General features: G+C 41.3%; 13 protein-coding genes across 16 annotated transcripts; 7 read left to right on the top strand and 6 right to left on the bottom strand.

Moving 5' to 3' along the window:
- Positions 1-27,111: 27,111 nt before the first annotated feature.
- On the bottom strand, positions 27,112-29,720 carry LOC106742708 (cysteine-rich with EGF-like domain protein 2). The gene is made up of 4 exons (XM_014615903.1): positions 29,306-29,720; positions 28,518-29,175; positions 28,311-28,406; positions 27,112-28,233 (listed from the first exon to the last, which is right to left on the bottom strand). Exons 1-4 carry the CDS (start codon positions 29,468-29,470, stop codon positions 28,001-28,003), a joined length of 1,152 nt encoding a protein of 383 aa, XP_014471389.1. The 5' UTR covers positions 29,471-29,720; the 3' UTR covers positions 27,112-28,000.
- Positions 29,721-30,685: 965 nt separating this feature from the next.
- LOC106742773 (coatomer subunit alpha) lies at positions 30,686-41,600 on the top strand. Its single transcript, XM_014616030.1, has 6 exons — positions 30,686-30,888; positions 35,499-35,914; positions 36,536-37,347; positions 37,536-38,486; positions 39,109-40,272; positions 40,803-41,600. Exons 1-6 carry the CDS (start codon positions 30,809-30,811, stop codon positions 41,028-41,030), a joined length of 3,651 nt encoding a protein of 1,216 aa, XP_014471516.1. The 5' UTR covers positions 30,686-30,808; the 3' UTR covers positions 41,031-41,600.
- Positions 31,192-33,019, bottom strand: LOC106742774. Its single transcript, XM_014616031.1, has 2 exons — positions 32,622-33,019; positions 31,192-32,417 (listed from the first exon to the last, which is right to left on the bottom strand). Exons 1-2 carry the CDS (start codon positions 32,652-32,654, stop codon positions 31,326-31,328), a joined length of 1,125 nt encoding a protein of 374 aa, XP_014471517.1. The 5' UTR covers positions 32,655-33,019; the 3' UTR covers positions 31,192-31,325.
- Positions 41,601-42,431: 831 nt separating the features above from the next.
- Positions 42,432-57,489, top strand: LOC106742762 (host cell factor). Its single transcript, XM_014616006.1, has 9 exons — positions 42,432-43,915; positions 46,532-47,239; positions 47,340-47,485; positions 47,576-49,051; positions 49,529-49,709; positions 49,798-51,287; positions 51,395-51,622; positions 52,224-52,602; positions 52,820-57,489. The coding sequence occupies exons 1-9, from the start codon at positions 43,756-43,758 to the stop codon at positions 52,939-52,941; spliced, it is 4,890 nt and encodes a 1,629-aa protein (XP_014471492.1). The 5' UTR covers positions 42,432-43,755; the 3' UTR covers positions 52,942-57,489.
- Positions 57,490-64,467: 6,978 nt separating this feature from the next.
- Positions 64,468-69,193, top strand: LOC106742791. 2 transcript variants are annotated; one of them, XM_014616068.1, is made up of 6 exons: positions 64,468-65,091; positions 65,429-65,729; positions 65,805-65,883; positions 66,362-66,532; positions 67,895-67,996; positions 68,383-69,193. In XM_014616068.1, the coding sequence occupies exons 1-6, from the start codon at positions 64,925-64,927 to the stop codon at positions 68,496-68,498; spliced, it is 936 nt and encodes a 311-aa protein (XP_014471554.1). In that variant the 5' UTR covers positions 64,468-64,924; the 3' UTR covers positions 68,499-69,193. The 2 variants fall into 2 exon arrangements, with proteins under 2 accessions (XP_014471554.1, XP_014471555.1); XM_014616069.1 differs by lacking the exon at positions 66,362-66,532 and having other exon boundaries at positions 64,473-65,091.
- Positions 69,194-71,026: 1,833 nt separating this feature from the next.
- On the bottom strand, positions 71,027-75,379 carry LOC106742768 (GTP-binding protein Rit2-like). The gene is made up of 5 exons (XM_014616018.1): positions 74,638-75,379; positions 74,463-74,519; positions 74,293-74,366; positions 73,622-73,813; positions 71,027-72,696 (listed from the first exon to the last, which is right to left on the bottom strand). Exons 1-5 carry the CDS (start codon positions 74,813-74,815, stop codon positions 72,466-72,468), a joined length of 732 nt encoding a protein of 243 aa, XP_014471504.1. The 5' UTR covers positions 74,816-75,379; the 3' UTR covers positions 71,027-72,465.
- Positions 75,380-75,485: 106 nt separating this feature from the next.
- Positions 75,486-78,686, bottom strand: LOC106742767 (BRO1 domain-containing protein BROX-like). The gene is made up of 7 exons (XM_014616017.1): positions 78,506-78,686; positions 78,000-78,221; positions 77,823-77,918; positions 77,552-77,730; positions 77,292-77,467; positions 76,918-77,150; positions 75,486-76,796 (listed from the first exon to the last, which is right to left on the bottom strand). The coding sequence occupies exons 1-7, from the start codon at positions 78,604-78,606 to the stop codon at positions 76,550-76,552; spliced, it is 1,254 nt and encodes a 417-aa protein (XP_014471503.1). The 5' UTR covers positions 78,607-78,686; the 3' UTR covers positions 75,486-76,549.
- Positions 78,687-78,886: 200 nt separating this feature from the next.
- On the top strand, positions 78,887-81,434 carry LOC106742769 (lactoylglutathione lyase). Its single transcript, XM_014616019.1, has 4 exons — positions 78,887-78,994; positions 80,377-80,672; positions 80,753-80,820; positions 80,956-81,434. The coding sequence occupies exons 2-4, from the start codon at positions 80,377-80,379 to the stop codon at positions 81,141-81,143; spliced, it is 552 nt and encodes a 183-aa protein (XP_014471505.1). The 5' UTR covers positions 78,887-78,994; the 3' UTR covers positions 81,144-81,434.
- A 324-nt stretch (positions 81,435-81,758) lies between these two features.
- On the top strand, positions 81,759-84,579 carry LOC106742787 (tubulin-specific chaperone E). Of its 2 annotated transcripts, none has more exons than XM_014616057.1 (8): positions 81,759-82,010; positions 82,154-82,366; positions 82,460-82,849; positions 83,022-83,303; positions 83,430-83,559; positions 83,679-83,967; positions 84,078-84,295; positions 84,397-84,579. In XM_014616057.1, the coding sequence occupies exons 2-8, from the start codon at positions 82,185-82,187 to the stop codon at positions 84,487-84,489; spliced, it is 1,584 nt and encodes a 527-aa protein (XP_014471543.1). In that variant the 5' UTR covers positions 81,759-82,010; positions 82,154-82,184; the 3' UTR covers positions 84,490-84,579. The 2 variants fall into 2 exon arrangements, with proteins under 2 accessions (XP_014471543.1, XP_014471544.1); XM_014616058.1 differs by having other exon boundaries at positions 82,183-82,366.
- A 100-nt stretch (positions 84,580-84,679) lies between these two features.
- LOC106742786 (TFIIH basal transcription factor complex helicase XPD subunit) lies at positions 84,680-89,710 on the bottom strand. Its single transcript, XM_014616056.1, has 13 exons — positions 89,386-89,710; positions 89,209-89,308; positions 88,872-89,126; positions 88,537-88,770; positions 88,248-88,371; positions 88,059-88,155; positions 87,846-87,979; positions 87,229-87,758; positions 86,095-86,270; positions 85,753-86,032; positions 85,320-85,430; positions 85,114-85,212; positions 84,680-85,015 (listed from the first exon to the last, which is right to left on the bottom strand). Exons 1-13 carry the CDS (start codon positions 89,388-89,390, stop codon positions 84,881-84,883), a joined length of 2,280 nt encoding a protein of 759 aa, XP_014471542.1. The 5' UTR covers positions 89,391-89,710; the 3' UTR covers positions 84,680-84,880.
- A 742-nt stretch (positions 89,711-90,452) lies between these two features.
- On the top strand, positions 90,453-94,099 carry LOC106742796 (rRNA 2'-O-methyltransferase fibrillarin). 2 transcript variants are annotated; one of them, XM_014616077.1, is made up of 5 exons: positions 90,453-90,579; positions 91,738-92,069; positions 92,166-92,339; positions 92,962-93,207; positions 93,306-94,099. In XM_014616077.1, exons 1-5 carry the CDS (start codon positions 90,576-90,578, stop codon positions 93,480-93,482), a joined length of 933 nt encoding a protein of 310 aa, XP_014471563.1. In that variant the 5' UTR covers positions 90,453-90,575; the 3' UTR covers positions 93,483-94,099. The 2 variants fall into 2 exon arrangements, with proteins under 2 accessions (XP_014471563.1, XP_014471562.1); XM_014616076.1 differs by having other exon boundaries at positions 90,454-90,588.
- Positions 94,100-94,260: 161 nt separating this feature from the next.
- LOC106742698 (BAG family molecular chaperone regulator 3-like) lies at positions 94,261-96,932 on the top strand. Its single transcript, XM_014615894.1, has 3 exons — positions 94,261-94,272; positions 94,808-95,283; positions 96,138-96,932. The coding sequence occupies exons 1-3, from the start codon at positions 94,261-94,263 to the stop codon at positions 96,316-96,318; spliced, it is 669 nt and encodes a 222-aa protein (XP_014471380.1). The 3' UTR covers positions 96,319-96,932.
- Positions 96,933-101,689: 4,757 nt separating this feature from the next.
- Positions 101,690-121,639, bottom strand: LOC106742795 (GTP cyclohydrolase 1). The gene is made up of 6 exons (XM_014616075.1): positions 120,784-121,639; positions 119,425-119,708; positions 116,174-116,383; positions 107,708-107,873; positions 106,478-106,594; positions 101,690-103,299 (listed from the first exon to the last, which is right to left on the bottom strand). Exons 2-6 carry the CDS (start codon positions 119,600-119,602, stop codon positions 103,170-103,172), a joined length of 801 nt encoding a protein of 266 aa, XP_014471561.1. The 5' UTR covers positions 119,603-119,708; positions 120,784-121,639; the 3' UTR covers positions 101,690-103,169.
- Positions 121,640-132,926: the final 11,287 nt, after the last annotated feature.

Here is a 132,926-nt window from a genome sequence, read left to right on the forward strand (position 1 = left end):
TGGAGATCGTGGAAACCTGGAATGCGTTCTATCGACCGCCGTAATCTCGGGTGGGCCGCAAAGAACCCGAGTATCGGCTGACCGAAGATTCTCCGCTCTCTCCTCTCTCTCTCCTCGTTCTCCTCAGGTGGTCGATAAGAAAGTTACTCGCTTTTTACCCTTCCGCCGCGAAGCCGGGAGAACGTCTTGGGAAACTCGACGTTGTTTTTGAATTGGAAAGCAGAACGCGAAGAGGAACGGACGGCGGAGCGCGTTTCGGACGAAGGAAAGTTGCGCTTCTGGTCAGACAGGATCCCAAGTTTGAGGGGCGGGAAGAGAAAAAATGTGGAATGTTAAAATAAGCGCCGCGTTATGAGAGCGAAGTTAAATAAAGTTTCGCTCTGTGCGCAGACGGGACTATTTTGCGAAATGGAAATGGGAGAAATATATGCGAGATGGCGTTTCGTATACGTGTGCATTGTTCTCGGGTGTGCTAAAATCCCCGTGAAAAGCTGTCAGCGCGACGATGCGCGGAAATTCCGCGTTTCCATCGAAATGCTCATTCATTACGCTATATTCGTTATGCTGTTCGAGACTTTTATCTCTCCGTGCGCAACAACAAATTCGTCGAAATACGAGTGGGTGCTCTCTAAAGTTGAATCAGTTGAAAATGGCATTAATTGAGTCAGCGAAACAATATTTTACCGATAATCAATGAGTATTCGCTAATTTTTTTGTGGAAATTCTTCCACTTAGCTCTTTTGTCTAATACTTCACGGATTTTGGCCAGTGAAAGATTCATTGTTCGCATTCAGAATCGCTATTATGTGACTCGTAGCAGAAATATACGTACATATCGTACATGCATTCAATCAAATGTCGTATTTGGCGTAGTTTGCATGGTAGACTCAAGAGTTAGAGGTTTCGAATATGTTGTGAATTAACCCTTAAATGCATAATGTTGCAAATTTGCAACATATTTACTTTTCCTCTTTGTCGAGATCAAAGGCACACCTAAACGTGGAAGACAAAATTCTTCCTTAGAACGAAATATACAATCCAAAAGGCACAAAGGCAATGCTCAACATATGCCTCAGATTTTTTAAATATTTTTCTCATTTTTTGGGACTATCTATGAACCTAAAAAAAAAATAATTCAGTAATAAAAAAAAAATTAGTGCATTTAAGAGTTAAATAAATTCAATATAATGAAGAATATTTCAGGCAAAATTATTGACAATATCTTGGAAGTGGGATTATAGTGGGAAGTGGAAAGATAATCAAAAAATAAATAAATAATATTTTTTTCCACTGTTTATTCCGTTAGATTTTTCCAATGGAAAGAGTTGCTGCTATTAATAGACTTTTGCAGCGAAATTTTACTGATTTGCGGTGCTACATACAGAAAAAATAGTCTTAAATCAAGATAGATATTCTCATATAAATAAGCAAGAATATTATAATATTCTTAGGCAATTTTTAATCTTGGATTGAGTTCAATATTTGCATAAATACAAATTCGATCAGATCAAGACTAAAAATTCTTCTAAAAAGATTTATAATATCCTTGCTTATATATAAGAATGCCTATTTTGTATTTAACCCGAGTCAAAATTTTAGTCCTATTTTAGTTCTACATTAAGTCTAATATAATCTAATTTAGTTCTACATCAAATGTTCAAAGATCTTCTGTTCTGCTTTCTTTGATGTTACAAATGGGAAAGTTATTGCCGTTTTCTCCACTTGAAGACTTAATGTAGAACTTAAAATTTCGACTCGGGAAGATTAATTTTTTTCCGTGTACTTATAGCTATGATCATTAGTAACTATCGTTTGCTTCTCAGTGATAATACACTGATTGCACTTTAGAGAGTGCGTTATTAGGCGTCGGAACGTCGACGAGCGAACTCGTTTCGCGAAACGTGCGTTCGTTCCGGCCGCGTCGGGCCTGCCGGTTTACGCAGAGAGAAAACCGCGGATTTGCGTCGCGACACAATGAACGGTGGTGAAGCGTAACGAAGTATGTCGAGATGGAAATCACGTAACGAGCATAAAAAGTCGCTCAAGAATTATGCCGCGCCGGGTAACCTTGTCGGCTTTTGCTTTTTGCGAGCTTGTTGCGCGTCAAGCGAGTTCACCTCACCCTTCGACTCGGCCGACTTCGATCGCGCTTTTGAAAATCGGATCACTGCTCTACGATCGAATCGCGCAAGGAGTTCGACGCGAGAGCGGATTACGTGGCCGAATTTGCGTACCGTGAGAGTTTATCTTCGGCTATCTCTCCTCTCGCGCTCCATAGAAGCACGTTGAATGAAGAAACGTGCGCCGCGTGAATCGCCAGGAGTGGATCCACATGACCGATAAGAAGTAAAAAAAAGAATACAGGGCGCCCTCGACACCGCAGGGTTCCCGCAATATAATTTTCTCGAAAAAAATACGCGCTCTCGCTTCTTTCAGAGTTCTCGTTCTCCCCGAGACAGACGAAAGTTACGAGTTATCTCCAACATTACTTCGGCCGCTTAGATCTGTTCCAAGAGTCCTCCCGAGACCCATCGTTGTTAGACTCTAGGCACCGAGAAGCATCATCCGCACCTGCGGATTACGCACAACGCGGACGAGATTCGCGGCCGTTATCGGCCGCTTAAATCAACACTCGCGATTCTTCTATTACAAAACTAATTACATCTCGCAGATTAGAGAGCGATGTACTCGCGCGCATGCAGTTATCAGATGGGATGTACATGCGCTCCTTCTCTTTCTTCTTCCTCTTCCTCCGCTTCTTCCTCCTTTCCGCCCTCGTCCACCCCCGCGAGAAAGAAAGAGAGAGAGGGAGAGAGAGAAAGATAGGGAGAAAGAGAGAGAGGGAGAGAGAGAGAGAGAGCGAGAGAGAAAGAGATTCCGTCTCGGTGAAGGCAGCGCCCGAATCGGAGCGCCCAGCCCGTCCCTAATTAATCGCGCTCTCAATTAGTGGTCCGAAAGCACGGCTCGATTATAATAACATGATAATACATGGGCCGTGACGGGGTCATTCAACTTCGCCGAGCCGATTTAAAAAGGCAAGATTGTTCGATCGCGGAGCGATCTCCGAGAGTGCGACGCGACAGTGACGGACGGGAAATCAGCGCGTTAACGTTAATTAGCGACGATCCGTAACTCGCGCAACGGGAGAGCGCGCGCGCGACTTTTCGCGGCTGCCCCTTGCGAATTTTCGCAGCAAACTCGACCTCTCGCCCGCAGTTACATCCCGGACGTACCGTCCCAGTCGCCGTTACAGTTTCGTCAACGGGCCCCGAAAATCGCATCGTGGTGCGAAAAAGTTGAACCAACAGGCCACGGTTGGCGCGGAGTTGTCGATATTGCTTAGAGGAAATCGAAGCTCTCGGAATGTAAGCGATATATTAGCGCAAAGAGCGGTTCAGATGGACGGATGAGCCAGGAAATAAATCGATTCGCGGGAAATTTAATTGCGAGCCTCGCTAATTTGGAGGTTCCTTTTCTGAGCGAACGAGATCGACACATTGTGTCTTAAATGAATTTCAGCGCGTTTAAGCAAATTTGAATTCCACGCTAGAGGAGGCGCCGAGAGATAGAGAGACGACCGAGTTTCGTTTATATGATATTGATATTTTCTGAATTGTAACGAGATTAAAGGTAGAATTTCATCCAGACAGAGGGATCCGGTTATTATTAATATTCTTCGCCGACGAAGCGAATATTTAATACTCGGCGATTTTAATTATCGATTCTGCATTTCCCGGTTTTACTCGATAAATCGTTCCATCGCTAAAACTACATAAATATGCATCGATACCCGTTAATTTGCGCGCACCGTGCACTTTATTACACTCGACATTGGAAATATTTATAATTCGCGGAAGCGGAAAACAATGGAAACGGGAGAAACGCCACTCGTTAACGACGAACGTTGAAAGGGAGAAAGAGAGACATAGATAGATAGAAACAGAGAGAGAGATGGGGAGAGAGGGGCGAGAGAGAGAGAGAGAGAGAGAGAGAAAGAAAGAGAGATTTCCAGGTTTCAATAAATTCGTATTTCAAAACAGAACCGCGCAAAGTAAATTATTAATCAATAATTACGCATTGCATACTTAACCGTCTCATTAATTATTAGCGATTACTCAACTCTCGCGCACGCGCGCACGAAATCGCCGATAAAATTGTGTGTTCGACGGATTTTGTTCAGTTCAAAAGGAATGAGACGATTTACGTCTAACTTTAATTATCGCGTTAAGACAAAGACGTCTTCCTCACTCTCGCGATTAAGCGCGTGTAAGCAAACCTCGTCACGCTTTATCATCCAGTTATCGCCGGGAATCTCTCATAGCAATCTGAAATCTGTTGTATCTACCAATTTCACGACGTTAGCGTCTCCGGCCGAAGGAACGACCGATTCGACCGACACACACTCCGTGTGATCAGTCGTGAACGTAACAATATAGATAACGTGGCGTTACCTGGCGTTATCCGGTCGATCTTTCCGATAGCGCAGCACTTTCGGGATCAGGAGCAGCCGGGGAATTAGCCGGTAAAAGATCGGAGTTCGCAAATCACCCGAGTTCACGGATTTTCTCTCTCTCTCTCTCTCTCTCTCTCCCCCCTCGAGTTTTCCACGTCACTGGCGTCTTCGCGAAAAAACGCTGCGCGATTTTCTCGTCGAAATATATGGCCGGCAACGGCGCGCAACACATCCGCCGGTCACGAGCGCCCGTGACGGAATGCTGGAGGAGGTACACTCGTGCTCGATCTCTCTCTCTGCTGTCGTTCGTTACCCCCACTTCTATAACGCGCAGCTTACCCTGATGCTTTTTCCAAAAAACTCTCGCGATGTTGTTGCTCTCTCTTTCTCTCTCTCTCTCTATCTCTCGCACGCGTCGTCGTCGATTTCCCCTGCTCGTTAACCTGCAAATCGAGAGATCGCGGGCGATCTCAGTACGAGAAGTTGTCACGCACGTCTGCGGCGAGATCGAAACTGAATGACGGATCGCGGCATCCGAGATCGCGAACGCAACTCCGAACGCTCCGTTCGGTGTCGTCGGTGAAATTATAAATATTTCAAAGATACAACTAAATATGGCCTTACTTAAGACGTACATATGTTTAAAACGTACACGCGCGCGCATCGCTTGTTTAATCACTGTGTTCAGCCACGAGGATGCGACAGTACATCTCGAAATCCGCGCCGCTATCTGGTCGCCGGAAAAAGAAGTGAAATAGTAGGTCTGTTCTTTGAATTGCTGAATTAGTGCGTATTTTCGGAACATAAATAAATAAATAAATATATAGCTGTGACTTCGTGTAAAAATGTGGGAAATAGAATTAGTGCAGCTACAAAAGATACACCTAGTGACCGCTTCTTGACAGAAACATTAACAAAAAGCGACCTCTCAGATATCAAAATAGTGACCAAAAGTGACATAAATATCTTATGTCAAATTCTATAATACCAAAAGTGATCTAAACATCTTTTGTCAAATTCTCGGAGTAACTAAGGCCACTTAAGCAAAAATATAACACTCTTATGTCTGTTTCTACTATCATAATTTAAGTCTAATCGACGATTCACTCAACGGAATTGACCAATCGCATTGATCAGTTCATAGTTCTGCTAATTGATCAATTCCGTTGAGTTAATCGTTGATTAAATTTACACTACTATGGTGGAAACAGGCGTTACTCTTATCTTCCCAAGTTTATTTTGAGATAACTTAATGTGTAGAGTTCTTTTAATAGTACGGTTTGAAAGTTCATGTGGCAATTGGCAATCGGCAGCAGACAAAATGACGCAAATATATATAAAACGCTTATATTTTATAAATTTAACGGCAACTCAGGAAAAAAGTAACTACAGTGGTTTATTTTGAACGAAAGTAAATTCTTTAGTGACTTGTTAAAAAGAAGTGACAAAAGCTGACTTAAGTAATTGGATGGTAATGTTGCGAAATTAAAAGACGAACTTACGGCACAGCGTTTTTCGCGAAACTTCTCGTGATTCATGTGACTGAATTTATGGTGGACATACATATTCCCGAAAAAAAATGTATCGAAATTCAAAAAGTAGAACAACATCCTGAAGAGTCACAATCCCGAAAACTGAACACCAGGACAATCTTCCGAAATGCAATTTTCCCGAAATATCGAAAACATGAAATTATCCCGAAAACCGGAACCAGGCAATCTCCCGAAATATTGGAAAAAGAATGAAGTTGTCTCCCAATTGTAACTTCTTCCAATATATTTGACAAAAGATGTTTAGATCACTTTTGGTATTATAGAATTTGACAAAAGATGTTTATGTCACTTCGGAGAACCGTCCTGTGGTATTTAGTTTTCGGGATGACTTTTCGCGATACCGTCTTTCTTCTCAAATTTCGGACTTTTGGTTTTCTCTGATTGTGCATATCGGAAATCGCCGATCAGTAAGAAATAACAAGGTAAAATGCATAGTACCGTCGCGCGACTTCGACCTCGTTTCATTATCTTACGATCTAGCGTAAATTGCGAAGTCATTTTAAATCAATTTCAGCGAAGGACAAATTCGCAAATTCCACGCTCGTATCACAAGCAGGCAACAATTATCGCGATGATTTCTGATTTTAAGTTGGTTGTTTCGCGGGGAAAGTCAGCGGCATTAAATTTCAATTCGCATCGCGCTAGATTGCCCCCTCAAAATGGCGACATTTGTCGAACGTCTCGCGGGATCTGCGGGCGCTTGTTGTAAAATTTGAGCGCACACGGCGGAGGAAAGAAAAAAAAGAAACAGTCGCTAGAAAGCGGATAATGGTAGAGTCACAGCGTCGAGAAGGAGCGACGTGTAGACATTTCACGTCTGAGAAAGCGATGATTCATTGATAATTGACCCGCGTGATTATTCCCGACAGCTTTTCTCGGGAACGCATTGGGAAATCATTAATTGCATAAACGGACTCGCGTAACGTAATCTCTCGTAACGTAACGGGAGGTTGAGAAATGTGCGTCGTACGCCGCGCGTAGGTAAAGGCGATTTTTACAACTCGCGACTCATTCCTACTTTATTATCCCGGGTAATCGCGCTCATACGTGTCTGCACCTGTATACTCATGCGTGTGCATCTTAGGTTAGGTTAGGCAGTGTCTTTCGCCGATACAATCGTCCGTCGATTTGCCACGCGGCGAGTATCCCGAGCGAATAATCATACGCTCTCGAGGACGAGTGTCTCCTCTCCGAATCGTCGTGATTGCGAAGGGCCATCTTAGTAACCTCGAAGTAACCTCGCGCGACGGGACAACCCCGAAGCAACCCCCGAGCGATCATCGCCTGCTCCGGGCGAAGAGCGAGAGAAGGCCGTGCGAGCCTCGGGCGAACGACAACGCGCGAAGAATCGTGGCGAAATCATACCTGTCGGGTCATCCGCAGGATGAAAGGAGGATCGTCTCCGGCCGGTGACACCGCGCGGAAAAGCTCGCAGGTTCGGTTCCGCCGAATTCGAGAATTCACGGCTGCGTTCACACTCGCGTTCGTCGACTGCTCTCTTTCCCGCGCGCGCGCGCACGCACGGTGCACACCGCGGCACGCAAGAGGGCGCGCGCGCGCGTCACAGGCCGCGCGCGCGCACACACGCGCATGCAATGTGTACGTGCACGCATAGGTGGGTGGACAAACGTTCCACACGACTGTCGTCGATCGCTAACCCAAGCAGTCCGCGCGTCGTCGCTCCATTACGTCAGCCGGGGACGAGCCAATCCGGGAGGGCGGTCGCGCGGGTCACGTGGCGCTCCCTTCGCTACGCACACAGCGACACCTCGCGTGCACCCACGCACGCGTACGTGTATGCGTATACAGAGGTCGGCCGCGAGGTCGCGCCGGCTAACGTCACGGGGCGCGCGCGGGCCCAAGCGGACTCGCAAAATGGCGAACGCGGAGAGCAATGACCAGTGTATGTGTATGTATCGTCGCTCTCTCGCGTCTTGCGTCCTGCGACTTCTCCGCGCCGCAACGAAAATATGGATGCCTCCTTCGCGGTAAGTTGCTCTGTGACGCGCGTCTCTCTCTCTCTCTCTCTCTCTCTGTACTCACGTTTCGATTATTTCGAGCGGGCTACGAGAGAGCGCGAGACGCGCCTCAACCTGTCTGGGAATTAATGTCACTCGCGTGCCGAATTACGCGTCTCCATTACCGCGCGCGCGAGAGATATTCGGTGGACTGCGATTGATTTTTAACGCGTCGACATAGGGAGAGAGAGAGAACTCGTTGCCGTCGCGCCGTTCTCGTGCGGCCGCGTCTGTCCATTTTCCGCCGTCCAGACCTCATCGAGGTTTGTCGTGTGATTGCAATCGCGACGCGTTCGCCGATTCTTCGCGGTCCTGTGAATTATTTTGCGATCGCTCGCAAGACGTATAAATGGACCGCTCTGCGAAAGTTAGTTATATCGAGAGCATGAAGCACTAGTGTTTTACCATACAGGCTTCCGCGTCGTTGGATTTTAATAAGTATCTATCGTTATGTATCGAGGAAAAAGTTTCGGTGGATTTAGTATAAGTGTTTGTTTGACTTGTCCATGGAAACATCCGTGGAATTGATGTGGAATTGACGTGGATTCGACGTCGATTGTACGTGGATGTTTTCATTGAGTTGGGTTTAATTGGGTTGCTTAATATGAACAACATAGTTTAATATCAAATGTCGTTTTGTTTGAATGAAAATGTTGTTATTTCACTACACTACACAGGGAAGAAATAAGCTTAAATCAATGATAGATATTCTTGCATATAAGCAAGAATATTGTAACATTTTTAGAGGATTTTTAGCTTTGAATTGAGTGCAAGTCACACACACACACACACACACATACACACATATTTGCATTAATCAAATTTAATCAAATCAAGAATAAAAATCTCTTAAGTAGATTATAATATTTTTGCTTACATGAGAATATTTATTCTTGATTTAAAACTAATTTTTTTCTATATAGAATAACCCTGTTGTTTGATAGAAAAAACGGTATTATTTTAGAGGAAATAATATTTTATTTTCCATTAAAAAATTTATTTTATAAGATATTAAATATCATTTCACTGAAACAAACACGAAGAGAAATAATTTGCTGTTGTAGCGAAACCTCGTTACTACAGTATATATCCGTTACAATACAATTTAATTTAGTTGGCATAATCAAGTTAGTGGATTATTCGTAATTAATAGATAAATAGAATAGAAACAGTTTTGTTGACAGGATAGAAAATATTCTCCTGAGTGAATTCGTTTCTATGATAAATTAATTTACTGTTAGAATAAAGTACTATTTTCTTACATTTACTAATTTGTTCTTGCAGCAAAATAATTCAGCGAATGGCAATTAGCATTCTTAACAAATCGTTTTGCTGTCCTTACAGTAACTGACATACATGACATAAACTGACATTTTGTGACAGCATAAAATTTACTATTCCAGTAGATTATTTTTCCCCCCCAAAAAACGTTTTTTTAATATTTTTCTAATATAGTGTTACTTTTTGAAATAATTTATTGCTTGTGACAAGCATTGTAATGTTTGGATGAAAATACAACAAAAAATGTTATTTGACGTAAAGATATTGATTGTTTGAAATCAAACAATCTTATCTATTGAATCGAACATTCGTTTGTTTACTCTGTAGACAAATTTGTTTTAGTTACAGAAATTTCAATAAATTCAAAGAAATCTTCTCTGCCTATATTTTCGGATTGATTTAGTAAATCCTACTGCAAACGGGTTCAACGAACTTCCCGATATTTATGTGACGTCATTCGATGTTTAAACAGATCACTATTTTAAGATATGAGATACAAGTTGGACGAGAAAATAAATGATTCGTTTTATGGATGACATCATTTATTCCCAGCGTTATTAACGACAGATCTCAACTTCTAAATTAATATATCCCCCATCCCGTCCAAAAATACGAAATATTTCAATGCGGTAATTTAAAAGAGAAATAGAACTGTCTCTGATATTTTGAGGATTAACTTGATTTGCGAATATATGAAAAGCTACCGCACTTGCAAGTCCATTTCAGAAACCACTTTAATTCTAGATAGTGCCATTTCGAACGTCACGTGAAATGTCTAAATTCGCGCACGGATAGCGCATCTAAATGCGCAAATTGAAGGAGTAAAGTACCCGTGGCATATTCATGCGTGGAGAAACGAACACAGACAAAAGTAGAAAGCTCGAAAATGTTATGTCGTTTTCCACGTTAAAATCGATATTTCAGTTGGTACTTTGCGACAACAAATATAGGAATGAAATCTAATTATGAGATTGAAAGCGCATTTCTCTTTTCCTCTTCCTTTCGTTACTATTTTCACGGAAAGCTGCGATGTTACTTCTCTCTCTCTCTCTCTCTCTCTCTCTCTCCCACTTTTATTTTACTACGCTTCCATGTATATTCGCCGAAACTTTATATCAGCGGGAGATAATCCCTTCGCCCCACTGCGATATCGGATGGACGTTTTGATTTTCTCCGTTGCGGATCGGGCGGACAGCACACGGAAGGGAAATAAAAAAGATATCCGCGCTGTGTGCGGGACCAAAGGCGCTCAGGCAGGACAAAGGGAACTATCGTCCTACCAACTGACAGTGGTACGATCGTTCTCCGGGCCCGTCGCTTTTCCCCGGACCACGCAATTTTTTAATTGCGGCGCACGTCAGCACCACGTACGCACTTCGCTCACTCCGCGTTCGCTTTTGTAGCGCGGATAAAGGGAAAAGCGGAGGAGGCAAAGCCGATGTAGGTGGAAAAGGTGAGGAGCCGAAGGTGAGCGCCGAACGGAATGGAAATCGTGACAAGTTTTTTAAATCCCGTATCTTTCCCAGTTGGATAACGGACAGTCATTTTTGTAACGCGTGATATTAATATTAAATAGCGGTCTCTCCATCGAGAGTTTCTTATCCTGACGGTGAGGAGGAAACACTGTGGAGGAAAAGAAGCAGGAAAAGTTAATTTTTTAAAATAATTGTTATTGTTACGCAAGAACCCGTATGGAAATTTCCCAATCATTGCCAAGTATAATGTAGATTCTGATTAAATTATCCGAACTTATCCCAAATAAGTGTAATGTGTTACAATACCAAATAGGAATTCTATCGTTATCCCAATTATAAGATAACTTCCGGAAAATGTTGAGCAGAACAAATGGAATCTTTCTAGATTTTCCATTAAGAATCGCAACTTTATTTAGTTAGTTAATCAGAATAAATTCCAGTTAAATCCAATAAAATTTTCTGTATAAGAAACCAGATAGATCCCATTTTCCCTACTTAAAGCTTTTCAGATACTTTGTTCAACATAAATATAAAATAGAAGTATAAAAAAAAAAGGGAAACTTTAGATAAACGTTAGACAGAAAATTGAATCTGTCTTTCTTTCTCACTTAGAATCGAATTACTTTTGAAACATTATCTCTCTAATCCAAATCTCTACAGATTTTCCAATCAGAATCTATCATTTTTTTTAGAAAATCAGATGGAAAATCAGATCATGGATTCCAATCAGGTCCCAAAAAATTTTCTGTGCAGGAAATAACGAGTCATTACAATTTCCGTTACTTTTTTGTTAAGTTTTGGGAATTTTTTTTAGGATTCGCTTCTGCTTGTTTCATACATAGAAATAGTCTTAAATCAAGAATAAATATTCTCATACATAAGCAAGAATATTATAATATTCTTAGAAGATTTTTAATCTTGAGTTGAGTTCAAATAATACTTGCACTAATTCAAATTCAATTAAATAAAGACTAAAAATCTTCTAAGAAGATTACAATATTCTTGCTTATATATGAGAATATCTATTCTTGATTTAAGACTAATTTTTTTCTGTATATATATAAATATTGTATATATATAAATATATATATAATATAAATATAACTGTATATATATAAATATATATATAAACTATATATATATAAATATACGTGTGCGAAGTAACAATAAAAGCGACGATTATATTCGTCACCGTCATCCAAAAATGGAACTGCGTACTGTTACCGTTACTAATGAAAAAATGTAACGACGTTACCAAATTGTTACTAAAAAACGTAATTATAACGATGACAACGCCACGAGTAACGCGTTACTTCCCAATCTTGGAAAGAAAGACCGAAGGCGTTTCTCGAGATCATTGGACGCTCTTTTCGCCGGCGAGAAGGAGCGTCAAAGAGATGCGTCTATGTGCCGCTGGATGTAACTACGAATTAACAACCGCACGAAATTAATCAATTACATCGTCGATCGCATCATAATCGCGGCGCGACCGCGCGTCCGCGGTTTTGCGTAATGCGCCCCTTCCTCCTCCCTGAGTACCGTGATTCAACTCCCACGGCAGGACGAAAGTAATTCCCGTAATTCCCTCGCATTAGCGTTCCCTCGATATGCTAATTGCGATCGCGATAAGGCCGCGCGCTACGCTGATTTAATGAAACGGACACGCGCGTCCCACGCGTACCCGCCTGAAACGCAAACGAGGACAAAATAAATAAAAGGGACGACTCGGCCGATCAGCTGGCTGATCCGCAGGATCATCTGCCGGCTAGCGGTGGATCGGCCGATTTGCATAGCGGGTTTTAAAAGGAACCACAACGTGGTTCTTTCTCTCTCTCTTTCTCTCTTTCGCGCGCGCCAAGGCGACGGCGAAGGGCGGACCGCGCGCACCTCCGCCCGCAGACGGGACTGTGTCCTGCAGGTAGCCCCTCGAAATCGGTAACAAATAATCGATAGTCCCGTCCAGGGACAGAATTCTGATCTGACCAATGGGCTCGCCCATCGGGAGGGTAAAGGACGATCCCTCGCGCGGCACCCCCGTCGAATCCCCCGCCGGGGATCAGTATGCTGTCTGCGAGTTTCCCCTGGCTACTTTCGGCCTATTGTCAGGACGATCCTGATGACTGTCGGTTTGGCAAAATGGCGCGAGGAAATCGCCCACGTCGCCACGCCGAGTGGGCATATACGCGGTCGTTTTATTAATAACAATAATATACTATCACCGAGCTTCTTTTCAGTCACGGATGTGTGAAATGAAGTTTACTTTTTTAGATTCTCTCAGGGAGTCTGACAATAATATTTAAAGTACGCTCGCCCCTGCGGCGATTGATAATTTATCAGATTATCGGATATTTACCATTCTAATTGAGTCATACTAACTCTGACGGCAACATATGGGCCTACAAGGTCTGTGTCTTGTTTTGCTTACCCCTTCTTCATCGTCTCGTGCAAGACGATATACTCCACTCTATTCTTCTACACGGAAAATAATTAGCTCTCTTAGCTAAAAACCAGCTATTCATATAATATAATTGAAATTTAATTACCAGCCTTAATCACTAGACTTAGTTTTCAGCCGTTGGAGCTAATTCTTTTTGCGTTTTTTTTTCCGTACATGACTATAGTCATAGCTATATATGACTATAGTCATAAGAATTAGCTCCCACGGTTAAAACTAGGTGTGGTAACTAAATTTCAGTTGTTGTATTATATGGATAGCTAGTTTTTAGCTGTGGGGACCAATTCTTTTTTCCGTAATTTCCGTATATTATTCAGAAAAAAAGTTGGGTCCATGTAACCATTGCTATTATTCATTTGATTCAGTGAGGTAACTGTTTCCCGCATAAAAAAAGTGCTGGATTCAAATAAATAATTACTCTCTAACTAATTCTCTAAAACTCTTGAAATTAATTATCATTAACAAATTTTTACTTGAATTAAATAAATATTGTTAAATCAATATTATTTGATCCAAGTAAAATTTATTTAGTCCAAATAAACAAAATTTGCTCAGGAGTATTGAAGTAATTGTTTACTTGAATGTAGCACTTTTTTTCTGTGTGGCGGCAACTCCCCAGACTCCCTCAAAATAACAAATAAAAAATGGCGATAAACTTAATAATTCATAAAAAACCAAAAACACACCATTTTTACAATTATTTCCGTCATGTAGGCTCGAAAGATCTACGACGTTACTTCGGTATTAAGATCGCGGGTGTTACTCTCAGAATAAACATCGCGGCTATTGCGTCTTGTAGCAATTAATATCGCGGCAACCGTCGTACTAGGAATCGATATTAATACTGCCTACTTCTGCGCGCAGCAATCAGGAGACTTCTTTCCGCCAAATTGCGGGGCATCCGCTTCAGCTCATCTAGCGCGAACCGGCGCACAAAACTGAAATATATCTACGCCGTAAATCTCTATTCTCCTGATTGAAATTTATTGCTCACTTCGCTCACTTCGTTCGGCCGTTTCTGCGCTTCTTCAGCGACTCTCTTGTGAATTTTCCGGTGTGCGACCGAGAAGCGGTCTCTTACCTCTTCTCGGTCTCACGTGCGAACGGCATTACCGGAAGACATCCTCTCGCCCTACCCCGATCGCATCGACGGCCGCGGTCGGTTTTCGAGAAACCGTTTCGCACGACCGCGGGAAAAAGTTTTACGCGCCCGGCAAACCGGCAAGAAGAAAGCGAAGAGCGACGTTCGCGCTCTCGTAGCTCTTTCTCTCTCTCTCTCTCTTTCTGTCTCTCTCCCGTAATTATTTTCTATACGCTCGGCCAGCTTAGAGGCGTTATTATAGACGCCCGCATGGACCAGCAACGCTTTTTCCGTCTCGTTCCCATCTCCCGCCTCTTCTCGCCTCTCTACTGCTTGCACCTCCGACGACCGCAATTTTACGATCGACCCAATTTTTTTCACCGCCGCTCCCGCCCCCCAGTCACGAGCCGTGGCTCCATTCTTGCGATGCGCACGAAGAGCAAACATTACGCCGCGCCGCGAGCCGCGCAATTATAAGGAACATCATTGACGGAAGGACGATCGCGTTTTACGACTTTTCGCGGCCGATTTCTATCCTAGAGCAACGCGGCGCAAAAGAGGAGACGACCGACAGAATACTTATAGCAACGCATTCTGCCACTGATTTTGTCTCGTATGCAAATAACGCGGAGCGATTATTGCCGAAGCAACGGAGTCGAGGGAAACAGCGAATATTCTCTTCCTTCCTTGTTTCTTTCTTCCTTGTTTTCTTTCTTTCTTTTTCTCTTGTCCCTACGACGTGTACGCAAATTAACAATATGTCGGGACTCAAATTGATTTTCGATACGAACAAGCTTCGGATTAGCGTTCCGAAGGCTCGTGAAAAACTCGGAGAATTCCGAAAAAAACAGATATTTTACCGTTTTTTTCCGAGGCTGGAAAAATAGGAAAAATACGGAAATTTTTGCGTTGTCGTCGTGCCAATGTTGAGAACAAGGAAAAATAAGCAGAGGCTCGTGTTTCTTTCTTTTCCGACTTATTGTAATTGTAACGAAATATTTCTTACATTCATAAGGAAATAACACTTGTTATCAGTCATTAATAAATCTTTTCTCTTCTTATTCTTTCTTTCGAACTATATTTGTGCAAAATAATAGCTTGTCGCTCTATCATTCAAGATGTCGTGTGCGTTCATTAGGTACCGTTTATTTAAGTATCACTAACAAAATACTTTTGAAAAAGACGTAAGAAAGAATTAAAAATACATATGGTAAAAAATAAAATTAGTTTTTAAAAAACAGCTTTTTTTTCAATGTTTCGTCCAAAAGAAACTGAAAAAATCAATGTAAAAATTGAAAAATTCAGTTATTCTAAATTTTTTCACTCATCCGCAGAAAGGAACTGAAACAACTCGCGGAAAAATTGGAAAAATCGAATTTTTTCCAAGTTTTTAAAACTACAAATAAAATGTCTTAAAAATTCTATATGGAGAAATCTGATCTGATAACATTTGCGTGTTCGGTGAACAATAATAGTATTTTTCCCAAAAAGACGTTTTCTAATTTTTTTCCTACTGGCAATTTTTCCGGAAATTTAAGAACACCACCAAGCTCTCGAACTCTTTCACAAGGATAGGACTGTTCTCTTATACCGCACAGCTTTCCTGCGGCCACTTTTGACACGAAGGTTTGCGCAGTCAGAGCATTTTCTCCCCTATTGAATGACCGACTAACGTGGCTCTAATTAAAGAAAAGGGGAATATCGCGCTTTTTAGGAGCGCGCGCCGCGAAGCGGATCAAAGCAGGAAATTACGTTTATTACGCGGAGGCGTAATAAAAATCCCCGCCGCGTATTGCTCGCGCTCAGGGAAGCGGATCTTTCATCGTTTCTTCGAACCGCGCGCTCTCCAGCCAAGGCGCGCACTTGTGCCTCGGCTCTGTGCAACGGACCTATTGATCCATATCCTGCGCAATTTGTGTGTTACAAAGTGAAGAAAGTGCGGCGGGATGGCCGACAAGGCGGATTAGTCAGCCGTCCGCGTTTATTGAGAAAAGCGCCACGCCGAGGCTACATTCCGTAGCGGCATATAATCGCCGGTAATAAGTTTAGATCGACTGCGGGGCACGGTTTAACGCGTTTTATACGGCTTCACGGAAGAGAATAGAGCGGAGGAAGAGACGCAAGATCGGCCGGCGGGAAAAAGCGGGCGTGCTCGCGAGCTAGTTACACGAGTATTTCCGTTCGAGCGTCGAAAGTCACGAATCTTGGTGATTCCTTGTAAACCGTCCGTGAGACTAATTATTACATCTCTGCGAAATAATAATTACATATTGCTCGCCATTCGTAATAACCGAATACGAGTAAAACATGTGTGTGCTTGTGTGTGTGTGTGTTTTGTAACAGATTTCGATCATTATTGAAGTCAAAAATAATTAAAACAGGATTATATCAAATTCTTCGTCCGGACCGAAGTAGAACTAAATTGTATATTCGCTAAAGCGAACTTCCTCAGCCGGAGATTAGACGTTACAAACGCGCGTCACACCGTGCGCGTCGATCTATCTGAACTTATTGATTCCTAAATCTTTTTCAACAAGTTGATCGCCATGGCTTGAGATGAAAATGACAATCTGAATTTAACTTACTCGGTAAATTACGATATATCACTCAATAATTTTGGAAAGCTGGCAAAGCAGAAATTTTAAACAAAATTAGAGAAGTGAAATATTGATATAAAGATCGAAAGGAGCATTTAGCTCTTAAGATGAATAAAAATCACTTTATTTAATTCATATTTCTCATAAAATATCTTGATATTATATATTAATATATTATGTACAGCATATATAGTAATTAGGAGAAAAACTAGATATATATTAATTAGAGAAACTTAAAGAAATTTTTTTTATTAGGATTTTTAAAACAAAAGCTGTGACATGTGTAATATAATCTTAATCTAGATTTTTCAAAGCATCATATCTTGCAAACTTATTCATTTATTACCTTACTGTTTTATTGACTAGACTGTGATATATAATTGAAAATTTGTAATATAGAAAACAAAAAACAAAAAACGAAAACACTTGAAACTTTAATATCCTCGAAGAATTGTAAATAATTTTCTTTTTCTCATCTGAAAGACATTTTAGAGATTATCTAGATGTACATTTGATGGGAATATAAGAATGATGTTGTCTTATCTTATGCATTTAGTGCGGAAAACATGAATACAGCCTGTTTTGTTCATGAAACTATCAAAAATAACGAATTTTACTAAAATTATCAGTAAATTACCAGGTTATTATAATTTTATCGTAAATAATCGTCACTTTGAATTTGACGATAATTTTATATCTCTAGCTATGGTCAATTACAGTTAATTTAAACATACATTATAGATTTAAACATATATTACAGATAAAACGTAGTTAATGGCATCTGGGGAATTAAATATATGGCCGATAGGGGACTGATAAAATTAGCTGACTGATATATGCGTCAGGAAATGCGCAAGTTTACGGTAACTATGGTTATTCAAATTTTGGTTAAGCTTTGGAACTATTCGTGGCAATCAATGTGAAAGTTAAAGTGTCAACTGTTTAATTGTGGGCCTCTCCAAAAAACCGCAATACTTCCGCACGTTGCAATGTTAATAATGAGAAATCCCTAAAACGTTACTCACGCACAATAAGCATTGAGCATCGAAAGTCTTTAAACGCGTTCGCAAGAAACTTTCGTCACGCCCCTGTAGGCATGATTCTCATTCCAAGGGTTAATTCCTCCTTGACATTAAAACTGCCAATGATGTCAATCGTCATTTCTCATTAAGCTGACAATGAAAATGGACAATCTCCGTGATGGCAGTTCGCGATATCGAGAAATAAACAACAGCACACATCAAGATAGTCCATAAGCGTCACGGAAAAGAGACAACGATAAGTTCGTGTGCATTTTTCTTATAATTTTTAAGTTTCGGAAAAAAACTTTTTCTCAGTTTTTCTGCGAACTTCTTTGATTTTTATCCCAAGGGTACAACAATTAAGAAAAAGTCACGTGTGTTTGGTTAAAACTTGCCACATTTATGTTTTTCCGTAAAAAAGGTAAGAAACTAAAAAAAAATCCGCGGAAAATTGGAAGAAACGATTTCTTGCGAAACTTTAAAACTAAGATTGTTCTCCTTTTTTATTTTTCAATACACAGAATGATTTTTGGTTTTTTATTCAAGGTACGAGTTGCGTCCGTTTGTCGGACGCGATAATTTCGCGTCACGATGCGCAGGCTTTTACGACGTGCGCGGCCATTGTGCCCCATTGTGTAACTAGGCGGATTTGATCCACATTTTTTTCTCGTTCCCCGCGCAACGGCGTCGGTAGACGGTGACGGAGATCCTGCTGAAAAATGTACGCTTTAACGCGGCACAGGCGCGCGACGCGACAGCAGGAGGAAAAAGGCACGCCGATGCACTCGTGGAAAATGAAACACAATGCCTGCAAGCTGATACCGACACGCGCGGGGATTGACCTAATAGCCGATGGAGCTTTCTATAGACCGCCGACACCCTCTATTCCTCCGTGAGCGATTGGCTCAATTAAAAATGCCCGTGAAAAATCTGACACTTCTGTCGCGCTCGCGTCCGCGCGCTTAGAAGACACGCTCGAATAATATTTGGCATTACTTTATTCCGCTTACAATTGCAGCGCGAAAAGACCGAAAGAGAAAGAGAGAACTTCGCGTCGCTTCACAGCGAGCCGAATTTGCTATATTTTTTCAATATCTCTGTAAATAGTTTGAGAATAAACATTCATGTATGCCAAAATAACATATTTTTTACTTTCGATATATAAATGGATTTCGATATATATATATATATATATATATATATATATATTTTTTTTTTTTATAACGTAACATATAATAATATAACTTTTGGTTTCCCCTTTTCTTTGACGAATTTCAATATTTAAAATCATATCATATAATATATCCTAGTAATTGAACATAGAACATGTATAAATTAGCGTATTATGAACATGAATCTCACTTTTAGTCATTAATAAGAGATTTAATGTACTTGATTATCCTGGGAATGGCATTTTACAGTAAAATTAATAACTAATTTACAATGTGTACTCTTCCGAAATTGTACTCGATTTCAAATGATTCTAGTTGTTTTCAAAGATTATACGTTGATTTAAGTTTAAACACAATTTGAAAGAAATATTGTTTAAATTACTGTTTATTAAGATAAACAAATTTTAGTCGTGTATTCAGGTATATGCCGGAACTTCAAGTACGTTCGGTAACAATCAGATCATGCTCTTGTTTATGTACGTATAATTGAAACTACGTATAATTGAAACGAACTTGAAATGTTTAACACAAAAAAATATATATAATATGACAGAATGAAAAGTGATATATTCATATTCACATTTCTATACAAGTGCGAAATGAACGTGCTCATGTTATTTCAAAGCATAGTATAAAAAAATTTGGTCATCCACAATTCAGATAAATTATGTTCAGTTATCTTTATTGTATTAATCGCAATTAGAATTTTGGAAACCTTCGTGTGACTCTGTGCTCGGAGAGAACGTCACATCGAGATTCTAATTAGATTTTATGGCTACGTATCCACTCTTGCGCCAGAAATAAGACTTCCGGGATTTGCATTGAATTCGAACGTTACTGTTATGCGTACAGCGTAGAAATCGATCGTTGCGCATAAAAAGCAGTTTGATGAGACTGATTGACGCGGAAATTCACTCTTGCGCTTCCGGGAGAGGCAGACCGGGCGGGAGAATAATCAACGCTCGTCTAGCTAATTAGCCACCGAACGAGCCAATCGCTCAGGACGACATAAGGGTACCGGGCGAGGTGACGTTCACGCGGATTCGCCTTTCCACCTTTTCGTAAACTCACGCTCGCGTAATTTCGAGGGACCGCTGGCCGGAGCCTGAATGGGGGGACAATACGGTTAGGGGTAGCGGGCTACCCCTAAAAATCCAGCTAACCCTCTGCCGTCGTAGCCGCGTTCTCATGCGCGCGCGGGATACCCGCTGTTTTATATTTCGCTCCTCTTTTTTTTCTTCTCGCAGTCGAACCTAACGCGCCGCTTTTCTCTTTCTCTCTCTCTCTCTCTCTCTTTTTTTTGTACCATCGTCGACACATGTGCGCGACCGCGTTGTCGACGTCGCCGATCGGGGTAATGAGTCGAGCAAAAATTGCCACTACAAAACGCGCGCCGGCGTGACTCGTGAATTGCGGCCGGCTCGTGAATTCGGCTTCTCACACGTGGGCAAGGGGGAACGGAAAAAAGGAGAGAATCTGTTTTCTCTCTTCTTTTTCCCCCTCCGCCATCGAGAACACCGGGCTTGCCGAATGTTCAAACGCGCACACGCCGATAATCGATCTCGTCTCCGAACGAAAAGGGAAAGATCGTGCATCACGACGCTTCCGTCGCGCTTCTTCATCGAAAGTAACTCAATGTGTCTGAAGCTTCTTCGAGACATCCTTCCGAAGGTACCTGGAAAGACGAGTACTCGGAATCGATGAGATGTAAGAAATATTCAGTAGCTCGTTATTGCACGAGAGAGAGCTTGGCGAACGTTTCACAAGAATGACAGCGCGCCGATATAATTGGTTTACATTCCGCGCTTCGTTATTTAATTTAACCCTCGCAAGGATAGATGGAGTAGAGCGGGACACGAACAGAAAGTCAGGATCATGAGTGAGCCAAATATATCAATAAATGCATTATGTTTGATTAACACGAGGAAAGGGCACAAAAATTATATGGAATAAGGAAGAAAATATTTGTCAAAAATATATAATAATTTAATAAATAAACATCTCTCTTGCCGGGGTTATGAATGACCCCTACTTTTCCTTGCAAGAGTTAAAGTAGTTAGTTGCAATGGTGATATTAAGGGACGTGTAGACAGTATTTCCATCAATATGCAATTAAAATTTCAAAGGATTTCCAAGAAAATAATTTGACGACCAACTACTTTAACACTAAGGCTGCGACTTGAATCCGGATCATACAGTATTCGGATATCTGCGTGGAAAAAAAACCAATTAGTTTCCGCAGCTCCCATAGGTAAAAATTAACTGACCATATAATATAATTGGAGTTTAGTTAATTTAGCTGATTTTTTACCTCTATACTTAGTTTTTAGCTCCCACGGTTAAAAGTTAGTCCGGGTAACTAAATTTCAGTTAGTAAGTTTCAGAAAAATCTATTTGGTTGACCCAAACAATATTTGATTAGGATATGCTCAAACAAACAGTTCGGTTCGTGCAAGAACTAAAATTTGGTCCTTTGAACCGAAGTTTCTCTGAAATCAAACCTTTTTCATTTTCGTCACAGAGATACTAAACTTTTAGTTTTCAGAAAACCAAATTCTGATTCCCACAACCGAAACTTGCCTGTACATATTCTAAACCAAATTTTATCTGAGTTAACTAAACGGGGTTTCCATGCATCCGGATAATATCCAGAACACGAAATAGACGAGAACGTCACCATTCGAATATCCGAATAACGATTTACTCGAACAATAGCAGCCCTATTTAACACTCGTCAGTCGCCGATAGACGAGCTACTACAATGTTACTCGCAATTCCGCGACTACACGTTTCATACTGGAAACAATTCCGCTCCGTACACGACAGCCCCGAGAGACATATGCCGGCTCGGCGTGTCCGCGGACTACGTTCGGGTTACGTCATTCACGCGATACACGTGCGCGCACACACACACACACACACACAAAACCGCTTACCAACCGTGAATCAGCAGCAAAAGGAAGTGAGGAGCGTCGGAGCCGATCTTACTCGGCCGCGCGGTAAGATCGCGCGGTGACGATCGGCGGAAGATCGCGGTCCTTCTTGCCTCTCTTCCTCCTCCTCCTCTCGCGGGGATCTCGAATTCACGGCGCGGCGTGCACGATCGATTCTCCGCGTCGCGCAACGCTCGAACGAACTCAAGCCCGGCTCACCGATGGAACAAATTACTATAGATATTGCACGCCGCGGATCGCCGCCGAAGTCACGTCGAAGTTACTCTCTTCTTGCGTCTTCCCTCGTTTCTTCTTCTCCCCGACGACGGCGACGAAGACGAGGAGGAGACCGGGCAGATAGCGACGTCCGTCATCTACCGTTAGGAACCGCAGAAAAAGCGGAGCAACGCGCGAAACGAAACGCGGTTTCATCGGCTTCACGCCTCGTCCGCGCCGACTCTCCTCCGCGGCTCTCCCCGCCGATCATTGTCCAGAAAGTCAGTGATGCCCTTCCTCGTTTCTTTGTCTCTTCCCGAAGACGCCCGATCGAGGTGCGCCGCGAAAGAAGACCCGGAGGACGCCTTATGACGAAGTCCCGGTCGTCGTGCGCGCGAGACATCTCCGCACGTGAATTCCGATTCGACGTCGTTAACTTTCAGATAACAAGGTTCACGTGGGTCGGATCCGACCCGTGGAAACATTTTGCAGTTTTCTCAACTAATTTCCTCGACTAGGCACTTTTTATCGCAAATATGCAAAATACCTGACGCTTTACAAGCGCGTTCATGAAAACATTAGAATATCTGGCCCGGCTGATCTTGTTATTCGAGGGTTAATTAGACGAGGCGTGATGTGTCGATCTTCGATTTCACGCTCATGAGAAGTCGTTTGATACTTCGTTCGTGAAGACTAAGGAGAGAGAGAGAGAGAGAGAGAGAGAGAGAGAGAAAACGAGTCGCGGAATATTCCAGCGGGGAAACGGTGTCGACTTTCAAGTGCGATGCGCCACGTAACCGATTCACGTTCGCGTGCACACTTCGCGCGGCAATTGTTTAAATAATACGGCGTTGGCGATATGTTAGCTGTGTAAGGCACACCACGCCACGGGATCGGATATAAAATCACGCGCGCGCGACACGTGGCCTCACCGGTAACATACTGAGGACCCGACGAGCATCGAGTTCGTCGCCCTGTACATGTGTATGTACGTGTGTGTGTGTGTGTGTGCGTGCGTGCTTGTTGAACGCGTGTACGTGTGCCTGTACGATCGGGGTTGGGTTATTATTATTTAAAACAACCCTTCGAGCGATCGTGCAGGGGGTAAAAGCCTCGAATCCAGGGGCTGTAGACCGGAGAAAGGGGGAACTCTAAAAAGTTGGAAGGGTGAACGGGTCCAGGTGCCGGTCGGTCTACAGCCTCCGGGGGTTAAAAAGGGGGTACGCGCGAAAGGGGGCTCGTCTCTCTCCTTCTCTCTTTCGCTCCTTTCGATTTTTTCATTCATCCACCCCGCGGTAAAGGGGAATCCGAGAACGAGCGCATCAGCCGGGAGACTTCGAGGGACTCGTTTGTTCCAAAAACGCGAGCGAAGCTCGAAGCCCGGGACGATACGAATTCTCGTGTCGCGTACAGATCGCGCGATCGAGAGAACGAGACGGGCGCAATAAGTTGCAATTAATTTTCGCCTCTGACTGCAATTTTCTCTCTCCTCTCGTCATCGTCGACGAGCGCTTCGCTCGCACTCGCAGCGTCGATTCCGCCGTCGGCGAAACCGTCTCCACGCGCGGAAGACAGAGGCGGTCTTGAATAATCCAAAATATCACTGTCAATCTCTCGATGTCGCGTGAGTGCAGCGACATGGTCGCTTGTAGTACTTCCACCCCCGCGAATCTTTCCCCCTTAGCCGCGTTGTCAAACGGATGTATGTTCCGCATATGCAAACGTCGGTCCGAGCGCACAGCATCAATAGTGTATCCGCGCACTCTCGTGATATTCGATGTCCTCTCTCTCTCTCTTTCTCTCTCTCTTACTCTTGCACTTTTTTTACGTTCTTAAAGCAGTTGTATCGTAGAGATTTTCAGTGACGACTTTAAAAAAGGCCTCTTCATAAATTTATTATTTACTGAAAAAAACTTTTTTATAACTTCATTCAACTTCATTTAAGTAACAAATTTTAGCGCAATTAGAAGAAATATACACAATATTGCAAGCACGGACATATTATTTACTTTTTATTTTTTTATTAATGTTTTATTTATACGTCAATTGAGCTAATAGAAGTGCACACATAATAAGAAGTGATATATAAATATTTAAATATATGTATATGTATATATATTGTGGGTATTATTATAAATTGTATATTTCCTATGCCTATATTTTCCAAACAAAATGATCAATGATTCCGAAATTTTTGTATAACGTCTCTACATTACTTTTTAATATCACAGTAATTTTTTATTAAAATCCTTATGATTTAGGATAGAAGTTAAAAATAGGACATAAACCTCAAGGAACATGTAGGAACCGGCAAGCAACTATACTTGTATTAAACTTCTGCAAACTCAAGGGGTCTTTAACCCCAGGGTAAAAATAAATAGGTTCAACTCCTGGCTGAGACAGTATTTCCCGCAACTTATTAAAGAATCAATTATGCGTAAATAGTTAATTAGTAATGGGGGTCTGAAGATTTATTTAATAATTGAGATGCAGGGTCGGTTTGTCGTAAAAGGGAGACTCCCCGCGTGCATTAAAAAATCTGGCAAACCCGTCACCGTGTGCGATAACACTATCAAACATATTATTTCCCATATAAATTTATTCGCGTCACACTGAGAAAAAGAAATTGAAATCTTGCGAAGTAAATGTTTCCTGTGACATTTTCCTCGATATTTATTGGTTAGAAAAAATTGTACTGTGATGACGGAATATATATTTTTGTGAAATATATTTACGTTCTTTCATTAATCGGTTTATTTATTAGGAATAAAATTGTATTTTGTCGTATTTAAATAAACGCTCATTTCTGTGAAACAAACCTTGTTTCACAAATAAATTTTTAAATTTTTTCTCCTCAGTGCAACAATCTGCGCTCGGCTCTTACAGACCTTTTCATGTTTTCCTTTGATTGTATTGGGTCCTTGATTCCTTGGATTTTCTGGTGACGCGCGTTTCTACCGGTGAATTAGCTCCGAGCACTTTTTACAAACGCAAATAGAACGCGAAAACCGCAAGCGGGGAAGGCGGAGAAGCGGCGTAATCCCCGTCACATCCGTCCTGTATCGTATCGTACCGAGGAAATTTTTTTCAGACGGGAAACAACGCATCGATCGGAGAACGGCGCAAAAGTTCGGGCGTCAGCATACGGGACGTGCAGACAAATTGTTGCGATGTGAACAAAGTATTGCAGCGGGTTCCATTATCGTTCCTTCATTATTAATTGCCAGACAGCTGCAGCATCACAGTATACGGATAGAGACGTCATAGACGCATCGCACCTCGACGCGGCAATTAAATTATCCGCGGGTAGTCGGCGATGGAAAATTTCCGTCGCGAGTTCGCGGGCGGAGGGTCGTTGCACCTTTATGATTTACGGATTAATACCGCGAAAACACGAAACGAAGCCGGGAAATGCCGGCGATCCGCCGCCGGTCGACGCTCGCGCGGCGTCTGATAATTTCATGACGGCGCTGAGCAGAACGCCGAGCAGGGCATTCGCCCGTTAATGTAATCTCGATTATTGTCCGTTAATGCGATGTAAATTATTGAGAAGCCGATTATTTAATGTAATATCCATTTTGGGAGCGCGCACACCTCTCGATCGCGAGGAAATCCGCGCTTCCTGCGCGCGGCTCATCGCGCATTACCCCGTGCATACGATCGGAACAGCACTCTCGGTCTCGGAAGACGTCGATTTTGAATAATGTAGCGCGTCACCGTCAGTCTCGGTGTCACCTGCGCGTGCTGCATCAAGGCATCACTTATTCCCGCACACGTAAATCTCTCTCTCTCTCTCTCTCTCTCTCTCTCTTCCGCTTCGAGCGTTATTAACCCTTGGAGCACCACGCCTGCAGGTGTTTGACGAAAATCCTCGTCGTGTGCGAACAGCGTCCAAAGGCACCGACGTCGCGAATCCGGCGAGTTACACAACTCTCGTCGGTTCTGAGATAGAAATATTTTGTTTCCGCTCTCTTGAAATATTCTATCGGATTCGACATCGTCTTAATTAACAGGCGTTTCTCCGCGTTTGACTCGCGCCCACACGAGTGTCAGCGCTACGAGCTAGTGTGCTGTAACGGAGCAACCACATGGAAAAAATTTCAGTTCTTGCGACTGAACGGGGATCTGAGGTGAAAAATCGAGGACAAGAAATGAAAACTCAAGGCCACATGGCCTGTTCTTTACAACTGAACTAGCTTCACTGGTTTCAAGAAATTTACATGCATATTGAAACGTACGTACAAGATTCTCACGTTTCAGTGTGCGTAAATTTATTCAATTAGTGCAACCAGTTCTAAAGAACAGACCAAATAGGTGAGATCTCTGTTACTGCGACTGAGAACATCCGTGTGAACATTCAGCTTAAAACTAGTTAAAATTCGGTTGAGACAAAGAGAATAACTGACTGAACATCATTCCTATATGAAAAAAAAATTAGTCTTAAGTCAATGTTAAATATTCTCATATACAATATAAGCAAAAATATTATAGTCTTCTTAGATGTCTTGACTTAATTGAATTTTTGTATTAATGCAAGTATTATTTAATTGCACTCAATTCAAGACTAAAAATCTTTTAAGAATATTATAATATTCTTGCTTATATATGAAAACATTTATCATTAATTTAAGATTTTTTTTTTCTGTGTAAGAATATTTTTTCTGTGTTAAAGGAATGTTTTTTCTGTTCCTTCAACCGAATTTTTGTCTGATCCCTAAGCAACAAGTTTCATCCACGATTAATTACTCGATCATCAATTTTATTCGAGTATAAATCTCTGGAATGATGTATCACGGGTTTCACGAGTACGACAATGAAGGGCAGAATTTCGTATTACGAAAAAAAATAACAAAAATCTTTTATTTGCATAATATATTTGCCATATCGCGTAAGGGTACTTGTTCCACATACGATGCGCTTACATAACTCGCAAGTAGCGTGTATGAATGTCAAATGCAGAATGTATATATAAGTAATGCCACACTCTTTGGTGAACGTTAATATAAACTTCTACTCGCAAGAGTGTCGTTTTATTCTTCCGTTTAATTAAATTCCACGGTGTTTTGCGTATAGAAACGCTGTAAGATGGAATAAGAAAGAATTTATACAGCGAGTTTGTGATACATGCGAATTAGAAGTTCGTGTTTGAAGTTTATCGCCAACGATGTTCTCGCATTCTCCGCTTTGCGTTAAAATCGACACTGTTCTTTTTTATTTTATAATGTTTCTATCAGAAACTATGAGTATATATATCAGAGAGTCGTCTATCTTTTTCTATAGAGTATAAAAATGTCTAATTAACATACACAGAGATGTTACACCTTATAACGCATTTATGACAAATCTGCTATATATCCCCATTTTCTTGTTAACTTGCGCTGAGAGATTATTTACAATAATGTAACACAACATGACGAGATTATACATTGGGAAAAAAGCCGACCGTAGTGACTTTGGCAGATAAGAAAGATGTATCTAAATAAAAATCACATGATTTCATAATAATAGTACAACAAAAGCAAATAACAGAAACATACATCGGAAAATCTCTAATTTCAATAATGGTGCAATAGAAGATAGTTTCTTTTATATTAATAAATTAATTCTCATATTTTCTCTGCAACTCGTGCAGAACGACACATTAATTACAGATTAATTCTATGATCTATTTTACATATGAATAGGAGGTGATTCCTTGTGTCAGTACGAAATCGTAACTGACTTCACGGAGAGAATCGTTAAAATTACGCGCCTATTAAAGCTGGTCCTAGAATGTCCATGTTCGCCGTGGTATCTTGCACATTGCTGTTTGCGATCATGTATTCCGAAACGGATATATACACCGCAACCAACAGACCGATAACGCCTGCCGCGTAAACGTTGCGCTGCAGAATGATGCATGTCGCCACGCAGAGACCGAAGTACGTCAGATATCGCGCCAGATTTTCCTGTTTCTTACGGCCGAGCAGATCCGAGTCTGCAAATAATACAAATCATGAGTACGAATCAGAGAACGCTGTTGTCACCTTTTTTATCATCTTATTCATTACTTACTTATACACAGATTTTCTTTCTTATGGTATCCTTCAGCACACCCGACGCACATGTCTGGACCATCGCCGGTGCAGCCGTTGCAAGCTCTATCGCAAGCTGGAAAAGTATATTTTCAAATTACAGATATTCTTGTATTCAAGTTTCTAGAAATATCGATTTGTAGAAAATTTATAAAGTATATACACATATATATATATATATATATACCCAAGCAAGAATGTCCTCCCTCTTTATTAACACAAAACTGATTCCCAGGACAGATCTCGTCGCTTTTTAGACACTCGTCAATGTCAAAGCAGCCTTTGTCCTCTATCATTTGCCAGCCACTTGCACACTTCTCACAATCCTTCGGTCCAGCGCCTCTGCAGGGCCCATCGCATGCTGCATGGCATGCTGAGCACAGCAAGGTCCTTTCATCCTTGTAAGACTCATAGTATCCTGAAGCACATTCTGAACAAGTATCTCCTAAGTAACCCCTGTCGCAAAGGCATTCGCCACTTCCTTTCCTAGTACCGGCTCCTTTGCATTTGCCATTATTGTTGCATATTCTATCTGGATATCCTGGACATGGTTTGCAACTTGGACCGTAATGATCCTTAGGACAGCAACGTTGTGTCTTTTCTATACAAATATAGTCGTATATATCCGAATAAGTATCTTGGTGCTTGAACCACCATTCCTCTATCAGATTCTCCAATTCTTCCGCTAAGGTATGGCACTGTATCTCTCCATTCTCAATGTCTTTGCATAGATTCTCCTGTATCTCGACCAATCGTATCTCGCTTTTCGCGTAGGAACGAAGCTTATCTTCTTCCCAGGCACTATCTCCGCCTTCAAACTTTCCACGACTTGTCTTTTCTAAACCCTGTAAAATAATTGTAACTCTTGAAATTTTCACACCGACTAGAATGATGTACAATTTTACCATATTTAGATATAATACAATTCTGTCACTTTAAATTTAATAATCGTCAAACGTCAAATGCAATATTTACCTTTTTGAAACTATTGGTGAATAATTTGCAAGCTGCACAGGGCGGAAGCTTCTGATTCTTCAATTCGTCTTTGCTCGGCTTTTCTTTCTCACATTGCACACTGTTTACGCAAATCAATACAATCACAAAGAGATTCAGAACAACAATACTGGTCGGCACTTGCATTATATTGTTATATCGAAACAGACCGGTCACCGACACAACTGTATAGTATACAATAGTGTATAAAAAATTATAGGAAGCACCTGAGCGTATTCTCCTTACGATTGGAGAATAATGGGGTACAAATATTTCCTGAGGGTTTATTGTGTTATATGTTTCGTATTAGATCGTGATTAATTTAAATAATTCCATTTGAACGATACCTAACAGGTTATATTGACATCCAAGATTGAGCGGACCAGACGACAAAACGTGCCTTTCATATCGGCCAATCAAAACGTACCGCGTGCAATTAGAGTTGGCAATGTAGAATCGATGAATCGATGATCGATTTTCCCTTCGTCAGGCCGCAAAATCCTTTACTTCTCCTTTATTGTTGATAAATAAACACAAAAATTTAACCGGAGTTGTTTGGTAGCTCTACTAAAGAATAAAGAGGTTATAGATCTGTCCTTTTTCGTTGAATTGGCTGCAGACGGTATTCATAGTCAGATCTTATATTTAAAACTGGCTTAAGTTCATCTTCAGATGCTTAGCAACCAATGAAATGAGGCATACAGTATCTGAAGATGAATTTAAGATGATCTTAAATATAAGATGCGACTATGAATATCGACTTGTACTAGTTTTGATTAGTTCTCTTCGTCTTTTTCCACCAAGTCTTAACTGTATCTATCTCTTTTTAAATTCTATAAAGCGAGGTTTACAATGAGAATTTAAGCTCTTAAGCCTGTTTTACAATATGTCGTATGTCGTTGTCAGATGTCGGAACGCAGCCGATAATCCAATGAGAAGAATTAACTTTCGAAAAATAAATTCTCTCATTGGACCATCGGCTGCATTCCGGCATCCAATAGCGACATAAGGCATATTGTAGAACAGCCTTAAAACATTGACCAATCACAGTCAAATGTGAGGAGAATAATCGACTGTAATTGGTCAATTTCTTAAGGCTTAGAGCTTAAAGCACCTACCGTAGACTGGGACTAAGTGTACGTTAATTAATCGAAAAAGAACGGACCTTTTATTTCATCAGTAGTTGAGCCATACTACTTGTAAATAAAGTTCGTCCGCTATATCGTTGAGTCGCACTACTGCCTCGATTCTTCGATAGTGGCGACTCGTAGCAGAAGTTTTGGAACTAAAAGCTTCAATGAAAAATTTGTGTAACAGCCGATATCTGACGACGTATACGAGACGTATCTACAAACTTATCGAATTGCAGTTTGTGACGATTAGTGACGTGTCTCCCGTCGTGTCAAGAGTTTAGAGAATTTGAAGAGAGTGATGTTTGATTAATTGCATAAATATTCGTCCAATATTAAGGTTAAAAGTAAAAATATGTTAACGAAATTCGAGACGAAATCCGCTCGAGTGAAAGGACTGTCCTTTCACCCGAAACGTCCCTGGGTGCTTGCAAGGTAAGTGACACATGTGTTTTAATTTAACTCAGTGACATTTTTAGAGATTATTGCCAGTAGAACATTTCAACAGATTGCAAAAAAAGTGTCCCACTTTAAACAGCGGCAGTATTGAAATGTCATTCGCTTGAACACTCTCTGATTGTATATTGACTTAACCTATATTTGATGTGAATTTAGAATTAATAATATTACATATGAGGAATTGCATTGAATAGGAAATAAGGGTTTGTTTTTATTATCATTTTCGTAATCTTCTTCTTTACTATTATATCTACATACTAATTTGTAACGTGCATGGGAAAAATATCAAAAAATTTATTTTTACATGATTCAAATATTATTTACATTATTGTAGCAAGCAGTTTTTTGCATCATGTTACAAATTCTCATCATCATTTATGATAACGCAGCAGGATAAAACACAATATCTGAGTTTACATTTCATTTGTGGACATTGCAGATGTTTCGGTGCTTGATTCCTTTGTTGAAGTACTTACTTTTGTGTTCGCAGACTCAGTACTGCTTACTTTATCATTTACAATTTGATCATCACATTTCCTAGATTTTACTGTAGACTTTGCAGACTCGGTTGTCATTTCTTCGTCGATTACCTTAGACGCAGTCATGGTTTCAACTGTGTTGGAAGTAGATTCACTGGAAGATGTTTCTTCAACTTGATTTACCGTTGACTCAAAATTGGATTTTAATTCTATCATATTGGATTCTACAGAGTTAGCAGATTGGGTTGTTGTCCTTGAACTTTCAACAGTACTTGCTTTCGCAGGCACTGTTGTGTCTTTAACAGCTGCTGATGCATGGTTCAAAACATTAATAGGAACTGGATTGGCTGTGATGGGAGTCTGATAAAATAATGGCGCAGAGGGATTGTAAAAGTCAAAATCATGCAAAGGAAATTGTAAATCAGTATAGGGACTGTGAGGATAATATTGGTCCTGTATGACATCCGATGGTATATGATATCTGGGAAGCACCACTGGAAGTTGCAAATTTAAGAAATTTGCACGGAACGCCGGATAAGGCATAAAAGGAACTTCTTGAGGAGCTTGATGTTCAAATGAGCTATCGTTTGCTTCCGGATTTTTCAATATTTTCTCCCCTTCATCGGAAACATCGGTGTCCAAGACAAAATCTTCTTGTTTGTTCATGTTCGCCTCAATTTCGGATTTAGATTGTTGCCCCGGAGACATTGGATTTTTTTGAGTGTTGTTTTGGGTATTATCCAACTTGTCTCTTTGCATGTAGCTTTCCGGTGTCTTCATCATAGCATCGGTTTTATACATCGAGTTCATTGTCTTCTTCAGCTTGCCCAAAGAATCCGCACCGGTTGCAAAGACAACGTTACTGCCGCCGCCATTGAGATCCTCAGTCGAATAGGAATATCCATCGAAATCAGAATCGAATTCGGACGCCGTATAGATGAATCTCGCAGCGGTAGGATACTCCAGGTGGATGTCCTCATACGGGACGGAAATCGCTCTCACTGTCGATAGTGTCCCCAGGAAGAGCTGAGAAAATCAAAGAAAGAAATGCGTTTTTACCTTCGATTATTTTTTACACGCGAATCGACGTGATTTTTGTGGCGAGTTGTGCACAAAGACCGAGCTCGGAGAGCCAATTCGCCAAAGAGTATCGTGAAAAATTCGGATCAGTGATTCTCGGACACATTGTAGGGAGGACAAATTAATTATTCGATATATAAATACACTTACGACACCGATGGTGAAACAATGGTGAGCTGCCATTGTCGAAAGTGATGCGAGCTTAATGACATTAAGGAGCGGACTACCAGGATGTGTAATGATGTGATCTCTATATACACGGCGTCCGACGTGCACTTGACCCCCCACTCCCGCGCATTATACACCTCTGTTTCTGATGACCTGATTCCGTCGAGATGTCTCGGGGGGACCCCACGATTGTCGTTCATCGAAATTATGTAGTGCGGAGATCGACTTTCGGATAGTTTTCATCGCGATGGACGCGCAGCATGTATGCATTTCGTGTGAGCGAAGATAAATTATCCAATTTATAAGGAGTAGATTAATCGTTTCCCTCATGCATATTAATGCGAAATTTTCGAAAGATTTAGCTTACGATACTTACAACGTCACGGGACTACATGCATGTTTTGCTTCTCAATATATATATATCTTTCTCTAAGTATATAACATCCCTTTCTCTTTCTTTCTCACATACAATCTAAAGCAGCAAATTTAACTCCTCGGGAAAAAATGATTATGTATGGAGTTTTTCTTTATATGGCCATATGGCAATCAAATATGATTATATATGTTTCATAAAAAAATGTTGTTATACAAATATAATTGAAATAAATGCTTATATTTATGGCTATCCACGACGTAAATACTTAATCGAATCAAACTAATTTTTCCGTTTTTCATTCAACAGTATTTTTATATCGTATGGACATATATAATTATATATGTAGCCATATAGGGACAAAATTCATGTCAAAATCACATGTAATTATATATGTAATTTTATATGATGATATATAAGCTGTTTTCCCGGGTCTCGATTAACAAAGTTATTATGTAGTTAACGTATAACAAAGTAGATCAGATCCGATCGATAGAAGCATTTTATAGATTTTCCAACTAATTTTTTCGACTAGACACTTTTTATTCTCACAATAAGTTAGGAAATAAAATAAAATAAAATATATCGCAAAATATGTAAAATACCTGAAATATAAAGTTTTACAAGCACATGCACGGAAGTATTAGAACATGAATCCGGTCGGATCCGACCCAATCTTGTTATTTGAAAGTTAACTGTCCTGTATGAGACGACGTTATTTGTTTCGCGACTTATTTGTTATATTTATAGTTATTTATAATTTATTCGTTATAGTATTTATCAGTTAGATAACATATATCGCGCAGATAATACCGATATTATTATAAATATCTATCATCTACACAAATTCTATCCCGAATCTATACAAATGCCTCCGAATAATGGACGTAACTAGGACGTGATGGATCATTTTGAAAAAAAAAAAAAATTAGCTTAATTAAATTAGGCTAACGACAAATTTAGTAATCGCGTCTGGTGATATTCTTTCTAGATACGTAGGAGAGCGCCTGATTTGTCAGCCGAGATATTCATACATAAATTCAAGTGATTATCGCTTCGGAAGGTCGGGCCCGGGCGACCGAGAAAGAGCGATTATGTATTTCTCAGATATTCAGATTAAGTAATGCGTGTACCACGCCTATTTTCTAAGATAATAGAGGTCAAATATTTTTACGGATATACCGGGCGATCGAGCGTGATACGTCGAGATCCGACGGAGACAATAACGCGAGTTATGCATTGGAAACAATCTAAATTCGCTTATGCTGGGTTTCTACCATCACGGTTTAAATCTAATTGACGATTAACCCAATGGAATTGGCCAGTCGCATTGATCAGTTCAACCAATTAATGCCAAGTTAATCGTCGATTACATTTAAATCATGATAGTAGAAACGAGCAAGAGAGACAATGAGAAATTCGTTCGTGTCGTCGCTTTCGCGCTCCATGTACACCACATTCTTGAACTCGCGTTCCTTTTCCCGTTCCATAGTGATATCGGGACACCCTGTATCAAGGCGTAGGCCCGAAATCCAGTTTGCGAATGACCTCTATATTTACGCCTCATTTTGTAATCGTGCAACCGCACGAAAAAATCGTACAAACCACCGGTTTTCGCAATCCGGGACGCCCATAAAATTCCTGATATAGCTCATGGCGATTGAAGTGGATAATACTCTCATGCGAACCAATAAGTGATTTCACCGTTGCCGTACCTCCGCGAAAATAAAGTACAATTACATCTGCAAATACGGAGAAAATTAACGGGAATTAAGTAACAATAACGAAACGAGTAATTGATTCTGCGAAACAAGATATTTTTGGATCATAATAAGTTGGAGATAAAATTTCATATAACAATCAAAAATTTCCTCAGCGGATTTATATATAGATATTGGGCTGATGCAAAAGTTCGCTTCGTTTTTAATCATAATTTATATATTTAAGTTTTTGAGTTATTAATCAATTGAATTAATTTTGAATTACTTTTTAATTATTATTAATAAATTGAATTATTAATTAGAGAGACTTCTATATATGGCCATGTTCAATAATTAGTAATTCAAAATTTTGCACAGTTGTTTGCGAAATGATAAAGGATTTTTTTATTCACATTAATTTAAATTACAAGTATGACGGATGGAACGGTTTGCGTCAGACACCTTGTATAATATTTATTTATTTTAAAGTACAATCAGTCAGTTAAGTATGAGCTGTTTTGTTTTGTTCGATTATCTGATAGCTCTCCGATCGCTGCATGATCCCGTTTCTGGGATTTCTGAACAAAAAAGTTGATAAAAAACGGAACGAATTTTTGCATCAACCCAACATATCTTATAAAATTAAAGAATGGCTTTTAGATGTTTTTCTTCAATCTCACAAAATGTATTTTCTATATTTCACGTTACACAAACACGATGAATTCGCGTTGTTTAAACGAACGAAATAATCACATTACGAATGTCTCACGCTCATGTAAATTGCAGCTTGCACAATGGCGTCATTCAGTTGTGGGACTACCGTATGTGCACTCTGCTCGACAAGTATGACGAGCACGATGGGCCCGTCCGCGGCATATGTTTCCACAATCAGCAGCCGCTGTTCGTCTCCGGCGGCGACGACTACAAGATCAAAGTTTGGAATTACAAGCAACGGAGGTGCATCTTCACGCTGCTGGGCCACTTGGACTACATCAGGACGACGATGTTCCACCAGGAGTATCCGTGGATCCTCAGCGCGTCGGACGATCAGACCATACGGATCTGGAACTGGCAGAGCCGCACTTGTATCTGCGTGCTGACCGGGCACAATCATTACGTAATGTGCGCCCAATTCCATCCTACGGAGGACATCATTGTGTCTGCTTCGTTGGATCAAACTGTCCGCGTATGGGACATCTCCGGTTCGTGGATGTTGCTTGTTATTATTTCTATCCAATAACAGGGTTGTCACGGACCTGGAAAGCTGGGAAAAGATATGAAGAATCTGGAATGTTGAACTTTGCTCACAACTTTGCTCTTAAATGCTCTCGACAGTATTCTTTTTTTCAAATACTCATTTATTTATTTTGTTGGCCTGAATTTGCATTCAGGATTACATTATGTCAGCAAAACTTTTAAGTTTGTATTACTTCTAATAATATAAGTTACCTTTTCTACAATCCTTGCTCCTAAACGTTAAAGTTTGCAATTAAATATTGCTCGTGGAAAATTCTCCACTGTCTGGAAAGCATGGAAATGTCGGGGAATTTCGAAATTCACTTTCTATGGCAATCCTGCGGTAAATACCAACTAATAAAACATAACATCCATGTTATAATTTCCTATTCAACAATGTAAATGCAATATAACTCGTGTAACGTACATTGATTATTTCTGGTCGTGTCATTGCAATTGCCTTGCAATTGCACCGCGACGACGTATCATTACAAAATGCACAGTGAGGTGCCACGACCGTTTCGGGCGTGCGATTATCGAGAGAGACGACGATTGCCCCTTAATAATCGGGACGAATGCAATTGCAGGATTGCGCAAGAAGAACGTAGCACCCGGGCCGGGGGGTCTCGAGGACCACTTGAAGAATCCTGGAGCGACCGACTTGTTCGGCCAGGCGGACGCGGTGGTAAAGTACGTGCTGGAAGGTCACGACAGAGGCGTCAACTGGGCATGCTTCCACTCCTCGCTGCCGTTGATAGTCTCCGGGGCGGACGATCGGCAGATCAAGATGTGGCGTATGAACGACGCCAAAGCGTGGGAGGTGGACACGTGTCGCGGCCATTACAACAACGTGTCCTGCGTGCTGTTCCACCCTAGACAGGACCTTATACTGTCCAATTCGGAGGACAAGAGCATCCGCGTGTGGGACATGACGAAGCGCACGTGTCTGCACACGTTCAGACGGGAACACGAGAGATTCTGGGTGCTGGCCGCCCACCCGACTCTGAACCTCTTCGCCGCCGGCCACGACTCCGGCATGATCATCTTCAAGCTCGAAAGAGAGCGTCCCGCCTATGCGGTCCCCTACGAGAATCTTATGTACTACGTGAAGGACCGCTTCCTGCGCAAGCTGGATTTCGGCACGTCGAAGGATACGTCGGTGATGCAGATTCGAGGCGGCGGGAAGACGCCGCCTTACAGTATGTCGTTCAATCAGGCGGAGAATAGCGTCCTGGTGTGTACGAGATCGCCCTCGAACATTGAGAACAGCACCTACGACTTGTACATGATACCACGTGAGGGTGACTCCAGCACAGACGCCGACACCAAACGAGCGTCCGGCGTCACCGCCATCTGGGTCGCCAGGAATCGATTCGCTGTATTGGACAGAGCGTATTCGGTAAGCTAAAACATCTTTAACTAATAATTGACTTACTGAAGATACTGTAAATGAATGTAATTCGAGACACGTGCATCTTTCATCTCAACAGCTCAGATACGAGATAGTTGATATAAACACTGCTCGTACGTTTCTTTCACTCGTTGAAAATTGTATGTCTATTCTCGGTTATCCGCGTCTCTTTCCAGTTAGTCATCAAGAACCTGAAAAACGAGGTGACGAAGAAGGTGCAGATTCCCAATTGCGACGAGATATTCTACGCCGGCACCGGCATGCTGCTCCTACGCGACCCGGATCAGGTGACCCTGTTCGACGTTCAGCAGAAGAGAACCCTGGCGGAAGTGAAGATCTCCAAGTGTCGATACGTCGTGTGGTCCAGCGACATGTCCCACGTCGCGTTGCTGGCCAAGCACACCGTCAACATCTGCAATCGCCGGCTGGAGTCTCTCTGCTCCGTGTACGAGAACACCAGGGTGAAGTCTGGCGCCTGGGAGGCCTATTCCGGCGTGTTCATTTACACGACCAGCAACCACATCAAGTACGCGATCAACAATGGCGATCATGGCATCATTCGCACGCTAGACTTGCCGATCTACGTGACGAAAGTCAAGAACAATCAGGTTTACTGCCTGGACCGGGAGTGCCGGCCGAGGATTCTGCGGATAGACTCGACGGAATACAAGTTCAAGCTCGCGTTGATCAATAGGAAGTACGAGGAGGTCCTGTACATGGTACGCTACGCGAATCTCGTCGGGCAGTCTATTATAGCCTACCTACAGCAGAAAGGATATCCGGAAGTGGCGCTTCACTTCGTGAAGGATGAAAAGACCAGATTCGGGCTGGCGCTCGAGTGCGGAAACATCGAGGTGGCCCTGGAAGCGGCGAGATCGCTGGATCAGAAATCGTGCTGGGAGAGCTTGGCTCAAGCCGCTCTGCTGCAGGGCAACCATCAGGTCGTGGAGATGTGCTACCAGAGGACCAAGAACTTCGAGAAGCTCTCTTTCCTTTATCTCATCACCGGCAATCTGGAAAAGCTGCGCAAGATGATCAAAATCGCGGAGATCCGCAAAGACGTGTCCGGACAGTATCAAGGCAGTTTGTTGCTCGGCGACATTTACGAACGGGCTAAGATTTTGCGGGTACGTATCTTCACATTAGTTGTGATAATTTTATTTATATTCGTAATTCGTAACTATGTAACATACAAGTAAGGTGAGGTTATCGAAAAGTCGAGTACTTTTTCAGGTATTTCATATTTTATCTTGGTACTTTTCAGTATAAAATATGAATCGATGGGATAAAATGTAAAATGTCGAAGTATTCACTTTTTGATCATTTTAATTTAATATTTTTGTACATATGATTAGAGGAATCAATTTTTGTTTAAAAAATCATGCGATTCCATTAAAAAAAATTCAAACTGATCCTGATTTAATTTTGGCAACGCCATCTAGGTCAAACTGCTCAAACCATTAAATGGATTCTTTTAAATGCTACAACTTTTGTCTGAAACATTTTTTTCTATAGAATACTTTCTAAAATATTACACCGTCACGGGACTTTTTGAACATCCTGTTTATATCCATATATATATTTAAATATACCTGAGTGAATAAAGTGTTATAACGAGAAAATTGTCATGTACTTGCATATGTACCAATCGTTTCCGTGCAACGTTGGAAAAAAAACTCAACGTTAAAATGAATTCCAAGTAACTGAGGATTGGAATGCAGGTTGACATTTTGACTTTTTATTATGTAGAACTCTGGACAAGCATCGTTGGCATACGTTACCGAGAAGATCCACGGGATATCCAACGAAGACGACGACGCCCAATACGAGTCGATGAGCGAGGAGCTCTCGTTGCTGGAGACCGGCGCTATCTATCTGCGTCCACCGGTGCCTATTCAACAGGCCGAGAACAATTGGCCGCTGCTGACAGTCTCCAAAGGCTTCTTCGAGAGCGTGATGATGTCTTCTCGCGGCAAGAGTCAAGTGGCCGCCGCTTTGGCTCCGGAAGACGATGGCGGGACGACTATGGACGGATGGGGCAACGACGAGGAGCTCGGAATAGACGAGGAGGGCGAGGAAGGTGTTGACGCGGAGATCGCTGCTGAAGGCGAGGAGAGCGCCGGGTGGGACGTCGAAGACGTCGACCTTCCGCCGGAACTGGAGGTCACCACGACCTCCAACGAGGATGGCTATTACTCTCCTCCTACTAAGGGCTTGCCACCGACGCAGCATTGGATTAACAACTCCCAACTGGTGGTCGATCACGTATTAGCCGGCTCGTTCGAGTCCGCCTTCCGATTGCTGAACAATCAGGTCGGCGTGGTAGAGTTCGGGCCGTATCAGTCCCTGTTCTTGAGCACGTACGCCCGTTCCCGAACGTCCTTCGCCAGTCTGCCGAACATACCGTCGTTGCACGGGTATCCACAGAGGAATTGGAAAGACGCCACGCCGAAGACAGGCGTGCCCGCGGTGGGACTGCATCTCGCCGAGCTGGTTCAGCGTCTCCAGATGTGTTATCAGTTGACGACCGCCGGTAAATTCACGGAGGCGATAGAGAAGCTGCAGGGCACCTTGCTGAGCGTACCGTTGCTCGTTGTCGACACCAAGCAGGACATAGCGGAGGCTCAACAGCTGATTCAGATATGCCGCGAGTACATCTTGGGTCTGAAAATGGAGACCGAACGTAAGAATCTGTCGAAGAACACGCTGGCCGAGCAGAAGAGGATCTGCGAGATGGCGGCGTATTTCACACACTGCAACCTGCAACCGGTGCATCAGATACTCACTCTGAGAATAGCCGCGAACATATTCTTCAAGCTGAAGAACTACAAAACCGCCGCTTCGTTCGCGAGAAGATTGCTCGAGCTCGGACCGAAGCCCGAACTCGCGCAACAGGTTCGGAAGATCCTGCAGGTATTTTCATTTTTTCTTTTTATTAATACCTATAGCGGCGTTTACAATAAGAATTTAAAGTGTAAAATTTAAGCGGGTTCTAAAATGAGAATTTAAACGTTAAGCGGGGTCTAAAACGAGAGTTTAAACTTTAAGCCTTAAGAAATTGGCCAATCACAGTCGAATGTGAAGAGAATAATCAATTGTGATTGGTCAATTTTTTGCCGTTTAATCTTACTGTTTAATCTTAAGTTACGTTTTAAATTCTTATTGTAAATGCTTAAAATATATATCATTAATACATGTTCATATATATATCAATGGCTGCGTTCAGCAGAGAAGCAGTTTTGCAACTGTTGTAAAAATCGTGAATGGTGTATGCTCTTAGGTTTTACCAAGATTGAAAGCATATACCAATCAAATTCACGAATTTTATAACAGTTGCAAAGCCGCTTTCTCTGCTGAACGCAGCTGATGTAACTTCAACGTATTTAATGATTCTAAACACAATGTTTGCGACGAATCTGAGAGGTCTGATCTGCTCGTTTCAGGTTTGCGACAAAAACCCCGTCGATGAGCATCAGTTAGTGTACGACGAGCACAATCCGTTTTCGTTGTGCGCGAGCACGTTCACACCTATTTACAGAGGCAAGCCGGAAGTGAAGTGCCCCTTATGCGGTGCCAGCTACAATCCTCTGTTTAAGGACACAGTGTGCAAGATATGTGAGGTTGCTATGATAGGCAAGGAATGTATCGGACTTAGGCAAGGCCGGTCTTAGAATAGCTTGGAGCCTTTGGTTACTTGGAGTTGATTGTAATATTCATATTTTTTCCAACGTTATACAGAGATGATTAGTACATACAAGTACATTCAAATTTCTTTATTTTGTTATATTTTATTTCAAGTATACATAAGAGGCAGTGACAAATATATATAATATATACAGACCAAGCATTCACGCATCTTCATTATGTCAGCATGGTGAATTCGACAATGTACCATTAAGAGAGATAAATTCTAACAATACCTTTACTGTTTTATTGAATAAAGCAAAAAATAGGATAAGAAAAGTATCAGGAAAGAACATTTGCCTCTTTCAATGTTAAACTGTTGATGTCCGTTGTCATGCCTTGGTCTGTTATATATTTTGGATTCAGTCATAATCAAGTAACGCATTTAGCCAATTAGTTTTTATATATGTGTCAACGGTGCGATTGACAAGAGCACCACATGCTAGCAAGAAAAGTCGCGATTTTTAATGATTTTACGATTATCGAGTATGTCCGAGAATAATTGATAACTACTAACATTTCCATTTTTTATCATCTAATATATATATCTAAATGTATCTACAACGCAGTATTGATTGAATCTATAATTTATAGTTATCCCGATGTACATGAAAATATGTATACATATCTACGGCGCGATATTACATATTTCAATGCATCTTCCTGGTGGTTGTTACTCGTGGATAATATTGGTTGTTCTTTACTCCGACACGTTTGACGAGCAGACGTCAGCTCCCAATGAATTTTTCAAATCTTCTAATGGCTCTCACCTGCAAAAGAGGCGCCCACCTTTCGGTATCCGATTTGTGCAGAGCGCATCGCGAGCTGATACTTACGAGTCACGATTTATTCGGTAGTCAGCGGCAAATTACGTCAAAAACGAGATACGAAATCAAAAAATGCAAATAGCGAGTCTCATGACGTTACGTCCAGTCGACAACATCGTCAGGTGGTTTTAAACTTTTCCGACCAACGGTCACAATACGTTGCGCCCGAAGTCACCATAACTGGAGCTTACAAGATCCAATTAGTCGTGTGCTAGGGTATTTCCACCGCGATCTAGGGAACTCCCCAATTCGCCCGCGAGTTCCGATTGGCGGACGACGGTTCGAGTCGGAAGTGCATACGAGACGATATTCTCCCATTGGACTCTGATCAAGGTTAAGAGTGATTTTCACCAACCTTGGATTGCTCACCAACAGTTAACCCAACGGAATCGACCAATCGCATTGATCAGTTCAGCGAGCTGGCCAATGCGATTGGTTGATTTTGTCGAAGTTACCCATGAGTTGACCGAACCTCAGTTGGTGAAAGCGATCGTAAATTGACCCGGGTGGCCTTCCTGCTGGCGCCGTCGGTTGGCAACGCGCTTGTTACCGACGCGGAGTTGTGTGAGCAATGGTGGATGAGGATCGCGGAGACCGCTTGTTCGCGTCGTCGGGCTACCGTCTGCACCGTCTGTTTAGCCGCTGAGTTCCTTCGGAATCGTCTCGATCCGCCGGTCGTTTCGCGTGCCGTCACGCATCCCAGCGTGTTCATCGCGTCGCGTACGCCGCGAGTTCGCGCGCTCCGCCCGGCGTCGTCGGGCAGTGTGCCATAGTGATATATCTCGGTCTCGCCGCGCCGTTTTCGCCCCGTGTTGACGCAAGCTTCGCCGCGCGTGTTGCCACGGCCGGGGGTGGTCGGGGGACGGAAGAGTCCCCCCGAGAGATCACCGCCGACTCGAGACTCGCTTTCTCTCTCTCTCTCCACCTTGAAAGAAAGAGAGAGAGAGATCCGTGCGTGCTGACGCGTTCGGGGTGACCGTCGAGAGGAACGGTCGCGCGATCCCCGATAGAGATATGAGCGGATCGCGGCGCAACGACGCGGTCAGAGCGAGCGCGTATCCGCCCGGGTCGCGGCGTGCAGTCGAGCGACCGCTCTAGGCTTCGCATTATCCGTGCCGTAAACATCGCGCACGTAAATACACGCGCACGCACGTACACACACACGCGCACGTGCCAATACACACAGTGCGCGTCGCTTCTCTATCTCTCTCTGTCTCTCTCGTTCTTTCGCTCGCCCGTCGCCTGCCAGTCCGTCTGTCCGTGTGTACGTGTTGCGCGCCGCGGGGACACACACCGCTCTCACGGCGGCGAATCTCGGCGTCCGGAATTCGGTCCCGGCCGCGCGACTCTGTTATCGTTAGCGCCGAGCGACCAAGGCTCGTGCACCGGAGAGAGAAAGTAAGCGTCGAAGGAGCGGGTGCACTCGACGGATCCTCGAATACGCGGTCCGCACGGGAAGAGTCCCGCGTCGTTCGGCCCCGAGCGACCGTCGAGGTTAGAATTCGTGACGTACGGTCTCTCGGTCTCCGTCACGTCTAGTGGACAGTGCCGAGGGTAGAGCGGGTTTCGTCGCACGAGTGACTGACGGATTTTCTCGAGGAGTGTCGACGGCGCCGCTGTCTCGTCGTCGTCGTCGTGAGTTCAAAGTTTCCCAACGACCGAGAGAAAGAGAGAGAGAGAGAAAGAGAGAGAGAGAAGGAACGCGCGTGAGCAAGCGAGCGAACGATCGAGCACCTCGTTCGCGATCTCTCAGTGATAAGAGGACAAGGAGCTTACTGCCGCGCGAACCCGCCGAGCGGTCCCGCGCTCCAAGGGTGACCGTCTCGCGGCAGTGGTGGTGTACGGTCGCGCGTGGCATGAAAAAATGATGTGATCGACGGTCATCATGGCGGCACCCATGCTAAAGTGGAAGCGGATCACAAATCCGACCGGGCCCCAGCCGAGACCCAGACACGGCCACCGGGCGGTCGCGATCAAGGATCTCATGGTAGTTTTTGGCGGCGGCAACGAGGGTATCGTCGATGAGCTGCATGTTTACAACACTGGTGAGTCGCGCCGCCTTTTCCCTACGGCGCCTGTGTCTCTCGCGCCTGTCCGCCGCCGTGCGTCTCTTTCGTTGCGCGCCGTTCCTGGCGATTCCCGCGATCCAACATGGCGGCATGCGTTGACAAGACGGCGGCCGGCCGGATCGGCGGCGAATCCACGCGATTGCACGGCCTGAACGGAACGTTCGGTGCCGGGGGCGCGCGTTCCCGTCAGCGCGGGCTCGCACCGGCCGGCGGACGTCCGCAAGTCGGCCGTGCGGCCGCGATGCGTCCGGAAAATCGCCGCGGTCTGTCATCCTACATGTTTATACGCGCGGGAGCGGCCATTGCTGTCTCCAACGCGCCCCCACCACCGGGCCAGCACGACGGCGCGTTGCAACGCGCCGCCGTTTCCCGTCATTCCACGTTCTCTCGCGCTTCTCTCTTTCTTTCCGTCCTCCTCTTTTTTCCTCCCTCGTGCCTGCCTATTCCCTCTCTTCCTCGCCTTTCCTTACCGTGCGCCAGGCGTATTCGGGACCGTCGCGGCGCAGTTGATGCACACGGATGTATTATCGCCCTGGCTGGCGCTACGTCGCCAGGACGCGGTGCGCCTGCGTGCGCCACTTGCGCGCATTTCGGCTGCGATTTCGAAATGCTCGTCGCGTCGCGCACCGAACGCGCGCGCGAATTCGCCATGGTAACAGGCCGACGCATATGGATCTCGGCATGATCTACGGCTTCTTCCCGATTTCTCTCGTCTCTCTTTCTCTCTCTCTCTCTCTCTCTTTTTGTTCTCTCTTCGGTGACGCTTCGCTGTACAAGTTACACGGCACAACCTGGTTCGTTTCGAGCTAGAAGATCGCAATATGGGACGGCTTGAAAGAGCGTCCGCATCACTAAAAACTCGCTGCGAATTGAACTACGTACAGAGTGTTTTAAAAGCGGAAGTCAATCACTCGGGAAGTGATTGGGAATCTAAAAATAAGAGAGAAAGTTGATACGAATATGGGTCCGGAAATGCGTTGTCTTCGAGTTATCGCTATTTTTATGTTGAAATTTCTAATTGCTCGGCTTTCGAATTTTTTTGTCAAAATTACAAAAGAAGAGATGGTCTTGGTGAGTCTTGTAATTAAAGTCAAATAATAATTGCGGGCTGCTTTAACACTATCCAGGATGCAGCATGTGGGAGATACAGTCCGCTTAGCATCCCTTGACAGTTATCAGGATTTCATAGCTTGTCACTCTTGAGGTATTCCTCCACGTAGTGCATCCTGGATAGTACTAAAACAGCCCGAAACTCTGACTTTAATTGTGTTATAAAACTCTATGAAGGCCATCTCTTATTTCAATTTTTTTCACAAAAAAAATTTGAGAGCAATTTGGAATTTCAACATAAAAGCGATAACTGGCGATAACTTGAAAACAATGCATTTCCGGACCTATGTTTATGTTAACTTTTTTCTTGTTTTTGGATCCTCAATCACCTCCCAAGCGATTGACCTCTATTTTTGAAATATCCTGTATATATCCAAATGTCACATATATTAATTATATTATTAATCGAATCGTATAAAGTCACTTTTAATGTCATCTGAAGCAGTGATAAACATTACAGTCAATACATATACAATAAAATTATTCTCTATAGCTGAATAGGTTGCATTAGCTTGCACTAATTCCGTTTTTTTTTTTTTTTTACACAAAGTCACAGCTATATATCTGTTTCTTTGTGAGTTCCAGAAGTGTGCACTAGTTCAGTGACAGAGAACAGACTTACAAGAGATCTGAGGTCTGTTTTTTTTTTCTGAACTAGTGGATATAGGGACTTATAGGGACTTGAAAAGAGACATATACAGTCAAGATTTGGTGGAAGAAAGAATAGAAAAAAACTAGTATAAGCTAGTTCAGCCAAAAAAGCTCTCTGTTTTCTGTTCCTGAACTATAAAACTGCACTGGAACTTCGTTCTTTTCTGCTTCAACGTTGTGTACTCGTCTCATTCTAACGGTAAAAAGTGCAACCTAATTCAGGAACAGAAAACCGAGGTTTGTTCCTTTCAACTAATGCTACACCAGAGCTTTGTTCCATTTTGCTTTCAGCGCTAGGTTATACCGTTGGTCCGTCACAAGAAGGTTGCAACGCTTTTTTCGACGAATTTCACAACGCATCTCGTATCCAATAGAAAAGCGTATTCTCCTAAGAATGATTAAAAATAAATTCTTCTATTGGCCACGGGATGCGTTCTGAAACTTAAAAAAAATGATTGCAATAATTGTTTTTATAATTTAAAACCCCGATTTTTTCTCAATATTCGCTCGAAAGGAAACAAAAAAGAATCCATGTAAAAATGAAAAAATTCATATTTTCCACATTTTTTCACTCATCCGCGAAAAGAAGCCGAAAAGAATCGCGGTAAAAATGAAAAAAAACCCCGGATTTCTTCCGCGCTTTTAAAACTTATAATTGTTTAGTGACTGACCGTACTTTAAAACTAAAAAATACAGCCTTGTTCAGTCAATAAGAACAGACTTACGATGTGATTTACACTATTACGATAAATATCGCACGTTGTAGAATTTCTGATCGGTAGTCTATCGCGTAGTTTACATGGGCTATATCGTTGGGCTGTGTTGTTGCAGCTACAAACCAATGGTTCGTCCCGTCTACGAGAGGGGATATCCCACCGGGATGCGCGGCGTACGGTTTCGTCGTCGACGGCACGCGCATCTTGGTCTTCGGCGGGATGGTGGAATACGGCAAGTACTCAAACGAGTTGTACGAACTCCAGGCGAGCAAGTGGGAATGGAAGCGCCTGAAGCCGAAGCCACCCAAGGACAATATCCCGCCGTGTCCGCGTCTAGGTCACAGTTTCACCCTAATTGGTAACAGGGTCTTCCTATTCGGAGGTCTGGCGAACGACAGTGACGATCCGAAGAACAACATACCGAGATATCTGAACGACTTGTACACGCTCGAGCTGCTTCCTAACGGCGTGACCGCCTGGGACGTGCCCACGACGCAGGGTTCCTCGCCACCTCCCAGGGAGTCGCACACCGGTGTGGCGTACACCGACCGCACTACCGGCAAATCCTGCCTGGTGATCTACGGTGGTATGAGTGGTTGCCGTCTAGGCGACTTGTGGTTCTTGGACGTTGACTCGATGACCTGGAACAGACCAGTAGTTCACGGACCTACTCCGTTACCTCGATCACTCCACACTGCCACATTAATCGGTCACCGTATGTATGTCTTCGGCGGATGGGTGCCACTGGTCGTCGACGACGTTAAAGTCGCGACGCACGAGAAAGAGTGGAAGTGCACCAGTACCTTGGCGTGCTTGAATTTAGGTGAGTTGAAACCCGACGACGTCGTGTTTCATCCGTTTGGGAACCCCAAATACGCGTTGCGTTATTCTCCTTGTGTATAAATCGCACGTCACTGTTCCAGAAACTCTCACTTGGGAGCAACTGACCGTCGATTCCTTAGAGGAAAATACTCCGCGTGCTCGCGCTGGCCACTGCGCGGTCGGCGTCCACAGCAGGCTCTACGTGTGGTCCGGTAGGGATGGGTATCGCAAAGCTTGGAACAATCAGGTGAGAGAGGGTTCATTCGTTCCTTCAAATTGCATCAATTGTTCCCGACCACGAACGCTCACGGAGATGTGCTCTCGATACTCTGTCCAGGTGTGCTGCAAGGACCTGTGGTACTTGGAGGTCAGCAAACCGCCAGCGCCATCCAGGGTTCAGCTGGTGAGAGCTTCCACGCAAACGCTGGAGGTCAGTTGGACAGCGACCCCGTCCGCGCAATACTACATCCTTCAGATCCAGAAATACGACATGCCACCGGCAGCGTCCGCTGGCGCTTTCCCGCCGGTGAGCGCGGCTACGCCGAACGTCACCCCCGTCAGCGCCGCCCCGGCTGTGGCTGCTCCGACGACCGTGCCCGTCACGTCGCCTCCCATCACCACGGCCGTGTCTATCCCGACTAATCCGACCTCTGTCAGGTCGACTGTGACGCCGGTGACGCCGTTGCGAGTACAGCCGACGGTGCAGAGCCCCGTACAGAAGACGGTGCCAACGCCGCAGGTCGTACAGAAGACGACGAGCCCTATGACTCCGAGAGTTGCCGCCGGCAACGTCATACGCATCCGTTCCCCGTTGGTCAGCACCGCGACCGCGGCAACGGCGGCGACCGCCACGGCGGTGGTGGTCACCACTGAACAGCATCAGCAATCGCAACAGACCTCTCCCACCGTGACCACAACCGTGGCGACAGGACAAACGCCCGCCGCCATGTCCGGCATCGCTGCGTTGGCCGCGGCGGCAGCCGCCACTCCGAAGATCACGATGAACAACGTGCCGATCTTGCCGCAAGCCGCGACCAACACGATCAGGATGAAGAACGTCCAGCCGGGCCAGCAGATACGCTTTGCCGCGCCTGGTGCGACGGTGCTGCGCACGGCGTCGCCGCCGCAGAACAAGCAGATCATCCTGCAGAAGTCCGGCCAGAACATATCCGGTCAGACCGGGATCGTGCATCTTCTCAAGACCGGCCAGGTGGCCTGCGGCATGGTGGCCGCTACCGGACCCAAGGTTAGTCTCATCCCCAGCAAGGCGGTCCAAGGCACCGGTGTAAAGCTGTTGAATCACGGACCGGCTATCCTGCGACTGGTGAATCCCAACACAGTGGCTGGATCGAAGCTGCTCACTACCATGAAGACTTCCGGCTTAGTGACGATGAGCAAGGGTCAAAACATCACCGGCAAACAGACCATCATGATCACGAAGCCGGGTGGCAACGGCGGATTGGTAGGCAGAACCAATCAGATCATCGTGGTAACCACGGGCTCCGGTCTGAGAGCAGTGCAGACAGTCACCACTTCACAAGCTGGTGCTGGCCAAGGGACTAATCTCACAACTCCGGTAAACGTTCTACCGTTGTCGGCTACCAATCATGTGACGAATCAGCAAGGTGTTAAGATGATCGTCGTCTCCTCGGGCACGGTGGGAGGCGGCACCGCGGGCAAGCCTATAACCATCACGGTACCGGGACAGGGCGGTGTACCAAAGACTGTGACCATCGCTACTAAAGGTAGTCCGCAAGCCATCTTCAATCCCGGCAAGAGTCAGATCGTCGTGCCGCAGATGCAAAAAACTCCTGTAAGTGTAATAGAAAACATCCGTCGATTAAAAGTAAGTATTCTTTAAATTTGCTGCAGTGAGTCCTAAATTAGAGTGGCGGTATATTTGCTTAATTTAGAACTCGCTCCAAGAAATTTAAAGAGTACGGGTGCGATAGAAAATCGTCTTTTTTTCACTATAAAATGATCCGAACAACAAAGTCCTGTATCATTTTGCAAACAACGCGCAAAATTTCGACTTATTAATTATTGAAAATGGCCACATATAGAGACTTCATTAATTAACTCAAAAATTTGCGTGTTATGTGCGAAATGGTAAAGGACTTTTTAGTTTAAAGTAGACTAATTTACAGATATGTAACAGCTGTTACACCTAGCATACCTAGGCATCGGTATATCGAACCTTGAACCTGAAGTTTGCCTATGTTAATCTAGGACACCCTTCAGATATGCATTTCTTAAATAACACAGAGAAATTGTCAACTGTAAATTGTAGGACACGGTAACGATGTCTGGCAAGCCAGTGACTCTGCAAATGTCCGGAGGCATGGGTGCGAAGACGGTGACGCTCATGCCGACAAGTAGCTCCATAGTGACTACTTCGAGTGCGTCGGACTCAATAGACACCAGCAAGATGCTCTTTGTTCCGTCGCAGAAACAGCCTTCGGCTTCTTTAGGTGAGTACAATTGCCTTTTAACGCGCGAGAATTGACGAAAAAGTCAACAAGATGCCGAATGTGTTACGCAATGAAACAACGTTTGCAGCTTCAACGTCGGACGGTCCCGCCACCACTGACGCGGCGTTAGCCGCGTTAGCAGCGGAGGCTGGTCTGATAGACCCGGTTCAGGAGCCGTCCGGCGGCCTGTCCTTTATGGTAGCTACGGACGATGGTGCCGGCGGTGATAAAGTGGAGGACAGTTGTAACGGCAACGAGGCGACCACGGCGGCCGCCTTGGTTTCCCAGATGGGCGCCGGCGAGCCGATGCAGGTCGACGGTGACGGGAACTTCGTGCTTCCGCAAGTGGACGGTCCCACCGACATTCTCTTATCTGAGGATGAAGAGAACGACAAGATCGACTTGAACGACGAGGACCCCGCTCCGGAGAGAGCCACGGAAGCGGCGGTCGACGAGTCGACGCCCATGGAACAAGATGACGTAAACGCGGCCGGAAGCATCCACACGGAAGAACCCGCCGTAAAGGAGGAGGAAACCGCGCCTGTCGAAGCGCCTGCCGAAGCATCTGCCGAAACGCCCACCGAGGCGACTGCCGAAGCGCCTGCCGAGGCGACTACCGAGGCGACTGCCGAAGCGACTGCCGAGCTTCCCGAAGCCACCTCCGCCGCCGTCGACCAAGTGCCCGAGGACACAAAAGGTACTGTTGACAATCCGCCGGCCGACGAGGAGGTACCTATGGACACCAGCGTCGACAGTGCGGAACTGCCGAACGAGAAGATGGACATCGGTAGCCCGTTGACCGACGAACCGAAGGCGGAGAAAGCCGAGTTGCCTTTCGTACAGTCACCGGCGGCGCAGGCTCCGTCCGAGGCAGAGATGCCTCTAGCGGACGTCGATTCGGCAGAACCTGAGGCAACGGAGAACCAGGACGAGCGTCAGAATGAACACCAGGATGAGCATCAAAACCAGCACCAAGATGAGAACCAAGAAGAGAGCGATCAGACGAAGAGCGCGAAGGTCGAGCCGTATCTTTCCGATGCCGAGAAGTCGCCGGTGCCCGAGAGTCTGCCTATCGAAGACAGCGCGTCGCAGCTTTCTCAAGATGAGGCTCAGGATGCGGAGAAGGTGAAGGATGAGATTACGGAACCGGAGGCCGATCTGCCTATGACCGAGGATTCTTCTCTCGTGAAATCGGAAGACCTCAACGAACCGATGATGACGGATAGCGCGTCGCCCGTCACAGACGCGCCGAACCAAGTGCCAGTAACCGCGCCCGTCGTCGCGCCGACCGTGCAACCGGTAAAATTGGAACCTTCGGAGCCGATGGAACAGGAGAAACTGCCCGATCTGCCGGTCTCGTCGGTCAACGGAGTCGCCGCTTCTCTCGACAAGGACGCCGAAAGTTTGCAGAAGACTCACACTCCCATCAAGATCGACGTCAAGGAGGATCCTGCGATTATAAAGAGGGAAAGCCTGAAGCAGGACAAGATTAACGACGCCCGATCAGACATCCCCGACGACTCCACGGCTTTATGTACATTGGCGAGCGCCGCTTTAGGCTCCACGGAATCGGTCAAGGTAAGTGAACACACACGAGCAAGCAGTTCTCTACACGTCAATTTTCTGCGAAACGTTTTACCGTTATTTCGAAGGCAATTGTTAAATAAGCGACTTATCTTTCGCAGGGTGAAGATGAGAAGAAGGACCCAGAGTGGTACGACGTTGGAGTTATAAAAGGAACCACTTTCACGGTTCAACACTATTATCTTCCCGGTGACGAGCCGTTGGACATTACGCAACCCTTGACGATGGACGTATTCAAGGAACGAACCAAGATAGCTTTGGAGCCCGGAACTGCCTACAAGTTCAGGATTGCCGCTGTGAATAGCTGTGGACGAAGTGCCTGGAGTGAGGTAACGTATCCGATTCTCCGTATTGCATTGTAAAATTGTTCAAGTCTGCGGACAGGAATGATGGAAGATTCAGCGGTATTACGATTTATGTGATTTTTATGTTTTTTAACCTTCTAACCTAACAAGGTGGATTTCCAACGTATATAGATGGGGTCAGATCTGACTCCATGCTCTGTTTTGTTTATCTTTCATGTAATCAGTGCACAAAGTGGGTAAAAGAAGTAAATAATAACATGAAACATTTCTTAAAAAAAGAAACAGTGCGTACACGTTGTAAAATAAACAAAGCCGTGAGGTCAATCTTATTATTAGTCAATATGTGAATGTTGTCTTTTAGTTTGTTCCTTGTAAAAAGCTTGACAATTCAGACAATTTTATGTACCACGTCAGTTCTGTGTTTTCTCTACAAGGTCTCAACGCGCACAGATAAATTTGTTGAATTTGTCGTTAATTCTATACGCTACTGAACAGTCACATTTTCATGCAATAGTAGACATTTTTGAAAGACGCGGCAGCTAGTCGCTTGGAAGCCACATTGAATGTTTATCCACCACACACCGCGAAAGCTTAAAATATTATAATGTCGATTGTGTTGTTGCAGGTATCGGCATTTAAAACGTGTCTTCCGGGATTCCCGGGTGCACCGAGCGCTATAAAGATATCGAAATCCGCGGACGGCGCACAAATTTCTTGGGAACCGCCGCCTAGCAATGTCGGACCCATTCTCGAGTATTCCGTTTATCTGGCGGTGAGAAGTACGGCGTTGAACAATGACGGCGAGGCGAAAACAGTCGTGTCTACACCAAATCAATTAGCCTTTATTAGAGTTTATTGCGGCTCGAGTAATTCCTGTTCGGTGAACAATAGTGCCCTTAACGCCGCTCATGTGGACACCACTACGAAACCGGCCATAATCTTTAGAATAGCAGCGCGAAACGACAAGGGTTACGGACCAGCCACGCAAGTCAGGTGGTTGCAAGGTGAGTCGCTCGAGATATTTCCTCGCATCTGGTACGTGCTGTTGGTCTATTCTTTTTCGCTACACTGATGCAATAAGTTAAACCGAGACAAATACATTTTGTCTCGCTCTAACTTATTGCACCAGTTCAGCAATGAAAAGAATAGGACACGTGTCTTCGTTTCTTTCTGTCTCCTTGGCGAAAACGCGTGTTCTGATCGATTCTTCGCCCCCGACAGATCCCACCACCGGTGTGAAAAACAATCCGCAATCCGTGAAGAGACCCGGCGCAGACCTACGCACGCAAGTGAATTCCCCGCAGAAGAAGGCGAAGCAGGAGACTAGTGATAATTTCTCGTGAGCCTGTTCTCTCCCTGGCCTCGTACAGCCGAAACTCCCAAGCGACGCTGCTACTACATTATTTAATTTCCGCCGATTTACATGCCTAACAATGATAACGAAACAATGTATTATCAAGTAAATGACGTGATATATGGAGTAAACGAAAAAAAAAGAAACGAATGCTCGATCAAGAACGTGAGAGAGCGAGTGAGAGGGAGAAAGTGAGAGAGAGAGAGAGAGAGAGAGAGAGAGAGAGAGAGAGAGAGAGAGAGAGATGGAAAGGGATGATGATCACACAACTAGACCGAGATACAAACGTACGATTTTTGAAGAAGAGGAAGAAGAAAAAAAACATTTTTGAGGAAGAAAAATATTTTTAGCGTTCTCTCTGTATGAATACAACGTCCTTCTGTACCGCCGCGTTTCTTACTCACCATCATCTTATTTCTTTCCTCGCGAGTGCGCGAGAACCTTCTGTAAAGACAACATCAGTACCGTTAAATAAATGGCGAGGTGGTTATTTTTTTTGGCGTTAAGTAAGTTTTTCCATGTTTATAGCGTTTTCTACGGACGGTACGACATATCGCTCTAATGCTCATACACTTGCATCATGGAAACAAAAAGAAATCACTAATCACATGTTCGCCAATTTTTGTTCTTTTTAGACGTTACCGGGAAAATGAGTAGCTAGATTCGTATTATATATTTTGCATATCTTTTCGAGTTGTTATATACAGTGTCCCGTGTTCGTTAGGATAGCTGAGAAGATAATACTACATGAAAAAAAAGTACGTATAAATAAACAACAACATCTGTTCATACGAGGCTTTCGAATGATTCAATGTTTGAGATTGGAAAATTAACGATACCTTTCCATTTTCTCTCTTTTGGTGACGCTCCACTTAAATGACTTTTAATTGTAAATTCTCTAACTAGTTTTAGTTATATTTTGTCAAAAAGGTGTTTTATTCTTTTAATTGTACTTTAAAACTAGTTGACATAGCTAGAATAATGTATCATACTAAATATATACTAAAATACGAGATACTACTTATAAAACAGACAAAACATTAATCGTCGAAAGCAATCGTTCAAAAAATAAAAACAAAACCGACACGACGTATTTTCAGTTAATATTTTTATGTAGAATTATCGACCTCCCGATTGTACCCCATCAGTGTTACGGAACACTCTATATATTCAACATCAAGAGAGAAACGAGAGATATGTTTTAACGAAAAAAAAAGATTCACTAATTTCTTATAATATATTTATCATTGATAGAGCATCTGCAATTCTTTTGACATTCACCACTAGGCAGAAAAAGCTCGCTTTTGAAATGTAGGTATTTAGTGTACATAAAACTCTTGCACTGAAAAATGTGTTTATCATATTATGAGGCAATGAAATAAAATACTTTTTGATAAGGTAGAATAATTGGGAGATACACATACGTTGTGCAAATCTTGATAGTCTCCTATTTCTATCTGCTCGTTTACGTTTTAACTCCGTGCAAGCAAAATTTTTGTAAAAAAAATACAAAGATGGAAGTTTTTATCGTTTCATCGAGATTTAGTTTTACACACGACAATCGGTGCTAACACATTATTCCGAGTACTTTTGTTACTGCCAGATGCGACAAGATTATGTTACCGATTATATTATCGAAAAAGCAACACGCAACAATTGCAAAATTGCCTCCGCTGAGGCGCACGATACCGAGTTACTTATTTGCTTTCGGCCGAACAGTTGCAACGATGCAGATATATTTTGTATAAAATCTAGATTTAAATGAGGATTATACATGTATAATTAATGAATGTGTCCCTAAGGACGGGCTCTAGGACGATTATTGATATTTTAGTGAATAAAGAAAGCTCTCGGATGAAAATTTAAGGATATTTTTAGACGGCAACGAAACAATTGTTTGAATACTAATGTATCCGGATAACGGTAGACTGTACGTCTTAACGTAAATTCTAATCTTTTATAGTGTTAAGACAAACAATTATAAAGCGAGTAACAAGAAGATTAGAGAAAGTGAGAGAGAGAGAGAGAGAGGTAAGAGGGAGCACACAAATGCTGTCGCGTTAGAAAGAGAGAAAGAGAGGGGACACGTAATATCCGTAACTTTTTTTTTCAGCATAATATTATATTTTAATCAAAAGTACTGGGTAAGCTTTTTTAAATACCGAGACTGTAGAGAAGTGTTGATTACGCGAGTGTTGCCGGCGGTCTCGTTCCTCTCGGTCGATTTTCTGGGGCTATGTTAAAGCTGCAATAATTTAAGCGTATATTTTATTTTAGATTATTCACATATAATGAGAGAGTATATTTATATATATAAATATATAAAAATATACATAAACATTTATATGTTTATATATATACACGTGTACTTTCCGTTATCCATTTATAGCTTAAGCGCAGGGTAGAACCATCTACTAACGTAGCGTTCCATACGCTTAATTTGTTATATTGAAGTTTTGCGTTAACAAAGTTTACTTCATTTAGGAGAAACTTACGTGTTACTAGAAAGACTATCATACCAACACGTACTATCAAACCAACCGATAACTTTGCATTGGTCACATGTACAATTGCAATTGTTTAACTCTTAATGAGTACGTCCTGCCCCCTCCCCCTTCCCCCCGCCCGAGATCTTAGGAGCATTTCCTGGAGAAAAAAAATACGCGAAGGAATATATATATAAATATATACATACGATGTATAATGTAAATGGGATAACTAAAAAGAAAAAAATGGTATATACTTTCAAGTGTATTGTTTTAATCTTGCTTTCTTTTTTTCTGGCTGATCCTCTACGAACACGAGAGTGTGTATGTCTCTGTAACCGACTAACTGATAAGCCGCCCTTAGTCGTCTAATTTCCTCTGTACATTTTGTTGACAGGAGATGACACTGATCTGTATCCTTGTACACAAATCCTGTGCATGAAGAAAACAAAAGAATGTGAAAATTGTCGCCACGACACACGTCACGTGGCTTCGTAATTCGTTTGTAAATCGTCTCCTATCGTCTGCCGCATTTATACTCTTCGTGCAGCAACACACCGTACACTCGTCCCCCCTCCCCCTCAACCAAGTATGTCGTGCAAATAAATAGAGATGAATTTCTTACGTGTAACGGAGTCTCTACCAATCTGTAGCGATCGCATAGCCTTATGCTGGATTACATCTTAGAAGGACACTGAAATAAGGATTTGGTAGCAGGTACTCAAGTTTGGTGAATGTTTGCCGATCAAATATTTGATTGCTGCAAACAAATAATCTAATTCCGTATAAATAATATACAGAACTATTCTGTAATGTATATATAGTATATGAAACTAATTAATTAGCAATCAAATATTTGGCCGGCAAATATACATCAAACTTTAGCATTTATTGCCGAATCCTTTCCAGTGCATGGTCTTCTGTTCTCCCTTCGCAAGTGTCATGATCTGTCAATCGCACGCGCTGGAAATCTCACGCGGACCCGACGATTGTTCCATCTCAACTTATAATGCGCCTCTTCGGATTAGGAGCTGTATCTTACTTAAGATCGTTGATGCGAAACTTTCCACAGTTCCGCGAGCTCGCATTTGCATCGTTGCTTCTTTCCTTGTAATTCTAAATTTACACGTGGAACGGCGACTTGCAAAAACGCCGTGACAGCGATTTGACCGCAGAGGAATATATCGTGAAGAAAAAAAGCACGATGAGAATTTACCACGAGTTTATCGATCGTCTCCGAACGTATTTCGTGTGTTGCCTTTTCGAGATCCGCAGCTTGCTTGGCAGTAACAAAAGGACGTTGGATATTGCTTTAACGTCCCTCCCCCTGGTTTATCTTGATCATGATCAAGAAAACAAGGTTGAATGGAACGTTTACACGACGATGAAAAAGATAACGTTGAATAATCTGTCACCCCGCACAACACGAATGATCGATCGATCGTCACTTCCAAGTAAATCTATGCAATTTATGTATACGCGTGATTCAACGATCGTAGGATGATTAACGATGCGGTGGGCGTCGCGCTTCAGTGAGAAGTCCGATTAAATGATCGAGAACTTGCTGTTTGTCGATTCAGTTAGGTATTTACGGAAATCATCCGTTACCGAGATAAGACACCTTCTTCTCTCGCTCGATTATAATCGCGTCCGCAATTTGCAACACGACGATTTGCGGCGTTCATCGATTTCCCCCGCGAGACAATAGCATTTTCTCGAGATCCGATCGTCGCCGATCCGCTGTACGAGCGGCTCAAGAAAGAAAGAAAGAAAGATACAATGTCACTTACGGACCATGTCGTTTTATTACGAGCTACTTTTTCTATGCTAGGTCTTAATCACATACGCTAATTGAAGAGAATCGCGACGGCGCGATGATGCGCGCCTGGAGAAAGTGATTTACCGAGCTGTAATAAGATAACGAACGAAAACCGTACGCCCGCGCGATGAGGCCGCGCTTTAACGACGACGGTAGATGCAACTCCGCCGAGTGGAGTGACACTGCACCTGTACTCGACCCGCAATATACACCGATATAGTGCGATATTCTAGCGAATTTCTATTATTTTCCATAAGAAAAACCACAATACCGGTCTCCACAGGCGCATGTCGCCTGGCGAAATCAAGATTACATCCTGAAAATTAAGGGACTGAGGGGAAATTAGGAGAATTCAATCGATTTATAAGGATAATGTGAATCACGAAAGTAAATCTCCCGCCGGTAAACCACGCCGCGACGATACAATGTAACTGTCCAACAAAGGAAATTTTATGGTAATTTCTGCGAGGAACAAGATCAACCGTGCCTGAAACGAGATCGAGAGCTTCGCGGAGGATGCATATCGCACGTCCCTGTCGAAAATTTCTAGGTGGATTGTGACGGAAATCCAAGGGAACTCGTGTGAATCCATATACATACGGCAAGAAATAGTTTTAAATCAATGATAGATATTCTCATACAAGGAAGAATAGTATAATATTCTCAGAAATATTTTTAATCTTGAATTAAGTGCAAGTAATATTTGCTTCAATAGAAATTCGATTAAATCCAGACGAAAAATCTTCTAAAAAGATTATAATATTATTATATATGAGAATATTTATCATTGACTTAGGACTAATTTTCTTTCCGTGTAGGATTCAAAATCCATATAACAATCTACATGATGTGCGGAAATTCATATAGGAACCCACCTAGGATCTGGGTCTTTGACCCAAATCCCCAGGGGCAACTATGGGATTCCATATGGATTTTTTATATAAATTTCCACCTGGTTTTTTTCTCAATAAGGATAGATCAGGAAGATGAGCGGCGTGGTGGCGGAAAGCGAGGGGGCGACGAGAACAATCATAATTGTTGGATTATATGCTCGTCGTCCTTTGGCAATTTTGCGGAATCGCCTGTAAATAATGAGGATTCTAGCGCGTTAGATCGTGTAAATGGACGTCGCTGCGTTTACGGAGAACCAGCGTGCCTGATCGCAGATTTGACACACGCATATAAACATATACACATATACACAAATGCACGCGCGAAGGAAAACACCCTTTGATCGGAGCACCAATTTGTGTCACTCCCTCCCCCCCCCCCCNAATGTACCTTTTGTGTGAAAAAGGCCGCGCTTCTCCATGCTTGACCCTCCCGCTATTTTCGTTGCGTAACGATAAAATATTCTTTGATCTAAATCTATTGCAGAAGTAGTAAAGCTTTTTTGTTCGGATCCACAATAGGTGTAGTAAACTTTTAGCCTTGAAGCAATGAAATGTAACGTAATTTCTGACAAAAGGCGCTGTCCATAGTTGCGTTAACGCTTAGAAATGGCGACGTCTGATAACGCTAGAAATTATAACGTTATTTTGAATGAAAAACATTTCCAGCGTTATCAGACTTCGCAATTTCCATAGAGAACAATATCATTCTACTGTTAAGGGAAGCGATTACTCAGTTTACTTTCCTTGTTTTAAGTAATAGTTACCTTCAACAAAGAATTTTTTTTTCTTGATAATAGCTCTAAAATATATTTATCTCAAATTTTTTAAGAAATCGTTATCACATATTCAAAAGAAGAATTTATATTTCTTTCATGAATATTATAAACTTTAACGAAGAAAAGTTAATTTCGGTTAATTTAAATAAGCAAACCGAAATTTGATTTAATTTAATATTCTTGATCGAAGTACCGAATTTATCGGGATTTAGAATATATTTTGAATAAATTTGATGCTTATACGATATATTTGCGAGTATATATAAACTTATGAAATGCTTGAGGAACAAGAACATTAGTTATATGCAGTACATATGTTTCTATGTGTAAGATTTAAGCGTTATTACAACTGATAGCGCGAGGAACGCCTTTGTCATAAACTATATTTTATTGCTTGGAGCAAAGAAAAGAAAAAAAAAAGAGACCAAAGGCTTGCTATATCTATATCGTAGATCCGGAGATAGGCGAGACCGTCGGCCACACGTTCGGAAAACGGAAGGACATCCCTGTATCGGACGCGACATATTTTTTACATCGTTTTTCACATATCGCGTGTGTCTCCTTCGCGAGAGTAAAAAAAGAAGAGATGAGAAAACTATATTCGTGCCATCTGCGAGAATATACGTTGCTTCCCCGTGGTGTGTGTTACTTTCAATGTGATGTTAGTATTGTTAACATAGGTACGATTGACGTCAGCAAAATAATCGAGACGCGCGAGACTAGAGCCTAAGAGTGAGTGATGCTTGTCCTTTCGTTGGTTTTTCGATTGTGTCTGCATATGCAAATATTTTCCAAGCATCCGTTCGCGCACGTTCCGACGATGGCGGGCCTCGTGTGCCGCAGGTTGCATTTAATCACCCGCATCTACACCGGATTCACCGTGCACACTGAAAGGCCGTTATACACAAAGTATCCAAATACAATGGCATAACTTTGACGATTAAATAATTAATATATATTCTGCTAAATAATGTGACAATATCATTATTAGGTGTTTAATCATTCCAAATGCTCGTATGCTTTTTTATTTAAATAACTGTTTCGTGTGTAACAGCCTTCAGCGCACACCCGTGTAATGTGGGTACTTGAATTCGCTATTAATTAAGAGCCAATCAGTTTTTTCCGGTCACAAACAGATGGTCACGTGTCGGCCTCGTGTCACACGATGAGTCGAATCTCGCGAACATGTGTATGCACGAAGCAAAAGTCTTCATCGCCGAATGCGTCGCAATTACTCTACGATTGCGCGTGTAGCACGACTGCTACCGATCATTACGACAATAAGTTGATGAAGAGAGGGAAAGAGAGAGAGAGAGAAAGAGAGCGTCGGACCATTCTTTCGATGGCGAAAGAGCGTGTCCGTGTAAAATTGTTTGTCGAGATCTTGAGGTTCGTCCGGAGAATCTTCCGTAAGAAAATTGATTGACAATTCATGTATTAGCCTGTGCGTACACAATAAGTAATTTCTCAGGTAAAATGAAACGACTTTACTTTCGTGTCATCCCAGACAGCATACAGTATTTATAAAATATATGAAAAATATAGATGTTATATATTTCATAAATATTCTAATGTCCGGGAAAGTCAGTTATGAGAAAGATTATGATAAATATTCAAAAATATTTGTGAAAAATATTCTTCATTAATAACTAAAACATGGTTTCACTCAAGTGAAATCAAGTTTTCACTATTTATGAAAAAATATTTTTTATAAATATTTTTGAATATTTATCATAATCCTTCTCATATTTGACTTTTCTGGACATTTGAATATTTATAAAATATTCAATATCTATGTTTTTTTAATATTTTGTAAATATTGTGTGCTGTCTAGGATGATAATCTTGCGAAGCAAAAAAATGGCCTTATTTACACCGACCGTTTAATACGCGTACCAATTAGTAACTTTCTATTAAATTGTCTTAATTTTGACGATGCGTGTAAAGGATGGCGTATTCAAATGGTATGACACGTCTTCTTGACGTGTATTGTGCCAGCTAAATATATCGTCGTTTATATACATCATCAACATTAAGACAATTTATTAGAAAGTTTCTATTGAATAGAATTTAATAGTTAATTATTTAATAGTGTATCAAACGATCGATGATATTTATAATATCCTGCCATCTTTCGCATACATGTACAGGATTGCAATACACGATACGAGGATATAATCGTTTCATTTCATCGGAGAGATCCGAAATTGTGCGCCTATTGCATCTCGCCGATATCTTGTGACGAAAAGGCGATCTCCGCGAAATTAATTTCCGACGCAATCGTGCAACGCCTTGGATTCTCTGTTCCGATCGATCCGTCTCAATCGCGTCACCGGACACCTCTCCGTCGAATGAATCGTTCCCCGAGCCGGGGGAACGCGGTCTGTCCCTACGCGCCACGTGTGTAATCTAACGACCGGTTCACGTTTCCCAGAAGTATCGGTGTATCACCGGGGCTCTCGAAAGGAATATATGGGTCGCGAAGAGTGATGACCTCTCGGACGATCCGAGCGTGCGACGCGCTACCACGCTGGAAAACGCAACGCAGGGATATTAAATTTACGTTATATTTTATTTGCCTTCTTGAGCGCCAATTCACACACACACACACACACACACACATGACATAAGTAGCCGAGGACATCACAGGGGGAAAGGAAAGAAAAAAGTGCGTGTGCAATCGGTTTGTTCGCTTACGCGGCTTTCGAATAGGTTTCGTGCGATTCACGAGGAATATTAACTAAAACGAACTTTAATAACATTGTTGATCCAATATTGCTTATATTGGCATTCTTTGGGTATACATTAAGCGAACGTTGCCCAATATAGAATTGACCAATCGAGCTAAACCTACAAAAAGCAAATTTTGCATAGTATCTGCTATAAATTTTGTCAACAGCTTGCTGACAGAAATATAACAGGATTTGCAAGCGGAGTATGATAACAGATTAATCTATTATATCGACAAAATTTATAGTAGATATTATATGCAAAATCTGCTTCAACAGATTTGGCGGTCTAGCTGGGCTTTATATTAGGTAACATGCATTGAATAAATGCCATTGTAATCAATATTAGAGCAATGTATCGCCAATGAATTGTATTACTAGGAAAGGATCAGAAAGATTGGATCGTATATCGGATTTTCTTTCGCTGATCGCTCGATATCGATCGGAATGAATTTTCGGGTGCTTGTTAGATTTCCACTTTTCTAATCGCTCTCTGACCGTTCCGGTTTCGGGAAGAGCGTACAGATCAATAAGACCATTTTAATATTGATAAGACGGGAGCATGTTATATAAGTGAAATGATGATAAATTACTGGGTAGAGACAGGTGTCTCGGAGCGGTCTCAGTCGCTACGGTCGGTGTATCGCGAGCGGGAACGCGTTTTATCAGACCGGTGTTACTGGTTGTCGCGATCGTGCGCTCGGACGAGATAATAAGCGAACAAACCTGCGAGCCGCGCGGATAGTCTCGTCCTGTTTACGGGCAGGATCGCGAGGACCGACACCTGCGATCTACAAGCGTGCACAAGTGCGCGCGATTTCGCGATCCGAGACACTACGCGATAACGACGGGCTTCGCCGTGAATTCGGCGGCGCGACTCCTTCGGTTCTCCTTCGTCTAACGTTTTCCGCGCGAACGTGATATATTTTCTCGCTCTGGCCGGCTATGTGAATTCTCCTTGATGGTACACAGTGTTAAGTAAATATAAATTAAGTATAAATATAAATATAAATAAATAAATAAATATATATATATATATATATAGAAAGTACAAATTAGTTCAGTCCGTTTTCAAAAGATGGCTCTGGCTGTTATGAATGTTGCATAGTGACAGCTGTTTCCTGCCTGCCTTGCGAGTGAAAGGTTTATCCCGCAGGCAACTCTCTTTCCTGTTGAAGTTTTCTACAGCCCATCGCTTAGTGAGTGCGTAGGTTAGTTTCTTTGTGCTGCGCAGCATCAGNGTTCCTCTTTTTAGACGCTCACCTGTGCTCTTCTGCGGAAAATCCTGGTATGTCTTGCTTTATAAATCATTTAGATAGAATATTTCTAATGATTGTCCGTTAAAAAATAGTGCATGTATAATTATATATAATTGTGCGTAGAAAAATATATAAGGTGTCATATATGAAATTTGTCCATATATAAAAATATATAATTATATACGAAGTGGTACAAAGAGAGAAAGAAAGAGTTTATATATGACCATATATAAATATATATAATGAGTTATATGATTATATAAAAATATATATATTTGAATATATAATTATATATAATCACATACATACGCACCTATATAATTATATATTTTTATATGTGAACATATTCTATATATAATTATACATGAACAATTTTTTAACGGATGGGACAAGCGATGTTGGCGACATTTTCAACGGAAAACCCTCGAATTTTCCGTTCATTGATACTTTCATCGCGCTCGCGATTAATTTCGCGCGATTCGAGTGTCGAAGCGCAAAGTCGCCTCGATCATTTAAATTGCAAATCGCGATAGATCGATGCAAAGCGCGGCATGCTTCGTATAAAACGACGGAGGAGAAAGGTAGCAAGGTCAAACTCTCCGATGCATATCCGACGGATTTTATGCAAAGCGATGATTCAGCGCCGTTCGCGGGGATAATTAGCGTAAAAAATCCGGGGGGATCGCGCATTCATCTCCGTCAAGGATCTAGAGATCGATTGTGTCATCCGCACGCGGAGAAGATACGTTCACCACGTTGTCTCATTTAGAAACGCATCTGTCCGGCGAATGTTAACCAATCGAGCTGGAAATACCGTTGACGAGAAAAATATATAACCATCGAGGAACGTGTATTACGCGAGAAATTTTCATCGTCGTCCAAAATATTTGGAAGATTCCAAAAAATTTCGAGGTCGTCGATAACGAATTATCGATACGCACGATCGAAACGTCGCGTCGATGAAGCTTCCGGTGGCGATCGCTCCTCACCGGAAACCCGAATGTATTTACGACAAGTAGTCGAATCTCTAATCCGGCCAAACAGTGGTACTCAATTTATTTCAAAAAAATCCCCTAGATTAGTCGGATTCATGTTCTCTGTCTCAACATTGGTCGTATTAGATCAAGAGATCTTAAGATGCGAGCAACAACTTTTCGTGAAAATTGATCGTTCAATAAAAGTGGAAAGATACCCTGATGGAAATATTATGAAAATTTTACTGAAAATTTTACTGAAATTCTTCCTCAAGTTACCTTATTTTATCATCATTCCGTCAATGTATGCAATTATCAGTTAAAAACTCAGGAAATTTCAATAGTATATTTTAACTTTCCTTTTACTCGAGTACTGGTATACTACGAACTTGATGAACAGTGAGATAAAAATTATCGAAAAATTACTGAAATATATAATAATAAATACTTCAAAATCAATCATAATTTTCATCGTGAAATTCAATGTAATACTGTGAATGTGACTGAGCACCACTGTTCGGATTATAAATCCGGCTACTTGTCGTAAACACCTCGAGGCGCGGTACTTCGGAGACACCTTGTATACGGGACGTGTGCCCGCAGGAGGAACGCGGACGGGCCGACGGGGGGAAGGGTTAGAACGGCCGTCGTATCGCTGTGAGCCGGTGCCGGCGGCGTTATATCGGAGGACGCCCCCGGATAGCGGCAGAACGCCTAAAATTACAAGCTTTCAAATGGTTATCGCGCGAGAGTCCGGCCGAGCGTAGCGACGCGTCATCAGCATCGTCGACGACGTCGACTGCGAGGTCCTTCTTCAGTGAATCCCTCTCGTCCCGGCCGCGCGGGCACACGACGCGCGGAGTGGGGTTACCCGTGCGGTTGATATTGCAGGGAAAACGCGCGCGTGACACGTAGATTGTTTGCATACCACCCACGCACGGTACACACGGCGACGGCCCGGTCACGGCGATAACAAACGTGGCATATGTTCCTGCGTGAGTGACAGCGGGCGGACGCGACGACACGACACAGGAGTGATGGGAATCGACGGCATGAGGGTCGGCGGAGGCAGATGCCCGCCTCTTTTGGTCGTAGCGCTGCTCTTGGTGTGCCTCATGCTCTTCTGCAACTGGTGGGCCCTGTCGTCGGAGAATGTGGAGCTGGTCAGGCAGATCGACGAGCTGAACGAGCAGCTCAAGATCAGGTGAGGGTCGTTCACTTTTGAAGCTTACTGTCTCCGATGACACTTGAATATATTCATCGTGAAAGCGGCTGGCTCGCTTATTGAGCAGCTTCCGGAGGTTTGTTCCTCTGTTCTTTTTCTGTGTTTGTGAAGGGCGTTTGTCGTGTGATCAGTTATCGTTCGAAACAGCACGTGAGTTTGGTCTTTGTGAAATTCACTTTCATTTGCGGCTCGCTCGCAGGATGCGTGTCGGTAACTTTAGCGTTGTCCATCGGTTCTCTCTTAGGTTGTTGTCAGTTGTAATTTGTGCAAATACCTTGCGATTCTATCGTGATTAAGAAATTGATCTGTCTTTCAGCGCTGAAGAGAGAGATCAGTGTGTGACGCTGCGCGGTAACCTGGAGCAGAGGTACAAACACGCGGAGGATGAGTTGGCTTCCCTGCATGTCCGCTTGGAGCAACAAATGGACTTCAAGAAGAGAAATGAAGAGCTAGAGGACTCTGTTACTGTGTGTAAGAGTGAACTGGACTCGTTAAATAAATTGGACGCCACTAAAACCGCAACATTGGAGACATTGCGATTAGAAAAGGATACGATTAATACTCAATTAGATGTGAAACGTGATGAGAACAAGAAACTTCAAGAAGAAATAGAAAAAGTATGAGTTCTTTATTCAGTAGAATCGATATAGAATGAAATACTTAACATAACATTGATATTCTTTGTTTCACAGCTAAAAGGAGAAATAGGTCAACTAAAACTCAGCTGCAACTCCCCGCCTGACAAAAAAGAGACTCCAGTTCTTCGGCCAAGTAAGTTGTAACAATTGTTTTCATCGTATTACATCACGTTTGATATGTGTTTCTTTGAACTTACGTTTTCCATTTCACGGCTGACAATCACGTTCTCGAATGACCGTCCGAGTTTATGTAATTTTTTTGGAATAACTATTCTCTCGTCATGTGAAGTATTTGCACTGTATCCTATCGGTATGATGTTGTATGATGAGCCGAGACTTTTGCCAACTTAGACCGCTGATTGCACACCCTGCTTCTACGGCGGGAGAACGATGCCCCCCCCCCCTTTTCCAGAATTTGTTTTATTTTCTTATTATTTTCTCGAATCTCGTCCGTACTCCCATTAAGTTTCTAACTCCGATCGATGCTGCTCTCACGCAAATATTAACGCGGCAAGTGTTGCCGATTTTTCCCTCGTAAAGCCCTTTTGTTTGTGCATTTCTCACTGACACAACAGCGTTATAAGATATTATGTCGGGGTTTGCCGATTTAGCAACGACAGTGGTCATTAACAAGTCTCAGTTACACCCGGTACCGGAGTCGGCCGTAAGAGTATCCGTAGCTGGTCAGCGAGGCTTGAAGTACCACGGGATTCCAATCCTACCGACAGACCCACCCGGTGCTGTGCGCCAAACTCCTCGTTTCTCAGTAACTATGTTGAAAGGTAGTGATACCTTTCCCCGTCCTCGCGGGGCGAGAATGCTGCCACGGACATGAAATTAAGAGTTCGCAGTAGATTTGTATATAAATCTCATAATTTCACACACACACACAGACACACACACACATACACACGCGCGTAACTAAATCTCTGTTAAGAACAAACCTACTGTATTCGCTTCTAACTACGATGCGGTATTCGCATTTTTCGGTTCTTTCGTTCTAACGACACACATCCACACACACACACACGATGCTGTACCATTCACCTAATATTGACCGTCGAAATTTTCATACCGAGAGGACCGTTTCAATCGTAACACAGGAGAGGACTGTCTGTGTCCAGGAGCTAAAAGCCAAGTAGCGTTAGTTCAGCTTCCTTTATGCTTTTACGCCACGAGATCCGACGGTTTCGTGTGCATTAGTGTCAGGATCGAGTAAAAAGGATTTCTGGGGATTTAGTAGGTGCCATTGACGAGTATTACTATTGACGATGCTTTCTTTACAAGAGAATTGTATCCTTACTCCTTCTCGTCCAACGCGCGAATCTCTAAAGGAGAACGATCTAAATCGAATCTCATGCAATGAAAGCAGACAAACGTGGGACGTGGGGCAAGATTTTATTCTCTGCATCCCTTCCTGTTTATGATGCTTGGATATACTTTCGCCCTAACTGTACTCATCGTGCTAAAAACGACGCACGAGATTTGTTTCACGACTTGTAATTAAGTTATAATTGGTAATTGTAAGATATTTATTTATGTGTAGACAGCTATTTTGTGGATTTACTTACCGCCTGCTCTGCAATATAACATATTGTATTTATTTACAATAAAACCTCATGCGAATGACACGAGGCGCATAATGTAAGCTACACGCGGACGACTTTGAATCTGTATTTGTAGAAATATATTGAACAATAAACAAATGTGATCAACCGTAACTTTCAGCTCTCTCAAAACGCCGGGCATGAAAACGTACGCGCGTGCGTGTGTTTACTGTGTAATTACATAAAATACACGTGCGATATTTTCAGCGCGACTTTATTCTTCTGCTTCTGGACTCTACCGAAGGGCTTGGTTTCTGAGACTGTTATTATTATTAGCGTTATCGTCATACGAAGCTCTTCCTCTCTCTTGGTACTCTGGAGAACTAACCGATCATTTTATATTAACACGCACGAGTATTGGTGGAAGTTTCACCGGATAGTTTTTCACTATCACTAGTTATTCACTACTAACGACAGCTTTTGTTAGTGTCGCAATGTAGATTCCGCACCGACGGATCGCGATTAAAAGTTCTTTCAGAAGACACGCACGCGAATCTTTCACTTTAGCAATAGTAATGTAGCTTACGTACCTTTCAGTTGAAACGGATATGAAACAGATCAACGTCACGTCGAATGACTCTGCGGAGCAGGATATCCTGGCCGCCGACGACTTAGAAGATCCTGAGAACCGTGCACGTGGTAATTAAAAGTTCAAACTTAGCGTTTTCTTTTTTTATCGTCACCATTGCAGCACATACACGCACTTTTGTTCGTTGAAACGCAGCTCGAAGAAGCAATTACGATAGTCGTAACGTTCTCCGTAAAACGAAGAGAAGTAGAAGTTAGATTTATTTTATTGCAATGTGTACGCTTTATGTGAAATTTGATTTAAAGTCCACTAAACTTTTTTGTACATTTGATTTTTCACATTTATGTGTTGTTCCATCGTTAACTTAGAGAAACGAACTTTAAAATATCTTGTATGTGTGTGTGCGCGAGAAAAAGAGAGAGAGAGAGAGAGAGAGAGAAAGGATTATGGATAGTGTGATAATTAAAAAAATTTTTTTTTGTCATCATTTGTATAGATAACAATGCTGATGAAGTTCAAAGCACAGACGAGGCTATGCTACTTCCAGAAAATGACGAGGAGGAAACGAAAATGCAGGACACTACAGGGAAACCTCGGGGTAAAAATACATAATACGGCGCGATATATAATCCAGAAATGAATGGATGCGCGCACTTTTGCAATAACCGACGAGCTAATTAGGTTAAAGAGAGTACAGTGTGACCACATATATGAATATACAAAACGAAAGTCCATACTACACGCGTTCCTCGTACTCCAAGATACTTTATACTGTTCATTTAATTGTGTCATATTTAATTGTTCTTACGATAGAAATATTTTTTATATGTGTATCATATTCCTTAGAAGAGATATATGCGAGTTTTATTTTATATCAACGACGACGTTGCGAAATTACAAAGTGACATATATATACGCGCGTGCCAAATTATGTGTTCATTATTTCCGCTACACACATAATTATTGGCTACTTGAGCAATCTCTATATCTTGTATTTTATTATATACATATATTTATATATAATAAGCGAGCCCCGATTATATACTGTGATGGTTCCAAGATCTGATGAACAAATAACATAAAAAGCTTTTGCACTTTTTAAGCAATCCTTAAGAATGAAAATAAAACGTTTGCCATGATTTATTGATAAGCCATGCGCGCGCGCGCGCGTGCACACACACACACACACACGTATATATATATTTTTTGTGCCACTTAAAAAGGTACAAACAGTACGCAATAAATATTAATATGAATATATATATATATATATATAGGCTACTTGAGCAATCTTTATATCTTGTAGCNTAATAAATGTCCCTCTATCTTTTGTTTTGCCAGTTTTATTGTATAGTTTCACATATATATATAAGGTAGATGGTTAATAATAAATTTTTATATACAAAGTATCCTCGCATCTTTTGTTAATTATGGTAAGTAAACCGTTCGAGATTTTTCGTATAATAACGCAAAAATATTCATCGTAATATATTGCAGTTATTAATTGATCACTTCGAGGTCTCGTCCCTTCTCGAATAAGTGCAGGATTACATATTTTGTCGTAGAGTGACTTTATATCCATAATATGTGTGAAATATTTGTTCTTTATTGGACCAGTTTATCGAAAATATATTTAGCTTACATAAAATTTCGCAATACATCCGGGCATCGTAAAATCCCTGAAATTTATATATGTAATGTTCATTTGTGCCGTTCGTAGAGCGTACAATCGAGAGCTTACTACCTATTAAGTAAAAAATTACGCGTGCCTGCCTACAGTTTCTCTCTCTCTCTCTCTCTCTCTCTCTCTCTCTCTCTCTCTTTCAATACTTTGTATGTATTATCGGAATCACGCAATTTTTACGAATTTTACGGCAAACAAGTGCACGCACGTGGCTTTTTCCTCCATTTTCCGTCAAACAAAGATGTAACGTCGGTTATGATCGTTGATTATCATATTGTCCTCGTAAATTATGAGTTATTATTGTTCTCTACACGCTGGCCTCTACACTTTTTCCTCCTTACGCTCACGAATATCTGCATTAATATATAAGCTACTCCGTCAAGCTGCGTCTGTTGTGTTTCACGCTTGAAATGTCTCTCAATAGCTACACCAGATAAATGTCGCGAAATATAGAACGACGATGTTCTCTATGACGCGTGCTACCTTTGGGTGATTTTTTTTCTTTTCAATTCAATTCCGTCTAATGGCTATGGTATCACGATCATACCCATACCGATCTGCACAATACTTGCATGTTCTTGCAATACGCAAGAAATATGTGAGAAATATCCCTTTACAATTGTAAGACAATTATATTGCAACGCCATTTCGCTGATATGAAATATTTCATGTTTCTCTTGGCATGTGTCGCGTGTCAGTTTTTTTTTTTTCTAAACATACAACATTGTTACGTCAAACGATACACTTATCTCTCCGCAGTCATTTCCGATCGGTTACATATCGCGAAGGTTCTGTCAATGCTACCGGTAATACCTCGTATACTCGCCTCTACCACTAAGAAATTATAAAATTATTAGCGTTATCCGTAGATAATAACGCGTTGAAAATAATGATGTTGCGCGATCAATACAACGAGGCGTTGATTTATTACATTCAATGCGGGATGATTCGGCCCGAACCGATACACGTGAGAAGCGTCACAATAGTCATCGGCTTTTAAGCTGTATGATTAATAAGTTAACATGTTACAACAAAATGTAAAAGTGTGACTAGGAGGAATTAAGTAACGACTAGATAATTACTATGCGGACTTACATACTCGTACATATGTACATACATTGCATATATTATATATATATTGAATACGAATATATACGTAAAATGTAATATATAATATATACAATATATCTGTTATATATATATATATATATATATATATATATATAGTGAGTTTTGAAGCGCCAATCTTTAGGTCTAAAATGCTTTATATAGCGAAACTGACAGCATAACCTCTCAAAACAGTATCGAATATGATGGCTACCTACAAACAGCGTGTTCCCCCAAAGCTGAGTAAATCATATTTTCAGCCTCGGCAGCATTTTTTTTTTAATTAGAAAGTAAAAAGAATGCAATGTCTAATATGCTGCTTGTCGATGTCNCTTTGATATACTTTTATATATGTATATGTGTATATGTATGTATATATATATGTATATATTGTCCGTTTAATTATTACACATATTTATGGCAAACGCGTTTACGTGTTTCAATAGAGAAATGTGTCTCCCTGCGATTATCTCGGAGATCATGTTACACGCGCACGTCGTACACAACAAATGCTAAACTTTACAACTTATTGTAACCTCTATATAACTATACAGCTCTCGTACAGTCCGTAGCAGCGCATTTCAAGTTTCAACGTAAGATCACTGGATGGTATATGAATATCTCTCGCGAATATTTACATCGCCCGTATGCATGTGTGAATCAGTTAAATTAGAATAAATAAAAGTCAACTTGCGCGCGTCCTCGACGATAACGTGAAGTCGCCGCAAAGTCCGAAGTTCACACACGCACGCACGCACGCACACATACACACACACACACACACTCTCTCTCTCTCTCTCTCTCTCTTTCTCCCCTCCCTCTCGTTTTTTCGCATAATATCCTGCGTTGCAGCTCCTCCACGTATCGTTGAAAATCGCTTCGCTCGCGGCGCTTCTCTTTGGTCACGTAATTAGCTACTTATAGCGAACCAAAATCTAGACCTACCTACGGCTAGCGCGCGGCTGAATCGGAGAAATGATTTGCCGGAGTGAAAGTCGGAATATCTACAGCTTATCCGCGTGTTAGTTGGACGCGGGTCCGTTTTAGGCATTTAGTTCCGTTTATCGCCACCCGGTATCTTCGTGAAAGTTAGCATCTCGAATGAGCGTTAACAGCCTTCGGGACGTGTGATCGGTATCTCGCGGGAAGAAACTGTCGCGTTGTAAAACTGGAAGTCACGAGTGTGCGCGCAGGGCTCCTCTCTTCAGACACGCCCTAATTTCCTGGCTGTCACGTCGCGATTTTCCGCCTTACCGTGTAAGGTGGGAGATAGCACGAGTAATCTCAGTCGCAACGTTAAGGCATGCATGACATGCGAGATGTATCACCTACATCGTCGCCGCATCATCATCATCGTCGTCTGGAGGGTCGCCTAACGGTAAACGACGAATCTACCGTGGTACCATGCGCATTTCTTTCACATTGAGCAGCGTGATCGACTTATCCGGAAAACGCGAATTTCATTCCGAACGAGGTGAACGAACGTTCCAATCTGCCTTGACAATATCACTCGCGTCGCATCGCGCGCCCGGAGTAACAATATCGGGGTCAAGTTGAAATAAGGCAGTGAGATGTTCAGTTAACGAATCGTCAGTCTCTAAACGAGGGTGACTACGTCGCAAACGCCAGTCGAATGCACCAGGAGCTCTCCCTCCCCTTATCCCTCTCCGGTGTGAGCTCTGCTTTTTCGTTGTGATCTGCGCGCGAATCATCGGCTGCCGTCTGCGTGCGAAACGCGTTCTCCCTCGCTTTACCGGGGAGGATGATCGCTCTGTCCCGAAGCGTCTCCTAGGACGTGTGGAAAGTGCGTTTCCGCCGTCGGAAGATGAGACTGAATATCGAGCGCAGCCGGCCCCAACGGCTGGTCTTGCGTATCGTCACGCCGCGTCTCTCCTTGGCGCGGATCTGCCTCACCAGCGAGTAGAACGCGTCGTCCACGAATTGCCTGAGCGCGGCCGACGTCTCGTAAAACGGACAGCCGAGCTCCTTCGCCAGCGCCTTGCCCTCCTCCGTGCTCACCTGCAAAACGGGCCACATGTCACAAGAAGAAATGCGTGAAAGAAGATATGTAAGAAGAGAATATGTAATAATCAGGGTGTCTGTTACTCTGGAAAAATTCGGGAAACTTGGATTTCTCAGGGAATTAGTTTACGTCCGGGAAACATCGGGGAATTTTAAACGGACATCTGTTTGCAAGCCAGATTATCGTGTTTGTTCATGCACACGGGAGGGAGGAGAGATGCATCTCTGAACTCCACCGACAAATTCACAAAGATAGATTCTATTATATATATAAAAAAAAAAAACAAGAAAATAAGTAAAAAAAATCTGAATAAATATAGGCCCTCAAACGCCTAGTTTCTGAGATATAACTGCCACAATCTCTGTTTAAAAGAATATATATTTTATTCATTAAATCGTGTTTTAAATAACTAAACACATACTGTTGTGAAAATTATACAAAACGTCTGCCTCCCTTATCTATGTACAATTGATACCTGTGAAGTAAAGATGCGCGTTATTTTAATTTCACTTGCGACAAACTGTAATAATATACCAACATCATAATGAATGATTCAGTTAATATTCAGAAATATCAAAATTGATAGGTATTATCTTCAAAAACAGGTAAAAAAGTGTTGTGTATTAGCATTCTTAACCCGTTTATCGCGACATATTTTCTTTCATTGTTGTCATCTTCTGAAAGTTGTATCTCAAAAACCAAACTTTTGCCGACATATGTTTACCAAAATTTTTGCTTATTTTTCAACATAGAATTTGTCCTGTAAATCTGTCGGTAAAGTCCAGGTATATCCTTTATATAAGAAGAGAAGGAAAATAATATATAAATCCAAAATAATATGTATAAGAGAGAGAGAGAGAGAGAGAATATAAGAAAAATTATAAGACATTATTGAAAACTCGGCAACGTGTTTGCTGTTACCTTTCGCCGTTGTTGCAGATCGAATTTATTGCCGACTAGCACCACAGGAATCTCCTCGTTGGCTCGCACACGCGATATCAGCTTCTTATATTCCATTATCTCCTGGAAGCTGTGCAGATCCGTCACTGAGTAGCATATCATGAAACCTTCGCCGCATCTCATGTATTGCTCGCGCATCGCTGTGAATTCCACCTATGCACAACGCAGACGAGAGTGATCTGCGAGCGTGATTGTACGCGAAGTGCTCTTTTACAGAGACACATCGATGCACCACACACAAAGCCCGTATTAGGCTCGGTATTGGAGATTGAAGATTAGAACTTGACTAATTGGAACGAGCAGACCGCCGAAGTCGAAATTGATTGCTCTATTCTAATCTCTAACCAGAAACCTTTAATTTGCAATACAGACAACACGTATGTCCAAAAGAAGTCTCAAGGGCGCTCTTTAAACGTCTTATCGCCTGAAAGACATCTCAAGGACATCTCCTTTCGACACCCTATCATCTAAAAAGCATCTTTAGGACGTCTTAATATTATCCGGGTCTGATACAGGCTTCAGCTGATTCCTCAAGTTCTAATCTCTGACGAATGATTCTCTGCTCATCCCGGTATCCAAGGTCTGATACAGGCTTAATTATTACTCAAACTGTCATGACGGAAATCTCAAACCTGTCCAGCTGTGTCCAAGATATCCAGTAGGGCTGGTTCACCATCAATAACTGCTTGCTTCTGATACGAATCCTCTGCGAACAACAGAGAAGAGAGACATTGCGCTACATCTCCTTGCATCGATCTAAACAGACTCCCCTTCAAGTACACAAGAGTGCACAACTACTCACCTATGGTCGGATCATGGTAATCCAAGAAGCGGTGATTGACGAATTGCAGGGTGACAGCTGAAAAGTGAAAACCGGTTAACGCGAGAGTTCTCGTTCTCCCCGCGAATTGCCGACGGTGAAACTGGCTGTGATCATTTGCAAATACCGCTCCCGTTCACCAATGAGTCAACGGTACCTGATTTGCCGACACCGCCGTCACCGAGCACGACGATCTTGTAGACCCTGAGTCCACTTCTGGTGGTGGGTTGCGTGGCTACCGGCACGTCGTCCTTGCCATGGTAGGCGACGTTCCTGTCCCGCAAGAGTCTGACCGGCGTCGTAATCATCGTTGTCAGTCGACTGACCGTGCACATCGGCGTGTGTATGTGTGTGTGCGTGCGCGTGTATGTGTGTGTGGTATGCGTATGTGGTCAGCCTAACAAGAAGAAACAGCAGCAGCACGTCGACACACTTGCCGTACGGCGAGGTGACTGACACACTTGATCGCACCGTGTCGTAGCACGACCGATTCAGCAGACACACCCGTGTCGGCGGCGGCTACTACTCGACGAGGAACGACGAAGACGGCGTGGCTCATGGTTTAGCGCGTCTCGCCAGAAAGAGGGAGAGAAGTATGACGCACAGCTCGCGATCGCCGGCGGCGACCGACCGGCGACCACACTCTGGAACTCAGGTCCTGCGGACGGGACACGACATAGCCCGAGCGGCCGGAGAACGTACTGACCGAGGCGGATGGATCGCTCTTGACAGAAGTAGAGAAGCGTGCAACGTATGACAGCTGCGGACTCGGGCGTGCGTGCGAGCGACACGCGTGCGCGCGCCCTCCGCTTTTCAGGATCGTACCGTCGTCTGCTGCGACCGACTGTTGTCCTATTTCGTTTCCCCCGAATTTACACGATGTCCGGGAATCGGGTGATCCGCGAGTCCCCGGGCGATTTCTTCGTTCGCTTAACGGGTGTTGGTTGAAAAATGGAAACGTCGCTCTCGGTATAATGTGATCCAACAACAATGGCCCAGACGAGATTTGTTAGGTTACGATTTATTTTTTATTATCTGTATTATAGTATTGGTACATATAGGTTCTTATCAAGGTATCGCACATAAATTAAATGTATGTATATAAATTATATAATAATAAAATTCTCCTTTTCTCCCCGACCATGTACAATCGCGTGAATTTTGAAGATGCGTGGTTTCTCTCAACATCGGGCACGTTAACCTGTGATTTTTAATTTTAATAGACAACATTCTCCGGTCACAAACGCCCGTCCTATATCATGATATTAACAAATATTAAAAATAATAACTAACAAAGATAATTGCTATAATTTAGCAACGACAATTGCTTCCGCAATAGTTCAACATATTTCTGAAACATGTGTGTTTCAGAACCAAATTGAACGATCCCATTGCGTTTTTAAGCCTATAGCTTATAAAAAAATATATGTAGAAAAAGATCACATTTCTCTTTTATAATATATGCACACACACTGTAATTGCACAATCGATAATTCTCCCTTTCTTTCTCTGTCTCTCTTTTGTCGTTATACTCGTGAGAAATTCAATTTCATATCTGAGAAATGCACTGACTAGGTCACATAGCGATAAAAATAATCTCCAACAACATTAATTAACGACATTCTTTGCTCTTAGCAAAAAATTCCTTGTACATACACACACACACACACACACAATGATAATAATAATTCACTCAATTAAACGTCACAATGATGAAAGCAAGTTACATTTCGCGCCGTGATACGTGAGAAAATTAGTCTATCAGAAAGTTTTTAGACATGTGCAGTAGAGTATACGTGTCTTGATCTATTATTCTTTGCGACGACGATTTCATCCGCTTACCGTGTCATGCAGGATTTAATACTGGACCGAACATGTGCATGATAAGAACAAGTCGTTTAACAATCGGTACCCTGACTTTTCACAACGTAATTTGTACTTATGCGTGACATACTACGCGTCGTTTAATGCAGACACCATCCGCACATGTCCGTTGCAATTAAAATTAATCTCACTGTGAAGAGAAGAAGCATTTACAAAAAACGGCCTATGTCGTATTGCGGAAAGCTTTACTGTAGTACGCAACCGCTTGCGTTTTTCGGCTCCTTACTGCTCTGATGGATCGCTTCCTCTTTAACAGGCGGCAGGTTCTGCTCCTTCTCCGTTTTCGCCGCCCCTAGTCCAGCTAACACTCTGTACGTGCCCAAATTCCAAATGGGATTTGGTGATGACATTTGGAAGTCGATCGGACTGACCAAGCCGTAAGTAGCTTTGGTGTCTAAAGTCGGAACCTCCCCCGGCACCGTATGATGATATCTAACATTATTTCAAGAGATTCAGATTAATGTGCTGTATTGAAGCGTCATATATTGTAAAATATGTAAATAAATAGAGCATCGGTTTAAGGCGGTGATTAGAATACAAGCGAAATAATTACATCAAACCGTTCTCTCGATTGCATTTGTCAAGAGTGAGCTTCACCAACGGCGCTAAGCGCTTAAACACGGCGTGCTGGTCCGGCTTAACGCGAGGCGCAGGTCCATTCGTTTTCCCGTACTCTTGGCACAGAGCTTTCGCCTTTTTCAAACACGAGTCGCTCTCCTGCATCGCTCGTATCGCTTCGCCGCACTTGTCCATAGCTAATAAGTTTTCGCCGCAGTAATTGTAAGCCTGGAAGTGAAAGGAGAAAGGAGAAATGTGATTTTATAAAGAGAGTAAATATTTTGGTTGCAAGTCTAATCGCACTTATAACGATTACTCTGATAAGGAAAAAAAAAGGATATTATCTCTTATAAATATATATGGACTTACGTAAGACTGATAAAATGTTGCCTTAAGCTCCAAATACTTTATCCATTGGGCTGATATTTCCGCCTTGAATGGTCGAAGAGTATTGGCAGCATCCAGAAACAACTTACTAGTCTCATTGGCTAATGCTGATATCAAGCTGGAATTGTGTTTCAGCTCCACTGCCCTGGCTACCGTCACTGCGAGAATAATGGAGAAAAATCGTGTTAGCATATAATGAAGCTTGTTGAAACGTATCAAAGACATCACAACACGAGTACAACCTTCTTGAGCTTCTGCGGTACACTGATTAACATACGCGTTCAACACACGGGGATCTAAATCACTTCCTAGAGGAGGTGGGTTAGCCAATTGTGGCAAAAACTCAGTCTGCACAAAAGTAAATATTCCAGCGGCTCGTCTTAACATACTGTGTACTTCTTTAGCCTCATTCATTGTTATGCTAAGTTATATATATACGACACAATTAGTAGAATCACTTCCTTCATTATAGATACACTTTGTTAAGAAGATTCTCGTTAAGTCTGTACTCACTCATCCTTGGCAGCAATCATTGCTGCGTGTTTCATAAACCAAAGGCCTATGTTGACGCTCATGTTGGCTGCTTCGTAAACAGAATCTGCACTGGAGCTTTAACAGAGAATCGCGTATGGTTTAGAGATCATCTTGGAAGTGTTACATTTGATATTCTCCTCATGATCCAATAATTACAATGTGCCTCCGCCGAGTAACGTGTGGGTCCACTTGAATACAAGAACATTTCTGAGTTTGCTAGGATTGGGTCTGCCAATATGTTCCTCAGATGGATTAATTTCCCACAAGAATCCATACAACAGACTTAGGTAACTGTGAAACGCAGGCTCTATCGTATTGCTGGTATTATTTGCGTTTCTTACTAAATCCAAAAGCCTGGCCCTGGACAGCTTCAAGTCGCTGAAAATGTAAATATTACATAACCAAGTATATTACAAGAAAGTAAAATAAGAGGGAATATTTCATTAATATTGCAAAATAATACAAAACTAATATTGTATCGCTCCATCAATATGGATTAATAATCGCATATTCCCTTGGAAGGATGACAGTATCGTTATCAGAGTAACAATAAGTGTTATCACAGATATGACCGTGTAATGATTCAACAGGGATGGTAAACAAGTTGTGCCCGTTAACAAGTGCGCAATTTCATGGTGCACCTGCGATCCGATATGTCTAACCTGCAAAGCTTTCGGGTGGCGTCCGTGGGGTTCGCGACTTTTAACTCAAACTTCTGACTTGTCGTCGCCTTGAGGACGTTGCGGTGGAACCAGTGCGCCATTATCGTGCCGTTCAGATCACACGGCCCGATCGACTGTCGCGCGATCCGGTCGCGCGGACTTGTCACTTTTGACAGATAAGGTAAACGAGACGCGACGCCGCGCTCAATGGCAGACACTCCATTCTCTCGTGACGCGTCACGTCTATAAATCCCGACGCATGTTTATGTGTGTGTGTGTGTATGTGTGTGTGTGTGCATGCGGTGGATACGTATGCAATATATCGCACTGCGAGGTACATATGCGTAGTAGTACTACGACTATAGTATATATATATATGTATATATATATAGCGCTCACATAAATCGTGCTCTGCACATTCGTCCCCCCGACGTTGGTTTCGCATGCGAACGTATCCTGCTCAGTGTTTACTCCGGTACTCAGCGAAAGGTAAGTACAATCGCCGTAGAATAATTTGGATTCTCGCATATACAGCTTTGTCAGGGTGCATGTCGCTAGATGAGAATGAAAGAGACAAAGTACGAGCATTATCTCGCGGCGTGTAGGCCACCTTGACTGCGTTCAGCGGGAAAAGTAGAGCCTGGTAAGCGCTTCGTGCCTGGCCAGGGGCTTTGCAACTCTCGTGAGATTTTTCGCCGTACGAAGCCACCGGCGGTTTGTGCTTCTCCAGCATGTTTTTCCTTCAGGTCGCCATTTTTCCAGCGTATCTTCAATACGCTGGACCGATTAGTAAACATGCTGGGAAAATGTAAACCATTAAGGACCGGTGGTTGTTCCTTCGGATAAGTTATGTGATAATTTACCTAATAAATACAAATATCTTGAGATATTTGTCCATTAGATTGTTTAACCGAAGATGAAGCAACTGGCCCTATGTGTTGTCCAGCAAAAAATCACAATAGTTGCAAAGCTGCTGGCAGCGCAGCTCAATGTGCTTTTTCCACTGAGCGAAGCTATCGCTTGTTCATGATCTAACCTAGATGCTGGGTAATTGGAAAACTGCAGAAATCTATTGTGAAAATATATAATAAGGATTTTTCATGTCATATCGTTACTCAGTAAGCACCAATTAACAGTAACATAACATCAATGTTATAATTTCTCACTCAATGTTACTGTTACATAACATGTTCATCATATTGCATTAACATTGTTTAGTGGGGAATTATATCATTGACATTATCTTATATTACTGTTAATTAGCGTTCATCAACTAACAATAACTACCCTGCTTAAAGTGATGGATAAAAAACGAAAAGGATTACATTAGATTCTTCTAGAATTTTAATGTAAATCAATAATCATCTTATCGATTCACGTTGTCTTACATTAAAATTCCGGTTAAATCTAACATTATCTTATCGTTTTAATCCATCCATCAATTTTAAACATTTTAAGCAGAGTGTCTCTTAGCATTGGATTTCTTAGTTTGTATTACCGTATAGTGGTTATGTAAAGGTTGCTGAAGATACCAGTTGTCCTTGAATAACAATAATAATTTATCTTTAAGCAGAGGCAAACTTGCAAATAATTATTCATATAACTGATTAGTGTTTTAAATAAGGAAGTGTTTGCTGTGTCACATACTGTGTTGCTAATGTAACTTTTTAGTATAAAGATTATATATGTATTGTGATGTAAACATTGAAAAAATCATATAACATAGCTTTCAGTTTTGTCTCATGATATCGTATATCATTTGACTGACAAAATATATGTATTAGCCATTATTTGAAGTTTTCTTATCTTCGGTTAACTGATCATCAGAGGGATAAGATAAAAATAAAAAAGTTGAATCATTTCTATTACAGATGGGTGAGCCTTCAGGATTGACCAATAGTGAGGCCCGTGAGCTTTGCAAAACATCAGATCCTGCGACAAATGGATATATTATGCAGCAGACGATGTATCGCATCAAGGATCCAAGGAAATCTTTACCTTTTTACACTGAAGTACTTGGTATGACTTTACTGCAAAAATTTGACTTCCCGGAAATGAAGTTCTCCCTGTATTTTCTTGGATATGAGAATCCTGAAGACATATCGACCGACAAGAGGAAAAATATTGAATGGGTATTTGGCAGAAGAGGAACTATAGAGCTTACTCAGTAAGTTCAAACATTGTTCCTTCGCAGGAATTACGGACGTACATTTGAACACACAGAAGATAAGTTACATTATATTTTAGCAATTGGGGAACAGAAACAGATCCAGATGCAAAATATCACAATGGAAACTCGGATCCTAGAGGATTTGGTAAGGACAGCTGATTTAGAAGTATTTTCTAAAATAAGAAAGATTAGATCTACTGGATCTCTTTGAAAAAGTTGTAATATTTTTTGGAAAGTTATAAAATTGTATTTAATTGTATATTGTTATCCTAAACTCCAGGTCACATTGGAATAACAGTACCTGACGTCGAGAAAGCTTGCGAGAGGTTCGAGAAGTTTAACGTGGAATTTGTGAAGAAACCAGACGACGGTAAGATGAAGGGGATTGCCTTTATTAAAGATCCCGATGGTTACTGGATCGAAATCGTAAACGGCGCCAATATTGCGAATATAGTGTTAGGACATTAATATGTCTTGCACTAGAGCAATAAGTGTTTAAGTGCAACCAATTGCATTGAACGCGACGTAACTTGACATAATTTTATGTAACAATCAAGAAGATTACTACCAAATTCAGTACACAAACGCAAACCAAAACCGCTGTGTAAGTTAACAATGATGAAACGATATGTATTTATGTATTCTATATTTTCTAGCGATTGTACATTTTCTTATATTACATTGTGTTATATATGTACAGAATATGTAACATCTACATAATTCTCTCAACGAATAAAATCAAAATATTTATTTTTTGCACATCGTCACACTTATTATTATTGCTCTATTTCTCTAACAATGTGTTAAATTTATCGAAGAGTTAAAATTATATATGTATCTTTTTCTTTAATATTCATGTGTGGTAAATTGTATGTTATCTTACCAAATATCCTTTACATAAAGTTGCCTTAGAAAAATTACATGAAAAATTAGAATAGTTCTTTAAAATGCAAAATACAATTTTCTGAATATTATAAATCACATGCATGTATATCGGAATATACACATATGATTTCATATATACATGTCATGTGATTGCACTATAGGCGGTGAATGCATGTGTAAGTGGCGAACAGGAATGTCTTCGACAGCGAAGCTCTCTGACCATAAAACAGAGGGATAGCAAATTGCCGTATATGAAGTTTTATTCTACCGCTGTCATTTGCGAAAAGTTTTACGCAATTTTCGTTTCCACCGCTTCTTCGCTAACACTTACCAACGTTTACGCATTTCAGCGGACACGTTCTTGCGATTTTATTTTCTCGTTTTCGATGTACATCTCTGGATTTGAGGTTATACTGTCAGCCGCAATCTGAAACGAGTGTATCTTCATAGGTGAGCATTTTGCTGAAATTTTCATCGTGACATGTAGATTTTTATTGCAATGTTTGATGACTAATTCTTCGTACCCTCGAGATACGCGTATACGAGTCGTTCTGATTGGAAGAGAGTTGTTTTCTCGTGTCTTTTTGACGCAGGGAGCTATCGTCTCACTTTGATCTCTTAGGTATGGTAGAAGATAAAAAATACCAGATCGCAAGCCGCATCGAGTGTGACGGATACCGGGGTACATTGAAATACGTCGGACCTGTAGGAGATACGAAGGGTCAGTGGCTAGGCATAGATTGGGACGATTCGACTCGTGGCAAGCACAATGGCACATACGAAGGAGTAGAATACTTTCAAGCTAGGTAAAATTTGCAAAATGTACAATAACGATAACGATAGTGACAGCAGTGGTTTGCACTGGGCGCATATGAACTTTATATTGTGATTTTTAACAGACATTCCACGTCAGGCTCCTTCATACGACCAGCTAAAGCTAAGTTTGGGATATCTTGTCCTCAAGCTATCGCAATGCGCTATGGGCTAATCGATGATGAATTAGCAGGCATAGACAGGGAGGAAGTGTCAAGTTTGAGAAAGGAAATCAATGCACCATTCTTAGAATTGGTTGGTTTCTCCAAAGTGAACAAGAAGCAAAGCAAATTTGATCAGTTGAAGATAGTATGGCTGAGGGAACAGTGCGTAAGCAATGCTGGAGAACCAGGGGAACTGAAAGAGTTGTGCCCAAATTTGGAGGAACTGGATATATCTAGAAATTTAATTAACTCGTGGAAAACTATAGCGGATATATGCTTTCAGCTTCATTCTCTCGCTCGTCTTGATGTTAGGTAAGCGATACAAAATTTAGTGCAGTTTTTAAATCTTCCTTTAAATATTAGACAGCAGTAAGTAAATATTAAACAAACTAGAAATCTGCAGAGATTGATAATGAATATATTATACAAAATTTATATTACTCTGAAAAGAGTAAGCCACTTATATGTGTATCCATCTTTACAGTGAGAACCATCTGCCTGTTAAGGAGGATATGGTAGCATTGAAAAACTCATTTCCGACAGTTAAACACTTGACAATAGCTAGAATGAATTACACCTGGCCTGATATCCAACAATGCATGTCTATGTTTCCATCAGTCGAGGAACTATCAATTTCTTTTAATATTGTAACGACCGTAGAAGACATCCCATCGAGTACCGATTTAATGAAAATAGTTACTTTAATACTCGAAGGGAATTTAATATCAAGTTGGGATGAGATACTTAAATTCGGTTCTCTTCCATGGTAAGTTTTATTATGACATAATTAATTGCAATACATTTTTGAAAAGTACATAAAATTGGAATTTTATATGATTTAAAATTTTAATTAAAAATTAAAAGTTTTACATTAAAAGAACTACATTTGCAGCTTAAAATACCTTAATCTCAACTCGAATAAGATAGATAGAATCAGGTTTCCATCTTCAACATCGACAGATAAGATTGCGTTTTTCCCTGCTTTGCAGCAACTGCATATCTCTGAAAATCACATATCGAAGGTGATATGAATGGTCTTATTTTATGAATAAAGCTTGTTGCATGCATACGACACTCATATAGAATGAAAATTTTACGTGTAAAGAAATTATAATTTAATCGTTGTTCGATATAATTTTAGTGGCAGTCAATTAGTGAACTCGATAAGCTGCCAAATCTAGAGGATCTAAAATTCCGGGAAAATCCCATTTTAAAAGATGAAGTTTCCGAGACCGCTAGACAGTTGATAATTGCGAGAATAGCGAGATTAAAGTTTCTTAATGGTACAGAGATACTTTACGATGAAAGGAGAGGTGCTGAGTATGATTACTTAAAATTGTATCTACCGAAATGGCAAGAGACCGAAAGTAACGCAGAAAAGAGGACGCTGTTTTTAAACGAACATCCTCGATATCCGATCTTAGTAAACAGTATGTGCAAACTTCATATCCTTTGCACTCATGAGTTACATTTTCGCGAAATGAGATACTTGTGCGAACTTCAACTTCGTTGGGCCGAAGTAATTATTCTATGTTTTCAGAATATGGAATCGCGGACATTCCCTCGACTAAACCGAAAGTAGAAATGGTTTCGAATGTGATAACGGTAGAATTTCTATGTCCGGACGATCCGCGTCAGCCCAGAGGAATCAAGAGGAAGTTGCTTAAAGATATGGAGGTCCAGAAAATGATCGGGCTGGCTCAAAGACTCTTTAAAACCGGCGGCAAAATACCTGCTCTTTCGTTCGTTCCACGAAATGTAAGTTCATTATCATACCAAACAATGCCTAGAGAATATATCTAATCGTTAACTCTCGGGTGTGTGTGCGTGTATTTGCATTTGTGTGTGTCTCATTACAGTTATCGAACGACGAAATTTCGTTGGACAAACCGCTGCAAGAACTTAGTTACTATTCAATACAGGACGGCGATCAGGTTCTCGTGAGGTGGTGATATTAAATGAATTATTTATAGATACGACTGTATTTTCTACGCTGTTAAAATCTACGATACGAATTTGTTATTAAATCTTTTTTAATTGCATCGAATCCTTGATAAAACCTTGCTGACAGATTGTGGAATTCGACGAGGTGGGAGACTCGCAGGTTGACGTTCGCCGCTCTGTCGGAAGAAAGGAAACAAGTACATCCACTAGGTATATATTTTACATTCCGTAAAAGTACACTTGTTGCGATCGGAAGTACAAATTTATAAATAGATGTTCGCATCTCAACATCGTGACATATTTCCTGCAAATGGCACAGATCACAGATATAATTGATTGATTGGGAAATTAATTAGCCTAAGACGGATCATTTCGGCCTATTGTCGATACATCGGTCTATCAATTTTGTTGCGCTTTCTCTTCGATCCTGGCAGTCTCTTCTTTCTCGAGTTGCTCCCTCGTTAGCAGCGACAATCCAAGCTGATTCTCGCGCGTGAACGGCTGCGCCATTTGTCGTAACCATCTTTTGCTGATCTGAATATTGTAAATAAATGATTATGACTGCACAAAACTCACGAAATTGTCATCACTAATCTCGCACCCACTCTACCAAAGGGAAAACGAAGATATACCTGTATAGCTTCTTCGGTAGATAAGTTGCATAGGCTGTCGGTCAAATGCTCCTGTATCCATTTCGGTAATTTGCTTCGTTTATCTATCCTTGAGAATCTCTACGATGTTAAAGAGAAACGTGTAGAAGAGACGCAAAAATTATTACCGAGAAGATATAAGTGAGTTAAGGGCATAACATTCCGAGGTATGCTCGCGAAGAATTTACCTTATCCGCGAACACCATAATACCGTAATCCGTTTTGCCTCTGATCGCACGTCCTACGCACTGGGCGGCGTGCCTCATGGCGTCGAAAGTTAGGAAATCGTTCTCTCGTATCTGCAAAAATATCGTGGAAGTATAGTTTTAAAATTTCGAGAAAAAAAAAACATTTTTTTCCCCTTTCCCGTGGATTTCTTCTGTTTCTATCCGAACGTAAAAATTCATTTAGAAAGATTCACGTATGTCTAACTAACACTTGCCACATTTACTTTTCATTCGTGAAGAAGACAAGAAGCCAAAAAAATCCGCGGAAAAATGGGGGGGGGGGGGAAAGAAATTTTTTTNTTTTTCCGAAACTTGAAAACTATACGTGGAAACGTGCACATTTCATTCAAGCGTGCATGAGTAACGGATAATTTTAGCGTTAGCCTGTGCTCACTTGAAACTGGTCCCTGAGGTATTCCAAGCGCGCCTTCAAGATTCGCGACTGCGTGTACACGTAAGGTATGCCGAACATCAGCACGGCTCTGCCCAAGTGATGATCGAAGTCGACACCTTCGGATACCTTTCCACGAGCGACCGAAAGCAACACCGCGCCTCTGCCGTTCTCGCAGGCCTTTATGTAATTGATCAGAGCTAAACTGGTTTCCGCCGAGTCCTGTGTCTCGATGAACAGCAGCTTGTGCCTCTGAAGTTGATCCACCACGCCTTGATCATACCTGCGGTATATCAAGTGAGCATACGAATGTTAAAGAGGCTTAAACGCAAACAAAATACGTACCAAGCAGCCACTACAGATTCCATGTACAGGTACGACGTGAAGAAACAGACTAAACCGTCGGGCACCGTCGCGGAGAATTCGACCAACAGCTGACCGTAATTTCTTATGACGGCCACGTCCTCTCGTGTTTCGTATTTCGACGAAATAGCTACCTGATCGTTGCCTTTGGCCACGATCTGACGTTGGAAATGCAAAGACATGTAACGCATTAATGAATAGAGCAAATCATGTTAGTATCACGTTATATTGGGTGTTCTAAATTAACAGCGACAAATTTCGTGAAGGCGTAAAACGGATCGAGATGAACAAAAAAAGTCCTCTATCATTTTGCAAACAAGACGCGAAATTTCGATTCATTAATTATTAAAAATAGCTATATATAGTGGCTTCTTTAATTAATAACTCAAAAATTTGCGTATTATCCCTGATGAAAATATTTTACTGAAAATATAATGAAATTATGTTTGAAAATATTTCTCAATTGACTCTATTGTGTCATGATTTCATCAATATTTCAGTAAGAAATTACTTTAATCGGGATTTCAGTAATTTTTCTTTAAAAAATTGCGTAGTTTAGTTGCGGTGAAAACGCAACTAAATTTGAGTTTAGTTATACCCATATCAGACTACGAATTAGTCTGATTATAAACTCAAATTTAGCGAATCTTGCTCTGATTGGATCCGAATTTTAATTCAATCTTAATCTTAATCCGTAGTCTAATACGGGCTTTAAGCTTGCTCTGATTGGTCAAATGTCAATCCAATCTCAATCCATAATGTGTCTTAAGAAATTGTCTAATTACAGTCGAATGTTAGTAGAATAATCGGCTATGATAAGAATCGACTATACTTTAACTTTTCTTATATTTTACAGTATTACATTGTATTTCATAAAAAAAATTTTAATTCTTCAGTTTTATATATGTTCAGTAATTTTTCAAAAAACTTTCATTTCACTTTTCATCCATTTCTTAACACATGGTCATTTTCAATAATTAATAATTCGAAATTTTGTTGTTCGCAAAATGGTAGAGGACTTTTTTATTCACCTCAATCCGTTCTACGCCCTCATAAAGTTTGTGATTTGGGACATCCTGTATATCCGAGATGCATTTTCCTTGTTTTTAAACTTACCATGGGCAGAAGACACGGTCTGGCTAATGTCATAGTGAACGATGACATTATGACCGGGTGGAAATTGAGAATCTTGGGATACATGTCCAACGGGGAGAGCGTCCCGGAGGTAATTATCACAGATTGGAACCTGTCGAATATGGGCTTGATGGCGATCGAAGAATCCAAACAGCTGAAGTGCAAGATGGGATTCAGGACTGTAGGCGTTTTATCGTCGAACGGTTCCACGATGATCGTGAACCCCTGTGTATACGTGGAGACCAAAGTCGCAAGATGCGTCACTAGGATTATCGGCGAGAAATCCGTCATGTCTGTTATCTCCATGGTACGCAAGAGGGACGCCAATCGCTGAGCGCAAAATCGCAACGGTTTCCGCTCGATGGAGACCTTCGCTTGGATGTCCCTCAAGAACGTCGCGGGCGACTCTTGCACGACGTGCTGGACGCGCAGACGAGTCTTTAGGTACTCGACGAATCGTTTCAGGAAGCTGACAAAATGCTCGGCATTTCGTATGTTGCCCGGCACGACCTCTGCGGAGAGAAATCTTGGAAAATAGATCTGCGGCTTCTCATGAGCGAGAAGAAAGTACTTTTGATCTAAATTGGACGTTCGTTAACCTTCGAATATTTCGTTCGGTAATACGGGATTAGCCAGGATAACGTCGGTCTCTCTCGCAAGCTGAGCATCCTTCAAACCCGCAACTAGCCTCTCGTACTCATCTTTCAACTTATTCACGTCACAGTCTCTCATACTAAATCGGAGTATACGTATTTGACGATACCGTAACTATGAATTAAATGCTAATACGTGTAGAAAAAAATGCTTCTTACTCGGCCACGGTTTTCTCCAAGAGCTGTATATTATTCGTACTTCTCTCCATCAGCTTCCTATTTATCTTCACGCTCATGGAATCGATGCAGACGTTATCTGAAATTTATGATACATTTCCCTCAAATGCACTGCAAATTGTCGGGTGTGCCGACACCAACGTAATTTTAGTTCTTAGTTTTTTTTTCTACCGATGTTGTGAGCCTCGTCGAAGACAACTACCGAACATTTGCTCAGTTCTTTGGAAACGGTCTCCGCGATTTTCGGATCCAGTAAGTAATGATAACTGTATACCACAATTTGTGCATGTAAGATCTGAAAAGAGAGATGGAGTGTCAAACATTGTCAATTTTATCTTACCTGTTCAGATCGTATCATATTACGCTTTAATCGCCCGAAAACATGAATAAGTAAATGAAACCAAATAAATTGGAATTATTCACAAATTTAAATTAAAATAAATTATTCACAGCGCCTTACTGTAAATCTTGCGAGGAAATACGGACACCATCCGCGATCTCTCCCATAATCCTTTAAATCATCCAGAGAATAAATACCAGGAGGCATAATCTGTTCTCTACCCTCCATGTCAAATCCTTCGTAAAAGTTACAAATTGGAGTGGATTCGTCATGATTGTGTCTCTCTCGTACATATGACGCGGTAAGAGAGTGACAGCGACCATCCACAATTTTACCTTCTCGTTCTTTACTGACCTATATGTAGAAATATAAAGCATGTAATATGCACGGTCAATTTGGTATTTAGTATGGATTAATTTTGGTGAAAAAAGGTATAAACAAAACACTTTGATTACCTCAGGATGTATACACATATTTTTACGTGAGCTGAGAACTAAGCCGACAATTTTTGGCTTGCTCTTAGTTTCTATCTCATAATAATCTATGAGCTTCTTTAATTCCTCTATAACTTTTTCTATCTCTGGTACTGTTCGAGAACAATAAATCAACTTTGTCACATTCAAGGGATACTCCAACATATAGGCCACAATGAGTGATAGGAGAGTAATTGTTTTGCCAGTACCTGAAGGCATCTCCAGCACACAATGCCCCTAAAGAATATAATTTATTAATTTAAACTTTCAATATTTGGGATTATTATAATATTATACAGCAAAGAAGAGAGATTAGTACCTTGGCATCCAAGCCACGCTTGAGTTCAAGCATGTAAGCATATTGCTCCGGATAAATATAATCGTATGGAAAATATACAATCAATCCGTCAACGCTTATCCTGCAGCAAAAATGTATATTTACAAATGATTATAGAAAAATAGAACATTTTCAAGTTAATAAAGTGTGCGTACTTACTTCATATTATCATTTGTATTGTATTATACGTAGTAATTATATACAGTAATCATACACATAATATAAAATGTTATATTTATTTATAAAGAATATATAATTTAAAGGTGAAAACGCTTTAGCTCCGACAAGAGCCAAGGCCAAGAGCAAACTAGATTTCTGTTTCTGTTTCTCAATTATGACCGGGACAACTTTAAGGCTTGTCTCCATCACAATCAGCTAGAAACTGGAGGTCTGTATTTTTTCGAAACACTTTCTGCACTAGTCCGGACGTTACACTAGAAACGCCCTGGCGTGGATGGGCAGCGGGATCCTTGGGAAAGTGAACTTCTAGTGTAACGTCCGGACTTATTTTGAAACATTAATAATATATTAGTATAGAGCGGAGGCCGACTTGTCTGATTTCAGATATTACTAGGTTAGGTATTCACCAGGTATAGATATTTTATCCCTATGTTACTTAGATGTAAGTACGTACGCATATGTATATTCGCGCACGTTAAATATTATAATTAAAATTATAACGCCGAAGAAACGACGTGTCGTTAGAGAGTCTTAAAATCGATGGATCAACTATAGACAAGAGAAACCGTAATCTCTCAATGCGATAAGTCATCCCGTTGCTAACATAAACAGGAGCATGAAACCTGAATCCAAACATCACTCAGGACCGACGCGGCGATATCGACGCGGTGACATCATGCCGATGAAATGAATTTCTTCCATCTCCATGACTCCATTAGCCAACCAGAAAACGACTCTCAGCTAATTACAGTCGAATGTTAGTAGAATAATTGACTATGATTTGTTAATTTCTTAAGACTTTGAACTTAAATTCTCATTTTGGCCTTCGCTTTAAACAGTCTTAAGTTCATCTTCAGATACTGTACGACTCATTTTATTAGCTACGAAGCATCTAAAGATGAACTCAAGATCTGACTATGAATATCGGCCTTAAACCATAATGATGAAACGGGCAACAGTAATTCAGCGTTCTGCCGTATGCAGTGTTATATCTGTACATCCCGAAAGGAAGTATCCTTTCTTCCTCACGTATCTTCACATTGCCGTTTATTTTTTAGTTCGTTCATTTTCTGGTTGAAATTTCTGATTTGGGTGTGGGGCACGTGGACGCTATACGGAGAAGTTGAGAGTAGTTTTGCCGGGAATAGCCGAACGGTCTACAATTCTTCATGGGTAAGCCAGGTAATATAAACATGCACGGTGCATATTTATTTGTCACTTTGCGATTGTCGAATGATGATTATTGTCAATGTGGCTTCCGGCTAACCTCAGAGCGAAGTAATGTATTTTAAAAACTAATACATCGCTCGATCGATCCTAAGTAGTATTTTGTTATGTATTATTTAGACATGTTGTTGTTTCTAGAATCGTTCATAGTACTTGTAAATGTATCTTTATGTCATTCCAAAAATACTTGATCGCACAGCGTGATCATAATCAAACCTAACCCAACTTTACTTAACAATTTCACCACATGAAACGTGCGTACACGCGTGCGGTATGTATCTATCTGTGTATGTGTGTAAATGATGAACTTTATGATTTGTGCAATACAAAATTATAATAACAAGAATCTAAAAAAGCTCTATTCAGAGGGTATTTAATTATAAATTACTATATTGTGCGTGTATTAAATGTACAGGATGTCAGGTCACAAACCGTGCCATCAGTCGTATACTTGTAGTTCAGGTCAATATAAACAAAAAGTCTTGTATAATTTTGTAAACAGCCATGCAAAATTTTGAGTTATTAATTATTGAAAATGGCTGTTAGAAAGGCTTTTTTAATTATTAACTCAAAAATTTGCATGTTACTTGCAAAATAGTAAAGGACTTTTTTGTTCAGAACAGCCTTATCTACAAGTATACGACAGCTGTTGTGCCTAGTAACAAATTCAAGGTTCAATATACTGATATCTATCACTGAGTATAACAGCTGTCATATACTTGTATAAATTAGGCCATTTTGAATAAAAAAGTCCTTTACCTTTAAATGACATTTTATTATAATCACACAAATTTTTGAGATATTAAAAAAACTCCTGTATATGGCTATTTTTAATGAATAATAATTCAAAATTTTGCATGGTTTGCAAAATAATAGAGGACTATTTTGTCTACATTTACTTAAACTACAAGTATACAATAGATAAAACACTCAGCGATAGACATCCTGTAAATTAGCAATGTTGTATTATCCGATCTCTTTTTTTATGATTGTTTCATGTATCTCTTTATTACCACAAATAATTAGCACAATGAATTCTAATCATTTTACTATATATGTCAAAAAACATTAAATATTAATATTTTACTTCAATATAAATTGCAGGATTTGTGCCACCTTTTAGAGGACGAGGGAGAGTAGGAAGAGGAGACCGTGGAGGCGGTAGAGGTGGTTTCGCCGGCAGAGGTGGAGGCCGTGGGGGCGGCAGAGGCGGTGGAAGAGGTGCTCCGCGTGGGGGACGAGGTGGCGGTGGCGGCGGCGGTGGTCGTGGTGCATTTAAAGGAGGGCGCGGAAGTCTCAAGGGAGGAAAGACTGTGTTAATAGAACCGCATCGTCACCAGGGTGTTTTCATAGCCAGAGGGAAAGAGGACGTGTTAGTGACGCTGAATTATGCACCCGGATCAGATGTTTACGGCGAGAAGAGAATCACCATCGAGGTAATTATAAGATCACGCTAATCTCAACTGCATATTTATGTTTGAATGTATTCAAGTTTGAATTAATATTCTTGAAATGCTGGCAAATTACAACAGGATACGAAGGGTGAGAAGATTGAGTATAGAGTGTGGAACCCGTTCAGATCAAAATTGGCTGCTGCTATTCTCGGCGGTATCGATAAGATCCATATGGATCCAGGAAGCAAAGTACTGTATCTAGGCGCTGCCTCTGGAACTTCCGTGTCCCACGTTGCTGACATAGTCGGTTCGGTGAGTATCGCTTTTGCAAAGACTCACCCGTCTCTTTCTGGAGAATAAGATATCACTCATGCACACATTAGAGCCAGGTTAGCGCATAATTACCAGCTTGGTGTCGAAGTGGTGCTAGAACGATCACATGCTCGTTTCCTCATCAAGTAAGACTTGAGTTTTACTTTGGCAAGGAAACGTGCGTACAAACATATATGGATGTACAGGATGTTTCATTTAAGTAGTACAGTCGATTATCTTGAGAAATAAAACATTTTCGGGAAAAAATGTTTTATATAAAGGTTGTAGTAGCATATTACGTAGCAATGTTAGTGTGACTTTGGATAGCATTGTTAAGGTCAGATCAACTACAAGAATATGCAATCAAAAATAGGGATTTCCGTTCAAAAAAATGTTTAAGTAATTTTTATGTGACTTTAATAATACTGTCCAAAGTCACATTAACATCGCTATAATAATGCGCCACTTAAACAACTTTTACACGGAACATTTTTCCCGAAAATGTTTTATTTTCAAGATAATTGACTGTATCACTTAAAATGGAACACTCTATATATTTCGTATCAGCGACAGAATCTGTTTGATTCTACAACGCGTGATTCCTTCGTTTTTATGTCCGCAGGAGGGGATGGTCTACGCAGTGGAGTTTTCTCACAGATCAGGCAGAGATCTGATAAACGTCGCCAAAAAGAGGACCAATATCATTCCTATCGTCGAGGACGCGCGACATCCTCAAAAATACAGAATGCTCGTAGGGATGGTGGACACTATATTTTCAGATGTGGCGCAACCGGATCAGGCTAGAATAGTCGCGCTCAACGCACAGTACTTCCTCAAGAGTGGCGGGCACTTTGTTATTTCCATCAAGGTGAGCGTTGACCGCGATTGATCTGTGCATCATCGCAGCGTCTTGTGAAACACATATGAGAATGGAGATCTTGCATTGATCATGTTCGTGAATTCCAGGCGAGTTGCATAGACTCGACCGCACCACCCGAGGCAGTGTTCACACAGGAAGTGCAAAAGCTTGCTGCCGACAAACTGAAGCCGCAGGAGCAGATCACGCTCGAACCGTACGAGAGGGATCACGCTGTCGTGATCGGCGTTTACAGGCCGACACCGGGTGATAAGAAGGCTACCTAGGATAATGTATATTTATAGTTAAGTGTACATGTGTAATTTCACATAAATTCTACTTTTACATGTGTAATTTCACATAAATTCTACTTTTATTGAACATCGATCATATACGTTGATCGGTGTATAAAATTTCGAAAATACAAAGGGGAATAGACGCTAATCATACTTGATAAACATATTTGTTCGCATTCAAATCTCTCAGTTGTTGCCAACCCGAAATACGCTTTGTTCGCTTCTGTAAACCGGAAATAGGATCGTAGGAACGTTCTATTCTGGTATTAAAAGCCCGAAACAGTTTGTAATATAATGTCAATGTGAAAACGCGCGCATATGTACATGTATTGTGGAATCGGATATTTTGTAACATGAGAGCACAATTAATTCCACTGATACTGTACCTACCTGCCCGTATTTGAAAAACTCGCACATTAACGAAGATAATCGCAAGTATGATAAGGTGTTGTTTGATTTATATTTTCATACAAATATATGGGGAAAAAGAATTGGGAGGACATGCGTTATACGCGTTGAACGGCGTATAACGCATATCCTGATATTGATCATCTTGATATCCATGAGCATAACGATGAGAATTTTAATAAATACTGGCATTAAGGCTACAGGATAGTCACTGCAACTTTCCTTGTTTGATGACGTCGGAAACGAGAAAACGAAAAAATTCTTGTGTTTTACATTCAAATACAAAGATACGCAAAATGACATTTTTTGACAAATAATGTTCTTTTCGTCTCGTTCGCTCTGGAATTTACAACGATGTAAAATGATCGAAATTGTAGCAACGAATACATCGTATTTTTTCATAAACTGCAAATTTCATAAAAAACATTGAGCGTTTTACATAATACATAAAATCGTTATTTAATCCTTACTAGATTTTTCGTCGATATCACGCGCGCGAGATGCGAGTCCGTTTGTTACTTTGAGATTCTTGAACCTTTCAAATACACCGATAGTCTGCAAAATTCATGTCAGTTCGCACCTTCCTCCCGCTGTCATTAAATTGTCTAGATTGTACCGCTCTACGAATCACGTTTAAATTGACATGTTAAATTGACAAGTCCGCCGACAAATTTCCAGACCGATCTCGACAAGAAACGCAAAGATCTTCCGACAATATCTTTCGTTTTATCTCCGGAACGGTCATTGCGCGAGATTTCAAGGATATGAAATTTGATACGTCAAGTGTCCGAGAGACGCGTAATACCTAATAAATCTAGAAAAACGAGGTTCTCGATATCGTCGATAATTGAAATCGGACAATGCCGCGCACATCTTCGAACAGCAAGACCGGTAAGCTGGATTATTAGAGATATTCTTTCTGTCTCTTCACCGAGCATGTCTTTCATATTTGTTTCGTAGGTCTTGTTATCTGCGAACGTCGTCCATTATCGAGCAAAATCTTGAATCATAAATCGGTGACCACGATCGCTCGTAAGATCAATTCGTCGAGAGTGCACGATCGTAGTCGCCTTGGGGGTGGTGCAGACGTTTCTGAGGAACCTGGACCTGCACCTGAACTCGCATCTGGACCTGAGCCTAAACCTGAAACAAAACCTGAAGATGTTTCGCCGAAACTTGACATCGAAGTATCAAGTCCACCATCCCCATCACCGCCACCGACACCACCACCATCACCACCATCACCACCCTCGAATTCACTGTCCATACCTATAGAAGACACCGCGGAAACAAAAGTTGAAGCCCAAAATTCTGAAAACAAGCGGCCTCTCACTGCGAGTGGTCCCTGCTGCATCTGCATCTTACAGAAACCGGGATTAGTCGGGTAAACGACCAAGATATTTCACAAGATGCTCTATCGTCTCGAGCGAAATTCTGATTAAATTTCCGCATTTAAGGCGATATTCTCATTTGAAATGTTTTGCTTAATAGGTGATTGTTAGGAATTTCTTTTGGAAAAACTTAAGGCATATAATTTTGAAATTTTGCACAAATATTTATTTAAGCTTTAACTATACTATATAGTAATTTACACACATTATTATATTTAATATTATATTAATAAAGTTATAAGTAATTTTGTTAACGTTGAGCTGTTGATTAACGTTGATTGGACGTTGTAGGCTTTTGGAACAAAAACGGTAAAAAAATTGTACTGTAAACTTGCGACCATCGTCCCATTCGCGACGAAAAGTCAATATCTTTGATATTTCAATTTTTTTTAAGACTCAAAGCTGACAAGAACGGGCTAAAAATCGATTTTTCTCTTTTAAATCGTGCTATTTTGTCAAAAGTAAATTTTTATCCCCTATCGGAGTAGAAACGATAGCCACAAGTTTATAGTTTAATAATTTTCTCACCGTTTTAGTTTCAGAAGTCTACAACATCTAGAGTCGTGTTCTAGAACCATGCAAACAAAACTTTCGTTCAGCGCTATACAAGATTATTTATAATTTTATTAATATTGAATATAATAATGTAGGAATTATATAGTTAAAATATAGATCAATATTCGTACAAAACTTCAGAATTGTGTAACTTGTAGTTTTTTCCAAACAAATTTCTAAAGATTACTTACAAAACAAAGTTTCAAACCAGAATACCCTCTTAAAAAATAATAAATAATCCGGTTAATCTTAAATATAACGTTGTTATCATCCGTGTAATTTGCCTTGGTAGGGACAGGAAGGTAGATGAAATAATCGAATACGTGCATCAGAACCTCGAGGAGGCCGTCAAAGCTCTAGCAACTTTGGGCGAGAACTTCGAACACGATTTAAAGGTTGAGCCCCACATTCAAGTAGAATGTCGTAAAAGTGTTTCGACGTCTCGAGGGCGAAAGAGGCGAGGGTACAATTGATCACCCGATACAATTGATATTTTTGTATTTTACGACGAACTCGTTGAAAACACGTATACATCAGTTTCGGCAAATCGAATAGCAAATCTCCTTTCTCACCTGCAAAACTGAATCAGAAGGGAGCTCAGTTCATTTTCTCCATTTTATTTCTTTCCCATACAAGCTGGTGTTCGTCGACATCCTCGGCCGAATCCAACAATGGAGCGGTATCGTGCAGAACAAAATCGGCTCCTGTAAAAACGAGGTGAACAAGTTGAGCAAGGAATTATTGGCTCGAGCGTGCGAAGTGGCAGATCTCAAGGCTCAAATAGCAGATTATCAGAATGTAAGAGATGCCTTGTGCCTAAGGCTGTGTTGATAAATCAAAGAGTAGATTACAAGCTGTTACCGATTTTTACAATCACGATAGAGACGATCGCCGAGAACAAGTAATCAATCGAGAAGAATTGATAAACGGCGAATGAACGATCAATTGGAGATACCTGAGCAACGTGACCCTGCAACACCACTCAAGGAAGGTGAGAATGATAAGGTATATGACGATACCGTAGAACTAGATGAAGAAGAAAATACAGAAGAGAAAAAAACAATGGAGTGGAGGGAGGATGAAGAGGAGGACCGAGAAGAATCTCCCGAGAAGAGAAATGGAGAGGAAGAGAGGGAGAGGAGAAGAAATGAGGAGGAACAGGAGAGAAGAGGCGAAAAGAAAGAAACGGAGGAAAAAAGACCCGTGGACGAGAGGAAGAGGATTGAAGACGTTCCCACGACTGTGTCGGTGCAAACTCAGGAGAAAGACAGGATTAAACACGAGTCCGAGGTAGCTCTGCCCGAGAGATTACCGAGATCGCGAGCTTGTGTGTTTATAAACATCGCCATGTGTTTACTGATAACGTTCCTTCTTCTGCTCGACAGCTCGAAAGCGAGATCGCACGGCTTCGAAAAGAGAACGACAGGATCGTGAAAGAACGAGCGGAATACGAGAACGCGATTCAGCGGGCGCTACTGCGAGGAGTGTCGTCTTTGAACGTCGAGGCCTTGAGAGTCCTTCGTTGCCCTCCGATACCCTGTTGTAGTCCTTGCGTCCCGTGTCCAGCAACTATGGTCGTTCCACCGTAAGATTTTGTCTCACGCCACTTGAACAAACATCAAACTTGACTTTTGTAATTCGATACTTACAAATATATTGTAATCAGTGGTGGGTTTATATAAAAATTAGAGAGAGGTGTTAGAGTATTAAGGCTCTTGTCGAAAGACAGCCCTATTTCAGAAACATTTTTCATTTATTCATTTAAGTAATTAAGAGGTTCCTGAAATAATGTTAACATCAGGCTCCGAAAAGTCATCATCCGTCACTGATATTAATATTAGTATCACGATGTCAATAATGATAATGATAGAAGTAACACAAATTAATCTTATTAATTACATATAACGTGATACGCGTGTTATTATTGGCATATATTGTAACATATGTATAGGTGAATTATAACACATGAAACACGTATTTATCGTTTCAACCAGGTATGAAAGCAACTCATATTTCTCATTTTTCCTCATTTATTTCGAAACATCTCTTTTCTTAAATTTTAAGAAAAAAACTCACTTTTTTATTCGACTCGAACTCTTTAAAAAGAACTCGGTCACAAGAAATTATGTTCAGTAACTAGTTTCTTTAAAGATAAAAGAAAAGATCTAATGAAAACAGAAAGTAACAACAATTTCGACGACCCAATGTTTATAAAGTGAAGAATTATTTTATTTTTAAATTGTTTTTAATCAGATTTATCAGAAACAGATAATGACCGTCATCAATACACCTGATTGTATTTTTTTCAAATTATGTAGTGTAATTAATTGTCCACATTTGTCCATCCATTATTTTTATTTATCCCTTAGGTCAAAATAAGTCATTTATAAACGAAACAAAAAAAAACAGATAATGGCCGTCAAGAACACACCTGGATTATATTTTCTTTAAATTGGATATTATTTAATATTATTCTTAAGAAGTTGACTTAATTAGTCTACTTTCAATAGAAAAATCCGTAATTTAAATGTTTTTTTATTTTGTTTTCTAAATTTGTTTTTGTTTGACAAAAAGATTTAGAATATCTCTAAGGATATCTCAACATACTGGAAATATATTGCAATGTAGTTTAACTGGACTCAAGTATTGTTCTCACTTTATTTCGTTAAGTATATTTGAAAAATCACAAAGAATTAATTTTTTTTTTTATTTCATTGTATCTGAATATGCTCCTAAAATCGAGTTTAAAATAAATTGTATGTATCATGTAACTTTTTTGTTCCTCAAAATTCAAATCTTGTTTTTCTCATTGATTTTCACTACAAGGTCAATATTTTCTGTTTTTCTCATTGATTTTCACTATTAGATCAATATTTTCTGTTTCTTAGAGATACGGTATAATAGATAAACAGTTTAATTTTTAATAACGTACAAATTATATGAAAAAAGCTCACTTCTTTTCAAGTTAACTCACTATTTTCTTACTTTTTTAACAGTAAAATTCAATTTTCCCACTATTTTTGACAGTTAAATCGCTCATGTGCTTATTTAGGTATTCAACAAATTCAATGCGTCACGTTTAACTAAAAAAGAATGAACGAACATTGACTTGTGAAAGTTGTGAGTGGTTGAAATTAACGGAGATACCTTTTCCCAGTGAACCGGTCGTACCGTGTCCCACGAAGAGTGCGAGGAGGCGTCTGGAAACCACAACGATTTGCAACAATAAGGTGCCAAATGATAAAAGCATGAAGGACGGGAATCTCGGCGCGGTGAGACGACCCTGCGGCACTCCTTGTTGTTCGGCAATTCCGGCCAGGAACCGGAAGCTTACGGACAGCAACATGTTTGTTCTCCTTCGTCAGAGTGACGCGGGGAATCTGCATGATCTGAACGAGGGCACGTCGACGATGTGCGGGTCGCCGGTCATGAGGAACATCGAGACATCGAAATTGGATGTGTAGGAGACATTCATAGAAAAAAGTCACGTTGGTGTTACATTTTAAATTGGCCATAGTTATGCAAGAAAGATCTAACCCTCCTCCCCTTCCCTTTCCCTCAAAATTATGGTCTTTGAGATTTTGTTAGTCTCGGTCTACAATAAGTATTTTAAGCCTTAAACCTTAAGCAATTGACCAATCACAGTTAATTATTCACTTCACATTCAACTGTGATTGGTCAATTTCTTAAGGCTTAGAGATTAAAGCACCTATTGTAGATCGGAACTTACCAATAAGTAGTCTGCATACCTACATAAAACCCATCTTTCTACATAAAACAAAAAGATGCAAGACCCTCATGGATGTCTAAAATTAATTAAAAAACAGTTTTTATTTTCTATTAGTTGTGCCATTTTTTACTCGTCTGTTTTACGCGTCTTATTTATCCATTTTTCAAGGATTAAGCTTGTCAATGAATGCCCTTAAAGAAAAGAATAGAAAATGCATCATGCTTGACTTTTTAAATCGATTGTGAAGAACTTCAGTGCTATTTACGTTTTTTAAAATACATTTTTCAAATTACATTTTTTGAAATTCATGTATCCAAATTTTCATCTTCATTTTTCTCGAAACGTATTCCATGTGGGTCGGATCCCTCTTGCATAATTATATTAATAATTGTTCCGGGCGGAAGTACGCATCGAACGTTCGTTGTAACGTCGCACTTGTGCGCGAATATATCTTGACTCGAGACTCGGCGAGGAGGAGGGGAGAGGGAGAGAGAAAGAAAGAGAGATGGTGCAACGTCTTTGTCGAAAATATAAATATAACTTTATGCAATAGTATCAGAAAAATATTACAAATATTGAACATTCACTTTCACAAGTAATTTGAACATTTCTTTCCGCTTGAGCGCGTCAGAAAGTATAATTGGAGAATATACTGAAGCTCAGTGTTACTTCAGTCTATTGAGGCAGGACGTTTTCGAATCACATATCCTAACGAAAATCGTTACGCATACAAACTAACAAACTAACCGCGCGTGTTAGCGAACGTCTTGACGAAATCCTCCATTTCGGCGCGACACATTCGTGTGATGGCGCGAGGTGAAACGCAATAACGGTAGACAAACGTGTGTCCTGCGTGAATCTTTACGTGTAATGCCTGTGTCAAACTCAAAATTCTCGTGATTTCCCCATAAAGTTACGCGAGTAAATCAAAATAACTTGATAAATTATTAATAATCCACTGTCGCGTGGCACTTCGCTCATATGAGAAAAATGAACACATAAATTCGCAATAGGTGAATAATTCGCGAAATTAGTAATAATAATAACAATAATAGTAAGAAAATAATAATAATAATAATAATAATGCGGAACACGCGACACATCGGTCGATGATGTCAAGATTAATTCTACGCGATCACGACGGTAAGACAAGCTTTCTCCCCGACGAGGGTGATCCTCAACTCCGGGGAACGCATCGGCGAATGGATTAGGCAAGCACGGTGTTGTTGTACGCGTTTTGAGAACGACGCTCGTCGCGATGCGCAGCGCATGGCTGTGGCAGTGCGCATTCCGCGACGCTTCTTTTCACAATTGAACGTTAAATTAAAACTACGGAATAATCGCTCGTCGAAGAAAAGGAATGTACGGGGTATTCGGCGATAGGCGCTCGTTCGTTGCACGATCGCGCTCGTTACGTGGACTGAAACGACGGAAGCCTTAAAATCTTAAGAGCCTCAGCAGAATGGCTGACTTGTACCTCTAAGACAATGCTTTATGTCATTAATCTTTGTCTAAATTATCATTCTTTTATTATCCACCGTTTTTTTATTATACATCGTTTGTTATCAATCACAAACAGAACTGTTTTTTAGTTTAAGACTCAAGACACAAGACAGTCATTGTGAATTGCTTAAAGGCAAAGACTTAAAGCATACAATATTAAACCGACAAATTACCCATTCCACTAAGGCTCTAAAACTGCTGTTTCCTCGCCACGACCTTGATTCATGACGTCAGAAGCATTCGTAGGAAAAATACGCCTGACATTCTTGCGGAATAAAAGTTGTTGAAATAAAAGGATATGTCTATAAAACGATATTTATGATCAATTGTGAGCACATTATGTAAACTATTCCGAAAGCTTTCCTTTTACTGTAACGATTAATAAACAGCCGAAAAATTAACGTGGCAAAATTATGAGAAAAGAAAAACTGTTTTAGTTAATCTGTTTAAATGATACTATGTTGTTTTCTTCCTTTTTTACTTTATATTTTTTTATCTTATAATCTAATAAGTGTAAACAACTATATTATTTTATATATGTTTTGATCTAGAAGGAATTTTTATTCTACCGTTTATTCAATAATAATAAAGATAGACTAAAAAAAAGTTGCATATTATGTTAATTTTACGGTTATTTATCGATTGTTAGAGCAAAAGGAAAGTTTTCGAAATATTCCACGAATGCGCTTAATCGGCCACGAGTGTCATTTTATGGCCAAGTTTCTTTTATTCAACGCATATATATTATTCCGCGAGAATTTTGGGCAAGCGTTTCTCGCTTCTGACGTTGACAAACAAGACGACTGCAGCGAGGGGCCAGGAGCCTCAATTAGAACGACATGGTTTTTCGATATCACGAGAGAGATATTTCAGTTTCTACGAGCGCGCTTGTCCGCCAGGCTACTTAAAAATTATCTATCGACTGGCACGCCTGTCTCTCATTCACCGAACATATCCCGTATATGCGACAAACAAAAGTGGACGATTGCACGACGCAAGTCGACAACGGTGTGAAACCCGATGGCTGGATCGTGTTTCTCACTCGAGACACGCGATGAGCCGTTCATTATTGAGAAGACTCCACAACGTGTGTATCGACGAAGTTAAATCGAGTCCCGAGAGCTCACATCGGGCGGCACAGACCGATGAAGGAGTCAAAACGCGGTTTCTTTGAAAGAATTCTCCAGAGATCGAGAGCGAGAGAGAGAGAGAGAGAGAGAGCAAATAAATGATATACACGTACAAAGATATACAATTTATTGTCACGAGAAGCGCGTCGACTCCTCGAGCGCGCTGGTTTGTGCCGTGGATGGGAGTCCCGGGGGCGAAAAATTCTCCTAAAAACACCTCGAAATGGACAAGTCTTGGGTGGGCGACGTTCTCAGCGCTCGGCGGAAGGAACAGAGAACGGCGGGTGGTTCTTTCGGCGGGTCGGTCGCTGATCCAGCAGCGACGGTCGCGCGTTAAATATCTCGAATTAAACAACTACTCCCGAGCTGTCCGTCTCAGCTGCTCCGTCTATTCGCTGCCCCTTCGTCCCGGAGAACGCACGTCGCGAACGTCGTCCGACCTACCAGCCGCTCGTGAGTTCCCCGCCCGTGGTCCGCCCGCCGGAGGGCTCACGAGCGGACGACGGATCGCGTCGTCGGATATTGTCGGATATTGTCTTTGTCACTCGATCAGCAGTTTAAGCGCGCTTTCGTCAGCAGGCCGCGCTCTCATATCGTTCATCCTGAGTCTCGTGCCATCCGCTCTTACGAATAGCGATCTGTCCCGTCCCGAGCGTGCTCGTGACGGCAGTACGACACGAGGAGGACGGACAGGTCGACGCAGGAGGCGAGAATAATTTCTCAGGGAAATGAAATGAAAACGGGCAAATAAGAGAGTGAGAGAGAGAGAGAGCGAGTGAGTTCGGAACGGCGACCTGCCTCCTGGGCGAGCTCCTCCCAGCGAGGTCCTTGCAACGAGGTAGCAATCGGATGAACGGGATGACGGGGCGATCCACGGGGGGGGAGGGGGAGGGGGGCCGGTGCCGCGCATTCTCAATCAATGGTCCCTGGCGACGACGGCACGTTCTCTTGGCCCCCGTCCTTACTTGCTGTGCACCAGATTCAGGAACTCCTCGCGGGTCTTCGGGTCGTCCCGGAACACGCCCAGCATCGTCGAGGTCACTGTTTTGCTGTTGATTTTCTGCACGCCCCTCATCACCATGCACATGTGCCTGGAACGCGTATGCAAAGTAAGTTTTTTTCACCGGCGGATCGACCGATCAATTATACGGATTACTGTGTAATCAGCCGCGCGGAGGCAAAAAGGAGGAGAAAAAAGAACGCGAGAGGAGAGAAAAATAAGAGATCTCGCGGTACACCCTCAAGTCTCTCTCTCTCTCTCTCTCTCTCTCTATCTGTCTGTCTGTCTGTCTGTCTATCTCTCGGCCGAGCGAGACGGGCTCGCCAGAAGTGTTATGAATAAAATATATTCCGCCCGCTCTCGTCGCGATCGCTCTTACTTATCAGCGCCATCGATTCGCGCGTTATCGTTGATAAGAGTGATCACGACGGGAACGGGCGGAAAACGCGGCGCGCGGAACATATTTTATTCACAGCAGTCTAGGCGAACGAGCACTTCATTAACTAATCCGGGCGGATTCGATTAACCTAACGTGACTTTCCGCCTCGCGGGAAATACGCTCGCGCCGATGTCGCAATACGGTGATGATATCGATTTATTATTTTCGCGTCGATCGACGGCGGGAAGAGTAGCTCGGTTTTATCAATGATTGAAAGCGCAGCCGGTGGAAATAACGCCGGCGCCGGTGAAAATAATCACCGACGGCGTTAACGACGGTGCGGGTTCGGCAAAAATAGCGCTCGACGCCGACCAAATTAACGCGTGACGACAATAAGCCGGTTATTTTTGCACCAGACGATTACTTCCCAAGACGGTCATATTGTTGCCAGGGGTGCATTTATATTTCGCGGATATTTCGAGTGCTCGCGTATGATTTTCGGATACATCGCGCGCACGTGGGTACGAACTCTCCGAATTAAGGTTGATTCTCGCTACCCGTCTAGACGGTACAAACGGACGAGCATCCGTCAATCGTTAAAACCTTCTTCAATGTGGCGATGGTGACGGATACTGCAAATATTCTGATAAAAAAGTATCGGAGAATGTTTCAAAGGTGATTTGACAGGTTCCCGTTTAGAAGGATCGCGTGGATCAATCTTTACTCGCGAACGGATGGAACCTTGATCCGTGAACTCGCGTGCTCCTCGATATTTTGGCTTCGTTCTGATATTCATTGCCAATGCAGCCACGCAGCAAAATGTATCACAGAGATATCTGGAAAATATCCGAATGTCTAAATATTTGGTTGTCAAGATATTAAGGAAATATCTGAAAGATATCTGTAAGATTTTCATATCGGTCATAGTCGTATGCGAATGTTGCAAATATCTTTTTCAAAGAAAAAAATTGTGATATCGAGTGTGCTGAAAATAATATTTGAATAAGATATATCTCAGATACAATTAAAAATTGCAGGCGTGAAAATATCTGATTATATTTTTGATATATTTTGCTGTATCGCAATGAAAATTGCATACTGAAAATTTATAGTTCACATTCCGTATACTATACTATAGATTTCCAGTACTATCGTTAAGTATCAGGACGCAGCCTTGGTGATTAAGGGTTGATTCATTCTACTCGTCCAGTCGATGGTAGACGAGCGTCCGTCGATTCTCCGTCAAAACATTCTTCAATGTTTAATGGACGATATTCATAGGATGGTATTTATAGTCGGATTTTATATTTAAAATCATCTTAAGTCAGTTCATCAGATGTTTCGTAGCTAATGAAATGAGCCATACAACATCTGAAGATGAACTTAAGACGGTCTTAAATATAAGATCCGATTGTGAATACAAACTATAGTCAGATTTTATATAAAAAATCACCTCAAGTTCATCTTTAGATACCGCATAGATCGTTTCATCAGGTTTCTTCGTTTTAGCTGAACTAGTGCTACATCGGAACTTTTTTCTTCAACGCTAATTTATACACTCGTTTCATTCACAGGTAGAAAAGTGTAATATAGTTCAGCTAAAATCGATAAAATTATTATTTACAAAGTATCCGAGGATGAAAATATAAGACGATTTTAAATATAAAATCTGACTGAGGAATATCGGTCAGTGCTATACTATGGCGAATTCTGGACGCATAGTGCGCACTACGGCCGGTATCATAGTCCGTTCTTATATTTAAGATCGCGTCTGAGGTTCATCTTCAGATGTTTTATAGCCAATGGAACGATCTATGCAGCGTCTAAAGATGAATTTACGACAATTTTAAATATAAAGACGGACTATGAATATGGGCCTAATGGCGCGCACTAATATATTCAACCGAATTCGCCATGAATATCCTGATAAAAAAGTATTGAAAAATATTTTGACGGAGGATTGACGGACGCTTATTTGTCATCGTATAGATTGATAGTGTGAATTCAGCTCAACACGTTCGCTACCAACGTCACACATGTATGACAGTACAGATTCTTTTTCCTTCATATTATCAAACTAAGTTTATTGTACACAATTATGTAAAGAAAACAAGATAAAATACGAGATGATCTATATTGAGAAAGAAAGACTGAGAAACTTACGTGTGAAATACAAGGCTTCTTTCACGAAAAAAAAAAAAACGTTTATTTAAATACGACGAAATGAAGGTTTGCCAAGGAATGTCGGCGCAATGATTTATTTGAACCTTAGCACTTGATTTTCTCTGTGGCGAACGTGTTAACAACCCTCGGCTCGGCGGCCGAAGTGACAACATTCAGCCACCCCCGGCTTGGCCGAGATTTATCATATCGGTCCCGGCACGCTAATGCGTATCCCGTGTAACAAACAACCGGATCGTTACGTGAATGCTTTAATTAACTTCTGCGAACCTCCAGCGCGCGCGGGGCTGCCTTGCTTGGTCAATGCAAGCGCGTGTGCGGTAGTAACGCAAGGTCGTGTGGTGCCCGCGCGCGTATTCCACCTGCGGAAACTATTCCACGTATCCCGCGGGCGGCCGCATTGAAAGGCGAGAATGGCGCGCGAACTGCTTCGACGTTACGCAACGTCGCCGTATTATTTCATGGATCATCGTTTCGTCAGTATATTCGTAGCGCGAAGCAATATCTCGTATAAACGATTCATCTACAAAGCACGCTTGCGCAAAAGTCGGACTCTTCGTCGCGCTCTCGCCGAACAAGAGACCGTCGGGAGGCCGTTTTTTGATGCCGATTACCTGGTCCGGTCGCGCGATGTCGGTTTCAGGCGTGATTCACGCCGCGAAACCGAGGACACACGGTGTGAATCTTTCGAGCACTTCGTGTTACTTACACTCCTTCGACGACCACGGCGACTCCCGCAGGCTGCACCGCCTTGGTAACCGCTATCGCGATTTGCTTCGTCAGTCGTTCCTGCACCTGGAGGCGTCTGCTGAAGATCTCCACGATCCTGCGTACATGGAAACGTTTCTCTTGTGATCTCGCCCCGGTACTGCACGGAAGGAAGGAAGATCGCTTGACGCGACAAGGATGCATTGCCCATAAGTCGAAATAATGAAAAAATTATGGAAAAAATCACAAATCGATCCACGTTGTATATAGAAGCGGCACCAAAAGTTTGACAGTAATGTTTGGTCGTCCATTGGTCAGGGTGACTCAACCGACCTCATTTTTCAGCGTACCAAAGAGCACTTGATTCGCGTTAATCCAACCGACTCGTTTTTTGCGCATAAATCGATGTCGAGTACACTGTCGAATGCGTAAATTTGTCCTTCACTTAAGTCGGCCAATATTTCTCATCGGAGAAATATCATTTCTTTCTCTCTCTTATCCATCGTTCAAAAAAAGAAACAAACAGAGAAAAGAAATCCTCACCCCGTTTATGCGCTGTGTAGGGAGCGAGATAACGGTCGTACACCATTATTCCGAGAACACGTCGGAATGTCAGTCGGGGGAGTGGTTTCCGACCGTTTATTCGCGTTTAACGAGTAAACGGAGCCCGCGGGAGCCGTTACCGCGTGAAAGTGTACGGTGGTCTTAGGAGACCAGTCTCGTCATATTCTTTCTTTCCGCCTTAATATGTCACCGACCAAGGCCAGGCTGCTGAACGGACGTGCAACTTCGAGTTACGAAATTGCCGAGGCACCGCCGCCGAGTGTGTCGAATGACCGGCGCAAGAGAATAAAGAGACGAAAAATGGCGCATTAGATAGTTATCATCGAGTCCCCGAGGCTCGCTTAGGTCACGCCGAGGATCCGGCTGGAAGTCGCGATTTTGCGACTCGAGTCATCGACGACGTGTCGTCGTGTACTTCGAACCGGCTTCACGCGAGGAACACGTCGCGACGGAGTCGCAGTTAAAATCGTCCAAGTGAAGGAGAGATCATCCGCGACTCTTCTCTAATCGAGCCATGTCGCTGTGATTTCCCGACGATATCGCCTGATCTCACCGGGTTAATTACTCGGCGGCGTTTTGTCGCGCGCCTCGAAAATCAGCCGGGCATAATGGAGACCCTTAACACACACACACACACACAGGGATACATGGGTGAGATCTTAATTACCTGGCGAGCTTGCTGAGGCCTAGTATCTTCTTGCAGGGGAGGTAGCCGATAGACACCTTGCCGTAGAACGGTACTAAGTGGTGCTCGCACATCGAGAACATCTCGATGTCCTTCACCACCACCATCTCGTCGTGATCCTCGTCGAACACCGCGTCGTTAATTACATCTGGAAGAGGGACGAGCGAATTTTTGAGAATTTAGAATCATATATCGTAAGTACGACGAACGTGTGGAAATGTTGTACTTCAGTCGATTAACATATTACGAATATTTAATTTTGTGTTAATTTTTGACACAATATTTGTGTTATTTTTCAACATATCCCCCTTGCGTTAAATTAACACGAAAATTTGTGTAAACTGTTTAAGACATGTGAAATGTTTTTAATTTAACACATTTTTTACTGTGCATGTTTATGGGACATTTTCTACTTCAATTTGCACCCAAAACATCCTTAAGCTGCACAGTACAGTTGCATTCTGTATATTACAAAGTATAATTTACGATATAAAGACTGGGAAATTCTTGACCTCTGGGACATTGTTCGCACAGTCTCTTCTTTCTCCCGTAAACTACCGAATGATCGCGCGAGTGATGCGCCACACAAAGAAAACAAATTTTGCTAGAACAGTGTGCAGAACAGGGGGAAATGTTTGTCAATATAGTGACAGCAAAAAAAATTTTGCTTAGGTAGCAAAAAATTTGTTTGGACAGCAGAAAGATTTGTTAAAAGTATTAATTGTCCGTATATCCAGCAAATAGCAATTAATACTTTTAACAAATCTTTCTGCTGTCCAAACAAATTTTTTGCTATCTAAACAATTTTTTTTTGCTGTCATATTGACACATTTGCTGTTCTAGTAACATTTGTTTCCTCTGTGTAACGTGCACAGCGCAAAGTCGTAGTTCAATCGAGCAAGTTGCGACCGATGCACTGTTGATGTTAACAGAATTTACAGAACTTGATTAATTACCGTTCGCGTATCTCTGCCAGTTACGTCACTATTTGATAAAGTTACGGACGACTTGCAGCTGAGGTTAGTTCACACGATACCCTTTAAATGCAGTATCGCTCGCTTTCCGGAGATATCGCCTGTATCATCGCGGTTTATTCGCGCATCAATGATTCGTCGGAGCTAATCAACTTGCGGCAGGGCAGGGATATTAATCTCGAAACAGATTCGTGGGAACGATATCACGCGGAGGCGCGAAAGAACCAACGAAAATAGGTGAGAAACGACACGATGGGAAGTAAGAAGGAACTCTAGAATGAATATGCGACGATAAGTCGCTTACTGGGAAAGAACTGCTTTCTAAAGTGGAATCAGTGTATTATCACTGAGAAACAGTAGAGTCAATTGTAAATATAGTATTGTTTTCAATAAAATCTCGCTGAAAGGATTTTTAATAGTAACCAGTAAAATATTACGGATTTTACAGCGAAATTTTACTTTCACTAGCCAAAATCAATGAAGTATAAGACTGTGAAAGGAGCTAAACGGAAGAGTTTCCACTGAAAATCAGTGACTACTCACTGATATCGGTATGAAATATGTTTTATTGATTTAATCAGAAATATAACAATAATAATAATAATTATTACTATTTTATTGGTCAGAATATGTATATTTAACGATCTGATAATCTGACACTTAAATTAATTATATAAATTATGGAAATGATGCACAACAATTGGCGTAGTAACAGCTTTACAGCTGCTGTTATTGTCTTGCCAGATACTCCTACTCCCACCTCTCTTGAAGAAATGAAAATAAGGAAGTAAAAGTTGAAGATGAAAATACGTAATCAAAATTCCGTCTTTTAAAGTGTTATATTGTGTCCGAAATCATTTTGAGTCAACTGTAAAAAACTCATGAAATAAGCGGGAGCAGCTAACTCCTCTCGAGTTGCTGATTCGCTCGAGCGAAAAAGGCTTCGAGCGCAAAGGGTTAAATGCAATGTAGATCAATTTATATTTTTTTCATAACTTTTTCATTACCTTGAGTATAAGTGATACATCCTTAACGGAGTGTTGGATACGAGAGTTGCGTACACGTGTTCGCGCAATTTTCCGACAAGCGTGCGGCAGGTGAGACACTACCACGACCAGGTAGACCCTCACAGGGGGTGGTTAAGTAATCTCCGCGTTCGGTGGAGGTGAAACCGAACTAGTCCCAACTTTTGTCAACATGAGGTTTTCGGTAGGCCGTTATACATGCCAACTCTCGCTCATATCGAGATCTTGGCGTGTGGAAGAAAGCTCAAGCATCATCTTGGTCAGGTATTTGAGCGAAGAAGATGAAGAACCATGGCCGGATTACGGTCGGGGTACGATTGCTTCGACGAAAGCAGCGGCGAGAGAGCACTATCAGCTGTGTGTCGCGAAAGAAACGCTCTTCCGTTCTGGTGCCAGCCGTTATCCCGGCTGTGATTTAGCCGATATTGACCTACTTACTGCACAGTAGATCCTGGTGGTGGTGCGTACGTACGTACGAGCGGGCGGCGGGCAGGCGGGCGTTCGCTGTCGGCAGCTAGATAATGGGGGTGTACTCCCCACGGTTTCCACGGCAACCTTAACAAGAAACACCTTCGCAATGACCGACAACGTTGAAACGAATTCGCCTAACAGCCCACACTCGAGCTCCTGCGCGCGCAAGAGAGAGAGTAAAGTAGAATAGAGAGGAAGAGAGAGAGAGAGAGATAGAGAGACAGTCCCTATTGTTGCATTCACGCAAGGGAAGGACACCTCCGCGAACTTTTACCTCGCGCGAACCGGACTTTCCACCGCTCGAATGAGACGCGATACGAGCAACGCCATCACGCTCCCCTGTGACGTACGATTGAATCCGCCCGGCGGTTTCTTTCGTCCAATTTTTCCGGAGGACGCACAGCTCGCGGGACATAATCGCCAGCCACTCGCCGCCACACACGTGGAAGTCGAGGCAATTTCCTTCTCCCTCGTGCTCGCCGAGTGCTCTCCGAGTGTAAAGTTCGATTTTTCAACTCGATGACCCAAACGTGGTCAGCTTGCCCAGCGCGATTCGATTAACGTTCGCAGCCTCTCACGCGCTGCAATCCCTGCGCATATTTTCTCCCTTTCTTCCTCTTTCTCTTTTCGAGTGGTGCTTGGCAAATTTCTCAGTGAAACGTCTCGGATTTACCGATCGAAGACGAATCTCGATGAGTGGAAAGACACTCTGGATCCTGAAAATTGTACAGTCTGTCTAATAAGAGTGTGACCGACATAACATTTAAAAAATTTATTATAAAAAAATGGAAAAAATTATATATATACTAAAGTACGATGTATCTTCAATTGTATCCTCATTGAGCATACCTTCGCATTCAAGCGACAAGAATCTACGATAGGACGATAGGAGAACGAAATGTTGAAATACGAGAAAAATGCCGTCGTAGCGTAAATCGCGGGAATGTCCGAATTTCCGATAGGAGGAACTCGTACAAGCGACGACGTGAGTGGCACGAAAGCCACAGTGGAATTGTCCGCGCGAGGGGATGATGCGGCGAAGGCGATTGTGCTTTCGCATGAGAGTGCCTCCGTTTGAGATTCATCGAGGCGCGCCTTACCACCGTTAACCGAGCTTATCTCGAGAGCCCCGTCCGCTGCTCGAGCTAAGTCGAAGTGAATTAAAGTCTCTCCATCACCTGTAGCTTCTCCTCGTTTCAGGACGATACTTGATTATTGCGAGCTTAGCACACGCGCGCGCGGGAAACAGCTTGAGACAGGCGCGAAATCAGCGCGTATTTTCAAAGGATACTCGCGATCAAGCGAGACGGGAAAAGCGAAGAGGTCGTCTCTCCGATACTCAGTCATTCTCAGGAAGGAAAATAAAAATGTGTCGACGAGACTGAATCCAATTTTCTAAGAAAATTTAGGACGAGACAAAGCTGTCCTTCGAAGATCGTTTGAAATTCATCATTTTTGCGGGTTTCTGATGTATATATATTTGACGACTGTCGTTATATTAAATAAAACAAACGTGCACGCGACTTGTTAATACCGAGAAGAGAGAGATAAGCGCGCGTGTAAATTACTCGGGAGTCAGTAAAATTAAATGAGCGACGCGGCGTGTGATTATTCATAACGCAATCCATAATTTTTTATTACTCTCTGGCCACGTGCAAACTCAGAGAACAAAATGATTTTTCATCGGCGAAAGAGAGACCGTATCTGTCCGATGAATCGCGCAAGCTTTTCTTTGAATTATTCGTGGCATTTAGTGCTCGACAGCATCGCATTTAGTGCATCGACAGGAACGCGGAAGAACAAGTTGAAGAGGATTTTCCTCAAGGCGTGCGTCCCTGAGACCCATTTATACCAAGAGCTTTACGCTCCCCATTCTGAATCCGCACTTAAGTCGTACCCATCCACCCCTTGGTTTCTCATTCTTTTTCTCTCTTTCTTTCCCGCTCTCACTCTCCTCCTCTCCCCCTTTCTCTCTCTCTCTCTCTCTCTCTCTTTTTCTCTCTCCCTCTCCCTCTTTCTTTGTCGTGACAGAGAGCAACTTGAAGAGAGGCGAAAAGTAGTGGCACTTTCACGAAGTAGACACGCGTCCCTGTAATTCCGCGCCGTGTCCGTAATGAAAGAAACCCAGTTATAATTGCCCGATGACGGATTGTTTTCCGGCTAATTATTCCGTTTCTCTCTTTCGTCCACTCTAAATTGCACCCTTCACTCCGTCGTAATTGCATCGCGTTGAATACGCGGCCGGTGTTACATACCGTTCGCGCGTTTCTTTGCGTAAGAGAGGTAAAAAGTCGTCGATTTGCGGAAAATGCCGCTCCTCGTACTTGCTCGAGATCGTCCGCTCGAAGAAAAACGGCCCACTATGCGAACTTCGTCGCCCACTTCCAGCATTTTCCTGGTCCACATAAAAAAGTTTTTCGAGAGGCGTTTTTCTTCGCGTTTTATTCATACGGTTGCTAACTCCTCTCTAACTTATTCTCCGTTTTACTGAATTTCAACGGGAGATTTTTGTTCCTCAATAAACACCTATAACGTACGATATCGTCCAAGAAAATGCCTCTGATGCATCGAATTTGCCGGCGATGTATTGGAAGACAGAGATATTGTTGCAGTGGAATAGTTAAAACACTAGTTGAAAATTCCAGTTGTGAAAATTCCCAGAGTGATTTCGAAGAGGAAATCTGACGTATCCGAGTCGAAATGTTGATGCTGTTTGACGTTTTCAAAGATAGCTTGCGTCTACTTCGATATGGCCTTTAAAGTAATACAAACTTCTTTTGACGATACTGACACTTATTAACTTCTCTCTTGAACCTTTCATTCTTACAGATTTAATTTTAATGTTACTTTAAACAATCTAAAATAACGAAAATGGAAACGACGATCAGTAAAACGAGCCAATTTCTGCCTTAAAAATACAACGTAAATTATATATGTCAATTATATATATAATTTTATGTTTTTAAATCGCTGAATACGATAGTAGTATTTTTGTTCGTCTAAAGTCGTGGTAAAGTGGTCAAAACAAGTTTGTATTACTATCTAATTTAAAGACCATATCTAAAGACCATATCTAAGTAGACTACTTATCTAAAGACCATATCTAAGTAGACGCCATCTAAAGATGCGTTAGATTTTTTTTTAAATAAACCTGGAGCCCTATTATATAATACATTTTTTATTATATAATATAGTGTTTTGCAAATTCATTCGTTGTTGTCATAATCTGAAGTGGCTTTAATATAAAATATATTATTTAAATATTCACCAGGAACACAAGTGGAGTATAAATTATATTACAAGAGTATTGTTAGAGAGAAAGAGAGAGAGAGAGAGAGAGAAATTATAGTTTTTAACTTTTGGAAAAAACCGTTTTTTACTCAATTTTTCTGCGGAGATATTTTTGGCTTCTTATATTTTCTTTACGGAAAAAAGTAAATGCGACAAGTTGTTGTCGAACACATGTGAATTTTTTAAAGCGAATTTTTGTATTCTTGGGACAGAAACTATAGTTAAAAATTGCAATGAAACCTAGTTTGCTATCTTAGCTCCTACTGCATTGTAGAATTTAAAGCTTAACACGGAGTCGAAATTTCGTCTCCAATAGGGAAAACGCGCGCGTTACATTCCGAGGCGCCTAAACGCGAGACGACCTAAAGATTATTCGTTTCAGCCGAACTAGATTGCACCGTTCGCCTTCAGGATGAAACAAGTGTATAGCCTAGCCTTGAAAGGAAAAGAAACGAAGTTCCAGTTTAGCACTGGTTCAGCTAAAACGAACAGGCCCATTTCCAACAGCGTGATTATTTCGACGTGCGCGACACACGCGTTTCCAGCCGTACCTGACAATACGCGTACACGTGTCGCGATCCAATGCCAAAGTCAAGAGCGCTGTACTTGACATTTAAGGAGTGAACGTTCTTTCGGCAATGCCGCCGGCCACGTAGCACCGCGAAATATCGCGACGACGTCCGGTCGCAATTACAACGTCAGGAAGTCGGATTCGCAGAACGACCGCGGGCGGTTGGCCGCGCTATTAAGCAACAGCCGATGAACCGCAATCGCGTGTAATTGCCGCTTGCAAAATTCACATCGTATATGGATCCTCGAGCGCAACCTTGGATTAGCCGCCGCCGCCGAGCGCCAAGGCTCCTCGCTCGCGTTTCTTTTTTTCTTTTTTTTCACGCGCGCGCGCGCGCGAGACTTGGGCGCTAGTTAGTTTTGCAATATCTCTGCACCGACTAGAAAGGCGAATAGCTGAGATAATTTCGCGACAAGCACGCGATTTCAGCGATCGCTTGTCGATCGAGCGTTTATCGCGAAACCGATCGATCGCCCGCGAATCGATCTAGAAATCAATCTGGTGATCGAGAAAATCGCCCTTCACCGGTCGACTCGCGGGGTTTTATTCCGGGGATTCGCAGCTTGAGCTACTAAATCATCGTCCTCGACTCGGCTTCAGGGCCGATTCTTTACTGTGTTGAACTTCGAGGCGAGCGACGCGCGGTACATTTCCGCTTCTCACGACTTAAGGGAAGTAGAGATTCGAATTTACACGAAAAGTCGGTAAAATTTGACCCTTTACTACAAGTATAGGAATTGATTGAATATAAGATCCTTTTGTAGGCTATTTATATTACACAGGATGCCCGAAACTTTTCTTCCAATCGATCGCGTGAAGGTAAAATGGGCTAAACTTAACAGAAAAGTCTAGAAAATGATAAAGGATTTTTGATTCAGAATGGCCTGATCTAAAATATACAATAGCTGTTGTACTTGGCGACAAGGTTCGAAGTTCAAGATTCAATATATCGATGTCTATCGCTAGGTATAACAGCTGTCGTATATTTGTAGATTAGGCCATTCTGAATAAAAAGGTCCTGTACCATTTTGCAAATAACACGCAAATTTTTGAGTTATTAATTAAAAAAGTTTCTATACATGGCCATTTTCAATAATTAATAATTCGAAATTTCGTTTGCAAAATGGTAAAAGACTTTTCTACTCAGTTTAACCCGTTCTATCTTCATACACAAACGATTGCAAGAACAGGACACTTTGTATATTAATGATAAAAAAATATTTAAAGAATTTAAAAGATATTAATATGTGGAGCTATTGCAACTCGATTCGTCCTGCCGTGTATTATATGATTTTGTGCAGGAATTACGAGTAATCCAATCAACATTTTTAACATAGGCAAACAGCGCTGTATTTCAAAAGCTTTTCCCTATAAATTGAACCAAAGGAATATAAATTCGGTAAAGATGAGCAAAATGACAGAAAAAATAAAAACGTCGCAGAAATTAAATGCCTTTTGTTGCGACAGAATTTAAATAAATAATATTTTTCGAATGAAACTCGGTTAAATCTATAAAAGATGTAATACTTTTTAATTTAAAGAAAAAAATATCTCAATATCGTTGCTCGTTTTCAGTTACGTCAGTTACGCCTGCCAAATTACAATATACACTTCGGGATAAATCAAGCAGCTCTATATGTTAATATTTTTTCATTTCTTAAATTTTATATGTTTTTATCGTTAATATACATGGTATATAAATAGCCTTACAGAATGTCGCGCGTATTCAATGAATTTCTACACCTGGGTCGCAACCATGTAATTTCTCCATAGAGATAAAAATATAAAAAGCGAGAAATTCTTTCGAAATTTCCCTCAGACTCAATTTCAGCGACAATTTCAGCATGTGAATTCTCGAACAATGGGAACGTGAAAATTTACACAGAAAACTTCTCACTTTTCACGTGTTCGTTCTTGGAGGAAAGTTATATAATCGCTATCCTGTAGCATACAAATCAGATTTTACCAACTGTTCAGCTCGAGGTTCGAAATCCAAATCTCTTTACCTCCCTTTCCCTCTTTAAGACACACCTGAGAGATATCGGACAGAGGAATCAGAACTGTTAGGAGACAAGGAGGAGGACGTTGTTACCGAGTAAAAGGAAGCAAGACTCACCCTCGAGGCTTTGGTCGTAGCCCTTCGTGAAGAACAGCATGGCCTTCGCGGCGCGTTCCGGGGTCTTCAAGAGCCCCGGTCGCTCCGGGTCCTCGCCCAAAGAGCTCAGCAGTAACTTGTAACTGCGGGACATCTCCGGCAACATCGCTTCCCGCGTGGGCGGTCGGTGGTCCAGCTCCAGGTCATGGTGGAACATGCATTTCTCGTGGCCTGCAACGCAAAGGTCGCGGAGCGATTAGCCGGCGGATAGGATTCAACGGGACGATCTCCAGTAATCTCGCTCCCCCCATCCGGCGAACGCATCGCACGAGAGCTCGCGCCTCGCAGTCCCAGTGACGATGTGTCAACATCTTCGCTATCTTACGACCTTTGTCACGTCGCCGACGCCGCGGCGCGAGTATCTGCAATCTCGCGGGATGAATCTCGCACGGTCACTCCGATTGAACGTTTTTTGCTCTTGTTACGTGAAATTGACAGAACATCTCTCGTAAGATCGTGTGAGACCGATCGGGAGGAGAGAGAGAGAGAGAGAGAGAAAATATATGGTGACCATCTCGCCTTATGGAACTTGCCCCGAATTCGAGATTCTCTAATCGGGAGCAACTTGCGAGGCGACCCGATACAACAACTCGAGTGGAAATATATCTGGTCGGAAGCTGAATCGAAAACCAGTAGTTAGCTATTATAAGCTAAATTCAATTTTCTAGCTCGTTTACCAGTTCGTTACTGGCTGATTATTCACTAAAATGTAGAATTTTTTGCGATCTGGCTGTTATCTGGCCATTGCAAACCCAAGTGTGGATTATTCTAGCTGAGCCTTTTCTTACACATTTCTCACCGTTTAAAATCGCGTCATTTAACACGATTACACGTATTAACTTAACACGATTGAACGTTTTAAATGACGTAAACTAAATCGGCAAAAAACATGTAAAAATAGCCTCAGTCAAACGTGTTTTCAGACATTTATCACACTTGGATTTATAGTGTAGTTGTTATTTTTTATCTCGTGATTTCGTTTGTTTAACCATCAGCTAACTTATTTATCTAGCCATTAGGAGAGGTGAGCGTTATATTACTGGCTATAATAATAAGCGATGTTGGACATAAATTTACCACCTCATGGCTGGATACCCACGAGGTTCAATTTCCATACGCTTCGTCTCTCGCAATGTTGCGACGAGTAGTTCGCATCGGCTCTGCCTTTGCGCAATTATCGACGTTTGATTCGTTGTCGGATGCAATGACCGATCCGATGGATCGATCGATTTTACAACAACTCAGTGTATACTCTTTCTCTCTCTCTCTCTCTCTCTTTCATATTATAATACAGCGTGTTACGCGCGTCCGCGTATCGGTCAACGCAACAGAGATTTTACGTTTTGCGCCGTTATCGGACGGATAACGATAAGTGCTCCTCCTTTGACGGCCGTAGAAGTGTGTCCGAGGGAATCTTACGAAAACGTAAAATGACATAGGCAATTAAAATAGTACCCGCGGTTTCTTAGAGCACGTAAACAGCGTAGAAAATGTTCGGCATAACAGATTCAAGGTTTACACGCGATATTCATGGACTTGCGAGCAATCCGCTTCTCTAAGACCGAGTAGAGAGAAAGAGAGAAAGAAAAAGAGAAAGAGAGGGAGGGAGAAAGAGAAGGAGAGAGAAAGAGAGAGAGGAGCACGCATTCACGCTGCAAACTTCATTAGACCATCTCTCGCTGATGAACCGTGTCGCGTAATTGAATTCAACGCGCGACAAAGCTGCCCCGTTAGAGGCATCGTAGAAAATCGTTTACGTCGCGTCCGTTTCGTAAAGGTGCACGAGAGAATCCGGACGAATCAGTTCGAACAAATAGATCATAATAGATACACTCTCGTAACACGCTTCTTTCTATCATTGTTATCGTGTACTTTCGTAACGCTATAGGCGTTACGCATTGCTGCAACTTTATCCCGACATGATACCCGTGCTCGTTATCGCCTCAAGATGAGTGTCGGGTGATTAATACGGCCACGGGTAATCCGTGTTGACCGTTCACTTCCAAGTTTGACACGTGCTGAGGCCGAAAGAGAGAATGAAAGACTCGACCTGAGAGTGTCCGATACAGCTATTGTCGTTGACTTGACAAAATGGTCTCGCAAAACATAAACTCCGACTTATGATGTAAGCAAAGATACAATCAAACGCTGATATTAATTAGGCATTAATGATCCTGCCACTCCTTGAATGCATTTATTTTTTATGTATCTCTAAAACGAAGGAGTACGCGACGGAAAATCACGCTGAGTAACGGCTGATGCAACGATAAGAAATCGAGATAACTATTCAAACAGGGAAGCTACCGCCAAGAGATTTGACATTATTAAGGGATCTCGATTCCGAGCCATCTTCGAAATTATAGCTGTCCAACTTGTCAAAGTAGACTTTTGATAACGGCCAAATCGAGGAGTGTGTTACTTTACATTTCGCTGATAATTGAGGCAACGCGTCGCGAATATTAGTATTTTATTTATTTAGCAACAGTTAACTTGTAAATATCAACGGCAATTTCGTCAAATCTATTATGACGCGATATGAGAGAACATTGCATTGGCGGTTAACGTCAACCGGCCGAAAAACGCAAAGCAAAGTCATCCGAACGAAACCAACCTCATCGCGCGGCGATGCATTTCTTCAGCTTCCATTTTCAATTCTCTGTAAAGAGAAGAATACTAGCCACGACAGGCGGACATTAGCAATCTGCACGTAAGATCAAGGTCGATCGGTCGCGTCGAATTGGATTGAGATCGAATTTTTGTTCAGAATATCGGTCATGTAATTCTTTTCCTAGGATGGAAACGTGAAAAGTGAAAATTAGAAATGTTTTTAAATTAGAAATGTCACACTTTTTATGAGTTTACGCTAGAGGAGGAGATTTATGACTCCTTGGGGATTGTTCAGAAATCTCTTTTTCCAGCGTGAATTCGTGAAAAGTGTAAATTTTCTAATTTGAAAACATTTGGAATTTTCACTCCTCACGTTTCCACTTTAGAGAGAAGTGAACGTTCCAAATATTATTAAATTAAAAAATGTAAATTTTTCACGAGTTCACACTAGAGAAAAAGATTCATGCTCTCCCCCTGAAAGTGTTGAACATTTGAAATTTTCACTTTTAACGTTTCCACACCTAGGAAAAAATTAAATAATAGACGCTCTTCATAAAGACGTCTGACGTTTCTCTTCCGTTCACGAGCGCTGCGCGGATTGTCACCTGGTGTCGTAGACGTGCGTGGTGTCCTTGGCGTCCCGGGGATGTCCAGTTCGGTCTCCTCGACGTTCTCGCTCCAGGAGACAGTCCTAAGTGGCCCGGGCTTCTTGATCATTATCCCCTTCTCGTCCTCACCGTCGTACATCTTCAGTTTGGCGCATTGACTCGATATCCCGTTCATGATTGGCGGCCTGTCGATGTCGATCTTGGCACTTTGGTTTCCAATTCGCAGGCCGGAAGGATTCCCGGGATGCGTCGAGAGCGGCTCGAAGTGTTCTCACTGTCGTCTAAGAGAATCGATGCGCAACGTGTCGTAAAAATGCACGGGACAAACCGCGAATCCACGAAATAACAGGACGGCTTCAAATATCAGAGTGTCAGATGCAAAACAATCTCGTGCAAATGTGAAAATGTCGAGCGCATCGTTGGCATTAGAGGCGAATATTTCAATGTTAAACAGCGCGTTAATAAAGATAGAAGTAACGTTATAAATTGCGCGATTCCCGCGCGCTTTACCCGCGGCTCAACAGTTCGACGTTCGTCGCATCACGAAAAAACCGATGATTCCGCGAGGTGCGCGCGTAAGGATGCGATATTTCTCACGGACGAACGAACGATCGCGAAATGCACAACGCAGGTTTGTTTCTACGACAAAATAAATTTCACACAAAAGGAGAAAAATCAAGGCAAGCAGAAGCCAACTCTGGTTGGCGATTGAAGCGATAATATTTTTTGCAAAGTAGTTCGAGAGCCCGCAAATTTGTAAATGGTTCGTATCGGCGGTTCAAACATTTAAAATCGAGACGCTCAATGCTACTAAATATATGGTTTTGAAGGCTCGGAAAAAACCGAGATATTCAAATTTTTCTGATATTTCTATGCGGATTTCTATGATAGAAATATATAGTGTTTAGTTACATTTTACAATTACAAATAAGAGTGAAATCTTGTCAGCGAAGTATCACTGATACCACTGATTGCTTCAATTTTCTAATTGACGGGAGCAGAAATCACAAGATAGCAAAACATAACATGCAAAATTACATATCCTTGTAAGTTTTTCTAAACACATTTTCGCTCCCCAAGAGTAGAGGTCACAGAAAAAATCCACAGAGAAATTGTGAAGAAACGGTTTCTTTTCAAACCTAAAAGAGCTGAAAACTGTAGACTTTGGGAAGCTAACCAAATGTGAATATTTCCAAACTACCTTGCAGTAATATTTTATCGCCTCAAGACCAGCGTTGGCTCTTACTTGCCTTCATTCCCCGATTACAAGTTTCATCGCGCGGCAACAGTTCCGGTGTACCTCTGCATCTGACGCTCTTCGTGCCTCCCCTGTTTCCACCACCTGATCGAACTTACTCTAACACGATTCGTGCGGAGAGAGCGAATGTTCACCCTGACATAAATCACAGCGGAGGGCTGCGTGAAGAAGATCCGGAAGAAGAGCGCGTATCGACCGTCGAAGACGACGTCGAGGAGGACGACACGTGCGAACGAGGACAGGCGGCAACGAGGAGCGAGAGCCGGTGCCGCGTGCGTACGTGCGTGCGTGCGTGCGACGGCGGCTGGTGAACGCGCGGAGGAGTCGCGAGGACGATGCTGTTGGGATGGCGGGCGGAGCGCGACTGACGCGAGTCTCGGCGTGGACCACCACCGCGAGTCGAGGTCGAGCGGTCGGTCCGAACGGGAACCACGGCGCGGCGGCGAGAGCGAACGTCACCCGTAATCCTTCCGAAACCGTATATATGCTCGGCCGAGTCTCTCCCTCTCTCTCACTCTCTCTATCCCTCACTCTTCCTTCCTCTCTGTCCATTTCACGCGGCTTTCCCGTTAATTTGACACCTTCTACGGCTGATCTCACTGACGTCCGTTGACGTTAATCGCCAGATCTGATCCTAGACCGTACGCACGCGATAGAACTCGGCCTGTTGATCCGGATGCTGGTCTCCGTAGATCAGGTGCACGTTTACTGCAAACCGACGTTATCGTAGGAGGCCTGACATGCGGATGACGTCCCCGTTTGATGTAAGTGCTCGGTCCCAAAGACATTAGTCGTCGACGTTGACGTTAATCGTTGGTCAACCCTACAGATAGGAGTGATCAGAGGGTGAGATTACGGAACAAGTGTCCGCTTCGAAAGCTTCGAAACCAGCTTCTAAACTCTCCTCGGACAATATAATGTCTAAAATCGGAATACAAGACGTCTTTAAGATGTCAACCCTTGTCTACAATCTTGCTTTAAGACGGAAACCGTAATTGACCAACGGTCGATTATTCTTTTAATAAACAACTGTGATTGGTCAATTTGCTTGTTGCTTACGTCTTAAAACAAGTAGATGAGAGCTTATTTATAAACGTCTTATGTCCTGATTTCCGGTATTATGTTGTCTGCTAGGTCTATTCTTCAAATTTTAACGACGGCACTTAATTTGGGTTCCGAGTCAGCGTTTCGTCCTTCATGGATCTTTCTCCGACGTTTCGTGAACATTTCAGTTTCTTTCTTCAGATTGAGAAATGGTCCGAAATCGTTTTAACGACAATGTCATTGTGACGGTGTCATTACGCTAGTATAAAGAGATACAATCAGCCGTTAGTCATCGCTTATATCACAATGGTGGTAGATCAGAGTTATAAGTCATAAATTTCGAGAAACTTGCATGCGGAATTAATCATCTGATAAATCGTTGCGTCACAATATCTCAGCCAATCAGAGGGATATCAGTCACATGGAGAAAACAAGTTTTGCTGGAACAGCAAATTGTTTGTTAATATAGTGACAGCAAAAAAATGTGTTACACGGAACAAATAATTTTGCTGTTGTAGCAAAACGTCGTTGCGACAGCGGTAAAATTTAATTAACATAACCAAATTATTTTGCTGCCTACATATACAGCAAATAGCAATTAATATTTTTAACAAATATTTTTGCTATCCAAACAAATTTTTTTTGTTGTCACTATATTAACAATTTGCTGTTCTAGCACCATTTTTTTCTCCATACAGTTCTGACCAGTTCTTTCGTAAAAAGATAGTAGATACATATCACTCCTTGATTGGTCGATCATAACGTAATCTAAGTTTTAACCCATAAAAAATGATTGTCTCGATTAATAGCAGTCATTGATTACTGACTTATTGTTTTATGATATGTTACTTACTCGCTTAAAACTTACTCCTGACTTCTGATCTATTATTAACGGCTTATTGTAGAAAGCCCTTAAGATGTGGCGGGAAGCTACGCGACGACGACGCAACGATAGCAATGTTGTCATTAAAAATTACAAAACGCAAGCCCAGAGCGATTTATCGTCGAGATCGTCGAGAAATCGATCTCTGGATTGTGCATCAACTCTTCCTATGAATTCGTTCCTTTCCTTCATCACGCTCGCCGCACACTCGCGCTCGGTACTCGGTGATGATTGACAGTGAGAAGGTGATTCTGCAAGACTCGGAGTTAATCGTTCGGCAACTCGAATCCGGGTTTTTAATAGAATTGCTCCCCTTTGTCCTTAGGCCGCTGGTTATTCCGTAGTTTCGTGCATTCAACAGATCGATTTGCTCTGCGTCACGTCCTCGTGAGTGATCGTTCGCGTAAATATCAATGATATATTTACGAGACACACATCGTTGCAATGCCGATATGCAAATTAACGCGATGTTATGCGATATTTCGCGAGCTTGAGGATACATCGGTTTTATCACGTATGCAAGAATAATCTTTTCCAAGAAAAAAATAATGGTCAATAAGAGCCAAATCGTGGCTATTATAGCGATATACACAGTGTCCCAGATCAATACGGACAAAAATCAATCGTGAGGACGTAGAATTAATTGAGATAAATAAAAAAGTCCTGTGTCATTTTGTAAACAATATGCAAAATTTCGAGTTATTAATTGTTGAAAATGGCCATTAGACAGGCTTCTTTAATTAAATTACTAAGTACAATAGTTGTCATATACTTGTAAATTAGACCGCTCTGAACGAAAAAGTCCTGTATCATTTTGCAAATAACACGCAAATTTTCGAGTTACTAGTTAAAAATCTCTACATAATCATTTTCAATAATAATTAATAATTCGAAATTTTGTATGTTGCTTGCAAAATAATACAGGACTTTTTTGTTCACCTCAATCCGTTTTACGCCCTCACGAAGATTGTCCATGTTGATCTGGGACATCCTGTATGACAAATGACAAATTATTGTGGGAGGATATAAATGTTCATCGTTTTTTACGCACGTGCCGAAATATTTTCCAGACAAACATACACGGCGAATCAGTCCTCCACGCATGAGTCGACATTTGAATCTCAATAAATGAGTTTTTCGCATTATATCAATGAATTTTTTATATTATAAAAACCTCTGAAAAATCTTCCCTAATTAATGAATTAAGTAATACATTATTTTTTTATTCCGTTATTGAGAAAAATACTGCCTCAGCCAGGAGCTAACCGTTTATAAATATATTTCTAATAATCTTTTATATTAGTCGATCGATTTAATCAATGGAAGTCATTAATGGAACGCTAACATCCGATGAGTGAGCCGGAGAATTTCGAAAATCATGGGAAATACTGGGACTACCGAGCTCTCTAATGATATTAATTATCACGTTGTTTCCGTTCCAGCGCGAGGAATACCCGGGTACCTCGAAATCATCTTAAGATATACCCTTAGGGAACTGGATCTCGGATTTTTCCTTCCTTCGATTACCACGAAATGTCGCAACCTAACGTTCCCTTCGTATTGTGTGAGGCAATTTTTGCGTGAGCAAAAAAGAGAAAGAAAGAAAGAAAAAGAATCCTCGGCCTGCAATATACACGCGAGGACATTAGGACGTAACGATATCAGGTGTATCGGTGCGCACGATGTTCGCTTGTGATCGGAGAAAAGACGATGAAGAGGAGAGAAAGAGAAAGAGAGAGATACGGGATTAAATGGTCTTTTACGCGAAAGACTTGACCGACGCGGATAGTACCTACGTCACGGAGAATCCCGACGTCAAACAACCGGTTCCTTTGTGCGCCGTTTTTCCTTTTTACTTTCGAGGAAGCGTGAACGCGCCGTTTACTTCGGCGGCCGCTCAACGTTTTCCTCGTTTCGCGACTTTCAACCCCCTCGGACGCGCGATATGCCCGATAATTATATCGATGCACACACACACACACACACACACACACACACACACACACACACACACACACACACACACACACACACACACACACACACACACACACACACACACACACACACACACACACACACACACACACACACACACACACACACACACACACACACACACACACACACACACACACACACACACACACACACACACACACACACACACACACACACACACACACACACACACACACACACACACACACACACACACACACACACACACACACACACACACACACACACACACACACACACACACACACACACACACACACACACACACACACACACACACACACACACACACACACACACACACACACACACACACACACACACACACACACACACACACACACACACACACACACACACACACACACACACACACACACACACACACACACACACACACACACACACACACACACACACACACACACACACACACACACACACACACACACACACACACACACACACACACACACACACACACACACACACACACACACACACACACACACACACACACACACACACACACACACACACACACACACACACACACACACACACACACACACACACACACACACACACACACACACATATATATATATATCATGTGTGTCCCGGATCATCCTTTCGCTTGTGAGTTTCCAAAAAAATTTCGAAGTGGTTGCCCCTCGACAAAAACAGTCAAGACATCAATACACGAGCCAACAAATATCGTACCGTAAATCGTCTGAATAAATAAATGTCTTCTATCTAAATTTATACGTTGAAACAGAAAATGACAATAAAAAATTATTTAGCTCTATAGTTCAAGAAATATAGGCTATATTTTAATTTTTGTAAATTAATAGTACGAGAAGTGGAAAAATAAAACACTGGAACATATTTTTACCATAATTTCTCTTTTTTATGTTTTATACTGTCAAGAAGATTAAAATTTTCTTTATGAGGCGTTTTTAAACGATCTCGAAATAAAGAGTGTTACAAAGAATAGAAAGAAAGAATAGAAATAATTTCTATCTTCTTACAGGAAATTAAAATACATGTCTCATTTGCAAACTCTTTTAGGACATGTGTATATTTATGCACAAACTTCTTATAAGACATATATCTTCATACACATTATCTCATAGTGAAAAATTAGCTTTAAAAGAAATGATTTTATAAAAATATTTTCTTTTTTCTCTGCACTACAAAAGCCTCAAGTATCAAATTTTAATTGTTGTTTAATATAATATAAATTACAACTAAATTTTGATTTTAATTTAAATTTATAATTTTAACTATGATTCAATTTTTATTCTTGAATTCTTACGTTTGTATCAACGCTACACAAGTAACTAATATCGGCGATTTAGATTCGGGATACAATTTTGTTGTTGATCAGTATAATTTCTCTGCATCATAAGTAATCGCGATTTTCAACACGTGCAACATCGATGCGCACTCGGTGCAATTATGAGACATTACAAATATTGTTTGCTCGTTGTCCTGTATATCATTGCGATAACCACGGCGGAATTCGTAACAAGTCATCTAATCTCACAATGAAATGTATATTTTTCTTAGCGGGGCATACGTATTCCAATGAAATCATTCGATTTTTCATGACCGTGAGAATACGCGAGCAACGAATTACTGAAGCCACGTGCGACACGTGTAACATTGTCGCATGACTTTTCATTAAACTTAGCAGTCACTCGAGAGAAGGAAAACTTCAAAGCGCTACTTTACGAGTTTGACTTGCCTTCTTGATTTTCTGGTATAATATTCATACCTTGGCATATCCCAAACTTACCGAGAAATCTTTCAATTATGCTCGCAACGCGAACTTGACATCGTCGTGTGTTACATAGCGCATATACATATTAACATTCCTGTATAATATATCGATTATCGAAAAGAGAAAAAAGAACAAAAATAATGTGCAATTTATGTTAATCCATTTTATTGTACGATCGGATGACCTCGCGTTAACACGAGAACTATAGGATATTAATTACGCGCGACTAATATTCTCTATCGGAAACAGATCTTGATTTCTAAAGTGCTTGAGGCCAGTTTTTGCGCGTCTACGACTGGTAGACCTTCGAAAGAATAATAAAGCGCATTACAAAGTTACATAAAAGCATTCTCCGCGCGCACGCGCGCGCGAAAAGAGGAAACTGTAGCAGTTTTTGAATCGCCGAGGAAGAAAGAGTATATTAGAGTCGAAAGTGTAACGGTAAATAAAATAGAAAAAAAACAGAATTGCAGATAGGATGTAAAGGATAAGTCTTACGTGTTTGGAAACAATATAATTTGACTCGAATTTACGAATATAAATACATAAAAAATCCCGATATATCTCCGATTAAAATTTTTGATGACGAAAACTGCAAATCGATGTGTGTTATTTCAGCTGAGGTGTTTTTTTACACATTTCTTGCCATTTTAAATCACTCATCATTATTTATAATAACATAATTGGACGTATTAACTTATAATTTAACACGATTAAACTACTTTTAAATTACTTAATTACTTAATTTAAAATGACAAGAAATATATAAAAAAGTACTTCAATCAAATATGTCATTAAATGTTTATGTGTGTAAAAATAACATATTTGGATTTGCAGTGAATATCAACAAATGTACAAATGGTGCTCTCTTCGAAGTTTAAAAATCTCATTTTTAAGGTACATCGTACGATTGCACTTTAATTGAAGAATTTCAGAGTTGGGTACGATAATTTTTATTTTTCACGAAGTTAAATTAAAAGTTAAAGGTCTAAAATTAACTTAGTTAAATTAAAAGATACCTAAAGATAATATTAAATTAAAAATTAAGTTAATATTAAATTAACTTATTAAAGGTAACTGTTAATTATGCAAAACCACATATATATATGTATATATATGCAATTTTGCAGAATTAATTTTGGAATCGTAGAATAAATTTATGCTAAATAAAATAAACAAACGTAGTCTATTATAAAAAAAGTATCGACTGTTTTGTATTCAGAATTCCATACAAGAAAAGAACACTAGTATTCAAAGTAGTATTCAAAGAGGCGAAAAAATTATGCTGACATCATTTTTTTATTTTTTTCATTTTATATTGTAAGCAGCCTGCCATAATTTAAACAATGATGAATTATTTTAACTTATATGAACAAGCTAATAATATAAAAAAGTTAAAGTTAATGTATTTTAAACTAATTAACAAGATTAAGTTAAAAGTTAACTTATTTAAATCAAAATAATAAGTAAATAAAATTAACTAAGTTAAAAGTTACCAACTTTTTAACTTTTTAACCTAACTTTTAACTGTAATTAGTTATTAATTCTGCAAAAAATGTATCGTGTGTCGAGTCGTCGCAGAGATTCTCGCGGATTTTCTCACACGATGATTCATTGGCACTTGGATTTTTTATGAATAAATGTTTATAATCATAGTGGTATCTCGGAAAATGAGGGTCGGCACTTGGAATTTCTTGAACATAATCATAAACATGGTGCTCCGCTGTAAGGGAAAAAAAACCGCGAGAATTTCTACGGTAACTCTCTCAGCAACGAGCACGATACACAATGAATCGGGGAGTCTGGCTTGATGTGCGTGAAAGATACGGTAGTGACACATGATTCCCGTGTAACTGTGCTACGCAGTCATACCTGACTTGGCACAAGGCCAAATAGTATTGGCTACAACACTGTGGAGCTGTTCTCATCCTCGTTAGTGAAAACGCTTATCGAAATCGACCTCGATACTTCTTGTCCACGTGTTCCTGCCTTCGTTCTCGTTTTGCCATTTAGCATAAAAGAATTCATGGCAGGGAAAACCTAATTGACCGCGGCAAGCGTGGGAGATATATCAGTTTCTAAATCGACATTCCACGTGGCCAATTATCACTATACTGTTAAGCTTACGTTTATTGATTACGATAGGAGAAGATTCCCACGTCGAGAGCGAATAAAATAAAAATGTACTAATATATGGTACTAATATATGTACTAATATATACGTCGATATATCTTTTCTGTCTCCGTAGATTCTTAAGCTTCAATTGAAGAACGACGCATTACAAATTCTATTTTCATGGACCTATTAAACAATCTAAGATTTGTGAAACAAAAAACGACCACCCGGAAAAAAAAAAATTATTTATGAATTTTGTCCCTGTATGTCTATATGTAGTCATACATAGTTATATATAACATCTAAAAATTGCTGTTATACAAATATAATTGCAATAAATGCTTATGTTATTGGTTACTCACGATATAAATATTTAATTGAACTGTTTCTTCGGTTTTTCACATTCAAAAGTATTTTCATTTTGTGTGTGTGGACATATAATTATATATAATTATATATGTAACCATATAGATAAAATTCACATGTAAAAAAAGCATACATATATAATTTTATATGATCACAAATTTTTTTCCCGGATAGAAGCAAAAAGATATAAGGAAGAAGAAATAAGAATCGTTGAAACTGAAAATTTTTCTTTCGAGGATGAACGATCACTGTGGAGAGCGTCTTTCATCAGTTCTCGACTTGAGATTCCTACAATACAAAAAATGTCGATATGAACTTTGATAAATAATACGTACCGCAATTCTGCGAATACTGGATGGAGCTCGTTTTATTCTTCGTCATTCTTCTGACGACATTGTATTTTTTATCAAAATATGTTATCCTCGATACCAAACAACTTTTACTTAAAGCATTTCTTCCTATTCCCTAAAAATACATTTTATTAAACAAAAATATTATATATATATATTTTTCTGTATTATTATAATTTTATTCTTATGAGTGAATAAACTACTCTGCTAATGAAAATTTTAGTATTTTTTAACTATAATTACCAATGCAGACTGCCGAGATATGTGTGAATCTCATTCAAATATATAATATATCCATCCTCCCATTATTCTTCTAACCGCAGAACGACATTCGTTGTTCTAGTTTTATGAATCTGTCCTGCGGATCTGTGATTGCTTCCTAATCGTAAGTCACTGGAAAATTAAAGGACAAAAAGAGTAAGTCGACTGGACGAGAATCCCATTCGAAGAATCATCATTTATCCTCTTACTCACGGAGCCTTAAATCGATCTCGGGATTTCCACGAACGTAATTTTTGTAGCGAGTAAAACAACGCCCATCGAGCGCGATTGATCTCGGAGGTAAGAGGTGTATCCCATATCTTCCGAATATACCGTACGGAGATCGCAATTTTTGCTCCTGATTTCGGGGCGGCTCGATTGGCGGAGACAAAAAAAGCAAGAAAATCATAAACCCCACCATAAAACCGCGCGTTTACGGCGTGGAACGAGCGAAGCGACGCGTTTCGTCGCACTGTCGGAACTCTTTTTGCGACGAACGCGGCGTTTCCGTGATAACGAAAGCACCGGCAAGTCAAATAAATTACATCTTGGCGCGCACGATCAGCGATCGCGATGAGCGACTTGCGCGCCCAGTGCACCTCTTCGTGTACGCATCCTCGCCGCACCGGCAAAAAATCGGCTACATAATTTCTCCCGAGGAGGGATTTCACGCACGTGGAATCCCCCCGCGTGACGTAGGTGAGTTGAATCAGTACAGTAGCTGGCTGTGCGAACGTGCCGTCCCGAGATTTCTACCGCTACGGTACGAGCGTCACAGCTCGCCTTCCTTCCTCAGATTAGCGAGCGATGAAGGAAAGTTGGTCAGAGGAAACCGCATAATTACGAGTCACCGGGAGGGATGTGTATTCAGGGTGTCTACTCAAACACGAAAAAAGAAATTCCCTGATTACCTAGGCAATTTGTTAACAGTCCCAGATAAAATGCAGGTATTGTTAAATATATCTTGCAAATAATTATGCATTTATTATGCGAAGTCCTTAATATTTTCCATTCACAAAAGTTTATAAATCATAAAGTAAAATTAGAAATCTTTCGAGTTCCAATGATTAAATTTGAACAATTTTAAAAGAAATTGTAAAGATAAAAAAAAATAAATTTTTATATTACATAAAACTTAAAAATTTTGTTTTCAAAAGTTACTAACGAAAAAATTATGTAATAAATAGTCGGTACAAATTGCAATTTTTATAAATCTATTAAAATATAAATGCCTGTTTTAATTAACCCTTTGAGTACTGAATTATTTTAAGATTTTTATGCCCATGGGACGGATTTAATTTGTCGCTATATGGATTAATATGTAAAAGTAATATATTTTATGTCCAAGTAAGCAGATGACGAGTCTCACTCGTCAAATGTACCGAAAGGGTTAAAGAAAATTACACTCGTTAATTAAAATCGTTGTCTTTAATACTGAATATCATATTAGTTGTCAATGTGCTCTAAACATCAGAACATAATTAAACATTTTAATTATATACGTAAATATATGTAGAACAAAAGAGAGAATCTATTATAAACGTAAAAGGAGTGTTGGATGAGTCAATTTAAATATTAAACAGAAACTTCAAACAACTTTAAATGTATATATATACAGAATGGTAATAAGTTCGCTCCTATAATTTATATAGCGCTATTCCTTAATTAAAATGTAATTAAGAATTAAGTGAAAGAATTTTGAACCATTTTTCCTATGATTCGAATCAAGTGAAAGAATTTTGAATCACTTTTCCTACGATTTGTAATGAAGAAAATATTAAATAAAATTCAGTCAACCACACAATATTTGTTTATGAATAACGCGATGATATAGCTTGCAGACAAAAATGTTTATTTAAAATTCCCTGAGAATTCTTTGGTTTTTCAGATATAAACAAATTTCCTGAGGATTTCAAAAGTTTTTTTCATTGAACAATATAATAAACTGAAATGAACACTGCCTTCGTTTCTGCCAGATGACCTCGTGCCGAGAGAAATAGTATTTAAGTAGTATCCCCGTCTTTATTTGTTTGTGTTCGTCTTATCTTAGTCTATATAGGCTATATAGCATATTAGTATAGACTATATAACATATTAGTAAGACAGAAGAGAAAGATTACTTAGACCTTTATCTCACAGGCCTACTTAAAGGCTACGGTCCCTACTACTGTGCCTTCCAGTATATTATACAAGTTCAATAGTTTTTTTCTAGGTAATGGACACCCTGGTATAGCTTCTTCGCTGGAATATCGAGACGCTCGATAAAAATTAAAGATACATCTCGTGTATTGTCAATTTCAGCTAAAGTCTAACGATAAATATTAACGAGGAATACTGACAAGGAAAGTCGAGTCTTACAGAATAATTGGACTTATTGTGACATGGGAAAAGAATTGTGGAAAATATTCGAGTTTGTTCGTGATTTTCAGAAGGATGTGAACGTTGTGGAAACAGATGGATAATTTGTTCAGTTTTATAATGAATATATGATACTCCTCATAATATACTGTCTCAAACATTTATTTTTACGAAAAAATAATCGTGTTAATAAGTTTATTACAAACAAAAAGTACTAATATTAATTTATACCCAACTATATAAAATAATCATTCTTTTCAAATAACAAAAAACTGCAAATTTGGTATTTGCATTTGGTAAAGTAGCAAACGTGTGCATTGTATTCTATGATTTTAACTCTCTAACGGCAAGATGGATTTCCAACGTATCCAGGAAAGTGGGGTTGGACCCCACTCTATGCTGTATTTTGTTTATTTTTCAGACAATCAATGTACAAAATGGGTGAAAAAAGGTAAATAACAACATGAAACATTTCTTAAGGAGAGAAACAGCGAGTGCACACTGTAAAATAATTGAGCAGTAAGGTCGCATGTAACCCCAACCTTACTGTTAGAGAGTTAAACAAATCGTTAATCTTTTTCCCATTTTCTATATATATATATATAATTAACATTTAATTTTTAATAATTTTTATTAACCATAATATGAAATACTTTTTCAAGTCATTAAACCTTTATCTGTTGTGACTTGTCTATTATATAAACTTAGCTTTATTGTAAGGATTTAACATGAAATAACTGTAAAACCATGTTAAATTCACCATGTAGCAGTTTAAAGAGATATACCGTAAGCGTTCCTCATAATATTATCACGTTATCATGTGTATGTAAACATTCTTTATATTATAAAAATATAGCAACTGTGTGTGTATGTATGTGTGTGTGTGTAAAATGCAGAACAAATTTAAGATTTTATGTATCATCTTATAATACTCATATTGTGAATTCATTCAATATTTAAAAACTCTTTGCTTTTATTTCTAAAAGAAAAAGAAGATAGATATATAATATTATAGATAAATATATATTGTCAAAAAAAAAAAAAAAAAAAAAAAA

Source organism: Dinoponera quadriceps, unplaced genomic scaffold (assembly GCF_001313825.1).
Source record: "Dinoponera quadriceps isolate SergipeBrazil2010 unplaced genomic scaffold, ASM131382v1 scaffold589, whole genome shotgun sequence".
Classification (NCBI taxonomy): Eukaryota; Metazoa; Arthropoda; class Insecta; order Hymenoptera; family Formicidae; genus Dinoponera; species Dinoponera quadriceps.

What these genes read in the sequence shown, in the direction of transcription:
- LOC106742708 (XM_014615903.1), bottom strand. Translation starts at nt 29,470, where the DNA reads ATGCAAGTGCCGACCAGTATTGTTGTTCTGAATCTCTTTGTGATTGTA. An exon ending in TCACCAATAGTTTCAAAAAG is followed by an intron (nt 29,176 to 29,305) that starts GTAAATATTGCA and finishes ATTATTTTACAG; the next exon opens with GGTTTAGAAAAGACAAGTCG. An exon ending in GAAAGAAAATCTGTGTATAA is followed by an intron (nt 28,234 to 28,310) that starts GTAAGTAATGAA and finishes TATTATTTGCAG; the next exon opens with ACTCGGATCTGCTCGGCCGT.
- LOC106742773 (XM_014616030.1), top strand. Translation starts at nt 30,809, where the DNA reads ATGTTAACGAAATTCGAGACGAAATCCGCTCGAGTGAAAGGACTGTCC. An exon ending in TATTGGACAGAGCGTATTCG is followed by an intron (nt 37,348 to 37,535) that starts GTAAGCTAAAAC and finishes GTCTCTTTCCAG; the next exon opens with TTAGTCATCAAGAACCTGAA. An exon ending in AACGGGCTAAGATTTTGCGG is followed by an intron (nt 38,487 to 39,108) that starts GTACGTATCTTC and finishes TTTATTATGTAG; the next exon opens with AACTCTGGACAAGCATCGTT.
- LOC106742774 (XM_014616031.1), bottom strand. Translation starts at nt 32,654, where the DNA reads ATGGCAGCTCACCATTGTTTCACCATCGGTGTC. An exon ending in ATTGTTTCACCATCGGTGTC is followed by an intron (nt 32,418 to 32,621) that starts GTAAGTGTATTT and finishes TGATTTTCTCAG; the next exon opens with CTCTTCCTGGGGACACTATC.
- LOC106742762 (XM_014616006.1), top strand. Translation starts at nt 43,756, where the DNA reads ATGGCGGCACCCATGCTAAAGTGGAAGCGGATCACAAATCCGACCGGG. An exon ending in GCAAAGCTTGGAACAATCAG is followed by an intron (nt 47,486 to 47,575) that starts GTGAGAGAGGGT and finishes TACTCTGTCCAG; the next exon opens with GTGTGCTGCAAGGACCTGTG. An exon ending in GCTCCACGGAATCGGTCAAG is followed by an intron (nt 51,288 to 51,394) that starts GTAAGTGAACAC and finishes TATCTTTCGCAG; the next exon opens with GGTGAAGATGAGAAGAAGGA.
- LOC106742791 (XM_014616068.1), top strand. Translation starts at nt 64,925, where the DNA reads ATGGGAATCGACGGCATGAGGGTCGGCGGAGGCAGATGCCCGCCTCTT. An exon ending in GACTCCAGTTCTTCGGCCAA is followed by an intron (nt 65,884 to 66,361) that starts GTAAGTTGTAAC and finishes TTGCCGATTTAG; the next exon opens with CAACGACAGTGGTCATTAAC. An exon ending in TCCTGAGAACCGTGCACGTG is followed by an intron (nt 67,997 to 68,382) that starts GTAATTAAAAGT and finishes TCATTTGTATAG; the next exon opens with ATAACAATGCTGATGAAGTT.
- LOC106742768 (XM_014616018.1), bottom strand. Translation starts at nt 74,815, where the DNA reads ATGTGCACGGTCAGTCGACTGACAACGATGATTACGACGCCGGTCAGA. An exon ending in CGGCGGTGTCGGCAAATCAG is followed by an intron (nt 74,520 to 74,637) that starts GTACCGTTGACT and finishes TTCACTTTTCAG; the next exon opens with CTGTCACCCTGCAATTCGTC. An exon ending in ATCTGCAACAACGGCGAAAG is followed by an intron (nt 72,697 to 73,621) that starts GTAACAGCAAAC and finishes CCCGTTTTGCAG; the next exon opens with GTGAGCACGGAGGAGGGCAA.
- LOC106742767 (XM_014616017.1), bottom strand. Translation starts at nt 78,606, where the DNA reads ATGGCGCACTGGTTCCACCGCAACGTCCTCAAGGCGACGACAAGTCAG. An exon ending in GCCACCCGAAAGCTTTGCAG is followed by an intron (nt 78,222 to 78,505) that starts GTTAGACATATC and finishes TTACATTTTCAG; the next exon opens with CGACTTGAAGCTGTCCAGGG. An exon ending in ATGATTGCTGCCAAGGATGA is followed by an intron (nt 77,731 to 77,822) that starts GTGAGTACAGAC and finishes TATATAACTTAG; the next exon opens with CATAACAATGAATGAGGCTA.
- LOC106742769 (XM_014616019.1), top strand. Translation starts at nt 80,377, where the DNA reads ATGGGTGAGCCTTCAGGATTGACCAATAGTGAGGCCCGTGAGCTTTGC. An exon ending in GGAACTATAGAGCTTACTCA is followed by an intron (nt 80,673 to 80,752) that starts GTAAGTTCAAAC and finishes ATTATATTTTAG; the next exon opens with CAATTGGGGAACAGAAACAG. An exon ending in CTCGGATCCTAGAGGATTTG is followed by an intron (nt 80,821 to 80,955) that starts GTAAGGACAGCT and finishes CCTAAACTCCAG; the next exon opens with GTCACATTGGAATAACAGTA.
- LOC106742787 (XM_014616057.1), top strand. Translation starts at nt 82,185, where the DNA reads ATGGTAGAAGATAAAAAATACCAGATCGCAAGCCGCATCGAGTGTGAC. An exon ending in GTAGAATACTTTCAAGCTAG is followed by an intron (nt 82,367 to 82,459) that starts GTAAAATTTGCA and finishes GATTTTTAACAG; the next exon opens with ACATTCCACGTCAGGCTCCT. An exon ending in TTTCGTTCGTTCCACGAAAT is followed by an intron (nt 84,296 to 84,396) that starts GTAAGTTCATTA and finishes GTCTCATTACAG; the next exon opens with TTATCGAACGACGAAATTTC.
- LOC106742786 (XM_014616056.1), bottom strand. An exon ending in AGCGTGGCTTGGATGCCAAG is followed by an intron (nt 89,127 to 89,208) that starts GTACTAATCTCT and finishes TATATTCTTTAG; the next exon opens with GGGCATTGTGTGCTGGAGAT. An exon ending in TTATGGTGTTCGCGGATAAG is followed by an intron (nt 85,213 to 85,319) that starts GTAAATTCTTCG and finishes TTAACATCGTAG; the next exon opens with AGATTCTCAAGGATAGATAA.
- LOC106742796 (XM_014616076.1), top strand. An exon ending in AGAAGAGAATCACCATCGAG is followed by an intron (nt 92,070 to 92,165) that starts GTAATTATAAGA and finishes AAATTACAACAG; the next exon opens with GATACGAAGGGTGAGAAGAT. An exon ending in TTGCTGACATAGTCGGTTCG is followed by an intron (nt 92,340 to 92,961) that starts GTGAGTATCGCT and finishes TTATGTCCGCAG; the next exon opens with GAGGGGATGGTCTACGCAGT.
- LOC106742698 (XM_014615894.1), top strand. An exon ending in CAGAAACCGGGATTAGTCGG is followed by an intron (nt 95,284 to 96,137) that starts GTAAACGACCAA and finishes TTGCCTTGGTAG; the next exon opens with GGACAGGAAGGTAGATGAAA.
- LOC106742795 (XM_014616075.1), bottom strand. Translation starts at nt 119,602, where the DNA reads ATGAACGGGATATCGAGTCAATGCGCCAAACTGAAGATGTACGACGGT. An exon ending in ACGCACGTCTACGACACCAG is followed by an intron (nt 116,384 to 119,424) that starts GTGACAATCCGC and finishes TTTGCGTTGCAG; the next exon opens with GCCACGAGAAATGCATGTTC. An exon ending in GCCGTGGTCGTCGAAGGAGT is followed by an intron (nt 103,300 to 106,477) that starts GTAAGTAACACG and finishes TACGCGTTCCAG; the next exon opens with GCACATGTGCATGGTGATGA.